This window comes from Leucoraja erinacea, chromosome 3 (genome assembly GCF_028641065.1).
Source record: "Leucoraja erinacea ecotype New England chromosome 3, Leri_hhj_1, whole genome shotgun sequence".
Taxonomy (NCBI): Eukaryota; Metazoa; Chordata; class Chondrichthyes; order Rajiformes; family Rajidae; genus Leucoraja; species Leucoraja erinaceus.
This window is the reverse complement of record NC_073379.1, coordinates 49196708-49318603: the sequence shown is the minus strand read 5'-3', so window position 1 is coordinate 49318603 and position 121896 is coordinate 49196708. Positions and strand designations below refer to the sequence as shown.

Here is a 121896-nt window from a genome sequence, read left to right as displayed (position 1 = left end):
AATTTTGGACAAATAGGATACAATACATAAATTATTTTTTATCACAAGACAAATGGGCATATCAGAAATGCTGAGTCTATTCACTAGTTGGTCAAATAAAATAAAACTATGCTTGAAAGAAGAGTCAGTGACACTGAGAGAAATTAGTTAATTACAGCCCAGTGGTATGTTTGCTGATTTCTCTAATTTTAACTAACCTCATCCAAATCTGTATTCAGGTAGCCAGCTCTCCATGGACCATTTGATCTAACCTTGAAGAGTACTCTCCTTGCAGAACCTTATCAAACACTCTGTGAAAGTTCATACAGACTATGTCAACGGCACTGCCCTCATCAATCTTATTGGTTATTTCTTAAAAAAGCTCAAATCAAATTCATGAAATACAGATCTCCCATGCACAAATCAAAACTGGCTATCCCTAATCGACCCCATGCGTTTCCGAATACATGTATGTCTTTTTCCTTAGAATCCTCTCCAGGATGACTGGAAATACAAGAGCACAGAGAATCTCCTGTGCAGCTCAATTTGCCCGATCATAATCACCAGTACAACTCCTTCCAAATATTGTACATTTGTAGCATCCAAGGAATTGTTTTCAGACTATCAAAATTGAAATTTCTCCAGTCTACCAATGTGCCTGATATTACCACTCCTCACCATTACCTGAAAGTTGCTATTGGAATTCTACAAAGGATTACTGGAAAAATTGTGTTTAAAAAAGCCTAGCTGTACAACCTAAAATGCTTGTTTTTCCCCTTAATAGCCAAGTAGAAGAGATTCATAATTCAACTAATGCAGTCAAATTTGAAGACAAAAAATCCCACTATGAATTTGGAATTGAATCCAAATAGAATTATAGTTCAGGATGGAATTTGCATTGGAATAAAAAAACTATTTACGCATATAAATAACAATTGCACACATTTTAATCATGCAGATCTGTCTGCATTTTTCTAAACAATGGTCCTTAAAAGCTACTAAACAGCTTAAAAACCTATACATTATATAAACAAACAAATAAATTAGCAAAATTCTTTTGTACATTCACTTTAGTACAACTTTCTGGGTTCAAAAGTATTTACATCTGTACAACTGCAGAAGTTTTCTACGTTAAATACTTTAAAAAGGCAGCAACAGCATATAAACAAGTCCAATGCTCTGTTTTGAACTGCACATTTTTTTTTTAAAAAAGGTCACACACTTAAGTGGAACATTGCAGCTTACCAAAGATATGGACATCAATACAGATCATACTGCAAGTGTGCAAGAAGCTTTTGAGTGCACAGTAAGCAATCAATATAATTGCTAGCTTTTGTTAAAATTATAAACCAGGGGAAATTTACAAGTACCTTCAAAATTTGCCGTCTTACAATTTTAAACATTGTTTTGTACATTGAAATACACAAGTTTCACAGAGACAACACTAGGAAAGCATCCTTGCAACAGGAATTTAGTAACTGCAGACTAATAAATATTGTGCCTCTTAATGTCTCAGTCACTATTTTATAGAGTTCGGCTGATGTAATAAATTGTGCCTTAACCCTAAACCAAAAACGTAATCTAAGAATGATTCCAGTCCTGCCCAAGGCTCTTGTGTTCCCCATGGTTCTGATTTACAGCAGTCGTAGTTCAAAGACTGGAAGATGCTGAAATGGTTCTGGTAGGTTCAAGGACTTCAGAAGTCTTTAATGCCGGGAAGACGACAGCAGCACTAGTATTCGAATTCCCCGAAACACAAGTCAGAGAGGAAGGTGATACTACTTTTGCAACTGGTTTACCCACAGTATTAATAGCATTTAAAACAGCTCCCTCTGGACTGACCAATAACTTGTTGAAAGCTGTGTCTACAGGAAGAACTGTGGCAGTCTGGGTTGTAGTGGCTTGGAAGTTAGATATTATCGTTTGAGGCTGAGATCTTGCTGCAGAAACATTTAGCTGTGTGGATCCTGTTGTGAACTGAGCGGATTTAGAAACAGCAGTTATAATTTGAGGAGTACTTGGAGGACAGAGATTATGAAGTAACTTTTCAGATGGAGGAACACAAGGCAACAGAGAGGATTGAGAACAGTGGGATACAGCAGGTACCATCAAGGCCTTCTGACAAGCAGTTGTAACGTCAGTTCCTGCATGAAATCCTGGAGTACTTTGTTTCAGTGTATTAGAAATCAGCAGGACGTGACTACCAGATCCAAGGCCTTGAGGTGGAACAATAAACCGATGATTGTTGATGACTATTTGAGTTCCTGGTGCCAAAGGAGTGCTTGTGTTGATAACTATTTTCTGCCGTATACAAGACTCATCTAGTGGTCCAGAAACTCTGCTGACTGAGGATGGCACAGAAGCTACAGGCTGCATTAGGGAAGTAGCTGTAGTAGCTGTATTAGTACGTACAGGATGCTTTGTTAAACTGGGTAACGTAGTTTGATGTGTTGAATTAAGACCCAAAACAGTTGAAGACATCACATTACCTCCAGCTGGTGGGCGAGTAGGTGCCTGAACAGATGCAAACCTGGGAGCAGTACTTGAATTGATTTGTGATGCTATTGTGTTCGGATTCTGGAATCGAATGACTGTTTGACAAGTGTCTTTTGAAAAAATGTTGAATTAAGACCCAAAACGGAGTCTGGAAGGCTAATTACTCCAGCTGGTTGAGCGGTTCTGGTTGATCTTGAATTGAGCAGTGATTGGGTTTTGTGAAGCTATTGTGTTCGGAATTCTGGAATCGAGAATGACTGTTTGACAAGTGTCTTTTGAAAAATGCGAGTTTTGCGGGTTAAAGGCTATACTTATAGGTTGAGCGCTTGCTGGTACTATCTTTGAATTGACTGTGATTGGGTTAGGTAAAGCAGTTGTAATTGGCAAAGAGAGAGATGGAGTCAGTGTCTGCTGTGGCACCTTTGGCTGTACAGATGCAAGAAGCATTGATGAAGCAAGGTGTTCTGCTTTCACTGTTGAAATAGCAACAGGATGCCTAGTTGACAACAATGTTTGATTAGATCTAGATATGTTTTCATTTATTTTAAGTAATGTAGTGGGTTGGGAACCAAAAGTTCCAAACGTTGGCGATGGAATAGTTGCACCTGCAGCTGTTGTTGCTACTGTGTGTGCATTTCTAACAGACATTTTAATTCCTGTGGAGTTCTTAAAAGATACAGAGTTTCGATTCCCAAGTGCAACTGAAGGAATTGCTGAAGTGCTAATACAAGTTGTTGGTAAGACTGCACGTGTGGCAGGTAATCCCTCTCCAATCTTCGCAGGTATGTTCGGCAAAGCATTGATTCCTGGGATATTTTGGATATTGTTACGAGCAAGATGAGCTGGATTTCCCTTGTTAATTTCTTTTACCTGGAATGGGCCAGGCAATGTATTAGTCTTCATTGGCATTTCTCTGGTGTATGGTACCAGCACAACCTGACAAGGATCTGGATTTTTCACGGACATCGGTGCTGTGTTTAGTAGTGGAGCATGCGGTGGATGGGGTAATTTTGTTAATATTAAGTTAGAGGGCGAGGACATTGATGTTGTAGGTGGACTCATAAAAATTAACTTTTGAGGTTGTGCATTAGCAGCCAGGCTGACTTGATTCGTTCCACAAGGTGCAGCAGAGGGACTCGGAACCAATAGAAGTTTTGGCACTGTGGTTCCAGCCAAAAATGCACCATCTCCTGTCTTATTACTTTCTGGTGGGGTAAGAAATAGCTGTTTGCAACTTGTAGCATCAAGAGAGAATTGCAGTGATGGTGCTTGAGTTATTGCTACCTTATTTTGGACAGGACCACCACTATTTAAGCCACCCAGGGGACCACTGACCATATTCAAGGTGTTGGGGGAACTGGTGTGCACAGTTGGACTGTCTGAAACAGCAGACAATATTGTGGGCAGAGGTATACGAACAGGTACCACACCTGAATTACTCACAGTTTTGTTAGGTCCCAGCTTAACTGTTTCCCCAGCCAATTTATTTAGGCCCAATGGAACCGATGAAGCAGAACTGGAAACAGGGAGCTGACCTAGGCTTGAAAGGGAAGTCTGCGTTGGTACAAGAGAAGTAAATGGTGATGATGGTTGGGTTTTCGATACAACAAAGTTCTGAACCTCTGGTAAAAAAGTAAATATTGGCCTGGGATTAATAGCGTTAGGTGACTTTTGGTCTGAACTGGATTGCACCTTAACAACACCTGTGTTTCCTCCACGTGTCATGACTAAAATAGACTGAGAATCTCTTATGCACACAGTTTTAAGCTCTTGTTTTACCTCAGTTGATTCCTTTGATTGCTGTGAGTTAGAGCTCAATGTTGTTCCAATGTTAGTAACTGATCTGCTCTGTAGCTTTGTTGGTGTTATAGACTGAATAGATGCTGACTGTCTTTGTCCAGTGCTTGATGTTGAAACCGCAGGTGCCATGATGGTCGACATCTCCGGCCTTCTATCTGATACAACGACGGTTGACGATGCCAAGAAATTGTACGAAGATGACGTAACTCTCGTTGGTTGACCCGCAGAAATTGTTGCTGTTGCCGTACTTGGCGTGATCCTGCCTTTTGTTAAACTGGAAATTTGTGGCTGAACTTTAACAGGCGGCAGGCACTGAATGTCAACCAAAGGAAAATGTTCCAAGTTAGTATTTTGAGACACAATAGAGGCCTGTTTCTCCAGTTCCCTTTGTGGCTTGGGTGAACTTCCCTTTTCAACATATTTACCATCTTGCTGTTGAGCCAGGAAGTTTTTGGGTAAAATAAGTAACTGCTGCATAATCTTTTCTCCAGATTTTGGGTCAATAATAGGTTGGACTGCAATCATCTTAATCTGGCTGTTACTTAGATCAATTGGCACACAGGATCCATCAGGCATTTTATATAACATTTGTAGGGGACCTTTTGGAGACACAGGAGGAGGTGAACAGAATTTCACTGGACTAGGATGTAATGTGGCTGAAGTTGTCATCTCTTCTGGGCTGCTTGTCTCTGTTACAGGGGAGGATGTTTGAGTGGTTAAGGTCACTTTGTTCCCTTTGTGTTTTGCAAGTAAGGCTTGAATAGGTTTGGTCCCTTTCTGCACTGTTGATCGCGGTGCATTGGCTATCTCCCCTTTTGAATTATCTGACTTGACAAATAGTTCTTCAGGTTTGCTCAAGTTGGTTGAATCAATTGGCTGCTGTCCTGTTGCAGATTTTGATTCAATCTTTTGGTTTCCCACATCAAAGTCAAATGATGCATCTAGTCTGTTGAGATTTGCAGCAGTGTCATTTGTGCTTATTTTGGTCTTTTTGCAAGGTGGAGATTCCTTTGAACATTCAAGATCATTACATTTAATTTGCCTTTTAGGATTCTTGGAAGCTTGTTTCTGTGTTTCTTTGCTGGAACATTCTTTTCTCAGTGGCTTCAGTCTGGTCATAGATAGCTCTGCATCTAGCTGCAACATGTCATCTGAAAGATATCAAAGTGATTAACAGTAAGTACAAATGCATTGGAGGGAAACCGGTAACTATCACAATAAAAAGGGCAGTGATGTGTACAGAACTCTGCTGCTACGTTAAATACTAAATGTTCTACATATTGCCGATGTTCGCCGATGTTCAGTGCCCTCGATAATGTTTGGGACAAAGGCCCATCATTTATTTATTTGCCTCTGTACTTCACAATTTGAGATTTGTAATATAAAAAAATCACATGTGGTTAAAGTGCACATTGTCAGATTTTAATAAATGCCATTTTTATACATTTTGGTTTCACCATGTAGAAATTATAGCAGTGTTTATGCATAGTCCCCCCCCATTTCAGGGCACCATAATGTTTGGGACACATGGCTTCATGGGAGTTTGTAATTGCTCGGGTGTGTTAAATTGCCTCCTTAATGCAGGTATAAGAGAGCTCTCAGCAGCTAGTCTTTCCTCCAGTCTTTCCATCAGCTTTGGAAACTTTTATTGCTGTTTATCAACGAGGACCAAATTTATGCCAATGAAAGTCAAAGAAGCCATTATGAGACTGAAAAACAAGAATAAAACTGCCAAACATCAGCCAAACCTTAGGCTTACCAAAATCAACTGTTTGGAACATTAAGAAGAAAGAGAGCACTGGTGAGCTTACTAATCGCAAAGGGACTGGCAGGCCAAGGAAGATCTCCACAGCTGATGACAGAAGAATTCTCTCTATAATAAAGAAAAATACCCAATCAGCTGTCCGACAGATCAGAAACACTCTTCAGGAGTAAGGTGTGGATTTGTCAATTACCACTGTCTGCAGATGACTTCATGTACAGAAATACAGAGGCTACACTGCAAGATGCAAACCACTGGTTAGCTGCAAAAATAGGATGGCCGGGTTACAGTTTGCCAAGAAGTACTTAAAAGAGCAACTACAGTTCTGGAAAAAAGGTCTTGTGGACAGATAAGACAAAGATTAACTTATATCAGAGTGATGGCAAGAGCAAAGTAAGGTGGAGAGAAGGAACTGCCCAAGATCCAAAGCATTCCACCTCATCTGTGAAACTCGGTGGTGGGGGTGTTATGGCCTGGGCATGTAAGGCTGCTGAAGGTACTGGTTCACTTATCTTCCTTGATGATACAATTACTGATGGTAGTAGCATAATGAATACTGATGTGTATATACACATCGTATCTGCTCAAGCTCAAACAAATGCCTCAAAACTCTTTGGCCGGCGGTTTATTCTACAGCAAGACAATGATCCCAAACATAGAGCTAAAGCAACAAAGGAGTTTTTCAAAGCTAGAAAATGGTCAATTCCTGAGTGGCCAAGTCAATCACCTGATCTGAACCCAATTGAGCATGTCTTTCATATGCTGAAGAGAAAACTGAAGGGGACTAGCCCCCAAAACAAGCATAAGCTAAAGATGGCTGCAATGCAGGCCTGGCAGAGCATCACCAGAGAAGACACCCAGCAACTGGTGATGTCCATGAATCACAGACTTCAAGCAGTCATTGCATGCAAAGGATATGCAAAAAAATACTAAACATGACTACTTTCATTTATATGACATTATTGTCCCAAACATTATGGTGCCCTGAAATGGGGGGAACTATGTATAAACACTGCTGTAATTTCTATATGGTGAAACCAAAATGTATAAAAATTGCCTTTATTAAAATCTGACCATGTGCACTTTAACCTCATGTGATTGTATCTATTACAAATCTATTACAAATCTCAAATGTGGAGTACAGAGGCAAATAAATAAATGATGGGTCTTTATCCCAAACCCTTCTTCAGACTATGGAGGGCATTGTGCTTAGTGATAACTGCAGAGTAAGCTAAGGTAAACTATTCATATATGATCACTATGTGCCTATGTCCTAATATGCACTAACTCTTAGTTCCATCTCCCATTTTTTGATAACTTATGTTGGCATGGGATTAAGAAAAGCTTCATGTTAAAATTCTCAGCGTTCAGAAACTTTTAAGGTGTGAATGGATAAATTGAATGGGAAACTGATGGGAGACTTTTTCACACGGTGGTTTTGTGGAATGAGCTGCCAGACAAAATAGTTAAGGCAGGTACTTTAACAACATTTTAAAGGAACTTGAACAGGGACACGAATAGGGTTTTAGAGGGAATTAAAGGGATATGGACCAAAGCAGACAAATGGGACTAGCTTAGATGGGCATCCTGGGGATTAACAATTTGGGCCGAAGGACCTGTTTGTGTGTTGCATATTTCTATGACATTAAACCTCCCAAATATCACCTCTCGATCTTTCGAGAGTTACTCCACCAAAATATGTGCCTTTGGTTGCGTCCCGAGTCTCTGGAAAAATTATTTAACGCAGATGTTGTTATGTGCTCTAATATTTCCTTGGAACACAACAATTTTGGGAGTCACAGTGGTCCAGCAGTAGACTTGCCGCCTCATAGCACCAGAGACCTGGGGTCGATCCTGACTACGGGTGCTGTCTGTATGGAGTTTGTATGTTCTCCCTGTGACTATCGCGGGTTTTCTCCAGGTGCTCTGGTTACCTCCCCCATTTCAAAAACATGCAGGTTTTTAGGATATTTGGCCTCTGTAAATGACCCCTAGTTGTGTAGGATAGAACTAGTGTATGGTCATTGGCTCGTCAGTATGGCCCTGGTGGGCCAAAGGGCCGCTTTCCACGCTGTATCTCCAAACTAAACAAATCACGTTGTAGCAGAATTACCTGCCGATCAAAACATAAGGTTTGAGACGTCATGTTAGAGTTGTACATCACATTGGTTAAGCCAGGGATGGAAATGTTCCTGAGTAGCAGCCATAACATCAATTGTCAAAAGGAAAAATCAAAAGCTATGTGCTGCAGTTAAATTTACCCAGTTTGTTTCCATGACAACTTTATATCTGGCTTCTGGAGTGATGGCCAGAAAACACTGGAAAGCTCCCAGCCTTGCTCCCTGCACTACAGTGTTGTATGATGCGATCATAGACATAATTGGTTACCTGATGCTCAGTTACTAGTTCCGGCGCCAGAAATGGCATATTAAAATGTAGCATCTTCTTCCACACAGTCTCTCAAGATAAAGTTGTTTCATCTATTGCTTTGGACACCATTGAAGAAAGTTTCAAGTTGATTTGTATGGTAGTCACTAAAACAACTGAATGATCTTTTCACCATGTGAATAAGTTCTTAAGATCAAACTTATTGCAACACAAAATCAAGAATGATTGGTCTACAATGAAGATGCACAATTCATTAACTTTGAATGCCAAAAGACACATCAACAATGCAATTCTCCATGCATGAAATAAGATGAAGTTTTCACATGGAAGCATTAGAAACCATGTCAGTTGGAAACCAATGAGGGCTTAATTCAGCATTCTCCAAATATTTTGCTGAAAGCATTACACTAATGAGTGATTCCCTGATGCTCCAAATAGGTCGGAGATGTAGATGCAAATAAACTCAGAGAATCAGATTCTTATTTCATTTCCCTCCAAAACAAAGATCACAAGCAGTCACTAATCAGCTAAACACAGCATTTTCTCATCAGCCTTCACACTGGTTTTTTGAGTACAATGAATGTAACAATGCCCAGAAAACTGTGATTTAATAAATACATTTCAACAAGTTAGTCAGCAGTTAATTTGTCAGGCACCATCTTTGGATAGGTGACGTTTCGGGTCAGGTCCCTCTTCAAACTGATTGCTGAAGGAGTGGGAGAGAAAGCTGGAAGAGTGGTAGAGAAAGCTGGAAAACTGGCAAGACAAAGTGTGGCCAATCGGTGAACATAGGCAAGGGTTTTTTATTTTGCTGGGCAGATTGTTGGACATAAACCAGATATTAAAAAAAACAGGTGCGAGCCACAAGGATAAAGAGTTGCGGATTGCAAAGCTCAAGGATAGAAAGTAGCAAATTGATTTTTCATTTAATTGAGTTCAAGTTGCGAATATCTTTATAAATTTGATTGAATTGCGAATGGTTAACTAATATTAACTCGCTTTTGATGTAATATATATTCACTCTAAATTACTCTGTAAGAATGGCAAAGATTCTAAGTCAATGAAAATTTACTCAGATACTTGATTTGATTTTCTTGCCAAATCTTTAATTATCCATCAAAACAGATATTTGAAGAAAAACATTTGAAAGGGATCATATGATCAAAGCACAGCTCCTCAAAAATGAGCAGGAACACAGGACCAGGTGGCTATCAGGAGAGGCAAACTAATTTCTATCCTAGATCTTAAAATACCAAAGTGATTTAGCTTGGTAGTTTGAATTATAAAACAGCAAGGAACATGTGCTCTGTTGCACACAATGTCTGGATGCTCATCTGAGAGAAGCCGTATCATGACCCAAAATAAGAGAGTCACACAGATTATAAGGTCATAAGTGAGAGCAGTCAAATTAGGGAATTTGGCCCATCAAGTCCACTCCGCCAATCAATCATGGCTGATCTATCTCTCACTCCTAACCCTATTGTCCTGCCTTCTCCCCATAACCTCTGACACCTGTACTAATCAAGAATCTATCTATCTCTGCCTTAAAACTATCCACTGAGCTGGCCTCCACAGCCTTCTGTGGCAAAGAATTCCACAGATTCGCCACCCTTTTGACTAAAGACAATTCTCTTCATCTCCTTCCTAAAAGAATGTCCTTTAATTCTGACGCTATGACCTCTAGTCCTAAACTCTCCCAGATGTAGCAGGACACTGTTCTGCTGCCAAGCCACGCATCTACTAGCTATATTTATAATATGGTCTTGATATGTGCTAGGTTTTCCACAGTTCAATTCTGGGGGTGTTTTAATTAATTAAAAGAAACAGTATATTCTCATCCTGTTCTTGCGAATGAACGCCCAAACATAATTAGGTTGTCTATGTTCGAGGCTCAAGTGCTCTGAAAGACAGTAGTTATATTTAAATTATCTTTATTGGGGATTTACTCTTCTTAATAATCCGTCTCATAATATATGTCAGATTTTCCTAAAAGATTCTGGAATTCCCTTTGATTGCAATCTCCTAAATTATTTCACTAAGGAAAGTCAGTGGTTGCCATTTTGCACACCAATAGACCAAAGATCCATGCATTGCAAAAGTAAGCACCTGAACTGTTGCTTCCTGATGCAGTATAACAGTCCTCTGTCAGCTAATTTAAGAAAGTCAAGTGATATATTAATTGGCTGGACACATTGTCAGTTGAGAAATGGATGAAAAAGATATTAAGGACAGCATAACCAAATAGGCAACCATCTACAGCCTCTGCTTTGCACGTTGGCTTACTATTGTTTGAAGATTTTTTAGTGATTAATTCATGCCTGGGGAGGAAAAATAAACAGTTCTGGAGTTTTGTCTTCTGGAGCTTCAAAGGAATATCAATATGCTAATTGGAATCACTAGCTGCAATTGTAAATGATTGGCTTTAGGGATTTTCAAAGACAGTGTGAAACATGCATAAAAAGAAAATCTAAAAGTCTGCAATCATTATTGATTAACTGACAATTATCACCACACGAAAGTAGAGAAGAATGAAATGCATTTGAGGCAGCAACAATTTGGTAAAAATAGGAAATCACTCGGGATTCTTATCACTAATCAGTCATTATGACACCAGGCTTGCTTTATAATAACCCTTTACCTACTCTGAATGTTATTATTGCATACGTTCAAAAATGGTTCTGAAGCCTTTTGGACAAAGTAACATAGTTAAACTGTTCTTGGCTTTGTATATTGCTGAAAATGAGGTGAATGATTTTTCCTTTTAAATAACCATGCAACATCAACAGTAAAGTATCCATTATGTACTAATAAACACAATCATAGAAGTTAAGAGCAACCATCTAAAATGGAATTATATAAAAAAATATGAAGATACCTATTTCAGAGCATTCCTGCTTAACTATTTCTTGATGATCTTCAGAGTTTGAGGAAGCTGTTTCATTTAGAGCCATGTCTTTCATGAGTTCTGCATCCATTTCTTCATTCTGCAAGGTATCTCTAATGAATGCATCATTATCAGGCAGATTTTGAAAATCATCAAAGTCTTTCTTCATTCGAGCTCTTTAAAAGTAAGCATTTTTACTTATTAGATTTCCAGAATTGCACATTGGCTTTCATTGAAAGCTACTAACAGAGGAGTAAAATGAAAAAAGTTGATTTTTTATATATATTAATTTCAGACAGCATATATTGGATAAGTTATGGGAGTTTTGTTACAGCAACTGAAAAATCCCACAAATAATTAAATATGTATTACTTGGTGGTAAGTAAAGATAGTGAGAAACTCTAATATTGGAAGAACTCACAACTCTTCAAATAACACTAGAGACCTTTAACATTTTGCTTTGAGTTAACCTCTCATGTGATTAATAAAAAGATCTATGGAGGCCTCTATTTCAGGAAGTCCTTCATACACACAAAAACATTCGTCATATCAGGGCTCAATGGACCACATGCCTAGAACAAACACTGTTTCTTGGTTAACTTAAAAAAGACAGAAATTAGTTATGGCTTATGTCCTTGTCTGATGAGTTCTTTTGAATCTGAATGATTTTGGAGGACTAAATACAAAAAGCCAGGCTGCCAAAACTTAAGATGATCACTAAAACTAGTTAGGAAAGACAATACTGCCCCCGAGATAAACAATAATACTTAACAAAACTGTTATTGGAGCATTGATCTATATTTTTCAGAAGATACTTAATTTATTGAAAAAAATCCCATTAAGAAGCATGAGAAGTGGCAACGAAATTGGGCTGAGACAAGGCATCTCAGGGAGAAAACCTCTTTAAGTGACCAAATGGTCTATTTTTGTGCTACAACATTTCTTGTTCCTTCAAAGCTTCTTGGACCCATTACTGCAAAACACCAAAACCACTCCCCAGCATGATTAATTTATTTCAATGAAGCATAAAACATAGAGGACGAGGAAAGGAAACATAAATGCAAAAATTACCGATTTCTCTGATAAGCTTTGATTAGCTTTTGTTCCCATGGCAACAGTTCATTCAACAATCGTCCAAGGGTACCGTGTAAATCTTTCAAAGCTTGTCGCCTGTAAAACCATTTTTCCTGTAAATATTAAAAAAATCCTATAATTTGTCCACAGTGTCAGTTACATGATTTTGCAAGCCCACTTTATGATCCCCAATGTTTTAGTTATTACATTGAAAATAGTTCAATTTCATAACTTTACGTAAGGCTTGTAATATTTTTAAGAATTTCGTTTGGTCAAATGGCTAAATTAATCTGATTGAGAACAACATTTTAAAGACAAAAAGCGCAAATTGAGCAGATAATAATTTAATAAATGTGGATTTTTTTCATTGCAATCTATTACTGAAGCACAGCTTTATTCCTGCTGTCCATTCTCAGGAAATATAATTATGAGAACAATGTTCTCCGATGGATTTGCATTATACTCAAGTAAGAACTAGATCAGAATTCATGGGCTAGACCAGACCAGAACAAATCCCTCTGAAGGTGCCCAAGACCCAATTTCTGCGAGTCAACTGGAACATTACTCACCAACTTTTGTGACCCATGTCTCAGAACGACATGAAAATTTGCACAGATTTAGATAAAATATAATTGAAAAGGAAGTCATAACTCGCCAGTGCCAAAAGTTGCACATTAATTAATTAAACTAATTAGAAAATTAGATCGAAAAAGTAAGCACCATCTAGTGTCCAATGCCCACATTACACCATGGGGATGGTAGACAAAAGTGCTGGAGAAACTCAGCGGGTGCGGCAGCATCTATGGAGCGAAGGAAATAGGCAACGTTTCGGGCCGAAACCCTTCTTCAGACTGATGTAGGGTGCGGAGGGGGGGGGAAGAAGAAAGGAAGAAGAGGAGCCAGAGGGCTGAGGGAGAGCTGAGAACGGGAGGAGATAATAAAGGCTACCGGAAATTGGAGGTCAATGTTCATGCCGCTGAGATATAAACTGCCCAAGCGAAATATGAGGTGCTGCTCCGGTGCACCCACGCAGTCGTTCCAGGTGCGACAGAGGTTCACCTGCACCTCCTCCAACCTCATCTATTGCATCCACTGCTCTAGATGTCAGCAGATCTCTCCGTCCATCTCTTGCCCCTTTCTCTCTCCCCCTTCTCTCTCTGCCCTCACTCTCTACTGCCTCTTCCCTCTCTAGACGCGCTATGTGTCAGTGGATAAGGTGGTTATGGGGTAAAAGGAGCAAATTAATAATATTAATATAATATTAAGGGGGGTAGTTAGCTTGTGTGCGGGGGGGGGGGGGGGGGAGTAGTTAGTGTGTTTGTGGGGATCATTAGTGTGTGTGACGGCGCATGCCGCCCCTCCCCAACCCCCCGCAACCGCGTTGGGGAAACAGACCCAACAGGTCCGCACTTGGTCTAGTATTATATAAAAATAATATAATTAATATAATTGTGATTGAGCCTGAACCAGCCTAATTAATGGGTGAGGGCAGTTCTTCTGGGTTCCCCCATTTACTGAACCCCCCTGACTGCCAGTGTGCAGAGTGGGGGGTCACAGCCATAGTGGGACTGGGGCAGTGCCAGGCTGGGGGAAGGCTAAGGCATCTTCCACTGAGAGGAAAATGCCTAACCCTAACTCACCCCCCTTCCAGAGCTGCCCACGGCCGGAGCTGGAGCCGCTTTGAGACCGGCTGCGGGCTCCGTACGTGTGGCCTCTCAGCTAGTCCACCTCGGCCAGCATGCCCTTCTGGATCATCGTGGTGATAATGGTGGGGAGCAGCACTGCCCTGCACGTCGTCCGGGCCGCCTTCAGTACCACCATAGCGCCAGCACCGTAAGTCCGCCCGCATACTCGCTGCAACACCGGCCGGCCGACAGCCCGACCGACCCTTCGCAGCATCCAACGGCCTACCGACAAGCCCGACCGACAGACCGATCGACCGACCCTTACCCTAACTCTACATTTGTTATTTACCATTTTTATTTAACAGTTCACATCCTAACGTTATAATGATAAATCAATTAAAAAACAAAATTATCAGCAAGGTTAGCACTACCTTTATTCCTTGGAAACCGTGTTATTGTTTTGATGTAATGAGGAGGCAGCCATGATCCCAGGGTCCTCGCTGTCTAGCGACCATAAAACAGAGCGCGGGATTGGTCAAATTGCGTCCGACCTCAATGTCAAATGTGCATTGATTGGACAATTACTACTTGGAAAATTGAGTTTTTCCCATATTTAAAATAAATGTGCAGGTTTTGGTCTTGACGAATTTCAGGTATGATTTATATAATATTTTTACACAATATGTTAAAAATTCAGGTAGTTCCGCGAGTTGGGTCACGAACTTGAACGAAAAAGCTCCTCGGCCCACAGCCTATAGCTATGACCTTATTAAACAAACGGCTTGAGAGCCGAATGCTCTACCCCAGTTCTATTTTAGATGTTCATCAGTGAAGTAGAACTAATATAATTGGAATTTAATCCAGTGTAACTTTATCCTCCCAAACAGGGACAAATGTTTAGGGTACAAAATGTTTGTTTAATAGGCAAACGGATTTTCAAATCTGAATCCACAGAATAAAAATAAATTACTTACAGATTTCTTCTTATTATTTTCCAGTTCTTTTAGCTCTCCCTCTATTTTGGCAATTAGTTCCCTGAGTTCATCAAGACTAGTGCAAACAAGCTATATAAAGATATTTTAAAAGAAATGTAGGTACTGTTGCTGATTTAGAGAATTGTAATATAAGTACCATGATGCACAAATAGCAAACTTTAAAGGATATTAATGTTAGCTATACCATATAATTTTCTAAATTTATATTTTAACATTTCTGTAAATGAAATAAAGCCCCAAAAAAAGCCATTTGAATATAGAGGTTAAAAGAAAACATGTCAATCATACAACACAGAACGGGGCTTTTGGCCATCAAATCCACTCCAACCACCAAACATAAACTTATACCAATCTTGCACTGATTATTGCCCCCACTTTCCTTTTTTTCACTGAATTTCATCGTTCCGTTGTTGGTACATATGCCAACTAAACACTCTTGACTTTCTCCACCAACTCTCCCCAGATTCTTGCACTCTCCTACACATGAGGGATAATTTACCATGGCCAATTAATCTATCCACTCATACACTTTTGGGATATAGAAAGAAACTGGAGCACTGAGGAAAACCTATGCAGTCACAGGCAAAACATGCAAACTTCACACATACAGCACCGGTGGTCAGGATTGAACCCAGTTGCCTGGAGCAGTAAGGGAGCAGCTCTACTGGCTGAACCACTGTGATGCCCTTAAATAAAATGAGTAAAACTATTGTTACTTCATCTGAAGAAAACATGGGTAAAATGATTGTTACTTTAAACATGAAAATGCTTAGGGACACTAATGTAACTACAGTTCAATGTTGACCAATAATTAGTAAGTGATAGAAATTAGCTTCTCAATGCGATATGCCAATTGTAATTTCACTGAGGATGTAAACCTTCAAATTGATTCCTGGTCTTTTCCCAATTAGTTACTCATGTGAAGATGGTTATGTCTCATTGAAATTGACTTTATGCTGAGGGTTGATAATGCCTATCACTATATAACAGCATGTCTGGGTGTAGATGAAAGAGAGATCCAGTCTTCCCTCAAGGAACTGTACCTCAACAATGAATTATCCCGAATAGAAGAACAAAATGACAGGAGAGAGATAATTAGGTATGGTAAAGAGAACTGTCACTTGTGCAGGGATGACTGAGTGCATGCATGAAACATATCCACCAGGAACATATCATATGGCCTAAAGTTTGTAACTACACAACTGTAATATCAGCTTTGAACAATGGGCTGTCTTTGGGTGTACAAAGCACTTTAGGGTTTTTTTGTACAGTGTTGGGGTTGTTTATTATATATTTTCTATGTGTATTGTGCTTACATGCCCGTTCTGCTGCTGCAAGTGATAATTTAATCATTCCGTATGTTGGTACATACGACAGTTAAATGCTCTTGGCTCTTTGCAGAACACATTCAGAGATTTTCCATAATATGGCTGAATGTAAACAGTTTGAGCTACCTATTATGCTTTCTTTCCACTTCAAAGAGGTGGAAATAACAGTCATATTTAAAATGAAAAAGATTCATTTGCAAGCAGTATAATTAGATACTTGGGGGGAGAAATGACAGGACATCTATATAGATACTATTAAGTTTCATCTTGTATGTATGTATACGTGTGTGTGTGCGCGTGTGCATGCTTATGTCTTTCTACCTTCGTCAAAACGGCACGTGCTAGCGCAGACATTTTCACACATTATTCATCACATTAATCCCGTCGACAAATTAAATTGCTACACCACATTTCATGCTATATTTCGCAAGTTATAGCGTTTTAAAAATAGCGAAAACCAACTTTTTAAATGGCAAACGTCCTTCAACCCGCTTCAAGTGCCATCACAAGGGGGCTGGGCTGCCACCAGCTTCCAGTGACGTCAGGGGGAGGGCCGCATGTAAATTAACGTTCCCTTTTTTTCGACCCGGGCTTCTATCCGCGACGCCCCGGCTAGAGTTTTACGCGGTCATCAAGGAGGCATTGAGACCACAGCGGTGAAGGAGGCATCCACAGGTACCTTGGTGTGCAGCTTGACAGTGAGCTGGACTGGAAGAGTCATATGGAGGCGGTGTACAGGAAGGGACAAAGTAGACTGTATTTTTTAAGGAGGCTAAAGTCATTTAATATCTGTCAACCCCTACTGTGCAGTGTCTACCATTCAGTGGTGGCCAGTGCTCTGTTTTTTGCTGTGGCCTGTTGGGGAGAAGGCGCCCGAATAGCGGACAAAAACAGACTGGATAAGCTGATCAGGAAGGCCGGCTCAGTGGTTGGGACAGAGCAACTAACGGTCAAGCAGGTGGCAGAGGCCAGAACTCTGAAAAAACTAGGCTCAATAATGACCAACCCCACTCACCCACTCCACGCCCTGAAGGTGATCAAGTGCAGCATCTTCAGTCAGAGACTGATTGCACCAATGTGCAAAACGGAGAGACATAGGAAGTCTTGTATACCAGCTGCTATAAGGTTTTATAATGCACAAAAATTTTAACTTATTATGTATTGAAGATATCTGTTGAAATGTGTGGTGTTATGTCTGTCTTGAAGCTGTTGTGGCACTGTAATTTCCTGTAAAGGATTATTAAAGGTTATTCTATCGAGGCTGCAGCAGTAAGGCCTTGCAACAATGGGCCACAGCGACGGTAAGGCCTTGCGGAGATGGAGCAGCGACGGCGGTAAGGGAAACGAGAGGGAAAGAGAGGTGAAGGAGGGATTGGGGGAGGAGAGGAGGAGAGAGGAAAGATCCTGGGGTGGTGAGGAGAGTGGGGGGATTGAGGGAGAGGAGGGGGTAGGGAGGGCAATTACCACGTCTACACTCCCCTCTCGCCCCCTCTCTCTACCCCCCTCCCTCTCTACCCTCACTCCCCCTCTCTACCCTCCCACTCCCCTCCGTCCCCTCTACCCCACCCCCCCTCTCTCTCGACCCCCCTCCCTCGACCCCCCCCCTCTCTACCCCCCTCCCCTCTGCCCCCTTCCCCCTACCCCACCCCCCCCCCTCCCCCCTCTCGACCCCGCCTCCACCTCTCGACCCCCCCCCTCCCTCTCTAAGGATTGAAGAGGGAGGGTGAAGAGGAGGAGGGAGTGCTGGGGATGAGGAGAAATGAGCCGCACCTGCGCAGTTGGAGGTTATGCGTGAGTGGTGGAATATTGCGTTGGGGGAACGGGGTGCGTTGGGGGAACGGGTGAGTGGTGGAATATTGCGTTGGAGGAGCAGACCCAACAGGTCTGCACTTGGTTTAGTTTATAATATAGATTAAATGCTTTGGAGCTTCCTGCATATAATTCATCAATATAGATAAGGCCAGCTATCAAAATAACTTAAAATCCATTTGGGTTATTCATCTGTGGGTTGTCAAGGAAGAGATGGTCATCTGAATAGAATCTTTGACATGATGATCAATTCTAGGCAGTTAGTGGAATTAGCCCTACACTGCCTTTATATTTCTCCAGTATACAGGTAGTGATATCTGAAACAAACATCTTTTTGTTCCCACCTTTCTTTCTTTTTCACTCCCAGCCCCATTTCCAAGTTTTCCAACTATTCCGTACATCTCTCTTATTTGCATTCATATCTGTTAATGTTGCCTTCACATGTTTTTTTTTTCCCATTTCATTTGGTTGTATCTCTTTTGATGGCCTCAATTCCACTTCCTTGACTGATACCTAGCCCTCTCAGTTTTCGCAGAGTTCAAATTAATCAGCCTTGAATAGTCAGATATACTAACCATTCTTTTCTGGAGCCAGCTAATGCTCTATTTTTCATGAATAACTCCCTCATGTCAAGAAACTTCACTGCACCTCTACCAAAGCAATGATACCCCTATTTAAGGTGGCCAGAACTGTATACTGCACTCCAGGTGTGCGTACAGCAAAACTTACTTTAACTTGTAAATTATTTCCATTGCAAGAGCATATCATTCCATTTGATTTAATTATTTGGTGCAGCTGCTAGATGTATTTTTGTACAAGGATACCCATATCACTAACATCAATCATTTAGTAACCTGTGTTTATATAATAGTGCTTTCCCGTTCCGCTCACGTATTTTTTAAATATAACATCCCATGTCATCCATATCCCTTTGTGGATTTTATAAATTACCTTTATAAATCCAATTCTAAATCTGAATTTATATATTACAAATTCGCATGATTCCCAAACCTTGCACCTTTTCAATTGTAATTTGGAAATCTCTATACACTGTATCAACTGGCTCCTCTTTATGCACATTGGTGGTTACATTCTTAAAATTTGTTTGGCACAATTTCTCCCCAATCACAATAACCTTAGTGGCGATGAGCTCGTGTAAACCTCATTTATCACTTTCCTAATTAAGAATTCCAACAAATTGCCCATGATTGTTGTTAGGTTAGATAACAGGCCAGTAGATTCTATTCACCCTAGTTGCAATTGGCATTTTCCAATATGGTTTGGAATTCAGAGATCATAAGGAATGGTTCCACTATCACTTCAGCGCCATTAGTTTGCCTATACTCTTGTTGTGTAGAAAAATGTATTGTTTTTTTAATTTTCTTGGTTACCTGCTATTTCTGAACTGTCTTCACTGTAAAGACAAACACAAAAAAAATGTAACATTATCCCAACATTATTATTATCCTATTAATTAACTTCCTAGACCAAGGGATCAAATGGTTACTTCAAAATAATTAATAATTTTCTTAGCTGAATTCAAATGCCCCCTTCTGTATCCCATAGAAATAAACTGAGGTTTGTAGCAGATATCTACCAGAAAGGAATGGAGTGATTGTTCAAAGATTTAAACACATGCGCCATTAGTGAAGCAGTCTCAACAGGTCTGAATGGGAAGCTAACCAGTTCAGCAACTTTAACCTTTTATGAGCACAGTATACGCTTGTGTTACGGAAATGTTGGCATTCATACAAAACAGTTTGAATCATGAACTTCTGTAAGGCAAGCAGAGTTTACCCCATTTAAACCCATATTATCAGTGGAGATGCATACCACAGGATATTTTTTCTCTCAACAGTAATGGCCTTGTGGATGTGGGTTCTATAAGCAACGGAACTGTGATATATTATAGACGTAAGGAAATGATTAATGTTTTAATTAACTGGAGGTGGGCGTTATTGTTTGATAACGTTTATCTGGGTCTCAGTTCACTAACTTTCATATTTTCCATATTTGGCCCAGAATATTTTTTTCCTCGGATATTTAGGGACTGCTGGAAACCAAAAGTTCAAAGTGATAATTCCTCAAATCGTAGAATTCAAGGCCAGTAAACCCACCTGGAACTGTGGCATTGTAGGCAATGGTGGTGGTATCAATTTCTTCTTCTTTTCATCGGTCTTTTCTGAATCTGGTTTCTTTGCTGGGAAGATTTATGAAATAAGTACATTTAAATAACGAGCATATACTTAAATACTTAGGAGTATTACGCAGCAATTATTCTGAAATGTACCTTTGAAGTTAAAATATTTTTTGCATCACAAATCTATGCATTAAAATCTACCAATTAAGACAACAAATTTAGTGACACTTTAAATTGTGTTAATAGCATGTGAAGATGGAAGGAAACAAAATGTGCTTTTATCTTGAATTATACAATTATCCTTTCTTCAGGTAGTCTAATGCTTAAGATTGCTCACAGAAACTCAAAGCAGGAGGAATACACTATTGCATAATACGATGAAACATTAACTATATTTCCAGATATTACAGTCAAATGAAAAGTACATCTGATGACTAGATTAATTAAATTTACTGAGTTACAATTCACTAAGCAATTATCTCATGTGAATTTACCTGGCCATTAATAATTTTTGCAGTCTTTTTAAACACTTGTCATCCTGTGCCTTTGCCTAAGTGCCACTTCTTACATTCTTGTAACAGCACTACGTTTGCGGCCTCAGAAAGCACAACAGTGAGAGTAGTAACTTTCAAGGTATCCCATCTCAAAGCAGTTTGAATTTGCTGTCATGAAAACCTCAGAAACAACGACTAACATTTGGCAGAGAAGATAAGTAAAAAAGACTGCTGTAATTGCCCAAATATATTCATGTAATTAAATGGGAAGGTATGACGTGCCAAGAGGAATCGACATTTGTACACCATCAGCAATAACCGGCTGATCTTTTTTCTTAGCCTTGAAGCAGTTTTGAAGTGACTGAGAAGAGGTGGATATTGCAAGAATTAAGAACAAAAGTACAAGCCATTGGTACAAAGTCTTACAGGTGAAAGATCATTCAGGCAAATCTGTGATATTTAAGAGGAAATTAGACATGTACAAAGAAAAATCTTAACATTAAAGTAGCAAAACAGAATTGGAGTGAGATTAATATACTCAATGCCTCACTAACCATACTACAGAATATCTTCTTGTACAGTACATTACGATCCCACATATCTCCTTAAGCCAATAATTTCCTGATATTCCTCAACAAAATCTCCAAGCATCGCCACCAAAAAGCTGTGATTGACATCAGGCTTCCCTTGATAGCTCTGGTAAGGTAGGACAATCCTTCACCTGCAAATGGTCATCGTGGTTTTCAATACAAAAGAGTAGTCGCGGTTTCTGCTGCGGTCGCATGGCATAATATTACCAAACTGACTTGAGGAGTAATACTTTACAAGCTATGCCTCTCCCTGTTGCGGTTTCTGCAGTCTTAAACTTTGAGCTAAAAAAGGCACGAAGTGCCAAAGTAATTCAATGGGTCAGGCAGCATCCCTGGAGTACATGGAGGTGACATTTCGGGTCGAGACCTTTTTCAGACTGAACTGTTGAGCTTTGAGCCGTTGCCTCTGTGCCTGGATTAGAATTCAAGGATTGTATTGCATATCGATTTCTCAGAGCATAATGCATTATTCTCCTCAAAATACCTTTAGATTATGAGGAACAGAAGAAAAAAATCACATCATAGTTAAAATTAAAAGGTGATGGTTCCAACTTTTATTACAAGATTTTACTCTTTTCTTTAGATCACCTCATTCTGCATTCCATGGCTATTACTTTTGGTTTATACTAGCTGCCATTAACATCTCATTCTATAAAATGATATCTGTAATCAACAAAGAGAGATTTACCACTCAGATGACGACGACACATTTGAAATTTAAAGTCAAGGGACTAAATCTGAGATGCAGAACGCAACTTGCACATTTATCAATGTTCATGAATGATTGTGAATTTCTAGTAATTTAGAATTTTGAACATGTACAAAAAAAAATCTTAACATTAAAGTAGCAAACCAGAATTGGAGTGAGACTAAGTTTGAACAATGAATCTTAGGTATCCTAGAAAGAAATGATCTGCAACTAGCTTTATTTGAATTCGCAAATGGGACAATCACAAATCAATGTTCTGTCTGGTGAGATTCATATGTTGAGACAAAATCATGAAAGAACAAATATTAAATGTGAGGTCGGTTTACTATGAGGATTTACTTACTAAAATTGATCCTACATATTCAGTCTAGGTTATGCTTGCTATTGCATATCTCTATTTCAATCAATTTATCTTTCATCCTTTAAAACTTTAAGTTATGCACAAAAGGCAGGAAGAAGGTAAAAGATATTCGCCTTCCATCACAATGGGGAGCGCGAGGTTACCGAAAGCAAGATGGATGCTGCCTGCGCTGGTGGGGACTCAGAGGGATTGCCGTGAGTGCGGTGGTCTCGGTGTTTGCGGGGACGTCGCGCCACTGGAGTGTCCTGTAGTCTGGTGCGAGTGCGGGCGGCTTTCTGACTGTTCAGGCAGACAGGGACTGCAGGGAGAGCGACAGGCGATCAGTGCAACTCTGGTCACATCACGGTGAAGAGCGTGTGTGTGGACCGGACATTGGACTGATGGCTGGGGTTCTCTGATTTTGCTATATTTAATATTGTGTCTTGTTGCATTTTTGGTGTGACTATGGTAAATAAAATGTTATTGTACCTTAGGGTACACGTGACAATGAAGGACTGTTGAACTATTGAACTAATAAATAAATTATTAGAAAAATAAATTACAAAAGTGGAAGCAACTAGAGACGGTGTAGTTCTGATAGTTAGTAGCTCTGCTTTAGGACCTTTGATCTAATAAAGAGCCTCGAGCGATCCTTACTTTATGGCCTTTCAAGAAAATCACAAATTCTGTGATTTCAGGATAAAATCTCCCTTTGTGAGCACTTCAAATTGTGCTTATTGTAAGCATCAAATTTGCCCAATGCAAATGTGCACCAGCTATGATGGATTGTTTGAAGAGAAATGTCAATTTCGTAATGTATTGCGCTCTATGAATACCTCATGTTAAAGTAGCAGATTGGCATGAATTTGCACCTGCACAGAACATGACAGATTCAAAGGGAAAAGCCTCAAATGAAGATTGCAAATACAGAATAAATGAATAAAGATTAACAATTCCCCTGTAATTGGAACTTCTACAGCATTTGTCATAAACGTTTCTATTATCAGAGATCTGCAACATGTTTTTTTTAATGTCCGCTGTCTGGTTCAGAATCAACAATTATTCCCTTTAAACAATCGATTATAGCCTTTAATTTGGCAATAGGTGATACTAAAGGGCCTGTCCCACTAATGTAACTTTTCAGCGACTGTCTTCGAACTTCAAGCTTGAGGGCACTCGCCTGAAAAACCTCGAGCTGGATCGACCGTCAGCTATGAAACCGCAAGCCAGGTCGACCGACCGCACACACACAAACACATCGCAAAGGCAGGGGCCAGGGAAAGCAGGGGAGCTCTGTCTGAAATTCACACCCGCGATGAACAGGAAGGGAAAAGAAGGCTGGCACAGTTACGGTAAGTCCTTTAGAGAGTGCGGAGAGGGGGGGGGGGGGGGGGGGAGACACTTTTAAGAAGCCAGACAGCTTTTACTAAAGTTTAGCGGGCATTTAACATTACCAGTCGGTTTACTTAACCTTTTTTTTCTCAACGAGCTTTACCTTCGACTACCTTCGATTACCTTAGACTACCTACGATAGCATTACGACCTACTACCACCTACCTCGACTAAACCTACGAGTAAAAGAATGTTGATTTTTTCCATGGTGACCTTTTTTTGCTCGCGGACATTTTTCAGCATGTTGAAAAAAACACCGCGATCTAGCTGAGGCCTCGAGTACGCGGGGACTACTCTCGAGCATGAAGGAGAATTTCAAAGACCTCCTAGGACCTCGTGTCGACCATGTCGCGAGTATGAGTCGAGGGCAAACTCTTCTAAACTCGCGAATAAGGAGTAAGCCATTTAGAACGGAGACGAGGAAACACTTTTTCTCACAGAGAGTGGTGAGTCTGTGGAATTCCCTGCCTCAGAGGGCGGTGGAGGCAGGTTCTCTGGATGCTTTCAAGAGAGAGCTAGATAGGGCTCTTAAAAATAGCAGTCAGGGGATATGGGGAGAAGGCAGGAACAGGGTACTGATTGGAGATGATCAGCCATGGTCACATTGAATGGTGGTGCTGGCTCGAAGGGCCGAATGGCCTACTCCTGAATCTATTGTCCATTGAATTAGGTCGCCGCAGTGGGACAGGCCTTTAAAGGTGCCCCAGCCTCAAAACCCTACGAATGAATTTCTGGGCCAGAAAGATGCAAAAGGAGATCAATGTCAATACTACCTGATAATGTGTACTGTGAGGTGAAATAAAGACGTTTGATACTGCATCTTTGTGATCCTAGTATCAAACTTGCTGCAACAAAATTTCTAGGTTATGTTGTCATCGTCAATTTTACTTTGAACAATGCAGGAAAGATTGCCGTCTTTTGTTAGTTACACAATTATAAATTGATTCTAATGGACACTGAAGACTGCATGCAATCGACTTACAAACATGAAATTTGAATTACATAATTATAGATTAACCCTTATTAATCCATGCCACTTATAATCTCCACTACACATATGTGCATGCCACCCATTACAGGTGCACAACCTTTTATCCGGTGTTCCAGAAACCGAAAAGCTCCGAAAACCGGCCATTTTTTCCAGATGTCGTCTGCGCACCAAAGCTCGCGTTTGGCGCCAAACTTGACCCAAAACGACCCACGGTCAACCCAGGTCTGTACTACTGTAGCGGCTGCCTCCTCCCTGGAGACCGGGAGACGCTTAAACATCTGTAAATCATTGCTTAAATGTTAGTCAGTTAGTTTGGAGGGCTTTTATGTGAAGGGGGGTGAAGGGGTAAACTTTAATTCTTAGTCCCCTACCTGGTCGGAGAGGCGGGGAGCGGTCAGTGCCTTACCGGTTCGCCGTGCAGTAAGCTCCGCAGCGCTGTGGCCGGTGGGGCTGTGGGCGGCGCTGGTTGTAGCTCCGACCCCGGCAACTCTACCCCTGGCTGCGAGGCGCTCCAAATCCAGCGCCGCCCGCGGCCTGACGCCCCAGCTCCGCAAATGTCGGGAGTCGGCTGCGTCGCAGCGGCAAGCTCCGGAGCGCTGTGGCCGCCGACACGCAACATCGCGGAGCGTCGCTGGATTTGGAGCCGCGCAGCCAGGGGTAGAGTTGCCGGGGTTGGAGCTCCAACCGGCGTTTCCCGCGGCCGGACGGAGCCCCCAGCTCCGCGGTTCCAAATCCAGCGACGCACGGCGACCCGGTAAGGCATTGCCCACTCCCCGCTGGTATCCCAGCGCTGCGATGCCGCCGACTCCCGACATTCCCGGAGCTGGGACGTCCGGCCGCGGGCCGCGCTGGATTTGGAGCGCCTCGCAGCCAGGGGTAGAGTTGCCGGGGTCGGAGCTACAACCAGCGCCGCCCGCGGCCGGACGGAGCCCCCAGCTCCGCGAGGTTGGGAGTCGCCGACCAGGTAGGTAGGGGACTAAGAATTAAAGTTTCCCCCTTCACCCCGACTCCACCACCACCACATAAAATCCCTCCAAACTAACTAACTAACATTTATGCAATGATTCTCCCGGTCACCCGGGAGGAGGCAGCAGCTCCAGACTTTTCAAGCCGCCCGCGCTACCTACCTAATCTACGCTAAAAATCTTCCATTCTGAAATCCGAAAATGTCCGAAATCCGACAAGTGTCTGGTCCCAAGGCTTTCGGATAAAAGGTTGTGCACCTGTACATGGTAATATGGTATACACATCTTTACACTAGCAAGGTCAGCCGGCTCTCACAAGCCACGCCAAGCTGGAAGTGAATGGCTGGTAGTTTAAATGTTCCCGATTGCTTATGGAATAAAGATTGATCTTTCACTATGTGTGTTGTGGATCATTCACAAACAATAAATAAAAAACAAATTGATATTACTTCTCAGAAATGAGTAAAAATGAAAATGAATGTGTCAAAAGGGCAACCGCACAGAAGAAAATCCCAAATCATTTGTTTTACTTTACAGCATTACATTTTGTGCAAAAATACATAATTATTATTCTGCACAATGGCTAATGAGGTTTAATGCAGATAAGTGCAAGGTGTTGTGTTTCGGGATGTCATATATAGACGTTGGGACGTTAACGGCCCTCCATAAAGTTTGGGACAACGACCCACCATTTATTTATTTGCCTCTGTCCTCCACAATTTGAGATTTGTAATAGAAAAAAAAAAATCACACATGGCTAAGGTGCACGTTGTCAGATTTTAATAATGGCCATTTTTATTCACTTTGGTTTCATCATGCAGAAATTACAGCTGTCTTCAACGGTGGATGCGATCTCGCTGGCTCTCCACTCCACTCTGGACCACTCGGACAACAAAAACTCCTATGTCAGGCTGTTATTCATTAATTACAGCTCTGCATTTAATACAATCATCCCCTCCAAGCTGGTTACCAAACTCGCAGAACTGGGTCCCTGCGCATCCCTCTGCAATTGGATCCTCGACTTCCTCATTCACAGACCACAGTCAGTTTGTATTGGTGGAAATGTGTCAGCCTCAATAACAATCAGCACGAGAGCACCTCCAGGCTGCTTGCTTAGCCCCCTGCTGTACTCACTCTATACTCATGATTGCCGGTCATAGTGCGAACTCCATCATCATGTTCGCTGTCGATACCACTGTTGTGGGACATATCACTGATGGGGACGAGTCAGAGTACAGAAGTGAGATCGATCGATTGACCAAATGATGCCAGCACAATAACCTGGCCCTCAACACCAGCAAAACAAAGGAACTGATTGCGGACTTTGGAAGGGGTAGGATGGGGACCCACAGTCCCATTTCTATCAACGGGTCAATGGTGGAAAGGGTCAAGAGCTTCAAATTCCTGGGCGTGCATATCTCTGAAGATCTTTCCTGGTCCGAGAACACTGGTACAATCATAAAGGTGCGCCTCTACTTCCTGAGAAGATTACAGAGAGTCGTTATGTCAAGGAGGACTCTCTCTAACTTCTACAGGTGCACAGTAGAGAGCATGTTGACCGGTTGACTCGTGCCTCAATCAGGCTATTAAACTCGGCTCAGACAAAACTATGAACATTAATAGCCCATAATCTGTTTATTTGCACTTGAGCAGTTTATTTATTCATGTGTGTGTATACATTTATACATTTATTTGGACACACTGATCTGTTTTGTATTCGTGCCTACTCTGTTCTGGTGTACTAAAGCAAAGCAAGAATTTCATTGTCCTATCAGGGACACATGACAATAAACTCTCTTGAACTCTTGAATTTGAACTCTTGAACAATTTGAGATATGTAATTAAAAAAATCACATGTGGTTAAAGCGCACATTGCAGATTTTATTAAAGGGTATTTCTATGCATTTTAGTTTCACCATGTAGAAATTACAGCGGTGTTTATACATAGCACCCCCCATTTCAGGGCACCATAATGTTTGGGACACATGGTTTCACAGGCGTTTGTAATTGCTCAGGTAAAAGAGAGCTCTCAGCACCTACTCTTTCCTCTAGTCTTTCCATCACCTTTGGAAACTTTTATTACTGTTTATCAACGAGGACCAAAGTTGTGCCAATGAAAGTCAAAGAAGCCATTATTAGACTTAGAAACAAGAATAAAACTGTTAGAGACATCAGCTAAACCTTAGGCTTACCAAAATCAACTGCTTGGAACATCATTGAGAAGAAAGAGAGCACTGGTGAGCTTACTAATCGCAAAGGGACTGGCAGTTGATCTGTTGTGGCGGTAAGCAAACTGCAGAGGGTCCAGGTTTTTGTCGAGGTGGGAGTTGATTAACGCCATGATCAACCTCTCAAAACACTTCATCACCACAGACGTTAGTGCCACTGGTCGATAGTCATTGAGGCACGTCACCTTGCTCTTCTTGGGCACCGGTATAATTGATGCCCTTTTAAAGCAGGTGGGACAATACACAATACAATTTATTTGTCACTTGAACCTCATAGAAGCTCAAATGAAATGTTGTTTCTGCAGTCATACACACAAGAAAAAAAGACCCAAGACACAACACAATTTACACAGACATCCATCACAGCGCATATCCTCCTCGCTGTGATGGAAGGCAAAAAAACGTATCTCTCCCCTGCACTCCCCATTCCCCTCCCGATGTCAGTCAAAAACCCCGGCGGGCGATGGCAATTGTTCCGCGGCCATTGACGCCGCGCCAGGTGATGCAAGGCCGCGTTCCGGGTCTTGTTGTTGGAGCCCCCGGCGGGCGCTAGCAAAGTCCCGCAGCCGTTGAAGCCGCGACGGGCGATGATGTAAGGCCCCGCTCCAGGTACTTCTCGACCCCACGACTCGGGCGGGTGAAGTCTCCGTTGTGGAAGCCCCGAAAAGCGGTCTCCCACCAGGGACCCACGGGCTCCCAGTGTCACTGTCCATCGGACCTGCGGTAAGCCTCCGAATCCACGGGGTCGGGTCGCAGCAGCGCGCCACCACCGCTCCACCCGCTCCGAACTCGGCCAGCTCTACGATGGTGAATAGGTCCGCAGCTCCGCGACTGGAGCCCCAGGTCGTTCCTGCCGGAGGCCGCTCCACGTTGCAGCCCCAATGACAACCCGACAGGGAAAAGGTCGGGTTCTCCGTGCAGGGGAAAGATTTTAAAAGTTTTCCCCAACCTCCCCCCCCCCACACACACACACACACCCCATAAAAATAAAATAAAAACTACATTAAAACGGGACAAAAAATAACAAAAAGAAAGACGGACTGCAGAGGCCGCTGCGACGCGAGTCTCAGAAGTGAGAGGTTGAAAATGTCCGTAAATACTCCAGCCAGTTGGTCCACACATTTAGAACACGACCGGGTATACCATCAGGTCCAGACGCTTTTCGAGGGTTCACCCCTCTGAAGGATTTTCTGACGTCGGCCTCTGAAACTGTGACTGAAATACCATCACAGCGAATGGGGGCTTGAGAAGGCACATCAGTGTTCTCCCCCATAAAACGCATTGAGCTCGCCAGGGAGTGATGTTTCGCCGACATTCTAGCTGCCTCCTGATCTCGCCTTGTAGGTGATTGCATTCAAGCCCTGCCACAGCTGCCGAACAACTGTCTCATCCTCCAGTTTGGAGCAGGAGTCCCTTTGGGCCTTTTTGATGGCCTTACCAAGGTCGTATCTGGACTTCTTGTAGACCACTGCTTCATCAGACATAAATGCCCGGTGTCTGGTCTTCGGAAGAGTGCGGATCTCATAGTTCATTGTCGAGTACAGAATCAAATAAATAAATGATGGGTCTTTGTGCCAAACATTATGGAGAACATTGTATGTTACAGTTGTACAAGACGTAGTGAGGCCACACATGGAGTACTGCGTTCAGTTAGTCACGCTGCTGTAGGAAGGATGTCATTCGGCTAGAAAGAGTTTCTAGTAGTGAAGATTTAAGAGAATGCCACCAGAACTTAAGGGGCCGAACTCCAGGTACTTTATTCCTCGTAGCACAGGAGGCAGAGGGCTGATCTTATACAGGTGTATGAAATAGTGAGAAGAGACAGGGTGAATGCACAAGTGTTTTTTTTTAATCCAGGGGACAGGAATCAAAAATAAGAGGACATATGTTTATAGTGAGAGGGCCAAGATTTAATGCGAACTTGAGGCAGATATTATCGCAGCATTTAAAAGACACTTGGACAGGTAGATGGATAGGAAACGTTTAGGGGGATATAGGCCAAACGCAGTAAAAGGGGCTAGTTTACATGGGGCATCATGGTCGGCATAGACGAATTGTGCCGAAGGGCCTGTTTCATAGAAACATAGAAAATAGGTGCAGGAGTAGGCCATTCGGCCCTTCGAGCCTGCACCGCCATTCAATACGATCATGGCTGATCATCCAACTCAGTATCCTGTACCTGCTTTCTCTCCATACCCCCTGATCCCTTTAGCCACAAGGGCCACATCTAACTCTCTCTTAAATATAGCCAATGAACTGGCCTCAACTACATTCTGTGGCAGAGAATTCCAGAGATTCACCACTCTGTGTACATATTTTTTTTCCCATCTCAGTCGTAAAAGATTTCCCCTTTAATCCTGAATCAATGAGAATCCTATGATATGGCAGAAATCCCCATGATCTGGGAATCTGTACAAGCCGCTAGGTCATTTGCACCATCCATTATTAGTCTTAGAAATAGTTTCCCGAAGCTGCTCTACTTGCTTTCTAATTGCCAATTAATTTCACTGGAAAAAGTTGGCAAAGCTGCTAAATAGCACAAGCATTTATTTCATGAGATTTATTATCCTGAACCACTAATCAACCTGCATATTCCAGACTCTCGCTAAACGCACATGGTTTTTATTTAAAGAAAGTCTTTTTTTTTTTGCTAACAATCAAATCGCGCTCTCTAATTCTTTTTTGACACCTGGTTTGAACCCAATTCACAGCATCAAGAGTTGTTCCCTTCGCAACCTTTAAAACTTAATTAACAAGATATAATGGGGTGCCATCTGAAGGTCTGGGTTTGCATCAAACTTACTGTTTTGCATTGCCAACAATTTATAGGGCAAAATCTTTTGCACTGAAAGGTAATGGGAGAGTGTAGGTTATTCGAACATGCCAGCTGATACTCAGTTCCTGCAAAGTCTAGGTTAGTATTCAATTTCTAGAGAATCCTTTAAAGCCAGACCTCATGCCTACAGTATATCGAAAACAATGAAAGAACCAAGATTTAAAAAGTCCAGGTGGAAAATGGCTGGAGCAAAAAGGTAACAGACCTGAAATATTAACACTTTCTCTCTCCATAGACCCGCAAAGTATTTCCTGCAAACAGGACACAAACTGCTGGGATAGCTCAGGCAGCATCGCTGGACAACATGGATTGGTGACGTTTTAAGTCAGGACCCTTCTTCAGACTAAAGCATTTCCAGCATTTTGTTTCTCTTTGTGAAAATAGTCGATCCTTCTTCCCCTCAACTGAAACGTATAGCACTTAAAGTTTTTAAGCAAATATAATTTCACAATAATAATTATTATTTGGATAGTGTTGTTGTGATTACTCAATTTTTGATTAGTCTTTATACACATTTGAAGGAGTTTTTTTTTGGTTTTAGCGCATGAAAGAATTACAAAAGCTTTTCTTAAGCTTACTGGACATCTGTTAATCAAACTAAATCTGCTAATAGTAGTGGAATTCTCTTAAAACATCCTACCAGTTAATATATAGCCTCATAGCATTATTGTTGCAATTTTTAATACTACATATATTTATGTAGTTGAGGAACCAAACAACTTTTATTATTGGTCATAATATTTCAGAGATGTCTATAGTTAGCAGATCTAGAACACGCAGCTTCATACAATTAATTTACATCCCTAGATAGCTAAAAGATAGAGATATGTTGGTACATTGTAACACCAATTTAAATTAATAGTGCCTTATTTTACAAGTTAAAAAACTCAAATGTTATTAAAAACATACTTCTTCCCCTTTTGATTGCAAAGTTGTATCTGATGTATTTACTCAATTTTGCTCTATTACTATAACTGTACAAGATTTCTATGGCTTTTGGCAGCGAACACCATAGGGACAAACGATGCAATTCATGAGCAACAGTCAGGAATAAATGTAAACTTATTTTTAGGCAAGAACCGATGGGCCGTATGGCCTAATTCAACTCCAATAACTTGTGAACCCCAGTGTGAAGTTGGGAAAAGAGCACCAAGATAAGAATTACATTTTACAGTATAAGTATTGTTATATAATTTATAAGATATGGCGTTCATAAAGACCACCAGAAGATGCATGAGCAAAACACAAACTGCCAGAGGAACTCAGGTGGTCAGGCAACATTCGTGGAAGGAAATAAATTTGACAGTGATGTTTTAGGTCAGGATTCTTCTTCATAGGAAGTCTGAAGAAGCGTCCTGACCTGAAACATCGACTGTTCATTTCTTATGAACTTACGAAAAGGGAGGCAAAAAGTCTCAATATAATTAAATGTACTTAGAAGAGCTGTAACCAAGAAAGCTATAGGTCATGATCATAAGCTTGGAAGAGGGATTTAGACTGAACAATGCTTTTAACATTACCACAGATATGACTATTGAGATATGCCGTAATTTTCTACGACCATATCAACTCTAAGAAGAAGCTTAACTGTAAGGAACTCCAAGTTTCTTTTTTTTTGTGTCGACTATATTAGGGTTCAATGGAGCTTTAGAAGCCATGAAAAAGCCTAGATTGGACATGAACAAAATCTAATTGAAGTAAGCACTCCTTTCGAGCTGTACTTCAGCACGTGGCAAAAACGTCAACCAACCTTATTAACACATTGGACACAAAATGCTGGAGTAATTCGACATGACAGGCAATATCTCTGGAGAGAAGGAATTGGCAATGATTCAGGTCAAGATCACTCTTCAGACAGAGTCAGGGGAGAGAGAAACTAGAGATATGAAAGGGTACAAAGAGCATGTAAGGTGTGAAAAGGACAGATCAAAGCAGACAACAATCAAGGAAATGTACGAAGGTTCTTTATTGGCTGAGGGGAAATTGTCAACGAGGTATACAAATAGTAAAATTAATCAGGAGGACAGTGAAACTAGTAGGAGACCTGGGGTGGGGGAGGGACAGAGAGAGGGGGAAAGCAAGGGTTACTAGAAGTTAGAGAAATCAACATTCATACCGAAGATAGACACAGAATTTTGCAGTAACTCAGCGGGACTGGCAGCTTTGGAATGGGTGACATTTCTTCAGACTTTACTTTTTCATACCACTGAGTTTTAAGCTGCCCAAGCAAAATAGAAAAAAAAAATGAAATGATTCAATTTATTGTCATTGTCAGTGTACAGTACAGAGACAACGAAATGCATTTTTAGCATCTCCCTTGAAAGGGAGACACAGGGCGTCGCGGTGTGCCCGCGCCTGCCGCCGTAACATTCCATTACAGGCAAAGGTGGGTGAAGTGTCTTGCCCAAGGACACAACGACAGTATGCACTCCAAGCGGGATTTGAACCGGCTACCTTCCGGTCGCCAGCCGAACTCTTAGCCCATTGTGCTATCTGTCGTCCTGGTGCTGTTCCTCCAATTTACATTTGACAATGGATGAGGCCCAGGACAGAAAGGTCAGAATGGGAATAGGAGGGAGAGTTAAAATGTTTAGGAACCAGGAGATCGCATAGGTCCAGGCGGACTGAACGATTCGGACCTTACTGTACTTTATCTTGCACAAAATGTTATTCCCTTTATCATGCATTTGTACAGTGTGAATGGATCAACTGTAATCATGTAGTCTTTCCGCTGACTGGTAAGCATGCAACAAAAAGCTTTTCACTGTACCTCGGTACACGTTGACGATAAACTAAACTAAAGAAGACTAAAGAGTAGACTCGTTGGACCAAATGGATTAATTCTGCTCCTATATTTCATGGTCTTACAGCTGACACAAGAATGGAAGGGTTTCTTCGCTATCGTGCTGGATGAAGTGATTTCCATTACACAATGGCGCAAAGCCTTCAGTGGAGAGAAGGCATTGTAAGTCAAACGAAGGAGTTGTGAACGTGATGGGATAACTAACTGTAATAATAATAATAAATTTATTTGTATAGCACATTTAAAAACAACTCACGTTGACCAAAGTGCTTGACATCACTGCAGGTAATAATTTGATACATACAACGATAGGCAGACCTAACAATACATACATAAACTGTTTACAGCGCCCCCTCAGAGGGGCTCAAAAACACTAGGGAGTAGAAATAGGTTTTGAGTCGTGTCTTAAAGGAGTCGATGGTGGGGGCAGTTCTGATGAGGAGCGGGATGCTATCCACAGTCTAGGTGCTGCAACCGCAAAAGCGCGGTCACCCGAGCTTAAACCTACGCCGCGGGATAGTCAGTAACCTCAAGTCGGCTGACCAGAGTGACCTGGAGGTAGAATGGTATGTTAGAAGATTTTTGATATGGGGAGGGGGGGCAAGCCCGTTAAGGGCTTTGTATATGTATAAGAGGAGCTTGAAGCTGATTCTGTACCGTACTGGGAGCCAGTGGAGAGAGGCCAGGATCGGGGTGATGTGGTCCCTTTTACGGGTACCCGTCAGAAGTCTTGCTGTGGCATTTTGGACCAATTACAGGCGGGACAGGAATTATTGGCTGATGCCAGTGTATAGGGAGTTGCAATAGTCAAGGCGGGAGAAGATGAATGCGCGGATGATTTTTTCAAGGTCATCGAATTTGAGGAATTATTTGATTTTAGCTATGGTATGCAGCTGGAAGAAACCAGCTTTTACCACAAAATTGACTTGCTTGTCAAACTTTAATGCGCAGTCAAATATCACGGCAAGGTTTTTGAAGTTAAGTTGGAGGAAGTTCTGAGCCATCCAACATTTTAAGTCATTGAGGCAGTTCATGAGGCTGTTTAAATTAGACCGGTTGTTAGGTTCCAGGGGGAGATAGAGTTGTGTATCAACTGCTTAACAGTGGAAAGAAATGCCATGCCTTTGAATGACTTGGTCGAGGGGGAGCATGTACAGAGAGAAGAGAATGGGGCCAAGGATGGAGCCTTGTGGAACCCCGCAGAAAAGGCTAGCTGGGGAAGTGAAAGAATTGCCTACGTTAGTAGAGAAACTCCTATTTTTTAGGTAGGAAACGAACCAGCTCAGGGCAGTGCCATCAACACCAACCCCGTACTGGAGACGGTCAATTAGGATGGTATGGTACACTGTATCAAACGCTGTGCTGAGGTCGAGAAGGAGCAGGATTGCATAGTCGCCGTAGTCGATGGCGAGAAGGAGGTCGTTGTGTACCTTCAACAGGCAGACTCTGTGCAGTGGTGGGCCCTGGAACCTGATTGGAAACTTTCCAGGATGGAATTTTGATGTAGATAAGGCATTAGTTGGTCTAGAATTACCTTTTCAATTACTTTTGAGAGGAAAGGCAGTTTGGAAATAGGTCTGTAGTTACTACGCAAGGTGGGGGTCTAGATTAGGTTTTTTCAGGAGGGGCTGGACCACCGTTTGCTTGAAACAGGTTGGAACAGTGCCAGTGGCCAGAGAACTGTTGATGATAGAGAGGATACTGGGACCGACTATTGCAAAGACATCCTTCAGAAGGGCAGTGGGAACAACGTCAAGGGGGCAGGTTGCAGGTTTCATAGTGGAGTTAAGCTTTACAAGGGAGGATAGAGTAACGGGTTGGAAACAGTCTAATTTAGAAGAACAGACCAGAGACAGCTAGGTCACGGGTGGGAGGGGAAATATTCGTTCTAATGTTCTAAACTTTACTGGTGAAAAAAGTAGAGAATTCTTCGCACTTGGCAGGGGACCCAGCTAAGCTGGTACTGGGGGCGGGACATATGACAGAGGTAATAGTACTAAATAGGACCTTGGAATTTTGAGCATTTTTGGAAATAAGGTCGGTATTGTGTTCTCGCAGACTTTACTGCTTCCTGGTATTTGAGAAGATTGTTTCTCAGAAATTCGAAGGAAATTTGAAGCTTATCACATTTATACTTCCGTTCTGATTTTCTGCACTCTCTTCTTAGGGCTATGGTAATGTCATTGAGCCAAGGCCAACCTTTCGGCTTAGGCTTTTTCATTTTAAGAGGAGCAACAGAATCCAGGATGGAAGAGCAAGTGGCATTGAATTAAAAAATGAGATCGTCAGTGCTGAGAAGCCTTGATGGTGTAGATGTCAGGAGCAGCTATGAGAGCCTCAGAGAACTTACTGGCATTCAATGAGTTTATGTAGCGGGAGTAGCGAACAGGGAGATGAGATTTTGAGGGAGAGAAAGGCAGAGATGCATCAAATATAATTGCACTATGATCTGACAGACAAGCATCAATAACTTCTATATTACAAATTGAGAGAGCGGACGATAGCACCAGGTCCAGTGTATGGCCAAGCTTATGTGTGGGTCCAGTGGTAAGTAGAGTCAGATTGAAGGACTCAACCAGGTGCATAAATTCACTCACCAGAGGCTTAGTAGGACAGCAGACATGAATGTTAAAATCACCAAGAATCAAGACTCGGTCAAATTTGGGCAAAAGGCTAGAGATAAGATCAGCAACTTGGGTGATAAAGTCCTTATGCATGTTTGGTGGGCGATACACAAGAATAATTAAGAGGGGATAGATTAGACCTATTATAATTAGTTGCACTTTGAAACTGGAGAAATGATCAGCGTTCAGGAGGCGGCAGTTGAAATGTTTCTTAAACACAGTGGCTAGGCCCCCACCGCGTCCTGAGAGCTGAAACAGTTACAGTTATCAGGACAGAGTTCCACGAGTGGAGCAAGCTCACCAGAATGGATCATGATCATGTAGTGTGCGTACATTTACATGTGGTGCAGGTATTGCTGACTATTATATGGAAATAATATTCATATGTCTATCAATTGTGAGTTGGCCTGATTCTTGAGACTTTTCCGTCATTTGCTGGTTGAATTCACAAATGATTCTCAAGCACAATCTTTTGAAAGCCAAATTAAACACATCCAGATATTACTCTATCCTTGCAAAACGCCAACATTCCTTCCGACAATAAATATCAATACTCCTCCATGAGTTCAAATATCAATGAACTTCCAATATCATGCTACCTCTAACACATTAGCAACAGTCCCCCGCCTAAAAATATTCACAATTTTGGTACATGGAGGGATAGGTATCTCTGAATGGATTACAAAAATCAGTTCCCCAACATTTTTTTGCTGTGAGCTAGATGGTTCTATCATACACCTGCCTTCATGACTTACGTAGTCTACCAATGATGCAGTCGCGTGTTGGAAAATAATTCTGGATTGGCAATGAATCAGGAAATCCAAAGGACAGAAAATGAATTAAAATCATATCCTGTTGTCTGGGCTGCAAAAGGGAAGGAAAATGAAAGAATGCTACAGGTGATATAGCCTATGTGCTAATGTTTGGCTCATCGGGTTTAATGTCTGTAGAAGGACCATTTGCAAATCAAGGGCCTCTGAATATCCCACATTCACAGACTTCCCTCTTTCATGCTTTGTTTATTATAACATTTTAACACCACTGACATCCATGCGTAATAAAAAAATCTGTGCCTTTCAACATTGTGCACCTGTGCTTCAGGTCTTCCCACAAAAACCATGGTAACGTTCATTCACATCTTCCTGAGTTTGACAATTGCTTCTGTCCCAGTGCCTTTCTCTATGGCCTTTAAGCTCAAGTCATGGAAGTCCCAATTATGCCCTTGCATCCCCTGCTGGAGAAATTGTGCACTCCCATTGCAAATAATTCTCAGTGTGAAAAAGGATCCCCACATGAAATATCACCAGTCCATTTCCTCCACAGATGCAGCCTGACCTGCTGATTCCTGACCTGTTGATTTCCTCCAGCACTTTGTCTTTTGTTCATTAATTTTTCCTGATTGGATATCCGAGTCCCAAAAAAGCCACACATTTTCAAGATCCTCTCAATCATTTTTAATCTTTGAAAGGAATGCTTCCCCAACATTTCCTAAATTACAGCAGAAACTATACTTCAGTAGTCACCGTGTGTGTTGGTACAGACCAATAAACTATTTAAACGGATGTCAATTATTACCCAGACAATATAAAGCCAATCCCATAATGCCAGATTAATGTCTGTTCCCCTTCAAATCAATTGACCAGTATTGTAATTATTCTGCCCCTCAAAAATTCTTGAGGCTTTTCATCTTTCTATTCCTTTTAGTTTTAATCTTCAAAGCCTTCTCAAGCAAGTAACACAATCGTCTAGTCACCTGCCATCAACTTCTAATTCATTTTACTCCACAGACAAAGAGTGCAACATAAATGGAAATATTTATTTTACTGACATTTAAAAAATGCATCCTTAATGAGCAAAAATATAGTGCTTAATAGGAAGCAAGGTCAAACCATTCATTACAAATGTGGGAGCTTAATGATATGAAATACAAACCAGAACAGCTCTTTGGAAAGTACCTGCTGATTTAGTTTGAACATGATATTGAAAAAGTCAGCACTTTGAGCGTTTATTGTTTTCAGCTTCATCAAAATGACTTTAGCAGTATTAATACTTTGTAAAATGCTGAATTCACATCTCCACATCTAATATCAAAAGGAAAATTTAGCACAACCTAAGGACCACGGAACACCTGCTCTGTAAACTAACATCTGATATGCCTCATTTGACAACATTTAGTTGTCTACTCTTAGAAAAGCAGTCTACATGAACAGTTACCAAACTGACATTTAATTCTGAAGAAAGTGGCTTTAGTCATATTTAGTGTAACTTGTATTATTTATCAAGACAATGGCACCAATGTTGCAATCAACATATTATTACTTTAAATTAAACTATCTCAAGAAAGGTCTTGTACAAAACCTGAAAAATAATCCACTGATAATTGGTCACACAACCAGACAAACTCTTGGTTGCTTGTGGAAAGTCCAACTTAATTAAGTGATAAGAGAGCTTTAGCTCCCCTCAATTAACAGAGATCAACTGTCAAACATTAAATAAGGAGATACAAGCCAATTATGTTTGTGATCAATTGCAGAATGCTGATCAATTAAGTAATATCACTCATGCCATCCCAAGGCAAGCTTTGCGGGAAGTACGATTTTAAATATACAATTTTAAATATTCAACAGTCTTTCCTTGAAGTAATAAAGACATTAGCAGTCGAATGTTTATCCTCAGCAAGCTATACTATGCAAACAAATTTATCCAAAACATTCCAAAGGGAACAATATGCACAACTTAATTAGTGGCAGGTAAACAACAGTTATCCACCTCCAATCATGATGCTTCCAACTAGCACAGAAATTGCTGCTTAAAATATAATGACTTCTCCAGATCTTTCATGCTTCAAACAATGATTTTTATTTTTGGAATTGGAGTACTGGTGCCTTATATTTAATGTAGGAATTATTTTCAAGCATTAGTATTTTAAGCATTAGTAGCATACATTAATGCATTAGATTTCAGCATTTTAATGTATTAACAGCTGTCAATTTTGCCACCATTTAAATTGAATTTGAGGGCCAATGCTTTATCCCCCAGTTTTGTGACATGTGCGAAACAAAAGGCAGTTTATGGCAATTTTTCAAATACAAATATTTTAGACAGGAACTGAATTCAACATGTGCACTTAATCGTTTCACATGCAATACAAAACAAAAGAGACCACTAACCCGATTTGTGCTTTTTGTGTTTTGTTTTCTTCTTCATCAGTAGAGATTTTTTCTGGATTCCTGGCTTCCAAAGCTTCAGTGGATTGGGACATGCTCTATCTGGTCTTAACTGTGAAATCTTGTTCAATGTATCCTTCAATTTCTTTTTCTTCTTCTTCTTTTTCTTGACATGGAGCTTAACCATCTCAAGTTCCTCAATTTTTCCCATAAAATGCTTTGCAGAAATATTATTTATTTTACCAACCAGACAGCTTACATCCAAATTTTCACAATGACTTCCATTAATGAGCGTTTTACAACTTTTGATTGCTTTTTCAGTCAATGGCTTCACACCTTTCCTTAACTCAGGGTCATCTGTACAGAACTCTCCATTTTCCGATATTCTAATTTCTCCTGGGCTAAGAGGTTCCCCATAACCCACAACTTCGCCTGGGCTGGCAGGCTTGACTAAGTTTTCTTTACAGGAACCTACATTTTCTTTTTTCACTCCTGAAATTCTATGATTTTTACATTCACAATTGAAATGTATTTCTTCTTCACCTTGAGAAAGAAACTGGGAACTTGATTCCAGTTTCACATAAAAACCTTCCAGGTCATTGGAGTCAATTCCTTCAGTGGACTTTTTAGAATTGTGAGTTATTTTGTTAGTGGTTTCCTTTTTGTCACTTTTTGCTATTTCCTGGCTTTCCGATGAAAGCCTTTTTTTTGCCTCCTCCGACCTCTGCTGCAACATCCTGTGGATTTTGATTGGTGGAATAGGAAACTCAGGTGGTGGAAGAGGACATTGTTTATAAACCCGCAAGTCCGCGCCACAGAACTGTGGGAAATGGACATAGGCATTCTCATGAGAATCATATCCTAATACTACTTCCCTGCATTCATGGATAGGCTGCCCCAAAACTGCATCTTGGACCTCATTTTGAGTTTCATATACATAATCACTTAGGCCCTTCAGCAACCAAACTCGCTTATAGAATGCTATCTGATGGAAAGCTTTGATCTCTAAAGGGCTAGTCTCTCCCAGAACATGGAAAAACTGTGGACAAAGCCCCAGTTTTTCAGCCTGAAGATTGGGATTTTCTGCCTGGCCCACCACCATATACCAATGCTGCACTTTTCTTTTCAAAGCAGCCTCCCACATTCTGTATGGCAGAGGTGGCTTACGGTGTAAAGTTGCACGACGATGATGTGGGCTCAGTAAAGAAGTCATAATCTTAGCCAGAAACGTACTACACTTCGGCATTAGAAGGCAACGTTCAAGGTCAAAGTAGACAATTTCAGGCAAATTAAGAATCTGCTGAGCCAAACACAGAAAATGACCAACGGCAGGGATCTCCCAAAGGGTCTCCATGCGAGTAGGTTCAGCCTGGGCTCGTAGATTCTTTTCCCATTCTTCAATTTCTTTTTGGACAGCTTCTTCTGCCTCCTTCCTCTCCTGCTCACGTAATCTGGAGATGCAAGAGCTCAACATTAATCGAACAATAAAGATACTTTCAGTTATCTAAGATGCATTTTGTATAAAATCCTGGAAATGCACACCTCAGCAACTGAAAACATTTAACATCACATCAGTGATTCTTATATTAAAAAATCTACTCATATCTTTTATTTTCATATTATGATTGAACTGTGCGATACATTTCCAGAAGTTTAGGAATTTAGCAATAATATTTCAAAAAATTAATCTTGTACCTGGATCCAAAATACATTATACAACATAATATATAAATAAAATCAGTCTGTAAAAGGGTTCTGATCCGAAGTTTTGTCAGTCCATTTTCCTCCAGGGATGCTGTCTGACCCACTGAGTTCCTCCATCACTTTTGTATTTTGCTCAAGATTCCAACATCTGCAGTCTCTTGTGTTTCAATGTTAAATTAAATATTAGTAGGTTAACAGAGCCATGCAATTCATAGGTCTGTCAAGATAGTGGATTACCAGGTGGCCAAGTGGACAGAGAAAAAGATTCAATAAGTCTGAAGAAGGTTCTCGACATGAAATGTCACCTGTCCATGTTCTTCAGAAATGCTGTCTGACCTGCTGAGTTACACTAGCCATTTATGTACTTTAAAGTATAAAGTATAGTATCCTTTATTGTCATTCAAACTTTTAGTTTGAACGAAATTACGTACCTTGGAGTCATGACTGAGAATAAAATAACAGTACACACAATGAACACAGTCCACCATAGTGAGTCTACCAGGCACCTCACTGTGATGGAAGGCAAAAGTCTTAAAGTCCTCGTCTCTTCCTTCCTTGTTCTCCCTCTGCGTTGAGGCGAACCAGCTTTCGATGTTGGGCCCCCCGCCGGGTGATGGTAAGTCCCGAATCTGAGCTCCGCGAACAGGGGCGGCCCGGGGCAAACTCTGCGGCCCGGGCCAGACGAAGCAGCCACCCTCCAGTCCAGCGACTAAGCTGTTGTTACGGGGACTCTGGAGAATCGGTCACCAACTTGGGACCAGCAAGCTCCCGGTGTTGTCGTCCACTGGGCCCGCGGCCCGAGGCTCCGAAGTCAGGCCGCCGCCGCAGCAACTCCACAGCCCCGAAATCGGCCAGCTTCGCGATGGTGAGTCCTGGCTCTGCCTCCTGAACCTCGAGGTCAGCCCCAGTTGGAGGCCACCAGCTCTGCAATTAGGTCTCAGCGCAGACGGAGACGGAGATACGACAACCCCCCGAATGAAGAGACTAAAAAAAGTTTCTCCCGCCCCCCACATATACACAACTAAAAATAAACTAAAACATAGGTTCAACAAGACAAACGAAAACAAAAACAAACAAAAAAAAGAGAGACAGACTGCAGGCGATCTTCAGCTGCTTGGGCAGCGCCACCACTTCCGGAGTGGCACTTTAAAAGAGTCAAGTCATGCTCAAAGCATGACTTGACTCATAAATTTGCTGATGACACTGTGGTGGTGGGCCTGATCTCAGACAACGATGAGAAGGCCTACCGGGAGGAGGTGGCTGATCTAGCACTCTGGTGCCAGGATAACAGCCTCCTCTTGAACATCAAAAAAACGAAGGAGCTGATCATGGACTTTAGGAGGGCACATCATCCGAGGACGTACACTCCATTGAGGATAAATGGGGATCCTGTGGATAGGGTGAACTGTTTTAAATATCTGGGAGTCCACATCTCCAAGGATATGACATGGGCATCACAGGCCTCAGCACTCGTGAGTAAGGCAAGGCAGCGCCTTTACCACCTCGGGCAATTGAGGAAATTCAGAGCGTCTCCGAGGAACCTCTAGTGCTTCTACGCAGCGGTGGTGGAAAGCATCTTGTCCGGGAACATTACCATCTGGTTTGGGAATTGCACTGCCAAGGACAACAAGGTTCTGCAGAGAGTAGTGCGTTTGGCCGAACGCACTATGGGAACTTCACTTGCCCCCCTGCAGGAACTATACATCAGGAGGTGCAGCTCCAGAGCCAGCAATATCATGAGAGACCCCTTCCATCCCTGCAACGGACTGTTCCAGCTGCTACGGTCAGGCAAACGCCTCCGTTGCCATGCGGTGAGAACAGAGAGGTTGAGAAGGAGTTTCTTCCCAGAGGCCATTCGGACTGTAAACGCCTATCTCACCAGGGACTAACTCTACTGAACGTTTTTCCTTCCATTATTTATTATGTAAAGGTATATGTGTGTTATGATTGTGTTTATAGGTTGTTTGTCTTTTTGCACAAAAGTCTGCGAGCATTGCCACTTTCATTTCACTGCACATCTTGTATGTGTATGTGACAAATAAACATGACTTGACTTTTAAGTATAACATCCTCACCACCTTCTGGGAACCTCTAGCTCATGATCACTCAGTATGGGGAAGCAGCATTCAGGATGATATCATGAACCTAGAGTTCATCCATTTGGAGCAGATAGAAGCTCTGTTTAAGCACCATCCCAAGACTACTTCCACCATCCATCCATCCTATCAGTAACCTCATACCCTATCTCAGGAAGAGTCTGTAGTCCCTACAATGGTCACATTCATATCTCTCAAAAATGTAGAGGATGCAGATCATCTTTGATCCCAAGCAACTGCCTATAGAAAAGATAGACATATCTGCAGCTTATGTAGCAAGGTGTAGGCAGTGGGACGGGAACAATCAAATTCTTACATGCTGCAACTTTACAGGCACAATTAAATTCAACAAGCAAAAAAATATATTAACTGATCAGTTATTCCAGTTAAGCCAGACCATGAGCAAAGAGTAGGAGTAAACAGGTCCTTTCCACAATGGCAGGCAGTGACTAGTGGGGTACCGCAAGGCTCAGTGCTGGGACCTCAGCTATTTACAATATATATTAATGATTTGGATGAGGGAATTGAATGCAACATCTCCAAGTTTGATGATGACAAGAAGCTGGGGGGCAGTGTTAGCTGTGAGGAGGATGCTAGGAGGCTGCAAGGTGACTTGGATAGGCTGGGTGAGTGGGCAAATGTATGGCAGATGCAGTATAATGTGGATAAATGTGAGGTTATCCACTTTGGTGGCAAAAACAGGAAAACAGATTATTATTATCTAAATGGTGGCCAAATAGGAAAAGGGGAGATGCAACGAGACCTGGGTGTCATGGTACACCAGTCATTGAAAGTAGGCATGCAGGTGCAGCAGGCAGTGAAGAAAGGGAATGGTATGTTAGCATTCATAGCACAAGGATTTGAGTATAGGAGCAGGGAGGTTCTATAGCAGTTGCACAAGGTCTTGGTGGGACCACACCTGGAGTATTGCGTACAGTTTTGGTCTCCAAATCTGAGGAAGGACATTATTGCCATAGAGGGAGTGCAGAGAAGGTTCACCAGACTGATTCCTGGGATGTCAAGACTTTCATATGAAGAAAGACTGGATAGACTCGGCTTGTACTCGCTAGAATTTAGGAGATTGAGGGGGGATCTTATAGAAACTTACAAAATTCTTAAGGGGTTGGACAGGCTAGATGTAGGAAGATTGTTCCCGATGGGGAAGTCCAGGACAAGGGGTCACAGCTTAAGGAAAAGGGGGAAATCGTTTAAGACCGAGATGAGAAAAACATTTTTCACACAGAGAGTGGTGAATCTCTGGAACTCTCTGCCACAGAGGGTAGTTTCGGCCAGTTAATTGGCTATATTTAAGAGGGATTTAGATGTGGCCCTTGTGGCTAAGGGGATCAGTGGGTATGGAGAGAAGGCAGGTACGGGATACTGAGTTGGATGATCAGCCATGATCATATTGAATGGCGGTGCAGGCTCGAAGGGCCGATTGGCCTACTCCTGCACCTATTTTCTATGTATCTATGTATGATAGGGCAAGCTAAAATACATAGTGCAATTTTGGTAGTGCAAAATCCATAGTGGTTTGGTGCTGAATCAAATCAAATGTGAATAGTTTCATAGAATGACTTGGAGCTGCAACACATTATTCCATTGGGTATTGAAACTTTAGGAAAGACAAAGGTTTTGGAAAGGGTGCAGAAGCAATTAACAAAATTGACTCTTAGGATGAGGGACTGGCGGTGGAAAAGCTGGAGTCGTTCTCGCAGAGTAAAAGATTGCAGGGAAATCCAATGGAAATATTTAATCTTTGAAGGGTGTAGATAAAAGAAATAAACAGGAATAGTCGTTACTGGCAGAGGAAAAAGGATTGTAGTTCTCAATCGACAGGTTGTAGTTCTCAAAAGCACTACCAGCTGCAGTAGTCGAGGCAGACTTCATTGTAGTGCCTAAAAGAGAGCTGGATTATCACCCAAGGAAGAATTTGAAAGGATACAGGGAAACTGTGCTGGATTTGAACTAGGTAGACTGATCATGCAGAGAGTTTATTTAGACTCAATGGGTCAAACAGGTTTGCACCCAATATGAAATTGTGATTCTACGAAATTCATTCACTACTTGAATTGGATAGAGGGCTATGGGCTAAGAGATTATAGGCCCGGAGATGAGATTTATGGGCAAAATGAGATTGAGAAGAGAGAGGGGGAGAAGGGGAGAGGGAGAAAAATGGGGGATGTATCCCCCCTCTTTTTTTAGTTAGCTTATGGCCTGTATTATCCCCCAGTTTTTGGAGGTCGAGCAACAACAAAAAAACAATAATTGTGCCACCCTCACCCCCCGCTCGGCGGGTGATTCCCCCACTTTCAAAAACATTCCCCAGTCCATATAGTGAACCCTGTTTTCTAATATAATGTCTAATTACACAAAAGGGGGTCAATTTGATGCAGTTTTCTAATAAATAAAGAATGTCAAGTGTGAATTGAACAGAAGATTAAAATGAACGTAGACTACTTGAAACACATAAATATGAAATAGGAGACAAAATAAACAATAATTCAATCATTGAAGAAGGGATACAAAATGCTGGAGTAACTCAGCGGGACAGGCAGCATCTCTGGAGAGAAAGAATGGGTGACGTTTCAGATCGAGACCCTTCTTCAGACTGATGTCAGGGGGGCGGGCGGTACAGAGATACAGACTACAGAATGTAGTCGAAGACAGTAAGATAGGTGGGAGAACTGGGAAAGGGGAGGGGATGGAGAGAGAGAGGGAAAGCAAGGGCTACTTGAAGTTAGAGAAGTCAATGTTCATACCGCTGGGGTGTAAGCTACCCAAGCGAAATATGAGGTGCTGTTCCTCCAATTTGCGCTGGGCTTCACTCTAACAATGGAGGAGGCCCAGAACAGAAAGGTCAGATTGGGAATGGGAGGGGGAGTTAAAGTACTGAGCAACCGGGAGATCAGGTAGGTTAAGACGGACTGAGCGGAAGTGTTCAGTGAAACGATTGCCAAGCCTGTGCTTGTTCTCGCCGATATACAGGAGTTGACACCTGGAACAGCGGATACAGTAAATGAGGTTGGAGGAGGTACAAGTGAACCTCTGCCTCACCTGAAAAGACTGTTGGGATCCTTGGATGGAGTCGAGGGGGGAGGTAAAGGGCCAGGTGTTGCATCTCCTACGGTTACAAGGGGAAAGTACTTGGGAAGGGGATGGTTTGGGTGGGAAGGGACGAGTTGACCAGGGAGTTGTGGAGGGAACGATCTCCGCACAAAGTAGAAAGGGGTGGAGATGGGAAGATGTGGCCAGTAGTGGGTTCCCGTTGGAGATGGTGAAAATGACAGAGGATTATATGGCTGATGGGGTGGAAGCTGAGGACAAGGGGGACTCTGTCCTGGTTGCGAATGGGGGAAGGGGGAGCAAGAGCTGTGGGATATCGAGGATTCCCTAGTGAGAGCCTCATCTATAATGGAAGAGTAGAACCCCCGTTCACTAAAAAATTAGGGCATCTCAGATGACCTGGTATGGAAAACCTCATCCTGGGCGCAGATGCGCCGTAGACACCGGAATTGGGAGTAGGGGATAGAGTCTTTACAGGAAGCAGGGTGGGAAGAAGTGTAGTCTAGATAGCTATGGGAGTCAGTGAGTTTTTTGCTGAGTTTTTTGCTATGGGAGTCAGTAGGTTTGATGAAGTGATGTTAGGATTTGCTGCTTGCTGCATCTGAGGAAAATAATTCTATTTTACAAAACGTAATAAGTATTTGAAAAGGAATATAAAAGCACAGAAAAGAAAAAAAACTGAAACGCTAAGCTCTTGTTTACTTTGTTAGCGTCTGTGGAAGGGTGATGGATCAAATGACTTTCCCCTATATTGTTATTTCTAGGATTTTCCAGAACACAATTTTACTCTTGTTCAATTTGAAATACTGGTATAGTCCAGAATATTATCTCACCGTTTTTCTTCCCTTGCTCGCTGCTGTTCTTCTTGTCTCAAAGCTTGAATCATTATGGATTCAGTAACGCCTGTAGACATGCCCCCTAAGCTGCGTGGCATGGAACGTCGACGAGTGGCTCCTCGCTCCTCTTCTAAACCATAACGCCCTTTTGAGGTAACAGCGATGGTTGTCTTTTCTCTCAGTGGTCTTGAATGTGCAAAAGAAATAATAGTCAATTACATAAAAATAGGAATGAAAATTTGACTTAAAAAAGCTGAATAGGGGAACACGTGTTCCAACAAGAATTATTGATACCAAAATGCGGTATGGGTTGGGTGGGATCAAGTGACTTACCGCCTACTACATCAAAGCCTTACACAAATCAAAAATGTAATGAAATAATTTCCACTTACCTGGATGAGTATAACTCCATTATTTATCACACTAAGGCACCGTATTTTAAAAGTAGCCAACTTAATTGCATCAGGTACGCCACCCTTAGCATTAATGCCTCAAACTAAAATAGATCTTGCCTGTAATGTGTACCATCAACAAGTTGCCAATTTATGTCCTCCAGTCATGCTACCTGACACACTGAATTACTCTAGCGCTTTGTGTTTTAATCTACAAAATTCACTACGGCAACTCAGTAAAGATTCCTTTGACAGCATTTCCGAACCCCTGACTTCTACCGCCTCAAAAAATAACAAAGGCATTTTCCAGCTTCACTTATAGTGGTGCGCCAAGAGAAACACCATTTCCACAATATAAGCTTACTTCATAACGAGTTATAACAACCTGAACCCAATTAGTACTGGCTGGTAAATATTGCTAATGTTTAAAGAAATGAACTTGTTTATGCTTCATGTTTAAAGAAGCTAGTTGTTCATTTGGCAAATTACATTGCTTTCCACAAAATATGCAATCTTCCACCTGAGAAACTTAGACACGTACCATGGTATCCAATGGTGTGCAACATGTCAGGGTCTCACATTTGCATGGGTATTCATAGTAATTCGAGAGGCTTGCTCTAGGTCATAAGGTGAAACAGCACAGACACAGGCTCTTTGGTAACCCTTGCCCACACTCACCATTGTACTCATCTGCACTAATTCCATTTTCCTGCATTAGTCATAGTCAGGCAGTGTGGACACGTCCATCGGCCCAACACTCATGCTGACCAACATGCACCCATCCACACTTGTCCCACCTTCCCGTGCTTGGCTCATAACCCACTAAACCCATCATATAAATGTACCTGTCCAAATGTTCCAGATTCCATTCACCCACTATTAGAAAACTCCTCCTCACATCCCCTCAAAATCACTCACATTAAACCTGTGTTCCCTTCTCTTACATACCCCTCCCCCACCATGGGAAAATGTTTTTACTATCTATCCTATTTCTCTCACAAATGTAAATACCTCTATCAGGTGACCTTCAGAATTCTACCCTCCAGGGAAAATCAACCAGTCTTTCCAATAATAATTGAATTACTCCAACCCAGGCAATATGCTGGTGAATCTCCTCTGCACTCTCTCCAGCACACTCGCATCCTTCCTATAATGTAACAACCAGAATTGCACACAAAATTTGTAAAGTTGTAACACAACACCTCACCTCTTATATTCTATGTTGTGGACAATAAAGATAAGTATCCTATATGCTTTCTTCACGATGTTCTTCCTGTGATGCTGCGACAGAGCCTCTAAATTAAACAATTCACCCTCAAGGTCCAACCCTACTTCCCACCAATCTGTTCATCCACAACCAACTTGCCGCCCAATCTCACCAACTTGAGACATGCCAGTCTTACCTAAAACTACTTTCCACGCATGCCCAACCTATTTGGCACCTAACCTCATCCCTGACCATTGGTTTTTCAACAAATTCTTTAGCACAATTACCGATTCACTACATAATCGCCTCCACAATGCCAATCAATCCAATGTGTTACCCAGCAATACTGTTCTTCAACCAATCTCCCAGTCAAACCCTCATCCTAACGTCGGAAATTATCTCTAATTGTCAGCATTCTACCCATATTCAGCATCCAATCTCAAAAATTCTCCCCCAAGCCCCATCCAGCCTTGCAACCAAAATCACCACCCCCCCCCCCCCACCACCCTTTCTCACCCCACAAGCCTCCCCACTCTAACCCCACTCCATCCCAATCTGATACTCCAAAAGAGTCATCCAATTTTCTTTATGCACTCCTGTGGCAGACCAAAAGAAGGAAATGTCTTAAACTGTCCAAGTTTTATTCAGTGACATGATGCCTTTGGCCTTCTACAATGGCCTCTTACAGAAATAGACCCTTAAAAAAAATGATTGTTGACTCCTGCGCAACGCCCAATTAATTTTCCTGAAGAGGAGCCATGCAATATCTCCATTTTTTTCTGAATAATCAAACACAGCATTGAAATATTAGGGAGACAGACAAGATGAAATCTTGAGCAAAAACAAACTGGTGGAGAAACTCAGCAGGACAGGTAACATCTGTGGCGGATATTGAACTGACAACATTTCAGGTTAGGACCCTGCTTCCCTGCACCAATTACCCTATTCCTTTCTCCTACCCCTCCTTCCATAATTTGCCTTATTTTTCTTCTCCTTCCCCCTGTGCTCTTTTACCCAACAACCCTCCTTCTGGTTCTACTTTTCATTTCCCAACTTCCATCCTTATCAGATTCCACCCTTTCAGCTTCATCACATTATTCCCAGCCTTGTTTAAAATCTCGAAACTCATCTGCAAATCAAACCTTGATTCTTAAAGGATTGGACAGTCTAGATGCAGGAAAATGTTTCCCAATATCGGGGAGTCCAGAACCAGGGGTCACAGTTTAAGAATAAGGGGTAGGCCATTTAGGACCGAGATGAGGAAAAACGTACTCACCCAGAGAGTTGCGAATCTGTGGAATTCTCTGCCCCAGAAGGCAGTGGAGGCCAATACACTGGATATTTCAAGAGACAGTTAGATTTAGCTCTTAGGGCTATAGGAATCAAGGGATATGGGGAAAATGCAGGAATGGCGTACTGATTTTAGATAATCATATTGAACAGTGCTGGCTCGAAATGCTGAAAGGCTTACTGCTGCACCTATTTTTCTATGTTTCTAACCCCTCCTCTTCTGGATCCACCTATCACTTGCTGTCTCTTGCCCCATCCTCTCCCCACACTTCTTACTATCAGCTCCCTCCCCACTACCCCATCAGTCTGAAGAATGGTTCCAACCCAAAACAACATCTGTCAATTTTGCTCCATAGATGCAGTCTGATCTGCTCAATTCCTCCAGCAGTTTGATGTTTACACAGGATTTTAGCATTTTTAGTTTAATGTGTCCATCTGCACTTGCGCTGCTTCAGGAAGCAGCGAACATAATCAAGGATCACTCACACTCCAGTCATTCTCTCTTCTCCTCTCTCCCATCAGGCAGAAGATATAAGCTTGGAAGCACATATCACCAGATTCAAAAATAACTTTTTCCCCTCACTGTTGTAATCAGATTCTCCAAAAGACCTCTCATATCTCCCAATCTAACTCGTTGTGACCATTGCGCTTTTGTATTTGAACTTTATCTGCAGCTGTAACTCTATATTCTGCAGTCTGTTTCCATTCTCTTTTTGCATCACTTGTACTCACGTAGCACACGGCAATAATAACAAACTGAACTCATGCAATTAGCACAGTCGACCGTTTGATAGTTATGTTACAAAACTTACCTTCAGCGGCGCTGCAGTTCTGTCACTGGCCTTGTGCGTGACTTTGGCGCCTTGGGGGGGGGGGGGGGGGGGGGGTTAAAATGCCGTTTTCTCCTGCCTGTCCGATATATATCTTCTCAGGCTACCTAATGCTGAATAATCGTTCCGACTGCCGTTCTGTAAATTTTTTTTTTTTAAAACCACGATACAATTAAATCGCTGGACTAAAATAAAAAAGCGACTTCTAACGCCGTCAACGGGACGGATCTCCCGTATGGGACAAAACACAAGGTAAATCGTCTATTTTACATATAAACTTGCTTCTTAGGATCAAAATTTCATCAGCGAAAATGTGATTATGTAAATATACGAACGGGCAGTGTTTTTCCTGCCGATATGAGGTTTAAATTCATCGCAAACCGCAACGTTCCAATCGATCATGTTCCACAAAATCTCACTCGCAAGATGATTAAAATGCCCATTAATTTACGGGAATAAAACACTAAATTCCTTCCATTTGGCCTATAAATTAATGACAATGAGATTTAAAAATCATGTTATATTGTGAATTCTTGTGTGAATGTTATTTGGACACTTAGGCTATTTAAAAATGTTAACCTTTTCTTAAGAAATGGATAGATGTTTAGATCTAGTAATTGAATTTTATAATTAGGTACAATTAGGTAACTAACTAATTATATGCTTTAAATTCAGGTCATCCAAGTAAGATTGTTTCATATTTGTTTCAGAATGCTTCAATCTATAATAACTGAAAATTTCATTCAGTTCTCTTAATTTTTAAGAAAGCTATGGGCTTTTGTGACTGTCCTCAATCACTGCTTTTGAATTAAGTCAGTGGAAAAGCAATAGGGAACAAGATGCTAATTTCAGGGAATGAAAATGGCCATAACTTTAATACTGAAGATATGAAAGTGAATTAGGTGTCAAATTAAACTTCTTTTTATGCTTTATCTGATGGGATAAATTGCAGACCATTTTTTAAATCTCAAAATTTTGTAACATTGCTACTTTTGACAAAGAGCATTTTAAGTACTGACAAACTAGCGTAAAAGAAAATCGTTTGCCAATCATTTTAAATCTTTAACAACTAGTTAGAAGTCCGGATAATTGGTCAAAAATGAAGAGGTTTCAGACATGATATTTTTCTGCATACTATTTATTTCAACATTCATTGATGATAGATCACCCAGAGAACATGTGAGCCAACCAAGTTAGTTGGGTTCTAGATTTATTCTGGTCTATAAATTCATTTATCTTTGCTTAAATTACTCCAGGTTTGGGGGTGGGGCGGGGCTTGTGATTTAAGCACAACAAATGCCCTGTTGCACTAATTTTTGATTAACTAAACGGGAAATTCCTACGCCACATGATAATGAAAATGTACAAATATACAAATTCAACACCTTGAAGAAAAAGTAAAATTGATAAGATGGAAAATAAATCCCTTTGCACCACACTAGAATTAGTTTACAATGACATGAGCTTCGCCTCACATTCTCCACATATTTATTACGACTAGTTAATTCATCCAGCTGCTACCATGTGCAGAAAATGTAGACAATATATTTTAAAGCTCTGGGCTTAGAGTCTGGTGCTGTGAATCATTTTGGCATTTGCACACCAATCATAAATCTGATACTGCCTCCATGAAAAATATTGCTCAACATGAAACAGTTTCATAATCAATAGCAAACTAAAAAGATGGTAACCATTACAAGCCATGTACAAAAAGATTAGAGGAGAAAGTAATGTACAGCTACTTCCCCCACGGAGCATTATTTACTGAAGTATTACAAAGTTAAAGTAAAATTACAACGTTTCATAAATTGTTCAAGAAGAAACACTGCAAGATCAATAGTTAAAATATAAAGATGTTTTAAATATTCAGTCACATCAAATACATCCAAAAATGTAAAAAAACAGGGACAGCATTTCTTACTAACAGAACTAATCACAATTCAACAAATTGAACAACCAGCCAAGAAAACCAAATCATTATTTTGCACTGACTCACAGGTTACTCAAGATAGACCAATATTGCAGTAATTTATTTTATTAACGCATAACAGACTGACAAGCTAACAACAAAGGCTAAACGATCTGTCACACAATCCGAATCGTCACCTATTCCATCTCTCCAGAGATGCTGTCTGATGCTGGGGGACAAACCTAATGGTTGTAAAGAGAAAGTGGATAAAAAGTGAGATGTTAGCCAACTTTATATGTGTGCGTGTGTTTGATTTTCACATCCAAAAAAATGCCCATTTTAAAACATTGAAGATTTGTTTACTTCATTTATAAGCGAGTTCGGTATTCGGCAGCACACAGACCTGCACCTCATCCGCAGCCAGGATCGATCCCGGGACCCCAACGCCGCAAGCACTGCCGAACCGCCACTGGACCGTCCCTGTCCCCTCCTGAGTGCCCCAGCCAAATCTGTGGGCGGCCAAAGATGGGAGTCGGATGGGAGCGGCGGCCCAGGCCCACAGCCAGCGTGGAGAAGAAGCACCAACCCCAGCTCAACTCTGCCTGTCCCGCCCGGTTAACCGACAGCCCTAGACCGACGGGACACCGGCCTGGTGCAATGGAGTTGGCGCTTCTTCACCACGCAGGCTGTGGGCCTGGGTCGCCGCTGCGGCGGGCCGGTGTCCCGTCGGTCCAGTGCTGTCAGTTGGCCCGGCGGAACAAGCGGAGTTGAGCTGGAGTTGCCGCTTTGTCTCCGCGCTGGCTGTGGGCCTGGACTGCTGCTGCGACGGGCTGGTGTCCCGTAGGTCCAGGGCTGGCGGGACAGGCAGAGTTGAGCTGGTCAGCGCTTCTTCTCCGTGCCGGCTGCAAGTCTGGGCCGCCACTGCAACGGGCCGGTTACCCAACATTCCAGGGCCGCCGGTCAAACCGATGGGACAGGCAGAGCTGAGCTGGAGCCAGCCCCCCCCCTCCGTGTTGGCTGCAAGCCTAGGCCACCATTCTCTTCCGACTCCCATGGACATCCCCAGCTGCCCCCGGACAGGGAGGGGACGGCTCAGCAGCAACTCAACAGTGCCTGCAGCGCCAGAGACCGAGGCTCGACCCTGACCATGGATGAAACGCACGTCTGCACGCATGCAGCAGCACAGCCGCCGAGAGTATTTATCGTGAGCGACCGATGACCTGGGCATGCGCAGTCGGAATACTGAACTCGCTTATTCCCAAGTCAAAGAATCAAAACGTTGGAAGTAACTCAGACAGAAAGCAAGTATCAAGAGTAGGAAGGAACTGCAGATGCTGGTTTAATCCGAAAATAGACGCAAAAAGCTGGAGTAACTCAGTGGGACAGACAGCATCTCTGGAGCGAAGGAATGGGTGACGGTTCGGGTTGAGACCCTTCTTCAGACCAAGTATTGTGCCTGGTACAACTTGGGGATTTCCATTCAATTCCACTTGAGAAGAGTAAGCCCGAGAGAGAAGAGATTGCATATGTTGGAAACTTGAACAAAAAATAAACTTCTGGAGGAATTGAGCAGGTCAGGCAGCGTTTCTATTTCTGTACACAGGTCAGATTCAGATTCAGATTCAATTTTAATTGTCATTGTCAGTGTACAGTACAGAGACAACGAAATGCATTTAGCATCTTCCTGGAAGAGCGACATAGCAAACGATTTGAATAAATAATAATAAGTGTCTGGGGGGGGAGGGGGGGGGGTGGTGATTGGCAGTCACCGAGGTACGTTGATGAGTAGAGTGACAGCCACCGGAAAGAAGCTGTTCCTCGACCTGCTGGTTCGGCAACGGAGAGACCTGTAGCGCCTCCTGGATGGTAGGAGGGTAAACAGTCCATGCTTGGGGGTGAGAGCAGTCCTTGGTGATGCTGAGCGCCCTCCGCAGACAGCGCTTGCTTTGGACAGGTGCAACCTGACTTGCAGAATCCCAGTAAAGCAAGCCACTTTGCCATGAGATCTCAGTGAACACTTTTATGGGCAAATATAGATAGCCGCATTCCTTGCTGTTAATGTCTACTAGACGACCTGTGGACCCGTTGGGACCCCGTTGTGACGCCCGAGTTCCCCGTTGTGACGCCAGTCAAAATGGCGATCTGAAAATGGCGCCGGGCCTGGAAACCCACCCCCAACTGCGCAGGCATGGCTGACAGGCTAGTAGCGCTCTGCGCAGGTGCACCGCTGCTGGGCCCAGGGGGTAGAAAGTTAATTAAATATTCCCATTTAAAAAATTAGCAAATGCACATATACAGGCGTGGCTGAGGACCCGTTGGGTACCCTTTGTGATGCTGGTCAAGTACACACAGATGCGGGGCCCGGCAAGAAGATAATTAAAGTTTTTAAAGGGAATTACTTGGTAAAATCAAATGAAACTTGCTACTGCACACCCCAGGCAAATAGCGAGTAAGGTGCCTCTGTTGCGCTATCATGTACCGTTATGGTTGTATTTCGGGAGCATACATACATACATCCATACAAGATTAGATTTTTAGTTATATATTAGACCAGGGGGTCGGCAATCTACGGCCCCCGGGCTGAATGCGGCCAATACCCCGAAATCATCTGGCCTGCAGGCGTATTTTTTTTTCCCGTAATCGTCCGGACCGCAGACTTCCTTCATCTCCGGTACCTCCTGGGACGGAGACCTCGGCGCCCAGGAGCAGTGATGCAAGGAGGCCTGCACTGGCGGCCGCAATGGCTGAACAGCCGAGCGCCTCCGAGTCCTGGCTGTACCACATCCTGCGCAAAGCCACCGGCTCGGCCGCGCACCTCCCGTGTCTGGGCATCTCTGTCGGGATCGGGGTTGTCAACAGGCCGGAGACTAGTGAGTATAAGTATTTGAGCCACCTCCTTCAGGACAGAGCCAAGGCAATGGTACGTAGGTATGCCATGTTCGTGAGCGCCCGTAACTAGGCTCTGAGTGCCAGTGCTCCGGGTGGCATCCTTGAAGGGGTGGGATCTATGTGAACACGTGATTTGATGCCTGCCATCTGGGGTGGGATCCATGTGTACACGTGATAGATGTGGCTCGCCATCTGCTCACAGACACGCATCCTAGCCCCTATGCAGAACAAGGTTGCTGACCCCTGTACTAGACCAACTGGAACCTGTTGAGTCCCTGTCACACAGAAGGCCTGGTCCCCCAACGCAACCCGTTCCCCAACGCAATATTCCACCACTCACCCGTCCCCCCATATTCCAGCACTCACCCATAGTCCCCAACTGTGCAGAGCAGTGCAACTCCCCCAGCACTGCCTCCCCTTCCTCTTGCTTCGACGACTTTAAAAAAATAATGCAATTGAACCCTCCCCTCCTGTTCAGCTTAAAACTTGCTGGAAGGACCGAGTGTTTCTCAATTGCAACTTTGTTGCAAGCTGGGCCAACAAGGATTTTAGCTGCTACATTTTTCTTAAACTTGAATTTATAAAGTTAAAAATTATGAATAACTTGTAAAATATAACATCAATCTGAACGAAACTTGACACAAACCACCAAGGATAATGGTGAGTACGGTGGTGCAAAAAAAAAAAAAATAGCGTTATCGTGCACAGCTTAGGGGTAGTTCCAGGATCACATGGGGATAGATAGACAGACAGATAGAAACAAACAAGACAAGAGTTTATATATATACACACACATATATATAGATAGTTCTCAGAAACTTTATAAGCATATTTATCCAATTTTCTTGAAAATGACCATTGAATCTGTATCTATTTCCCCCAACAATATGCCTAGGCGGACTGAGCGAAGGTGTTCAGCTAAACGATGACTGAGTCTGCACTTGGTCTCACTGATATACAGGAATCCATATCTGGAACAGCAGATATAGTAGATGAGGTTGGAGGAGGTGCAAGTGAACTTCTGCTTCACCTGCAAGGAGTGTGGGTGGGGATACTTCGACGGTGTCGAGGGAGAGGTGTTGGGACAGGTGTCGCATCTCCTGTGGTTTTAGGGGAAAGTACCTGGGGAGGGGGTGGTTTGGGTGGTAAGGGATGAGTTAACCTGGGAGCTGTGGAGAGAATGGTTTCTGCAGAAAGGGGTGGTGATGGGAAAATGTGGCTTATGGTGGCAAAAATGTCTGAGGATTATGTGCTGTATGCGACAGCTGATGGGCAAAAGGTGAGGGCTAGGAGGACTCTGTCCCTGTTACAACTGGGGGGGGGGGGGGAAGAAAGAGCGGAGCTGCGGGATATCGAGGAGACCTGTGTGAGGGCCTCATCTATGATCGAAGGGGAACCCCTAAATGTTCCCTAAAACATGAGGACACCTTGGATGTCCTGGTATGAAACACCTCATCTTGGGCACAGATGAGGCGTAGACAAAGGAATTGGGAGTTGGGAATAGAGTCTTTGCAGGAGACAGGGTGGGAAGAAATGTAGTTTGGAAAGCTGTGGGAGACAATAGTTTTATAATAGATGTCAGTCAATAGTCTATCCCCAGTGGTGGAGATGGTGAGATTTAGGAACAGAAGGGAGATGCCGGAGATGGTCCAAGTGAATTTGACTGCAGGATGGAAATTGGTAGTGAAGTTAATGAAGTCTGTGATTCTGCATGGGTGCAGGAGGTAGTACCGATGCAATCGTCAACGTAGCAGAGATAGAGTTCAGGGATAAGGCCAGTGTATGCCTGGAACAGGGAATGTTCGATATACCCTAGAAAGAGGCAGTCATAACTGGGGCCCATATGAGTGCCCATGGCTATGCCTTGGATTTGGAGGAAGTGGGAGGAGTAGGAGAAGCTGTTGAGAGTAAGGACCAGCTCCACTAGGCGGAGGAGAGTGTTGGTAGAGGGAAATTGGCTGGTTCTGCGGTCTTGGAAGAAACTGAGGTTTTTAAGGCCTTCCTGGTGTGGGTACGGAGGTGTGGAGGTACTGAACATCCAAACTTTACATAGTTGAACTCATAACTTCTCTGCCCTTATATCCAATACTCTACCTAAAGAAAACAAGTACCCCGTGTGTATCTCCACCATCTTATCAACCTGAGCTGGTGCCTTCCAAGACCATGGACTTGAACATAAATATCCATCTATTCCTCAGTACTTCGTAGGATCCCACCGTACAGCTCATCTATGCCAAACAAGTTGGTTAAATGCTAGGTTAACAGCACAAGGATAATGTTCCTCTTTAAGACATTTTACAGGAAAATTGGGAGAAATATGGCTGCAAATAGATAAGAGGTTTAATGAAGTTAGCAAGGGAGTTCTGCATTCTTGGATGGAACATCATTCACATAAGAGGTTAAAATGGGGCTCATTGTATTCCTTAGAAAGAGATCACATGGCTCTATTTCAAAAAGGCGTATGAAAATTATCAACCGAGGATGGCAAAAATTGGGTGCTGTGATCAGCTCCACCAAAAGCAACAAAAAAAACTTTTCACTTGCAAGATGATGACACTTGGCTTTGCCTCATCACTTCTCTTGACTAGCCCATTACATCTAAATTGACAGTTTATGTGAGATCCAATACCGGACAAATACTGGATAAACAGAATTTTTCACCATCTCACCATTGGGAAAAACAAAAGCTCTCCAGAGCACTTCAATGCCATTGCCAAGGTTGCCTAATTCCATCTCCTCATTCATGCATTTGTTGCCTCAAAACCTGGATAATACTCTTAAAGTCATTTAAAACACTTGTAGCCTTCATCCTATGATTCATATCTTTCATCCATCACCCTTGTAATTGTTGACCTATACTTACACAATAAAATTCCTGACCTTGTTATAATCCATTCTTTGATGTATTCTTCTACATCTCTTGTCTTTTCCAGTCATGTAACCCAATAACATGCACGCTCTCCTCCAACAGAATTAAAATTCAACACATTCAACTGCTCTTTCTTCAACAGCTGTGCTCTCAGTTGCCAAGAATTTATTTTAATGTGATGTAATTTTCATACTAAAGCTCCATTTCTCTTCTCCTTTAAGATGCAGGTCTTATTGTATTTTATACATGCAATGACCTTCTTTAGATATAGACAGTAGAAGAAAGAGATATAAACATGTTTGTGCATATTAATTTCAACCTGTAGATAACAAAATTAGTATTGAGAATCTAAGTTTAAGGTTCAGAACAGAAATAGAAACAGTAATGGGCTATTTGACCATCAGGCTCCTGCACCTTTCAACACTATTATAATCGATCCTCTACCTCAAACTATACTTTCTTTCCACATGCATACATTCTTTCAATTATTTCAATATCCAGAATCTAACAGTTGTTTTGAATGCAATCAATTATCCATCTCCATTGTCTGCTGGGGTGGAGGACCACCTCCTTTTCACTGAAGAAATGTATTTTTGTTTTTGTTCTAAACAGTCTTCACCTTATTTTAAAGAATCATGATGAGCGATGGATCCTGATGCATTAGCATAAGGAAGTTGACATTTGGCACACTCTAAACCACCTGAGGTTTATGAAAGGAACAAGCAGGTTCCTAATGTCCTTTTCAGCAATGCACACCAGTTAAACTAATTGAACAAGGTAACGAAGAAGCTGAAGAAGGTAAATTCATTGGGTATAGGAAAGCTATTGGCATAGAGCTCAAAGATCAAGAGTTGGTAGTGTACTTGTAACTTTCACTCAGTGGCTGAGCTAAAGTATACCCCTTCGTCAGCTGGTTCCTATGTAGCAACTCAGACAATACAGGTGGATAGTTGGGATAGACAGCCAAAGGTGGAATTGCAAAAGAAAGCAATCTAGTCAAGCTTGCAGTTCAAACCATTTTCTATTGCTACATTACTATAATACAAAAAAATCATTATGTTATTGAGTGAAATGATTAGTCCAGTTACAGGAAGATATTGATCAGATGGCAAAATGAATAGAGCAGTGGTAGATAGAACTTAATGCTGATAAATGTCAGGTGATATACTTTTGGAGGACAAATAAGATAGGGCATGCACAACAAATGAAAGAATGCCAGGGAGCATTAACCTGTTCAGTGTCAACCGCCGAGTATATTCGGGTCATGGCCAATAGTAAAAAAAGAACTTGGCAGTGAATAGGTTAAGAAACAAATGGACTTTAATGAACAAAAGCAAGGATCACTCGCAATACAGGTAAATCCAGCGGGGATGGGATATAGTGAAGAAGGCATATGGGATTCTAGCCATTAGCCAGAGCATAGAATAAGAATGGGGTTGTTATGAAGCTTATTTATAAAACATTGGTTAGGTCAAAACTGGAGTTCTGGTACCATTTACAGAAAGTAGCTGATTGCACCAGAGAAGAAGCAGAAAATAATGTTCTCAAAAGCGGATAATTAAGAAATTAGAATGATCTCCCCATTCCTCTTATACAACACATTTAAAATTCAGAAAATTCTGTTTCTCTTTTCATAGATGCTGTCTGACCTGCTATGTTCTTCTTGTTTCTTGAATTTCCAGCATGTGCATTATTTTGCTTTCTGAAACTGATGCCTCCCATGCTAGCACGCTGTAGTATGAATTATTTTAAGGAAATGTTCATAGAGATTAGGAATGCAAAACATTAAGCAAGAGCAAAAAAGCAAAGAGCAAAATTACTTCCCCAAACTGTCTATTCTTATGGCCCCAACGCAGATTCTTATGTCGCCAACTAAAACCATTAAAATTAACCAGCAAAACATAATACATAATAAATGAACCAGCTGCAATTCCAAAATAGAAACACAAACTACAGCAGAATCCAATTTAAAAAAAAAAGTCCCAGCTAAATAAAATCCTGCTGCAAAAGCTGTCCAGTTTCTGAACAAATTAAAACGATTCTTTGCCCATGGTTTGCAAAGTTAAAAAAAAGTGTTAAATTTAGCCGTGCACATTCTGGAATGATTTTCATCATCAAATAAAACAACAAAATTAAGTGATTATTCTGGCTGTAATTTATGAAGGAAAAATATTCAGATGATATTATCAACAGCAGACAAAAAGTTAAATTCATCATAGGTGGGACCCTAAACCCGAAAGTGAATAAAACAAAAACAAGTCATACAGCACAGAAACAGGCCATTCGGGCCCACTCATCCATGCCCAACACAATGCCAACCAAAATACTATTTATACTAATCTAATGTTCCTGTATTTGGCCCATATCTCTCATTTGCTTGCCTGGGAAGTGTTTGGCTAAATGCTTAACGGTTGTGATTGTACCAGTTTTTGATAGCTTGTTCCAAATACCCACCATCTTCTGAGTGGAAATCCTTCCCCTCGGATCCCTCATCTTAAATGATGTCCTTCAGTTTTATTGTCCCTACCCTTGGAACAAGAATCCAAACCCCTCATAATTTGACAAACTTCTATAAGATCATCCCTCAACTTCCTATATTGCAGTGAGAACAGTTCCAGTTATCCAATCTCTCCTAGTAACTACAACCATCCATCCCATAACCTTCTGGTGAGTCTCTTCTATACTCTTTTTAACACCACCCATATCCATTCTAATAATGGGGTGATCAGAATTGCACACAGCATTCCAAGTGTGGCTTAACTAATATCTTGTACGACTGCAACATGATGTGCCAACGCTCATACTCAAAAGCCTTGTCAAAGGCAGAAAAAAAGTTAGTAACAGGTGAGTTACTAAAAGACTGGAGGGTTGCTAATGTTGTTCTCATGTTCAGGAAGGCTGGTAAGGATACAGAGTGACCTAGATCAGCTCTAAAGTTGGTTGAAGTGATTGCAGATGGAATTTCATCAAGGCAAGTGCATTTTGGCTGGACATAGGCAGTAAAGTGCAGGAATCTTAGAAGCATTGCACAGAGGAGTCTTGAGGTGCAAGGACATAGCTCCCTGAAAATAGTGACATGGATGGATAGGGTACTGAAGTTGTTTAGCTTTCTTTCCATCTTTGGCAACGCTATTGAGTGTATAAATATCCGTAAGGGCCCAAGCAGTCTCCCTTGTTCCCCTTACCACACTGGAATATAATTTCAGCACTACTAAGCCTGTGGAAACCTTGTTGATGTCACTATGAGGAAAAAGGGTTGTATTAATAAAGAAATGTATTTTAAGGATTAAAACTACAAAGTTAAGATGCAACTTTGCATATTAAAAATAATAATTGGTCCCATTTTGCAAATTAAATCATGACCTCAAAATGTTTGTTATTCAATGTAAGTGAAATTCACTCTCTCCGATTTCAATTTGAACATGTGCAAATATAGATGCCCTCATTTTATTTTTCAATCTTCACTGACAACATGACTATACCACAGCACTCATCAGTAATATGGTCCAGAAAGTACCTTCATCACGTGACAATGCGTGGCTTTCAATAACTGTGTCAGCTTCCTAATGACTCAAAATTTTAACTTTCATGCAGACCTCTATGTATTGTGTAATTAAGATGCCTCCCTCATTCTGTCTCTCCTGATTATAGTCAGTAAATTAAATCGGTGGACGTGGCACCTGGATCTCATGTTTGTGGGGTAATTAAGGTAGAGATAGAGCAGACAAGTTTACAGTTCTTGAACCTCCATGTTTAGTGGAGAGCATGTGCACAAATTTAAAATTAGGATAGAAGTTAAAGATACATTTCTTCCATTTTTTGAGCATCCTGTGCTGTCTTATGATGTATGGACACAAAAAAGGACCAAATGGAGATACTGGCAGTTCATCCATGGGATTATGGTTTTGGTATACTCGTGTCACATGTACAGAGATATAGAGAAAAGCATTTGTTCACATGTTATTCAGTCAAATCACCATACACGACAATTAAGGTAGTGCAAAAAGAGCAAAATACCAGTCTTCAGAATAGTGTCACAGCACATTATAGCGTTACAGTTACAGAGAGAGTGCAGATAAAATGAAGTGCATGGTCAACCATGAGGCAGGTTGGAAGACTGGGACTACACCCCCATTTATAGAGTGACCGTTCAGTATTATGAAAACAGCAAGGAAGAGGTTATTGCTGAATCTGGTGGTATGTGCTTTCAAGCTTTTGTAGCTACCGCCTAATGGGAAAATATTCATTATGTTGGCTGCTTCCCCAGAGGCAGCATGGTGTAAATGGAGTTGACGGGACAGAGGCTGGTCTGTGTGATGGACATTCACAATTTCTGCAGTTTCTTGTTGTCCTGTTGCCAAACTAAGATGGGATGTATTCCGATAGGATGCTTCCCACAGGACTTCTGTGAACATTGATAAGTTGTTGGGGACATGACAAATTCCTTTAGCCTTCTGAGGAAGTAGAGGAGTTGATGCACTTGTTTGGCCTAGCTTCAATGTACAATGGTATTATGCTAAGTAATGCTGTCGTTTGAGATTAAATAACACCAAACTCAAACGAATTAGTAGAGATTTTGCAGAAATTGTGTTTAAACACATATTTGGATTACTATTCCTTCTTTCCCTAGTTCATGCTTCCTAGACTGATGACAATAATTGTGAGGATGGATACTGTTTCGTAGATACTTCTCTTAAGTGGTGATTTATTAGTAACTGGGCATTTCTGAATTAAAAATGGGCATTTCTGAATAGAAATGGGCATTTCTGAATAAAAAATGATGCGAGAAGCAAGGCTCATTTATCTATTCCTTTTCCAAATTACCTAGATCAAATCAAATTCTTTTGCCAAAATGTTCCCCTTGGCCGAATACATCTTATGTTATGTGGAACTAATTATTTCTCCAACTCAGTTGAGAAAATCAGCACAGACTGAAAATGTATTGTATTTGATCCAAGATAAAACAGTAGCCAATAGTTGAAAAAAAAAATAGGCACAAGGCAGAAAAATAGCTGGAAACAGTAACAATGCTTTCAAAGTCTTAAGATGACATCCAATTTGAGAATGGATCCAAACAATGGGAAGTAGCAATGCAATTGGAATGGCAAATGATGGGTGCGAAATGTATCGTGAGAATATAAATTAAATGATCAAAGTATAGGCAGCAGGGATAGACAATGTCAGAATGTCAATGAAATGAATACGTCATTGAAAATTTGTGCAGGGTGTGGTGGTCCAGAAATTTTAAATGAATGACTGAGTAAACCTCCCGAAAACAGGGAAATGCTTATACAGTAAACCCTCGTAATAACAAACCTTATATAGCAGATTTTGGTTATCGGCTCCGTTGCACTGTGCCCCCTTCTCCCCCCCCCCCCCACTTCTGCCAGCTACCCAGAGATATTGCGCCATGTTATATACTTTGGGTTGCAGGAACAAAGAGAGCAAACAGCATGAAACGTTGTGGTACCAGATCCGTTCCTGGCGCACTGAGTGTGGCTCCTGGGCCTGTGCATTCCCACATGTTTAAACCTCTCCCCCAATGCCACGTTTCTTCCCTACTGGCCTTGGGTTAAACCTTAACCCACTCAGTTATAGCAGACAATTGGCAATAGCAGACAATATCACCCCCCCCCCCCCCCCCCCCCTCCCGTGATCCTTTATTGCAAGTGTTTACTGCATTTAACAATTCCTATCGCAATGCGATTGCAAGGATGTCATACCATTAGGGAGCATGCAGGGACAAAGAAAATAAATTGGAGTCTCACTTTTACTCTGAAAAAACATTGTGGTGATATTATTCAGATGCAGATGACACAAAGATTGCTTGGGTTGCAGACTGTAAGGAAGGTTGTCAAAGTATACAGCCGGACACAGATTAGCTACAGAAATGTGTAGCTAATCTACATAAATGGCAGATGGAGTTTAATCCAAACAAGTGCATGGTATTGCAGCCTGGGATGTTGAATGTATGGGGAAAATATACAATTAATGTCATGACCCTTAACAGCATTGATGCACAATGGGATCTTGGGGTCCAAGACCATAACTCCATGAAAGTGGCAAAATAAGAAGATAGAGTGAAAAAGAAGGCATATGGAATGCTTGCCTTCATTGGTTGAGACATTGAATATAAGAAGTCATGAAGCAGCTTTATAGGAATTTGGTTAGGCTTCATTTGGAGTACTGCATGCAGTTCTGCTCACCCTATTATAGGAAGGATATAGAGGCTTTGGAAAATATGCAAAGCAGGTTTACCAGAACGATGCCCGGATTATAGGATATTAGCTACATGGAGAGGTTGGACAGACTTGGATTGCTTTCCCTTAAACACTGAAAGCTGACTAGAGACTTGATAGAATTATATAAAATTACGAGACAGAATTTGTAGAATTTTGAGCACCTTTTTTTCCCCAGGATGGAAAAATCAAATACTAGAGGGCACAGTTTTAAAGCGAGCAGCCCAAAGTTTGAAGGAGATATGTTGGCCAGGTTTTTTTGTTTTTTTTAAGCTGGGGGTGGTGGTTCCTTCATGAATGCAGTGGCATTGAAGAGGTTTTTGGATAGGCATATGGATATGCCAGGAGTGGAGGGATACGGATTTTATGTGAGTTGATTATGATGTGATCTAGCCATCATGTTTGTCACTGACATTGTGGACCGAAGGGCCTGTTCCTGTGCTGTACTGCTCTATGTTCTAAGATTTATTTGAAACAGCCATAAATCAAAAACCAAGGTATTCAGCCTCGGTCTTGGAAAACAGAAGGTGCCTATAGTTTATATCAAAATACTAATATGCAGAGAACAATGGATGTGCAAAACAGTTTTATTGGCAGGTATAGTAATGATGCTGCATGAAAGATAAATTAGTTTAAAATTTTAGGACCAATATCTTACGATGGTTTATCATTTCCCCCTTCATTACAACATAGACTATTATAGCATATTGATTCTACACTTGCTCATTGTTGAGTAATCAAATTCCACTCCCTCCACTGTCCCACCCACCCACCCCCCCATAATTTTCTTCCAAATATTCATCCAGATTCCTTGGAAATTCGCAACAGAATTTGCATGCAACACACTTTCAGACCATAATTGCTCACTGGATTAAAAACACATTTTCTTCATAACATCCCTGGACCTTTTTGCTAATCACAATGTTTGATGCGTCCTACAATGTATTAGTCAGTGCTTTTTCACACTTGCACATTTATAAAGGTATTACACCAATTGCTCGAAGAAGCTTCTGGTGGATGGCAGATTAAGACTATTTGACAAATGAAATCAGACCAATAATAGATGATAAAAAAACAGCATATGGTGCAGAAAAATCAAGTCTAAAAATAACAAACTACTTAAGAAACATCTATGTTTAAACAAGTTACACTGAACACGCAATGAAAGGCTGAAACCAAAACGACTTGTTTAGTTGAGAACAAGTTGAGAATAAAACAGCATTCTCTTGAACCTTTGATGAACATCTTGGAAGTCCCTCGGAAAGGGATGAAGAATGACAAAGGTCCCAAGTCGTTATGGTCCGACCATGACACTGAAGTATGCCAGGTCTTAGATATGGAAAACGTTCTTACGTTTATCTTTGTGAAAGAGCACTTGTCCTTAGCATATTTGACCGCGATCACCCAGTCAAAGAGACCATATTTATTCGACTAACCATTTTACCCATGTATTTTGTATGCCATGTTAGGTTCATTTAAAAACACGAAGATATATGACTAGATTTAAGTCATGCCTGCCTTAAACCACGGGGCGGGGGCGGTTAAGGGTGGGGATGACAAAGTGGGGGGCGGAGGGCAGTAGAAACGAAAATACGCCGGTGATCTGTACCGGTAAGAGTAACCGTCGCAATCAACTGAATTACTTCAATCCCTGGAAGGATTAAAAACAAAAGTAGAAATAATTTTAGGTGGGTGCATGTCTTGACTTTTTTTTAAATACTTTTACATCCAAATTGTTGCTTTGATTGGCCGTTTCATAATTGCCTTCGCTGCAATTTCACGTGTTCCCTGTGCGAAACCAGCAACATAAGTGGAAGAGCTCACCTTGACAGCAGCGTCAACTTCTGCTCCAGCATCATCTCCAACTTCTGAGCCTGCCTGGAGAGCCAGTGATCCACGCCGTGAAACTTGTAGCAGTTCTCCAGCATTAGCCGAAAGTCGGCCACGAAGTCCGTGATGCCGCCGTACTGGTTGTTGTCGAACTTCTCTTCCATCTTGCGGAACCAGACGGTTTGTTGCGGGTGCGGGGATTGCTGTTGTTGCTGCTGCTGCTGCTGGCAGCCGCCCTCCGGCTCGCCGGGCTGAACGAACGGCGCTGTCAGCGTCTTGTGTTTGTCCAGCAGGAACTCGCTGAGGATCCTGCGGCCCTGTTGCACTTCGTAGCTCGGATCCTCGGACTCTGCCTCGCCGTCGCTCTCGCTGTCGGCGGGGGACTCGGCCGCCTTGCACCTGCTGCCGGCTGCAGGTGAGGCTTGTTCCTCCTCCGGCGGGGACCGCCGCCTGTTGCCGGCGTTGGCTTTGCACAGTCTGTGACTGGCCGAGCGAGTCCTGGGCCCGGTCGCCTCGGCCCTCTCCTGTTGCTGTTGCCCCGGCGCCTCGGCCGTCAACTCGGCGGCGTTGCCGCCTGCTGCTGCTGCTGCTGCTGTCCCGCCGACCGCTTGTTGTTGTTGCTGCTGCGGGTCCCCGTCGCCCGGGGCATCGCCGTTGTGCGCGGCCTGGCAGGCCGGATCCAAGCCGCCCGCTGCCCCGGCACCGCTCCGCTCTTCCCCCGCAGGCCCCTGCCTCCTGCTTCGCCGTCGAGCCGCCGCGGCACTAGGCTCGTTCTCCTCGGCCGAGCTGTCGTTCTTCCCTCGCCGGAGCGTTGCCGCTGAATCGCCGCTGTTGCCGTCGCTGCCGCCGCCGCCTCCTTCACCTGCCGCCGCCGCCGCCTCTTCCATCCTGCGCCAGGCCGCAGGCTCCGCGGTGTGGCCCTGAAACCGGGCCGGGGAGGAAGGCGGGGTGGGCGGGGAAGGTGCAAGGACTCGTCTGAAGGGACGTGGACTCCGGTGGGAGCCGGGCCTCGCACTTCACTCTCCTGCCTCTCCCTCACTCTCTCACTCGCCGACGGCCACACGGAGCCGCTAGCTCGCTCGGCTGGGGCTCGGCCTACGGCCTACGGCACTGGGCTCCGTTATGGGGCTGCTGCCTCTTCTCCCACCCCCCCTTCCCCAGCGCTGGCTGCGGCCTCGCTCCCTCCCTCCCTCCAGCCCGCCCCCTCCCCGCTCCGACCCGACCCGACTGGGCGGCGCCGCCTGATTGACGGCGGGCGACAGGCGCCGCTGACAGCGCCATTGGCGGCGCTCGCGAGAGGCCGGGCCCGGGCGGGGCAGATGCTGCCCTCATCCATCCATGCACCCAGCCCAGCCCAGCCTTGCAAAATATAGCCAGGCGTGCTGCCTAAAACTGCGTCTGCACTGGATGTTGTCGCGGTGGACTTGAAATATTAGTCGCATTCACGAAGGTTGGTCGCCGAATTCAAGAATCTTGCTATTGCCATTCAGGTGGGATTAAGATTAGCTTCTTTTTTAGTTGTCAGACCGACTGTCTGCGGAATGAATAACCATTAATGATTGCATTGGGAGTATTTTACTTGTCAATGCAGTTATTGGCATGTAATTCAACATGTCGTTAATGCATTCGCCACTTGTTGTTGTAGTATTTATTTAAAATGTTAAAGTTGTTGAGAATGTCTGACCCGTAATGACTTGGATACAAAACGCTGGAGTAACTCAGCGGGTCAGGTAGTAGCTCTGGGGGAAATTGACAGAAAAATGTGTCCGGAGATGCCGGCTGACCCGCAGAGTTACTCCAGCATTTTCTGTCCACCTTTGGTATAAACCGACATCTGCAGTTCCTTTTATTACATTCCATATTGATTGTTACATGTGGGAGTCGCGTACTGTCAGCATAGAGGTGTGTCAATGAATAACTTGGATACTGGCAACGTGCGTCGTTGTCATTGCAATCGAGGTTACTATTGAGTTCAGAAAGCTGCGGGTGCTGGAAATCTGAAATGAGGGTGGACTTCCTTTCCGATTTAACTAGAAATGCTATCTCCAGCATTTTCTATTTCTACTGCGTTTGGCTCGTTGGAAATTCTCGATGTGTTTGATTTAGTAAAACGCCTTGAATCTTGATCTGTTGAGATGAGGACTTGTATGCAACATAGTTTTAACTCTGCGTTTTACTTTCTATGGATTGCGATTTTAACAAAATAGTGGCTTCGTTGCACAGTAATTGTAAAAACTGTTTAACGTGTAAGAAGCTGTCTATTGTCGCATAAATACTATTAAAGAGCAGTTAATTATTCCATGTTGCCTCCAATCGCTACTGGAGACAATTCAGCCAATCCTGACTCGATTCTTTGAAAGAAGTGTAATTTTATCTTGCACTCGTAGCTTTCTCTTTAAAACTCGTTTCGCTCCTCCGTGGAGATTTTATTTGCCCTCTTTCATTTGGAAACCTCCCTACCTATATATAATGTTTAACAATTATCTATTAAACCACTCTTTTGTCCCACGAGAGAATGGTCAGCTCGCGCCTTTCCTTGTAACCAGGAAACATTTGTATCAATTAATACACATCTTGATCAAGAGGCGTCTATTGATGCCTGCAACAGTAAACTGCTCGAAACGCAATTCTTAACTCCGCTTTGTACAATAATAATAATAAATGTTATTTATGGGTGCCTTTCAAGAGTCTCAAGGACACCTAATGACGTTTGAAATGTTAAGAAAGGGAAATGCTGGCAAGTAAGTTTTAAAGTTTCACAGTAATCGCAAACTTGTGGTCTGAAAAAACGTAGTCTGAAAAAACACTTAAAATAAATCATTTAAGAGACGCCAATATCTCTATATTCTCATTTTGCTACTTATGACAGCCACACGACCAAATTAACGTTTACAGCAAAATCGGTACTAAAACCTATAATTTGTTTAGCTTCCATTTAAAACTTGGTCTCTGTTTTCTCTTCTGTGTTTTTGTTGACCAGACTAATTAACCCAGTGGCTGGACAATCCTACATAACAAAGAGTGGGCATCAATAAAATACTCTTCACAGCCTGATCAAATTCTTCCCAGCTGATGAACCATTTGTGAGGTGCTGTTATTTGTAATGCCCCATGAAGTGCATGGACATAAGATTAATAGGTCTGCTTTAGTGGTGTTGGTTTAGGGCCAGATTATCCACAATCTCGGTGAGAGAGAGGTTGGAAATCTACCCCCTCTCCACCCCAAGGGTGTCATGGTCTCCATTCAATCAAGCGTTCATAGATGGTTTCTATGTGAGAGTCTATTCCTGTAATACCACTGAAATATCGGCCGTAATATAATGCTTAAATAAATAGAGTGGCACTTGACCAGATTTTTTTCTTTCCTCGGGTTTACAATTAAAGGTATTATTGTTTGATCAGGATTCACAGTGGGTGGGTTTTCCTGGCAAATACTTGGATATAAAAGTAGTGTCTGTTGCCCCCTAAATCCAGCAATAATAAGGCAAGGAATTTTATCCAGGTGGTTATGAAGTTGCTATAAATGATGGCAAACAAAGTTAAACAGACTTTTGAACAAAAATGAATTCATAAAAAGAAAGCAGCACAAATGTATTTTGTGGTGGGGAAAGATGAGACTTTCTTTGAACACAACAGAATCTTACAATCTGGAATGCATTGCTATGGAGTCATACAGCATAGAAACTGACCATTTGGCCCAGCATGACTATGTTGAACATCTATTACTAATCCATTTGACAACACTTGGTCTAGAGAGTCAAGAGTCAATTTAATTGTCATTTGGACCCCTGGAGGTCCAAACGAAATGCCGTTTCTGCAGCCATACATTACACACAAATAGACCCCAGACACAACATAATTACATTTAACATAAACATCCATCACATAACTGTGATGGAAGGCCAAAAAAGACTTATCTCTCCACTGCACTCTCCCCCCCCCGATGTCAGAGTCAAAGTCAAAGCCCCCAGCTGGCGATGGCGATTGTCCCGCGGCCATTGAAGCCACGCCAGGTGGTGCGAGGTCGCACACCGGGTCTTGATGTTGGAGCCCCCGGTGTGCGCTCGCAAAGTCCCGCGGCCGTTCCAGCCGCGCGGGGCAATGGTGTTAGGCCCCGCTCCAGGAGCTCTTCGACCCCGCAACTCGGGCGGGGGAAGTCGCCGTTGAGGAGCCCCAAAAAGCGGTCTCCCTCCAGGGAGCCGCGCGGGGTCGTCCGAGCCGTCCGCAGACCCGCAGCAGCAGCCTCCGACTCAGCAGCAGCAGCGGCATCGGCAGCAGCAGCAGCAGCAGCAGCAGCGGCAGCGGCAGCGCTCCTCCACCGCTCCACCCGCTCCGGTCTCGGCCAGCTCCGCGACGGCAACGGTAAGTCGGCACCAGAGTCCCCGGCTTCTTCCCGTTGGAGGCCGCTCCTCGTTGCGGCCTCAACGACACCTGAGACCCGACAAAGAAAGGTCGGGTCTCCAGTGCAGGGAGAGACTCAAAAGTTTCCCACCCCCATCCCCCCACACACACACCCCAACATAAAATAACAAAAACTACACAGAAACACAGACAAAAAATAACAAAAACGCGGACAGGCTGCAGAGGCCGCTGCTGGCCAGAGCCGCGCCACCTACCGGTCTATAACTACTGTGCCTTAGCGATTCAAGTGGCAGTCCAGTTGCTGATTAAACAATGAGAATATCTGCCTCTTCATCCTTGAGCAGCATGTTCAAGATTCCAAAAATAATTTTCAGCTACGTCTAAACCTCATGCACTTCACTGGAAGCGTGCTCTCAAATCTTCGACACTGCCATCAACTTTTTATATTCCCCTCATAAATTATCCCCATGACATATAGTTGTGTGACTCATCTGCATCCTCTTCAGTGTAGTCACTGAAGTTTATGAACAAGAAGGCCCTGCTGCGGTTGTACAGGGCCCTGGTGAGACTGCACCTGGAGTATAGCAATTTTGGTCTCTTAATTTGAGGAAGGACATTATTGCTATTGAGGGAGTGCAGTGTAGGTTCACCAGGTTAATTCCTGGAATGGCAGGACTGACATATGATTGGTCAACTGGGCTTGTATTCATTGAATTTAGAAGGATGAGAGGAGATCTTATAGAAATATATATAATTCTTAAAGGATTTGACAGGCTAGATGCAGGAAAAGTGTTCCCCATGTTGGGGGGAGTCCAGAACTATGGGTCACAGTTTAAGAATACGGGGTAGGCCATTTGGGACTGAGATGAGGAAAAGCTTTTTCACCCAGAGAGTTGAGAATCTGTGGAATTTTCTGCCATAGAAAGCAGTGGAGTGCAATTCACTGGATGTTTTCAAGTGGGAGTTAGATTTAGCTCTTGGGGCTAAAGGAATCGAGGGATATGGGGAAAAAGCAGGAACGGGGTACTGATTTTAAATGATCATAATGAATGGCGGTGCTGGCTCAAAGGGCCAAATGAACCTATTCTACTCCTGAACCTATTTTTCTATGTTTCCATGTCATGTTCCTCCTGAAATTTAGTGACCAAATTTGCACATAACATTGCAGCTATGATCTAACCAAAATGTTGTAAAGATGTACCAACCCATCCATGGTTTTTATTCTCTAGTTCCGAGCTAAAGAAAACAATATGTTTTCCGCATCACACTGTCTACCTGTGCTGCCATCTTCAGGAATCTTTGGACTTGTACACAATATTTTGTTTCTCAATGCTCCTGAGGGCCCGCCATACCTGTGTCATGGTTGATTTTGTACTTTCATTCCACTTTGCTAACCAATTTCTATAGCTTTTGATCCTTCTAGTGTCAAATTCTATCAATACAGCATCTGATATACTCTGACTATGCATCCATATCTTTTGAGTAGAAGACCCAAGATTTATAACCATGTATGTAAAGAAATAGCTTCTTGAAAGCTGCATAAGTACCACTTGTTTAAATACTCTTTCTATATATCTTGAACTTAATCTCAAGTTCACAATCCAGTATACTTTACCCATCACCTATGCTGGCTCTAGAAAACAACAGTACTGAGGAGTGTTTTATAGTTTGCTGTGTTGTTTCATATTCAATTTTTGGTATTTACTATCCCTCGGAGAATCCTGATCCGAGTGATCCCAAGAGAAAGATACTGTATAAACAAATAAATCCCATGGAGGCACGATAATAAACTAGCCTTTTAATTTCTTTGGCTCAGGAATGGCCTTGGAACTTCATGGAAAATGTATAAGAAGGAACTATAGAAGCTGGTTTACGCTGAAGATAGACACAAAATGCTGGAGTAGCTCAGTGGGACAGGCAATATCTGCCTATCCTGCTGAGTTACTCCAGCATTTTGTGTCATCTTCTATGGAAAATGTATGTTACTTCCATGTGAATGTATTCTACCAGAGCTCGCATCTCTTTCTCAAGCCCATTACGTAAGTGCCCGAAAGATGAGATAAGCCTTCTGCAAAGCTGGTGGTGATACTGCTTTGGAGGGGTTGCAAAATGGAGTCAATCTAATGAATTTAGAAGACTAAAATGTTAACATTGAAAACCATGCACGTGGTCATGTTGGGAGACATACAGGCTTAATTTCCTGGTATGACACCAGGTTAACAATCCTGAAGAAGTGTGCAGTCGTGCATTTGGGGGTTGCAGCAAGACAAAGCAATGCATTGTAACAGGAACATTTGTGTTTATTAATTTCTCATGTATTGAGATACAGTGAAAATCTTGTGCTTGCTAGCCAATCAAATCGGTTAATACTATATGCGATTACAATCAAGCCAAACACAAAAACAACAGGGAAAGCAAAGAGAAAAATACTTGAGTGCAGAATAGAGTTTCTCAGCATTGCAACATAAGTCTATAGAAAAAGTCTGTGATGAGATAAGTTGAAGAATTGGGACAGTAACCTCATTTATGGAAGAAACTGTTCTGGAGTCTGATGGTATGCGCTTTCAAACTTTTGTATCTTCTGCCTCTTGGTGGGAGGGAGGGGGGGGGGATAAGGAATGACCAGGGTGGGAAAGGTCCTTGATTATATTGGCTTCTTTCCCAATGTAATGTGAAGTATAGATGGAGTCATTGCTGGGGAATTTGGTCTCTGCTGTGGAGTCAGAGTTATGGAGTAATAATGCATGAAAATTGATCTTTTGGCCCAGGCAATCCACAACGACCATCAACCATTCATTTTTAGATATTGAGGTCTGCAGGGACAGGGAGACCTTTGGTGTGGGCCCTTGGATCACAAGGCAGCTGAACAAGGCATTTAAAAGGGTCTACAGAATGCTTCCAAGAAGTAGAATATAAAAATAAGGAGGTTGTGCTGAACATATGTACAATACTAGTTCGACCATAACATTAGTCTTTGTACAGTTCAGGTCAATGAATTACAGGAAAGATATGATTGCACTAGAATAGGTATAAAGGTTTGTAAGGATGTTGCAAGAACGAAAGTTTTAACTAGGAGGAAAGATTGGAGAGAAGTTTATTTGGATAGCTGTGGAGTGAAGTAATTGAAGTCTCTAAAATGACAGGAAGGACGTTTCTGTTATTGTTGGTGTCAAAAACCAGGAGCATGGAATTTAATTGCTAACAGGATTAAGGGGGAGGTATAGTAGGTACAGCGTCGCTGTAGGTCTGTTGCTGCCCGTGTGTGCAATTTTGGCGCCTTTGAGAGGGGGGCGGGTTTAAAATGCGATTTTCTCTCGGCTATTCAAATCGAGGTTGTTCAGCCTACTTAGTTGCTGATGAAAAATCGCTGCGAGGTTCTTCGCTGCAGCTATTTTTAAACTTAATTGGTTAATTTAATTGTTATAGTAAGTTAAAAATCATCCTCTAAACCCGCGACCGCCGACAACGGGACGGATCTCATGCAGGGGACAACGGAAGGTAGGTTGGTTATTTTTACATTAAAAAGCGCTTCTTTAGATCCCGTTATACGAAGTTTTATGTTGCGAGTAGCTAATTAGGGGCCCCATTAAATCCTGCAGTATTTTTCTGGGCATATGGGGTATAAATCCACCGCAATGGGAACGTTCCACAGCGCGTTCCACAGGATCCCACTCGAAAGCTGATTTAAATGGCCATTCATTTACAGCAATTGAACACTAAATTCCTTCCATTTGGCCTATAAATTAATGTAAATTAGATATAAAAGTCATGTTTTATTGTGAATTCTTTGTGAATATTATTTGGACACTTCGGCTATTTAAAAATGTTAATCTTTTCTTAAGAAATGGATAGATGTTTAGATCTAGTAATTGAAGTTTGGAATTAGCTACAATTGGGTAACTAACTAATTATATGCTTTAATTTCAGGTCATCCAAGTAAGATTGTTTCATATTTGTTTCAGAATGCTTCAATCTATAATAACTGACAATTTCTTTCAGTTCTTTTAATTTTTAAGAAAGTTTTGGCCATTTCACTGTCCTCGATCACAGCTGTTGTGTTAAGTCAATGGAAAATCAATAGGGAACAAGATGCTAATTTCCGAGTATGAAAATGGCCATAACTTTTTTAATACTGAAGATATGAAAGTGAATTAGGTGTCAAATTAAACTTATTTTTGTGCTTTATCTGATGGGATAAATTGCAGACTTGATTTTTAAAATCTCAAAATTTTGTAACATTGATAGATATAGAAAATATTTTCACACAGAGGTGACACGCGCTGGCTGAAAGGATGCTTGAAGGCAGAAGTCAGCACCACAGTTGAAAAGTACTTGGATGTTTACTGAAACAAGAGCAGTGATAATAGGGCAATGGACCAGTATTCAAACATGGGATGAAATTGAGTCGTTTTTTTTTTTGACTGGTGCAGACACGATGGCAGAATGGTATGTTGTAAATATTCGGAGTCACTGTTTTTGAGTGAACTTGAATAGACCTTGGCACTAAATGCAAGTGTGGTTTAGCACACCAAAAATAAGTAAAACAATAAGCACAATGAAACCCATTTAAAGATTGAAGAGAAAAAAGAACGGACTGATGCTAGCTTTAATTTATTTTAATTCTTTCACTAACTTAATAAAACAGGACTTCCCTCTTATCAGTCCCCGATTTGTTTTCCAAATGTACATAACTCCTGCATTTACGGTTTTCTCTTATAATCTATCTGCTACTAGTGTAAGGCTCACCAGCCTGTAATTACCTGATGTATTCTGTTGGGAATAATATTAACAAAGGAACAACATTAGCTATCCTTCTTCTGGCACCTCTCATGTGGCTAACAAATATGCCAAAATCTCCATCAGGAACCCAACTATCGCCTCCCTTCCTGCAGATCCATGGGAATTCATCAGCTCCTGTGTGTTTTCATGGTATGTAACATCTCTTTAATACTGACCTGCTCCAGATTATTCATGTCCCCTTCCCCAAAGTCACTATCTTCCAAGTCCTCCTTCTCCTTGGTGAATACAGATGTGAAATACTCTCTTTTGGCAAAGTGACACTGAATCTACCCACAATCTCGCCCTGTTCATTTGATGCTCACAATTTTCTGCCTACTACATTGGAGAAACCAAATGCACATTGAGTGACTGCTTTGCATCTGATCCTGAGCTTCTGTTATCTCTTAATTATCTGTTATCTTTTAATTATCTTTCCCACTGCTTTTTCATTGACCCAACAATATTCAAAATGAGCTCATCTATAGTACAGCCTTCTGGAAGTGTGATTTGATAACAAGAATTTCAGCCAATCCTGCTTTGTATCTCCCATCTCCTCTTTCCCACCCCATTCATTCTTTTTTTTTAAACTCCTATTTTGTTTACATTAGACCTCATCTCCTAATTGCTTCTTCTCCCAATCATTCACTTTGCCATTCACTAGGTTTTGCCAATGTCTTTCAACTGATGCATCTACCGTTTGTGCCATTCAAACTCTCCTGTTCTGCACCCTATCACAGATCTTCCCCTTGTTTCCCTCTCTATAGACTTTGTCTATATCCAACTATTTCCAGTTCAGATGAAAGCTCATTGACCTGAAAAGTTTAATTTATGGTCACGTGTACTGAGGTACAGTGACATTTTAATTTTGTTGTGTGCTATCCAGTCAGCGGAAAGATTATGCATGATTACAATCAAACAGCCCAGTGTCTAGATACAGGGAATAACATTTAGTACACAATGAAGTCTGACTAAAGATAGTCCAAGGGTCTCCAATGAGGTAGATGAGTGTAGGTCTGTAACCTACTGAACCTTGGTATAGCACAATACAATGGTATACAGTATTATACAGACATGCTGCAAAATGTCCCATTCTTTTGAGGTAATAATATTCAATCTCAAGCGACAGCAATAATTAACATAATGCCATTGTATTATCTGATACCATACCTTAGTGTACCATATACTGTATGTGTATATGTATATGGTCTGATAAGTTTGCAGGTGATACAAAAATTGATCTGGATAGAGAGTCGTGTTCTCAAAGGATACCGCAGGATATCGATCAGTTGAAATTTTGAGTGGAGAAATAAGAGTTTAACCTAGACAAATCTGGGAGGTAAAAGCATGAGGAAAGTTTTTATTTCCAAAAATAAATGTAATTTGAAATAAAAGATATGCACAAAACAAAAACTGTGCCAAAACCCCAGACATTCAGTGTCTATACATTCCCAAGTGTCATACTCTGTAGTATTCTCACCTGTCTTTAACCAAAATAAAACATCCTTGCCACTCACGTGGCCCCCTGTGAGATATCCCTGCCCTTGTTTGAGCCGTGTCTCCATCACTCTTGCACTCTGGACTCTAGACTATGGTTCTCCCCACAGAGTCTTGGCGATGGCTGCACCGAGCTTCAGTGCATCCCTCAGCACGTACTCCTGCAGTCTGGAGTGGACCAGTCGGCAACGTTCCCTGATGGAAATCTCACTGTGCTGGGAAGCCAGATTGGCAGCATTGATGTACAGAAGAATCTTTGCATGCAAGTCCACAGCTGCCTGAAAGTGGCCACACAAGTGATTATCGTGGGAAAGAAGGCACATGGTATGCTTGCCTTCATTGGTTGGGGCAGTGAGTGTAAAAGTTGGAAAGTCATGTTGAAGCTGAAAATAAAAACTTTGCTTAGTCCATTTTTGGAGACTTGTGTGTAGTTTTGGCCGTCACAGTACATGATGGACTTGTCGAGGGTGTAGAAGAAGTTCACTGGGATGTTGCTGGATTGGAGAGTATTAGTTGGGTGGAGAGTTTGGGCAAACTTAGTTTGTTTTCTCTCGAGTGTTGGAGGCTCTGGGGCGATCTGACAGAACTGCGTGAAATAAAGCTATTGGTAGGTTGGATAAAGTCTTGTACCTATGCTTGAAATATCAAATGCCAGAGGGCATAGGTATAAGGTGAGAATTTAAAGATGTGTCAGATGGGGTTTTCTCTCAGTGGTGGATCCTGGGACATGCTACCAGGGGAGATGGTGGAAGCAGATACAATAGCAACTATTAAGATGAGTTTAATCTGGATAAGTGTTGAATTTTGGAAGATGTGCAATAGCAAAGTATACAGTAAATGGCAAAACACCAGAGAGCATTAATGCGCAGAAAGATATTTGGGTGCAAGACCATAGTGGCCACACAAATAGTTAAGACGGTTATTTGGTATCATGGTTGGCATAGATATGGTGGGCCGAAATGTCCGTTCCTGTGCTGTACTATTCCATGTTCTATATCTATGCCTCTTTGTACATTGATGTTTATTGAACACTTATTCATCACTTCCCCTTCAACTTAATTATTACTTTGCCTTTTATCAACTGCAATAGGGGGACAGCTGCTCCACAAATGGTAGTTTGGCGATGGAGGTAGTGATTTCTCTGAAGAATACAAAAAATGTGACTTTTTTCAATAGTCTGTCAGAATTGAAGTTCACTGAGATCATCACCACTTTCTTTGTTTTCACATGTATATCACCATTTACAAGCTTTGAAGATTTTCTAAATCCCAAACTTGCCCCTTCCTTTGTTGCAGGTTTTGATTAGACTGTAATGAGGGTCTACTAGATCTTGTTTTATTTATTTTTTTTTTTTGTTTTGCTTTCTCTTGAATGCTTATTTGTATTAATTCCAATGTTTCCTTGGTTTACCAGTAGAGGGCGATGGTTATCAAGAAAACAGCAGATACTGAAAATCTGAAATAAAAATAAAGACTAGTAACACTCCACAAATCAGTCGGCATCTATCCAGCATCGGTTAATGTTTCAGTGTTGTTAATGGGGCACGGAGGGTGTCAAAGAAGTGTGTAGTATTGCAACAGGCAGACAAGAGTGGGCTAACAAAAGGGGAAAAATTGAGCTATTATCACAGACTCGCAGCAGAAATGACTAGTTCTGATGTAGATAGAGAAAGCAAGTTATCGGCAGTTTTGACGCTCTAGTCCAGAAGGTGGCATTGTGCTCAGACAGAAGATAAGATGTTGCTCCTCAAGCTTGTGTTGGGGTCCATTATTACAGTGATGTTTGCCGGATGCAGGTGAACAAGTGCTGATGAGCAGGCTGGAGTCCTGCTTTTCGTGCCCTCTCGGTGTTCTGAGGTCAGCTACTGGAGGTGCCCTGGGCATGGAGGCCGAAAAGTGTCAGTGTGAGTCCTGCTCCCAGTCGATATGTCCAGATCAAAGTGTCTGTGTAGGCCGCTGGAGGCTCTGCGGTAGCCTGGGGCTCAATTAAAGCAGGTGCCCTGCTCCAAGTAGCTGAGTGCATGGATCTGACACCATTTGGAGTGGCAGAGGTGTGGTGGAGGACACCAACATCGTCTGGCCAAGCTGACCCCTGCAACTCCGACCCAGTGCTGCCTCCAGGACGATGGGCTTTTACGGCCAAGTTAAGGCGCTACATTTCTAACAACTTTGGATTGAATCATACAAAATGGCGACTCTTGTGTGCTGCCATAGTGGTAGTCGACTATTTCTACTATTCTTGTACTTAAGTATGGTTGTGCCTCTGCATTGTGAGAATTTAATGAACTGTATGCAAAAAAGAATCTCACTGTACCTTGGTACATGTAACAATAAAGTACAATTGAGTTCCCCTAAATGGCAAATGAGAATTGTTCACAATACCCCAAAACCATAGGTGCAGGAGCAGGCCATTCGGCCCTTCAAGCCAGCACTGCCATTCAATGTGATCATGGCTGATCATCCTCAATCAGTACCCCGTTCCTGCCTTCTCCCCATATCCCCTGACTCTGTTATCTTCAAGATCCCTATCTAGCTCTCTCTTGAAAGTATCCAGAGAACTGCCCTCCACCACCCTCAGCGGCAGAGAATTCCACAGACTCACAACTCTCTGTGTGAAAAAGTGTTTCCTCATTTCTGTTCTAAATGGCTTGCTCCTTATTCTTAAACTGTGGCCCCTGGTTCTGGACTCTCCCAACACCTGGTACATGTTTCCTGCCTCTAACATGTCCAAACCCTTAATCTTATTTTTCAATAAGATATCCTCTCATCCTTCTTAATTCCAGAGTATATAAGCCCAGCTGCTCCATTAACATAGAAACATAGAAAATAGGTGCAGGAGTAGGCCATTTGGCCCTTCGAGCCTGCACCGCCATTCAATATGATCATGGCTGATCATCCAACAGTATCCTGTACCTGTTTTCTCTCCATACCCCCTGATCCCTTTAGCCACAAGGGCCACATTTAACTCCCTCTTAAATATAGCCAATGAACTGGCCTCAACTACATTCTGTGGCAGAATGTACATCCAGAGATTCACCACTCTCTCTGTAAAAAAAAATGTGTTTCTCATCTCAGTCCTAAAAGATTTCCCATTTATCCTTAAACTGTGACCCCTTGTTCTGGACTTCCCCAACATCGGGAACAATCTTCTTGCATCTAGCCTGTCCAACTCCTTAAGAATTTTGTAAGTTTCTATAAGATCCCCCCTCGATCTTCTAAATTCTAGCGAGTACAAGCCTAGTCTATCCAATCTTTCTTCATATGAAAGTCCTGACATCCCAGGAATCAGTCTGGTGAACCTTCTCTGTACTCCCTCTATGGCAAGAATGTCTTTCCTCAGATTAGGAGACCAAAACTGTATGCAATACTCCAGGTGTGGTCTCACCAAGACCCTGTTCAACTGCAGTATAACCTCCCTGCTCCTATACTCAAATCCTTTTGCTCTAAATGCTAACATACCATTCGCTTTCTTCACTGCCTGCTGCACCTGAAGGGTTTTGGCCCGAAACGTTGCCTATTTCCTTCGCTCCATAGATGCTGTTGCACCCGCTGAGTTTCTCCAGCATTTTTGTGTACCTGCCTACTTTCAATGACTGGTGTACCATGAAACCCAGGTCTCGTTGCATCTCCCCTTTTCCTAATCGGCCACCATTCAGATAATAGTCTACTTTCCTGTTTTTACCACCAAAGTGGATAACCTCACATTTATCCACATTATACTGCATCTGTCATGCATTTTCCCACTCACCCAGCCTATCCAAGTCATCTTGCAGCCTCCTAGCATCCTCCTCACAGCTAACACTGCCCCCCAGCTTCGTGTCATCCGCAAACTTGGAGATGTTGCATTCAATTCCCTCGTCCAAATCATTAATATATATTATAAATATCTGGGGTCCCAGCACTGAGCCTTGTGGTACCCCACTAGTCACTGCGTGCCATTCTGAAAAGGGTGGGATGAATTCTCTCATCAGCATATGAGAGAATTCATACTCTAGTTCCACACAATGGACTTCGAAATAATCCTGCTAGGGTGAAACAACTAACAAACATGTTGGAAGGTCAAAAATCAGTGAATCAAAAATTCTAAACTAGCAATTTTATATTATTCCTTCCCGGTTGACAATTCTCACCTTTCCTTCCAAGCGACAGGTCTCTTTACCATCAATATTGTCTCTAGTACTAAGATGAAAAATTAGTCCAATTTAGCTTGCACGTTCCTGGAGTCTTGATGAAATAGTGGATTAAAGAGTTCTAAAGATTCTAGATCACATTTAATTGTTGATTGCAGATTTTCTTTCATTCTTGTCTAATTCTAAACTTTGTTAGTTTGGCAATGCCATTTATTAATTTCCTCATCCACAAAAATATAAGAACACAAAAAAATAGAGGGAGATGGCCACGTCCCCTCAATCCTGTCTTGCCATTCAGTATTATGGCGTATCTCAGCTGGCCTCAACTCCTTTTATGTACCTTTATCCACATGGTAAACTCCTGATATTACAGTAACTGTTACAAGATTTGAATCTGGGTCTCTAGATGATTAGACCAGGCCTTCTGTGTTACTGGAAAGCAAATAGAACTGCAGACTCGGGAATATGTAACAAAAATAGAAATGTTGGAAGAAATTGCTATCTGTACAAAGAGTAACTAGTCATTGTGTCAGGTCAAAGATCCTCCATCAGTTCTGTTTTCTCTTCTCACAGATTCTGCTAGACTGACACTTTTTCCAGTGTTTCTATTTTTGCTTCTGTATTACTGGTCAGATAGTTTAACATGTACCATCATCACCGTTGAAAACGTTAGAGATGCAGTGGTGCTGGTTTCCGACGGGAACAGTGACGGACGCACCATCTATCCTCCAGTTCCTGCGGGCTTCCGCCGCTGGAAGTTTAGGATTTTGGTGTGTGTGCTTTATAATTTCTTACAATGCTATGTACGACAGTGATCGCAACTTCTACTAAAGTGTGGATTGCCGTTGGCTCGCTAGAAGCTCATCCGCCCTTTGACAGGTCTTGTTTTTGGTCCTGCTGAGGGTCCACAGCCCCCTCCTCACCTGCAAACTAGGTGAGGGAGACGGTTTAGTCATTGACCTTCTGACCATGGAGCATGTAGCATGGGATTACATGGTACCCGCAGTGGGGGGAACTCCCCCGACCTGACCTGACATGTACACTACCACTGTATACTGTTTAAAATTAAAAATAAATAAATAAAGTACAGAAAGCATTTTGGCTCAACTTTCAGCAACATGTCAAATGCATTTGGTAGGACTGTACTGATTAAGGTACCTGATGGCTTTATTTGCCTCCCCCCTAGTGAACAGATGCAGTGAAACAGCAATCTCACAGTACAGATTTATATTCGATTAAATAATATTTTTTCTTTTTTCCCACCAATTTTTTTTTTTCCAGGCAACATTCCTCCTTTTCTACAGATATTTAGTCCATGTTGGGATATGCTTCCATGGTTGCTTACCAGCCTCCAGTGTCTCATCATGCTACTTTGCAGCAACTGCTTGTTTTCCCAAAATGATCTTCATGGCCCCAAGCATGCATGATAGTGGACAAAGAGTACACACTGGGCAAGAAGGACATTTTAATAAATGTGAATTAAAGGAAGGAGGGAGAGGGGAGGATTTAGGGTGATGGGTGAGAGATGGAGGGGCCTGATCAGGCATATCCGAGGCCACTGTGGGAGGTAGTTGAAGCAGGTACTATCTCAACTTGTAAGAAACATTTAGACGAGTACATGGATAGGGCAGGTTTAGAGGGATATGGGCCAAATGCAGGCAGGTGGGACTAGTATAGATGAAACATCTTGGTCAGTGTGGCCAAGTTGGGCTGAAGTGAGATGCAGATTGCAGTAGTTTTTTTCTGGAAGATGGAGAGCCCTCTAATGGTGGCAAAGTCAGAAGATGGGGAGGTGAGAAATTTGTAACTCTTTGCCCAAGGAGGGCGGCTTCAACTACATATTTTGGATTCAAAATTGGTTTGGCAATACAAGGTAGTGCATGAAGGGCGTTAATCTGACTCGGTCTGTAACCAGTTGTGTTCTGCAGGGATCAGTGAGGGGTTCTCTGTTGTTTGTGACTTGGATAAAATCAAAATAGATGGGTTGATTAGCAAAAATTGGTAACGTTGCGCACAGTGAGGAAGGTTGGCAAAGGACACCTCCAGATGTAGATCAGTTGCAGATGTGGGTGGAGAAATGGCAAATGGAGTTTATCCGAGCAATTGTGAGGTGTTCCAATCAGGAGGACAAATGAAGGGAAAAAGTATGCAGTAAATGGCAGGATCCTCAGGAAGATGTCTATACAGAGGGTTCTTGGGGTCCAATTCGAAAGCTCACTGTAAGTGGCGACACGAGAAGATAAAGTGGTAAAGAAGGTGTATGGCAAACCTTCCTTCATCGGTCTGACCATAAAAGTCAGGAAATCATGTTACAGCTTTATAAAGCTTCCGTTGGGCTGCATTTGGAGTAGTATATGCAGTTCTGCATTACAGGAAGCATGTTGAGGCTTTGGAGAAGATGCAGCAGAGGTTAACTAGATGCTGCCTGCATTAGTTTGTATTAACTAGGAGAGTTTGGACAAACTTGGATTGTTTTCTCTAGGATATCGTAGACTGCAGGGAAACCTGATAGTTTATAAAATTATTATTGGTATTGGTTTATTATTATCAAGTCTACTGTGATACAGTGAAGAGTTTTGAAAATCCATTTGTTATGGTTATGATTACTCCCCGCTAACACAATATCAGTTGCTAAAAACTCATCTGTCCGCTGTTGTTGGGAGGGATGTGCATGATGAGCACATAGACTGAGATAAGATCATGGAGCAAAGGAGCAGAATGAGGTATTCAGTCCATTATGGCTGCTCCGCCATTCAATCATGGCTAATCTAATTTCCCTTCTCACTCCATTCTCCTGCCTTCTCCTTGTAATCTTTGATGCCCTTACTAATCAAGAACCTATTGATCTCCGCTTTAAAAATGCACAATGACTTGGCCTCCACAGCCGTCTGTGGCAATGAGAAATTTCTTCTCATCTCCATTCTAAAGATACATCCATTTTGTCTGAGGCTGTGTTTTCTGGTCCAAGACTCTCCCACAATTGGAAACATCCTCTGCATCCACTCTATCTAGCCCTTTCATTATTCGATGAGCTCCCCCCCCCACCCCACCCACCCCCTCATCCATCTAAATTCCTACGTACAGGCCCAGGGCCAAGAAATACTCCTCGTGTATTAACCCAATCATCCTTAGGATCTTTCTTATAAACCTCCTCTGAAACCTCTCCAATGCCACCACATACTTCCTCAAATATGTATCCAAAACTGCTCACAAAATTCCAAATGTGGTCTAACCAGTGTCTTAAGGCTCAGCATTACAGGAGAACTGAAATATAAAAGCAAGGCTGCAATGACTGCAAACATTACATTTGGCTTCCATACTACCAATTCATAGCTTAAAGATCTTTTTTAAAATTTGTACATTTAGTCATAGAGAAACAATCCACAGGCATGATTGTGAAACCACAAAGAGGGAACCACATATTCACCACATGATGGAGACTGAATCATATTAAATGAGTGAGAAAAAGCCATAGATCATTAAGGGCATAGAAGTATGTGATTGCAAGCAGATTTAGTGCCTGGAGGGCTATAGATGTTTATAGGAACATGGAGAATTATGGCTAAACATGGAGAAGTCGAGAAGGTAGTTAGACCACAAATGTGTGAGCGTACAAAAAGAATGTAAAATTTAATTCCAGTAAAACATTGGTCTTTCATTTTTAGGGTATAGAATCCCAACAACACCAGTCCCATCTGTCTGCATATGGCCCATATACATGTAAAGCTTTCCTATCCATGTACCTGTCCAAATGTCTTTTAAATATTGTCATAGCACCTGCCTCAACTACCTCCTCTGGCAATTTATTCCACATACCCAGCACCCTATGTTTGGATTCCCACCAGCCCCTCACTGTGTGAGGCAGGGGCAAACTTACAAAATTTGTCAGAGAATGAAAGTCAAAAAGATACAGGAAATCTGAAATGAAAATAGTGGACAGGTCAGCAGATCAGGCAGCATCTGTGGAAAGAGAAACAGTTAATGTTTCAGGTCCAGGACCGTTCATCAGAAATTCTAAAGCAGGCAAGGCATCAACAAGTTAATTTAATCTAGTCTAGAGATACAGCGTGGAAACAGCCCTTCGGCCCAGGGAATCCGTGTCGACCAATACACTCATACACTAATTCTATCCGATACAATTTACAGAAGCCAGTTAACCAACAAACCATAGGCCGCGGAACTGGGGGGCTACAGCCCCCCCACTTCTTTGGCTACTATACGGGGTGGTCACTGGTTGGCGCAGACTCGGTGGGCCAAAGGGCCAAAGTGGGCTGGACTGATATGTGCAGGAAAGAACTACAAATGCTGGTTTAAATCGAATGTAGACACAAAATGCTGGAATAACCCGCCCTGCAGGAAGGGACTCGACCTGAAACATCACCAGCTGGCTTCTCTCCAGAGTTGCTGCCTGTCCGGCTGAGTTACTCCAGCATTTCGTGTCTACCGGAGCGATATGTATCTGGGTGATATTATAGGGAGGGTTTGATCAGACAAAAGTTCCGCTGGATGCTGACCTCTGCAGCCGTCGAATCGCTGCACGAACAACAGCTTCTAGTTTACAGTGGTCATCCATTGACATTCCGGACTGCAGCCGCCACCGCTCGCACAACGCGTATGGGGGGGAAATCCTGGGGGAGGACGGGGGTGATTAGTGATCAACCGAATGCCCGCGGGTTGGCGAGGCCACTGTTGGTTGTTTAAATGTTTATTGTACAAGATTGCTTCACGTTGAGGATTAGGAGTCCCGTTCACAGTCACTCGCAACTTTGCCGTTATCGCTACCCCGGACATTGTCCCAGACCGCTGTCCATCAGATACAGAACATCCTGCCCAACCGTGTCCCAGAGCTGGAGCCCCGGTCGCCAACATGCCCTAACACCCAGATACCTGCCCTACAGATCGGGAGAGATCCACGACCTCCCCCGAGCGCTCCCGACCGCCTCTCCCCTCTATCCCAGACTGGAGTCCACGATGTCTGCCACACTCTCGATGCCAGACACCTGCCCTCAGCTCCACACACTGTGCTGCCGCCAGACAACCCCCCCTCCACCCGTTGGCCAGGTGAGACGTTTGGCCAGCCGCGGGGTGGCGAAGGCTGGATACACGCTAGTTGGCTGCAAATACCCACATGGGACGTATAATCTTGATAATCTCTTGATGTGCCACAGTGTATAATGGTTCTAATTGATAGAGGGGGGGGGGATGCAAAAGAGGAGGGTAAGTCGAACTTCTGAACATCACAGCTGTATGGAGCGAGAGATATCCTGGAGGGATCATCCACCAAGGTCATATTTTTAGGAATAAGGGGCTGGGGTTAAACAATAAGCATCCCGATAGTCAGAGGGAGTTGCAGGAATAGGTAGTCCTACCAGAAACAGAACCATTGCTCAACCTTATCTTATGAAATGAACCCAGTATAAACATTAAATGTATAAACTTAATACATTGTACAAGATTAAACAAAACTTAATACATAAATTCTACTGATTGCTCTTGTTTACAAAAAAAGCTATAAAGCAGCTAAGCCAGCGGCGTGGGACTAAGACTTTGACTTGGTTATTTCTGTCATAAACTGCGCACGTGCAGGGTTTACCAAAGTTGCCTCCAGTTTCACAGTGCAGGGTTAGCAAACGCTGGTGGTTTTGCTGGTATTCCAAGAGTCTCACCAGTTCCACAGTATTATTGAACGTTGTGAGTTTGATGTTATTCCCAGGGTGCCCCAGCTTCACAGTGAAATCTGGTGGTTTTCCTGTTATTGCAAGGGGCCCTCCCCACCCCAGTTTCACAGTGCATGGTTAGTGAATGCTTGTGGTTTTGCTGTTATTCCACAGGCCCCATCAGTTTTACAGTGCAGGATTAGATTGTTGGTGGTTTCCCTGTTATTCCAGTCACAAGATTCAGGCCCATGTTTGTTCATAGCAAAAGAGTGCTGCAGTCACAGGGGAATATGCTGGATTTTTAGCTTTGGCCACTCCTCGATATCATTCTTCGAGAAGCAGTCCTTCGAATTATGATATTGCAAGAATTAATTCAATGCAGTAGTGATGAAGACATTGAACTCGTACAGTTTATTCTGCAACATTCACAACAGTATGGCAAGCGCTGCCGGAGGAGGTAGTTGAGGCAGGTGCTATTGCAACATTTAAGAAACATTTAGACAGATACATTGCTAGGACAGGGATATGGGTCCAATGCAGGCAGGTGGGATTGATGCAGATGGGATTTGTCAGTTGGTGTGGGCAAGTTGGGTTGAAGGGCCTGTTTCCACACTGTAAGACGCTGTGACTCTATTTCAACAGCAACAGGCCCATCGAGTGTACGCTGATCACCATGCATCCATTTACACTAATCTTATTTTATTCTGTCTGCATCCCCTTAACCTCCCTCCTCCCAGATTCTACCACGCATCTACACACTGGGATCATTTGCAGTGGCCAATTAGCCTACAAGTCCATAAGTCTTTAGGATGTCGGAGGAAACCAGAGCACCCAAAGGAAACCCAAGCAGTAACAGGGAGAGCGTAAATTCCAGAGATGGCACCAGAGGTCAGGATTGAAGCTGGGTTGCTGGAGCTATGAGGGAACGGCTCCACCAGCTGATCCACTATGCTGCCATTATGCAATAAACCTTCCAGCATTTTGTACTGAGAAAGGGAACAGTGAAATGTTTTTGGTGCAAATCTCTCTGCCCGATCAAGATGCACAGATTATTCTCCAAGTGAAATTTTAGCCATTATCGTTCTTCACAACTATTGACACAGCATGGAAGAAATAAGCTTTGGGTATAGTCCCGATCTGCCAAACAACCTCATTGTGATCCATACATTTTTAAAAATCTGCCATTTATCTGTAGCTGTAACTATAATGCTGCATTTATCTGTAGCTGTAACTATAATGCTGCAACACTATATTCTACACTCTGGTTAGTTTTCTCTGTGCACTACCTGTTGTACTTGTGCACGGGTTGATTGTACTTGTATATAGAATGATTTGAAAATGGACAAAAAAAAGCTGGATTAACTCAGCAGGACAGGCAGCCTTTGGAGAGAAGGAATGGCTGACGTTTCGGGTCGAGATACTTCTGACTGAGTCAGGGGAGAGGGAGACTAAAGATATGGAAGTTTGAGGTGCGAAAATGACAGCAAAGCAGATGCTGCTCAACGAAATGTAGTATGGTTCATTGTTAGCTGAGAGGAAGGCGACAACGAGGCATACAATCAGTAAAATGTAATCAGGACAGCGAAACGAGTCAGAGAACTAGGGTGGGGAGGGACTGAGAGAGCAGGAAAGCAAGGGTTGTAAGCTGCCAAAGAAAACAAAGTTCCACTGTATCTCTGCACACTTGATAATAATAATAAACCAATACCAATAGTATCTGTCCACTAGATGGAGCACTTTACAGAATGAAACCGGCTTCACGTCGGGAAACAATTCAGAAATGCCCTTGCAGATTATATTTTGCGGAAGGGTGCAGAAGGATATTGATGGTGGCAGGATCACGAGTACAGAGAGGAGATGGTTGCGATGTTGCAGAGGGAAGGTTGGAGGCAATGTTATGTCTTTGAAGGATGTTGATAGTGACAAGGATATCTGCCACCCTGTCTGTTTGCTTTTCACTATACCTCCTTCTGGGAGGAGATGCAGGAGCTTGAAGGCCTAGACATTCAGTCTTAAGGACAGCTTCCTCCCCACAGCTGTCAGGTTCCTGGACCGACTACCACAATCAGCCCCCTTCCTGGAGGAACTTAATTCTACCTCGCTCTGCTATTTCATTATGGTTCTGGAGATTATTTTTACTGGTGACTTCAGACTGTACTGCAGTGTTTGCACCATTCTGCTATTTTTCATTTGCTGTTGTATTTACTGCTGTATTTATCATTACTGTACGTACACTGTTTTGAGCAAAGATCCTATAGCTCCGCTATAGGATCTTTGGTTTTGAGCTTCATGCGATGAAGGAATCTCATTGTCTCCTGGTAAATATGACAATAAACTTATCTAAATCTGGTTCACTCTGCAGGTGTCCTTTAATCTGATTATCCTTGGACTGCATTCCATCAGCAGGCATTTCGCTAATATTGAGATGGTGGACTTGCCAACTTTCACTTCTCCTGTTAACATTGTTCATTTCTTGGATTTCAGCAATGGCTACACGAAAACCACCGTGTTCTGTCTTGCTTGAGCCATTGACACAGATAATTGCCAAGTCCAAAACAAAAATGCAAAAATTCAATGTGTATGAAGGAACGGCAAATGCTGGTTTACACTGAAGATAGACACAAAATGCTAGTGTAACTCGAGTTCAAGTTGAAGTTCACATTTATTGTCACATGCACCAATTACTACAGTGAAATTTGAGTTACTATACAGCCATACGAATAAAAAGAACACAATACACAATAGAGTTTAACATAAACATCCACCACAGTGGAGTCAACATTTGACACTGTGATGGAAGGCAATAAAGTTCAGTCATCTTCCTCTTTGTTCACCCGTGGTCGGGGCCCAGAACCCTCCGCAGTCGCCACTATGAACGGCCCGATGTACAGGCCCTCTTGCTGGGGTGATCGAAACTCCGGCGTCGGAACGGATCCGAACACATTCAGCGGCTTGGAGTTTCCAAATCAGCTGCTTCCAACCGGAGACCGCAGCTTCCGAGACCACAGGCCGAGCTGGACGGAGCTCCAACACTGGCGATTGCCGATCCTCGGCAAAAGATCCCAGAACTCCGCCGCATTAAAGTCAGCGCTGCATCCGCGGCTAGAAGCTCCGCAAACCACAGCTCCATGATGTTAAAGTCAGTGGGCCTAACACTCCAGAGCTCCAACACTGGCGATCCCCGGCAATGCATCACCCCGCTCCGCGATGTTAATTCAGCGCTGTGCCCACTGCTGAAGCTCTGGCCGGTCTCCGGTAGGAAAGGTCGCGCCAATCCAGTTGGTAGGCCGCGAGGGGGGGGGGGGGGGGGCGGCGGCGAAGTTGCGACAAGGAAAAAAGACCCATCTCCGTCCAGATGGTTTCCCCTATTCCCCCCCCCCCCCCTCACCACCCCCACATAAGACATACTAAGAAACATTAAAACATACATTTAGACACACTAAAAATAACAAAATGGGTGAAAGGACTAACAGCTGCTGGTGAGGCACCCACTGCGGCAGCCACCTGATCGACTCAACGGGTCAGGCAGCATATTTCGAGAAAAGGAATAGGGTATGTTTTGGGTCGAGACCCTCTCGGACTGAAGAATGGTCTCGACCTGAAACATCACCTATTACTTTTCTCCAGAGATGCTGCCTGACCCGCTGAGTTACTCCAGCATTTTGTGCAAAAATTCAGTACTCTGCTTTCCCTAAAATGAGCTTTAATCGTAAGATGCCGTCCATCATTAAACTGCTCCTAGTTAGAATCTTGTTCACTCATTTCTCTGCTCTTTTTTTCCCAATATTCACCAAATGAAGAGCTTAAACTTCAGTTGAAAAGTGATTCTTTTCCTTGTACTACGTATATCTTACCCAAAATCCACACCATCTTAATCCCTGAATTGGCTTTCTGTCCCTCAGTACAATACTTTTTTTCCTTAAAATCCTTTCCCAGGGGGCTGATTCTCCCTACCCCTCCATGACGTCTCTATTCCCTCAACTCGTAGAGTAATTGAGTCATACTGCATGGAAACAGGCCTTTCAGCCCAACTTGCCCACACCGACCAACATGGCCCATCTACACTAGCCCCATCTGCCTGTATTTGGCCTAAATCCCTTTAAACCTATCCCATCCATGTACCTGTCAAAATGCTTATTAAAAGTTGTAATAGTTCCAGTCTCAATTACCTCCCCCGGTAGCTCGTTCCATACACCCACAACCCTTTGTGTGAAATAGTTACCCTTCAGGTTCCTGTTAAATCTTTCACCCTCTCAGCTTAAACCTATGTCCTCTCGATTCCTGTTCACAGCATACTTCCACCAACACCACTGGTTTAGATTTGGTGATGCAGATGTTCGATTAATGTGCCCTACATTCTGTTACCCTCCCCTGTCTGAAAGCTGCCTTAAAGTCTGAAGAAGGGTCTGAAAAAGATTCACTTAAAAACAGACAAAGACAATAGTTGAGACATTCAAAGCTTTACTAATTATCGGTCGATGGAAGATTTGATAGACCCAACGGCCACAGACGATGCCATCGCCATGGCAACACACACTGCGCTCACCCAGCTGGACAAAGGGAATACATATGTGAGAATGCTCTTCATTGACTACAGCTCGGCATTCAACACTATCATTCCATCAAAACTCGTCCTCAAGCTCCTAGATCTTGGACTGGAGACCTCCGTCTGCGACTGGACATTCGACTTCCTGACGGGCAGGCCCCAGGTGGTAAGAATCGACCGCCACACCTCTTCCTCACTGATCCTCAACACAGGTACACCACAGGGCTGTGTGCTCAGTCCCCTCCTGTACTCCCTGCTCACGCATGACTGTACTGCTAAGCACAGCTCCAACATCATCTTAAAGTTTGCCGATGACACGACCATCCTGGGCCTCATCACGACCATCCTGGGCCTCATCACGACCATCCTGCGCCTCATCACAGAGAGGAGGTAAAGGCACTAAACAGCTGGTGCCAGGAAAAGAACCTCTCTCTCAATGTCATCAAAACTAAAGAGAAGATCGTGGACTACAGGAGACAGCAAGGGAGTGGTCATCTCCCTATCAACATCGGTGATGCGAAGGTTGAAATGGTCAGCAGCTTCAGGTTCCTCGGTGTGTACATCACTGAGGACCTCTCTTGGACACTGCACACGGACACAATAACTAAGAAAGCCCGCCAGCGGCTCTTTTTCCTGAGGAAGTTTGGCATGAACGCCAGCATCCTCACAAACTTCTACAGTTGCACCATCGAGAGTCTGCTGACGGGCTGCATCATAGTCTGGTACGGGAACTGTTCTGCCCACAGCCGCAAATCACTACAGAGAGTGGTGAAGGCGGCACAGCACATCATTGGCAACTGCCTCCCGGCCAATCAGGACATTTTCCACCGGCGGTGCCTGCGGAAGGCACACAGCATCATCAAGGACCACAGCCACCCAGCACGCTGACTGTTCTCCTTGTTGCCGTTAGGCAGAAGATACAGGAGCATAGCTGCACGTACCACCAGATTAAAAACAGTTTTTATCATCTTGCCATTAGGCTTATGAACTCATAAACTCATCATATATGTTGATTATATTTTATTTATTATTGTCTTTTACCTACCATTGCCACTTTTATCTTATTTTTTTAACCTTAATTTTATCCTTGTAATATCATTGCTGAGGTGACCCATTGTCTTGCCAAAAGTATTTATTTGTACCGTTGACCCTGTGTTAACCTACGCATGACAAATAAAACTGAACTGAACTGTAGCGCGGATACACCAGCCAAGTAAGCAACATAGACACTTGACTCTCCCCGTGTCCACTTCCATGAACAAAGAATTACATGGTATTTTATACTGTTTTTTTTGTCACGTAAGCACATTCCAAAGATGTTAGTCAGGGTCAATACATATTACCACAGGATGTGTCTGAGTTTGTCCCTTGTCAATCACCAGTCGCATATCAAAGGCATCCTATCAGTTGGTACTTTCAAGACAAGACATTTCAAAGGGTAGATCGTGGACTACAGGAGACAGCAAGGGAGTGGCATTGGTCATTGTCTCAATACACCAATGCAACTGGCTCATGCTTCTCATGTGTGGGACCACATATGCAACATAACAACACCCTGTCCATTGATGCGGTCCTTTTAGTCGTTCCCAAGTTGCCCCGTCTGCCGGCGGCATTCCCGTTAATCTAAAGGTAGCCCCAGGATCCACATGCAAAATATGTGCCTTTAACTAGTGTGTCTTACTATCTGTAGTCGGATATCTTGGTAAGGTTTAATGGAATGGGGACCAAGGGTATTCCTTTGTTACTGTTAGTCGGAACACCCGTGCATACACAACATTCAGTCCCATGTGCCCGTACGGCAAACTCATGGCTCATAGACAGATAGGTATTAGTCCATGTTACCCTGGCCATGGTTAGGACCATCAGCAGAACGAGCATCACTCGTGCCATTCTTGCATCCAATCTTTTTAAAGTCGGAGAGACCAATAACAACTGGTGCAACCCTGGAAATATCAAGATGCTTTCCCGTTCCTGCTCGCCGGTCCTGGAGCACCTGACGATCTCATGCCGCCCATTCTACCTTCCCCGGGAGTTCGGCTCAGTGATCGTCACAGCCGTCTACATTCCACCGCAGGCGGACACCGACGTGGCACTATCGGCCCTACACGATGTGCGATGTCGACATCAAAACAAGTACCCGGATGCGGCTATGGTGGTGGCTGGAGATTTTAATAAATCAAATCTCAAGAAGGTCATGCCGAACTTCTACCAACACATCACGTGTGCCACCAGGGGGGAGAGAACTTTGGACCACTGCTACACACCGTTCAGGAAAGGCTACAAGGCCGTTTCACTCCCTCCCCTAGGAAAATCTGACCACGCTGCCATTTTCCTGTTGCTGGAGTATAAACAGAGGATAGTTCGGGAAGCGGTAGAGACGAGGGACGTAAAGCGGTGGTCCGACCAGTCAGAGGCCATGCTGCAAGATGCACTGAGTGATGTCGACTGGAATATGTTCGAAGCAAGTTCCAGTGACGTCAGTGAGTTCGCGGAAGCAGTCACGGACTTCATCGCAACAGTAACCGACAACATCGTCCCCACGGTAAGGGTAAGCACCTTTCCGAACCAAAATCCCTGGGTAGACGGTCCGTTCGTGTGGCCTTGAATGCTTGCACCGCTGCCTACAACTTGGCCTGGCATCAGGAAACATGGACGTCTACAAGGCAGAGTCGTACCGACTGCGAAGGGCGGTGAAGGACGCAAAGAGAAGGTACAGGGACAAGATGGAGTTACAGATGGAGCAGCAGGACACGAGAAGCCTGTGGCAAGGGTTACGGATTGTAACCAACTACCGAAGCACCCCTCCCTCATCCGCAAGTGCCGGCACCTCCCTAGCTGATGACCTGAACTCCTTTTACGCTCGTTTTGAGAGGGGCAACACCACTCCAGGTCTGCCGACTATCGACAATACCGCCAGCGGGCTGGCTACCGAAGCTGAAGGGAGGAATGTGCACACATTCTCGCTGTCCGAGCACGACGTGAGGAGGGCTCTGACACGGGTGAACACGAGAAAAGCTGCAGGCCCCGATGGCATCTCGGGGCGAGTACTCAAGTCCTGTGCTACGCAGCTAGCTCCAGTGCTCACTACAATATTCAACGTCTCCCTGGACAAGTCCGTGGACCCTGCCTGCTTCAAAAAATCCATAACTGTACCGGTACCAAAAAATGCCTCCCCAGCCTGTCTGAATGACTACCGTCCGGTGGCCCTTACCTCGGTAGTCATGAAATGCTTTGAGAGGCTGGTGAAGAAACACATCTGCGCCTTCCTCCCTCGCAACATGGACCCGTTGCAGTTCGCATACCGTCCGAACAGATCCACGGACGATGCGGTCTCCCAGGTCTTGCACACCGCTCTCTCCCATCTGGACAGCCAGAAGGGGGGCTACGTGAGGATGCTGTTCATAGACTACAGTTCAGCCTTCAACACGATAGTCCCCACCAGACTGGCCGGGAAGTTAATGGAATTGGGGCTCAACACCTCCCTGTGTGCCTGGGTCCTGGACTTTTTCACCGCCAGGCCCCAGGTAGTCAAGATGGGAGGGAATACATCAAAGTCCCTCACCCTGAGCACAGGATCGCCCCAGGGTTGCGTCCTCAGCCCCTTATTGTACTCCCTGTACACACATGACTGTGTGGCTAGGTTCAGCTCCAACTCAATAATTAAGTTTGCTGATGACACTGTGGTGGTGGGCCTGATCTCAGACAACGACGAGAAGGCCTATCGGGAGGAGGTGGCTGATCTAGCACTCTGGTGCCGGAATAACAGCCTCCTCTTGAACATCAAAAAAACGAAGGAGCTGATCGTGGACTTTAGGAGGGCACATCATCCGAGGACGTACACTCCATTGAGGATAAATGGGGATCCTGTGGATAGGGTGAACTGTTTTAAATATCTGGGAGTCCACATCTTCGAGGATATGACATGGGCATCACACGCCTCAGCACTCGTGAGTAAGGCAAGGCAGCGCCTTTACCACCTCAGGCAATTGAGGAAATTCAGAGTGTCTCCGAGGATCCTCCAGTGCTTCTACGCAGCGGCGGTGGAAAGCATCTTGTCCGGGAACATTACCATCTGGTTTGGGAATTGCTCTGCCAAGGACAAGAAGGCTCTGCAGAGAGTAGTGCGTTCGGCCGAACGTACTATGGGAACTTCACTTGCCCCCCTGCAGGAACTATACATCAGGAGGTGCAACTCCAGAGCCAACAATATCATGAGAGACCCCTTCCACCCCTGCAACGGACTGTTCCAGCTGCTACGGTCAGGCAAACGCCTCCGTTGCCATACGGTGCGAACGGAGAGGTTGAGAAGGAGTATCTTCCCAGAGGCAATTCGGACTGTAAACGCCTATCTCACCAAGGATTAACTCTACTGAACGTTTTTCCTTCCATTATTTATAATGTAAAAGAATATGTGTGTTATGATTGTGTTTATAGTTTGGTTGTTTGGTTGTTTGTCTTTTGCACAAAAGTCCGCGAGCATTGCCACTTTCATTTCACTGCACATCTCGTATGTGTATGTGACAAATAAACTTGACGACTTGACTTGATGTATCCAACGCGGGTAGTTTTCAACCTTCACTGCTGTTGGTGTAGTCAGCAACACCTGGTATGGTCCGTTCCAACGGGGATCGAGTTTCTTACGGTCCCAATTTCTGATAAGTATGTAGGCCCCTGGTTGCACTATTTCTGGGACTCCTTTACCTGTAAATGTAATGCTGACAGAATATGGGTAAGACGCTGAACATAGATTATCATTTCATCATTTAACGCGTGTAAACCTAAGGTTCCTTCATGAGTGATGCTTGCTCCCCAGGGGGTTCATAGAGGTTTACCGTAGATAATCTCTGCTGGGGATAGCTTCGTAACATTATGGGGTGTTACCCTCATTTCAAATAATGCTACTTTAATCCATGTCTGTCCCATTAGTTTGGTAATCTTGTTTTTCAACATGCCATTGGCTCATGCCACCAACTGTGTGCCTCAGATCTTATCTGTCAATCAGCTTTAAACAAGACAACTATGCAGGTGAGGATTACAAAAGAAGACAAAAGACTTCCAAGCACTAGAAACAGAAGAATGATCTCAATCTGAAAGATCACCCATCCGTGTTCTTCATGGATGCTGTCTGACCCGCTGAGTTACTCCAGCACTTTGTGTCCTTTTGTGTGTTACCCAGCATCTGCAGTTCCTTGTTTCTACATCTAGACTTCTAAATACTACTTGGGTTCTTCACCTTCAGAATCATGGGGAATCCTGCTTCCCTGGCTTCCGGGATGGAATCCTGCCGGGAAAAAGATCCTTCCTGTGGAACTAAAACAAAAGTGCAGCCGGTGATCAATTCTAAACTTCCTGGTTTCCGGACCACAGTTCCTACCTCCCTAGGGCAAATCCTTTTGCATTTGTGATTGGAACAATAGATACTCACTCTCTTAACCTCAAGATTCTCATTTACATCCTGGCATTCATAAAGAACTTCCTCAGAGTCAAAATTCTAACAAGAAAATCCTTCCCGTATTAGCCAATGCATATAAAATGCCACAATTCAATGACACACTTCAATTGCTAAAAATGTCATTAATCAGTTCACTAGTAAAGTCATCGAGCAAAACGATGACATTGACCTGGTTTCTTCATTACAATGAATTTATAAATGAACCAGAGAGGATCAGTAACTGCAACAGAAGCATTTATCATTCAAAATCAATATAAATGTGGTGCCCAGAAGTGTTACTGATTGAATGTTCAAGACAGTGGCTGGGGTAGGGCAGAAGTCAATGCTATTAAATAGATTGCAAACATGTTCCGCTATTAATTGCTGAAGAGATGAGTGGAATCATCCACTTACTCCTCAGGGGAACTTGTCGGAAGAAATCTTCTCTTACTGTTGCAGTCACCTGCTGCCTCGATGCACAATACCCATTAGAAACACCATGGTAGAATTACTCTGACTATTACAAACCTGGAAGAATAAAAAAATATTTTTCAGTTCTCGGCCTGTTCCCCTCCACTTATATAAAGAAGCATCCATTGTTACCCTGGCACCCACCTGAGTTACATTGTTTCAGAGATGCATCAGGAGATACAAATGGATTGGAATTTTCAAAGCTACATCTCTTCCACTTGTAAGGCCAAGAAAGGAAAATCAATCCTCTATGACACGTTACAATCTCACTTCTACCACGATGTATACAAACAGACACACAACAAAGTGCTGGAGTAACTCAGCACGCCAGGCAGCATCTCTGGAGAAAAGGAATGAATGACATTTCAGGTCAGGACCCTTCTTCAGACCCGCTGAAGTACTCCAGCAATTTGTGTCTATCTTTGGTATAAACCAGCATCTGCAGTTCTTTGTTTCCACATAACATTGTTTTTCTTTCCTATATTTTTATGTTCACCAACCATAAAGGCCATTGGCCTTGTGGGCTGTCTAAATTAACAACAGAAAATGGTATTGGTATCAATTTATTATTGTCATATGTACCGATATAGAGTGAAATGCTCTGTTTGTGTGCTATCCAATCAAATTATACTATACATGAGTGCAATCAAACCGTACACAAGTTCATCAGGTAATGCAGAGAGTACAGCAGAGAGTGCAGAATAGAGTGTTCGCATGTTAGCATTATAATTAGAGAGAAAAAGTCCAAGATCCACTGTGAGTTATTTTGGAAGATCAGGACTACATCCTAGCTCACGGGACGACCGTTCAGTAGTCTGATAACAACAGGGAACAAGGTGTTCCTGAATACAAGTTTTTGGATCTTCTGCCCAACCGTAGGGGGAATGACCGTGGTGGAAAAACTCCTTGATTATGTTGGCTGCTTTCTAGAGGCAGCATGAAGTGTCGATGGTGGGGAAGCTAGTCTCTGTGATGGACTGGACCACATCCACAACTATATGCAGTTTCTTGCTGTCTTGGGCAGAGCTGTGATGCATCCCGGTAGGATGCTTTCTACCGAGCATCTGTAGAATTTTATAAGAGTCATAGGAGACATGCCGAATAAGAAGGTCATCCAACCAATGTGGTTGGTCCACAACAGATCATTGGTAATATTAACACTAACACTAAGAAATTAACATTGACAAGTATTAACACTAAGAAATTTGGTAATATTAAGACCAAGGAACTTGAAGCTATCAACCAGTTCCACTTCCGAACCATTGATGCTGAATAGGCATATACACCATCCAGCTTTCTAGATAGATAGCTCCTGATGGCACAAGCCCGCTAACAATGATAACATTCCTCTTTTGGTCTGTTGGGTGAAGTTGCATCAACTGATTCTGGTGCCATATGTGGGTGAATGATTGAACTCCTGGGTTTATCTTCAGTAATCATGAGATATAAAAAGTCATGTGAAAGCGGAGGTGAAAAGGATCTGCCTCAGATGTGAAGAGGCACGCCAACATTCACTATGTAAACTTCTATGTGAATGGGAAGCCACGAGCAACAACAGTGAGAGTCTTTAATAATAATCAGTGTACTGGCAACAGAACAATGAAATTCTTACTTGCAGCAGCTAAACAGGTCCATTAATACAATACACAGAGATAATATGTAATGATCAAATAAATTCAATAAATCACGAGCCGTAATAGTGCAAAAAAAAAAAATCTGTAAAGCAACCAAAGTAACGGACCATAGAACTACACAAGGTTATTGTTGTATGGTGTAAAAAAGGGAGATGGTTGCTGGGAAGAAGCTATTCTACTAAAGGACAAAAACACTAAAATAATTTCAATAATTTTTCAAAATAATTTCAAAGTAAAGAAACAATTAACAATTTACCCAGAGGAGGGTCATCAAGAACCAGGGGGCATAGATTTATGGTGAGGGAAGAAATATTCAATTGGGACCTGAAGGGCAATATTTTTATACAAAGGTGTAAACGAATTTCCAGAGTAGGTAGTTGAGGCAATTACTATCACTGCCTCAAATGTTTAAGAAGCATTTGGACAGGTACATGGATAGGATAGGTTTAGGGGGATATGAGCAAAAGGCAGGCAGGTGGGATTGGTGTAGATGGGACATGTTGGTCAGCGTGGACAAGTTGGACTGAAGGGGCTGTTGCCATGCTGTAGGACTATAACTAATTAGCATATCACTTTCGAAAATGTGTCCCTGTTGTTACGTTGACAAAATCAGGAGCCATGGCGTGATGGCACAGACAATGAATGATTGGCCAGATAGGAATAATTTTTTGTCGGGACCATGGGAAAATTCCATATGACAAATCTGTACATAACCATCCTAGCTTGTATGATCATGAAAAAAATGTGAAAAACAAAGAACTAATCTTGCAAAGCGTCTTCATCCTGAAACATTAACCATGTTTCTCTTTCCACAGACGCTGCCTGAGCTGTTCGGTGTCTCTTGAATCATCAATTTTTCTCACAGTGGATATGTAGACTCCTGGTAGCAGGTTTAGCCACAGAATGTCATAGAAATGAATATTATCCACAGAAATGTTTAGAATAAGCTGGGAATGATGCATCTTCACGGATCAACATATGGCTAGATTATTCCTGTTAATAAAGCAATGTATTTAAACCAAAACTGAAAGTTCTAAAAAAAATGGAAACCAGAGCAATAGCTATTTCTTTGTTCATTTCCAGATTCAGAGAAACACACAGAAGAATCATGAAAAAATATCAAATTTAAATGTGCAGAAAACTCCAGGATATCCTCCCATTCTTTTCCTTTGGCAGTGTTTGTTATTATGAATCACTGTGATCATTCTGTGGGTTTTAGTTGCAAGGTGATCAATCCTGAACTCTAATCTAGAGAGCAACATGCACACTAGCAATTATTTTTGATATAATGTCAGTTCCCCACATGAAAGGATCTGTCCTCTGCATTGCGATAGAGCATCAACTTTTGAAAAACCTTGTGCCCAGTTTCCAAATCAGATTGGTGAATGTAAACTGAGAAGGGAAAATGTAAGATAGCTTTGTCGTGTAGTCCACAGTCTCTGGCGACAACTGCATATCGCAACATTTCCTTGTTCCAGTTTGATATTTACAATTTGATTCACTGTGTATTGTTCCATTGGGCCAGATTCTCATTTCACTTCTACCATCGGGAAGAAGGTATAGGAGCCCGAAAACTGTAACATCCAGGTTCAGAAACATTTTGGTCCCACCAACCATGTTGAACACTATGAACAACAATTAAAATCCAAACTCCAAACTGCCTTGATTGTACTAAGGATTTTGGACTTCATTATGTGTTGTTTATTATGATGTTATCTACTGAGCACTATGTTTACATACCTGTTGTCCTGCTGCAAGTAAGAATTTCACTGTTCCGTTTTGGACATGTGACGATAAAACACTCTTGACTTTTGAAATTCCCAACTGCTCTCCTAATAAAAAGCAAGAACAGCAAAACATGCATACCATTCGTGCTATACTTGCAACCAATTATTCCAAGTATTGCAAAAAGAGACCACTATAAACCATCTACTAGATATTTTGGATTGCTTTTTTTTCTCTGCATGCCAACCTTCTTATTAATACGCTATCTCAAAATTATTACCTTCAAATATACCCGTTCACTGCAGAAACCCCTTGCTGATTGCAACAAGTATGAATCTTTAACCATTTTCGTTTCATGGGAAATAAAAGTTTAATTCTGAAGATCTACTGTTGACTTTTATTAAGGTTTTCTCATTTCATTGTGGTTTTCTCATTTCATAAATGAATACTTTATTCATAAGACAGGAGGAAAAATCTTATATGAAGCTTTTCTGCACATTGCTTACCATACCAGTCACTGAAGTTGCTTTTGTATTAAATTCTCTTCCACTTTAAAATGTCAGACCTGTAAAGAACTTATTTCCAACTCTTGGTTCACTATTCTTGCTGTCTTATGATTTGCCATGTTAATATGGGTTGCTTTATCTTTAACAAATGTAATTTTCCAGCTCCATTTTAACTTGCAGAGCTATCTTTTCTGCGGTTAATACTGATGAAATGTGGGCTGGAGAAAAGGCTCGTTCCACACAAAGGGTGATGACTCTTTGGAGTTCTCTACCCTGGAGTGTTGTGGAGGTTGCATCGGTATTGCGGGTATTTAAAGAGGACCTAGATAAATCTTTTGAAAATTTAAGCATTTGAAGTCAATGGCGAACTGGCCCAGAAGAGAAGGCGAGGTCTGTGGCAGATCCGCCATGATCATATTAGTTAAGGGGCTGTCCCACTTGGGTGACCTAATTGGCGAGTTTAGAAGAGTTTGAAAAAATGACATGTTGAAGACCTCCTTCGACTATGTTGAAGACCTCCTTCGACTATGTTGAAGACCAGCTTCGATTAGCTACCACTAACTTCGGGAAAATTGGACACCGAATAGTGGAGTGTGAAGACAATCTCCTTTGACCTCCCTTCGACCATGATGAAGACTACCTTCGTCTACCTTCGACTACCCTCGATTACCTACGACTAACATGCCGACCTACTACGAACTACTACGACTAAACCTACGAGTAAAAAAAGTCGATTTTTTTCATGGCGACCTACTCTGGGGTATTTTTTAACATATTGAAAAAATGCCGCGACCTAGTTGAGGCTTCGAGTACGCGGAGACCACTCTCGAGGATGATGGAGAGTTACGAAGACCTCCTACGACCTCGTGTCGACCATGCTGCGAGTATGAGTCGAGGGCAAACTCGCCAGAACTCGCAGATTAGGTTGCCCAAGTGGGACAGCCCCTTTAGTTTAGGTTATTGTCATTTGCATCAATGTACAGTGAAAAGCTTTTGTTGCGTGCCACCGGTCAGCGAAAAGACTATCTGATTACAATCAAGTCATCAACAGGTACATGATAAAGGGAATAACATATTGAATGTTGGGGCAGGTTTGTGGCGCCAAATGAGCTATTCCTGCTCCTATTTTCTTGTGTTCTTATATTCTTATGTACTTCAGTACTGTAACTATATAAGCTACCACAAAACAGCTTAAGCTTTGTCCACAATTAATGGAAAATCTAGGAGTTGTATATACATATTGTTTTGATCGTTTGTTTCCAGCCAAATTCTGACTGTTCTGAAATCTCTGGTGTCTGATGAGAAAGATCTGTTGGGGGTTTGATATGTTGTGGGGCTACTTGGGTTCCTGTTGGGTTATTACTATCCACATCTAGTCATTTAGATTTAGGTTCAGGTTTTATATTGTCACATGAATCGAGATACAGTGAAAAACTAAATTTCACCTCATGCTGTCTGTCCAATCTGAGGTGAGTGGAGACAGTGAGATTGATGGAGACTTGACAAGTGCAGATGGTTCAATTTTAAAAAAATAGCTTCTGTAAATAGTTAGGTAATGCCTTCTATTCAACGATTTGTCTTTGTAATTCCAATTCCATTGACCAAATCACAGCTGCCACTCTTAATACATGTCTAAGATAACTTTGGCACATTTCACTGACAGCATGTGAGACCAGATATCTGTTTTGAATGAACCCTGGTAAAATAAGCAAGATCACATATATAATAAAAGATTCATTTATAATTATTCAGCAACTGAAAGGTATATGGTCATAACTTAGGAAGATGTAGATACAAGGAAGAGCAGATGCTGGTTAACTATAAAAAAAGTGGGGCTAGAGTAACTCAGCGGATCATGCACCATCCCTGAAGAACACAGCTAGCTGATATAGTATTTGGGGCCGAGACCCTTCTACAGACTGATTTGGGGGGGGGGGGGGGGGGGGGGGGGGGGGGGGGGGGGGGGGGGGGGGGGGGGGGGGGTGAGATGTAGTGATCAAAAACATTTTTTTTGTAAGTGATATTACAAATGCATATGAAATATATGATGTCTGCTAAATAATTAAAACCTATAAATTCAAGTTATATAAACAAAATTGTTTTGTATTATATGAATGCATTTTGGACACTTTTGCTGTGTGTGAATTAAATGGATGCAGGCTTGTCTGTGTTCTTGTTAAATATTATGGTACAGTTGCTTCTATGCAGTGTTTAGAATGTATGCCTTGTGGGCAAAGTGCTCACATTACTTTACCAAAGTATGTGACACAATTCTTTTTAATTGATGTTATGGTTTTGAGATATAGCCCAGAACAGAGATTTTTTTTAAGTATGTTTCAATAAATATGTAATGCAAACTAAAATATGCATTTCAAATTCTAATGTTGAATTCACAAACTCCCAGGGGGAGTGGGTACAAACCACAAAATCCATTCTCAAAAGTCGGGCAGAGCCGTGTAGAACTCACGTTTCTCTCTGGGTCATGTACGTGGGAATTGCCTCAGTATGGTCACTCAGCGGGACAGGCAGCATCTCTGGAGAGAAGGAATAGGTGACGGGGGATGTTTCCTCTTTCTGAATTACGCGCTTTCCAAAATTCTGCTGCGTCTTTGTGTTAATCCAGCACCGTGTGTTCACTTTTTGTCAACCAGCATCTGCCCTTTCTTGTGTAGGACATTATTTGTATCCGTGGCAGTTGATTGTCGCTCCCTTCAGTTTCCCAGGGGGTCAGGACGGGACTGGAGTTGGGAGGGAAAGTTTGGAGAGATGGGGAGGGTTAACCCTTCGACCAGGGGATGCGGGGGGAGGGGGGTTGGGATGACTTAGTACGGAAGACAAGTGTAGGAGAAGTGTACTGACTGTGTGGGCAGACACATTGGTAGTGATTGCCCACCAGTCTAAAAAGCCGCTGTGTCTCCCTGTCCTCGGGATAGCCTGCCCGCTGAGTTAAAGAGCGCCCACGGTAGGCTCACGAATCACCACGGTAAACTCACGGGTTACTACGTTCTTACAACGAGTTTAAAGAAAATGTTTCAATTTTTACACACTCAAGAGTAAATGTTGACTCGCGGAAAAACGTTTTAAACATTTTTTTTGAAATTCCTTTCAAGAGTTAACAAGTTTCATGGGTGCGCTGCCCGTTAGTTGCCACGAGTCGCTAAGTCACCTGCGTGCCCACGTGAGTTGAGTTCTGGGGGGGACGTCCCCCGCAACATTAATTGTGACGTGATTACCACGAGTTCTCTTTTGTTTTAGCAACTTGGGGTACCCTCTGCCGCCTGCCCCTTGCTGCCCATCAACGTTGGGTCGACTGCGCATCCGTGAGACCTTCTCTTGGGGTTTTCCGGAGACATCGAGGGGGAGTTTTCAAATCCATTTCAAAAAAGTAATAAGCTGGAGTTCGCCTGAAGATCGCAGCAACGAGCATCTCTGGAGGAAGAAATTTGGATGTATTTTACTGTTTTCTATCAACAATAAAGCATTTATTCATGTAAAGACTGTGTTTTGAAGCCATATCTGTGAAGAAGCTCTGAAGGTCTCGGTGAGTGAGCTCGCACGCATTTCGAAGACACCCCCTTCAACCATTCTCATCCATTTAACCGCTAGGGTGCTAATTACCTGAAAGGTATGAAAATCTGCTGCTACACATGCACTTAACCTAATTCTATTATTTTGCAGCTTTCTTGTATCCAATCAGCAATTAGGAACATAGAAAACTAGACTAAGTGGGACCCGTTGGGTCCCATGTTCACAAGGGAGGGCTGGTCCCCCGACGCAATATTCCACCACTCCACTAATTCCAATATTGGTGGCCAGTGGGGGAGCCTACTGGAGTGCTGGTATGGGTTCTTAGGGTGGCAGCTCAGTCCCTCAAGCCTGATTTGCTGGCAGCTCACTCATGGCTGGTGGGCTGGCAGTTGACTCTTGACTATTCCTTGAAATTCCATTTCAAGCAGGGTGCAAGGACACCAAATTCAAATCCATGTTCCTACCATTTCAAGCAGGGTGCAAGGCCACCAAATTCAAGTGCAGTTTCTTACCACTATGAGCAGGGTGCAAGGCCACCAAATTCAAGTGCAGTTTCCAACCACTTCAAGCAGGGTGCAAGGCCACCAAATTCAAGTGCAGTTTCATACAACTTCAAGCTGGATCCAAGGCCACCATATTCTAGTGCAGTTTCATACCACTTTCAGCAGGGTGCAAGGCCACCAAATTCAGTGCAGTTTCATACCACTTCAACCAGGATGCAAGGCCGCCAAATTCAAGTACAGTTTCATTCCACTTCAAGCAGGGTGAAACCACACAAAACACCAAACTCGCAGTTCAGTAGACATTCAGTATGTTCACATTATGGGGACTCACAGTTGTGTAGACATTTGTTCAGTTTCATTCAGAGCTCAGAGAGACGTGACCCTTGGCTTCATCCATCTTGCAGAGACTGAGTGAGGCACACCACTTCCTGGTTTTATAGTCCCTCCCCCTCCCCAGCAGGGGCAGCAGAGAGAATGGTGATTTTTTTAAAAAACTTTAATATCTCTGATTTGTCATCGATGGGAAAAATCCACCGCACTCCTAAGGCAGAGGGGGGCTCTGAGCGAGGTGGACAAAAATGACGGCCGTAGGTGGCGGCGTTCTGTTGAAAATCGCAGCAGAGTGGGCCAAAAGCGGTCAAGATCAGAGTTTTAGCAATATAGATAGGTGCAGGAGTAGGCTATTTGGCCCTTCAAGCCTGCACCGCCATTCAATATGATCATGGCTGATCATCCAACTCAGTTAATTTTCTGCATCATCCTTGTGTCATCAGCAATTTTGGCAACAATACAGTGATGACTTCATCTAAGGCATTTATATAAAATGTAAAAATTTGAAGCCCTAGCATCGTAACCTCTGGCATGTCACCCATGTTATATCTTGGCAACCAGAAAGGGCTCATTTATGCTCACTCACAATTTCCTGTTAGCTAGAAGGTGTTTTGCTGAACACCTTCGCTCAGTCTGCCTGAGCCTAGGTGATCACCGATTGCCAAATACTTTAACTCCCTGTCCTGGGCCTCCTCCACTGTCAGAGTGAGACCAAATGCAAATTGTATCCCCTCTCTCTCTCCGGCCATCGCCCATCCTGGTCGTTGTACTAGTTTCATTGTCGTCCTGCTGAGTTTCACCGTTTGTATCACTCGTATTACCTTCTCCACAGCCAACAATCGACCATTGTGGGGTCCACCTTTCCTTGATCATTGTTGCTGGCTTTGATTTGTCCTTTTGCATACCTTTCATTCATTTGTTCTATGTTACTTTTCATATCTCTCGTTTTGCTCTCCGCTGATTCTCAGTCTGAAGAAGGGTCTCAAAGAAGACTCTCAGTCTAAAGAAGATAACCAGAAACATTACCTTTTGCTTTTCTCCGGAGATGTAGTCTGACCCGCTGAGTTACTCCAGCTTTTTGTGTCAATCTTCTATCCAATCTGTACGGTACCTGCTGCCCCATGCATTATTTGTGTCGCTAAACTTTAAACTACACGTGTGGGTTTAAACTAAATAGTGGGGGGGGAGGGATTGACAAATTGGGAGTATAAAGATGGAGTTGAAGGGGAAGTGAGCACAGGAAAAGTTACAAAAGACTCTCGAATTAATTAGAAGGAAAGTTCAAGAAGGGATAAGAGAGTAAGGTCAGGGCCAATTGCGAGCTGTGCGAGAGGGGAGGTGAATACCTAGGTCAAAGTGTCTCCGGAAGAGTCTGAAGAAGGGTTTCGGCCCGAAACGTTGCCTATTTCCTTCGCTCCATAGATGCTGCTGCACCCGCTGAGTTTCTCCAGCTTTTTTGTGTAACCTAGGTCAAAGTGTTGTATATGAATGTGTGAAGTATAAGAAATAAAGTGGACGAGCTTGAGGCTCAGTTAGAAATTGGCAAGTATGATGTTGTGGGAATTACAGAGACATGGCTGCAAGAGGGCCAGGTCTGGGAATTGAATATCCAAGGGTATACCTCCTTTCGAAAAGACAGACAGGTGGGCAGAGGGGGTGGGGTAGCTCTGTTGGTGAGGAATGAAATTCAGTCCCTTGCAAGGGGTGGCATTGAAACAGGAGATGTGGAGTCAGTATGGATAGAGCCAAGGAATTGTAAGGGTAAAAAGACCCTAATGGGACTTATCTGCAGGCCCTCAAACAGTAGTCTGGGTATAGGGTGCAAGTTGAATCAGGAATTTAAATTGGCATGTAGCAAAGGTAATGCTGTGGTTGTTATGGGACATTTCAACATGCAGGCAGACTGGGAAAATCAGGTTGGTACTGGACCCCAAGAAAGGGAGATTGTGGATTGCCTCCGTGATGAGCAGCTTGTATTGGAGCCTACCAGGGAGGAGGCAATTCTGGATTTAGTGTTATGTAAGGAACTTAAGATTAAGGAGCCATTAGGAGGTAGTGAACTTAATATGGTCAAGTAATCTACAATTGGAGAGGGAGAAGGGTAAATCTGAGGTGTCAGTGTTACAGTTGAATAAAGGGGACTATAGAGCCATGAGGGAGGAGCTGGCCAAAGTTGACCGGATAGTCCCTTCACCTCACCTTGTCCATGCCAACCTTGTTGCCATACTGGGCTGGTCCCATTTGTCAGCATTTGGACCATGTGTCTATCCTTGATGTCAGATAAAGTTGGATGTAATGAACAATAATTTTAACCTGGGGTCAATCACTTATTTTGTGATTTCAAGGATACAATTTCCAGACAAATCAATTATGTTTTATTATAATGCTAACATCGATAGAGTTGCAGTTCTTTGAGTAATAAAATGTTTCCCTGGATGTATCACTGTACATTAAACATATCATAGCATCATTGGTATTGGCCATCATACTGAGATACAGTGATATAGTACTGATACTGGTTTGCCTGCTATCTCGGCAAATCATACCATACGTGAGTACAATCAAAACATACATGAGTACAACAGATACTATTTTGGAAGCGATGTCCTTCCCATATCTCAATTAAAGGAGTCAAGGGTTATGGGGAGAAGGCAGGAAAATGGGATTAGGAGGCAGAGATCAGCCATGATTGATTGGTGGAGAAGACTCGATGGGCTGAATGGCCTAATTCTACTCCTATAACTTGTGAACTTGTAAAGCTTACTCTTCAATGCCAATCTCTTGGTTTGGGAGATAATGTAGTAATGCAAAACACTACATCTAAAATTATTGTAACTGTCGGTGCCTTTGTGGGGACTCTTTTGTGTACATTGTATGCAAAAATAAAGAATTTTAACTGTAGCTAGGTACAAGTGACTATGACGTATCAACATCATTATATAGATGCCTGGAAAATGGTGTATCAGAAGATCTAATACCCCAAAGATGGTGCACAGCAAAATGCAGTCCTATAAATACTCTACCTTAAAATATTGTACTCCAAGATACGATACCCTTAAGATGGTGTACTGAAAAATATGATACTAAAGATGAAGTACTAAAAGAAATGACGCCTTGAAAATAGTATGAAGTATGAAAAATGGTGTGCCGTAAAATATCATACCCTGAAGATAGTGTACTGTAAGGTGCGATGCCGTTAATGATGATATGATTGTAATGCCAGTAAAGCTGGTGTAATAAACTGGCAAGCACAGTTTAATGTGAGGTGTAATGTGACAAAGTACCTACAGATGGCTCTCAGTCACATTGGTCATTGCACTTTGGGAAGAGAAATGATGAGCAAGTCTGTACAAGCACCTCTGAGCATCATCCAGCATAACATGGCAAGCTTATTCAACCACGCAAACATATTCCTGAAAAGTCACCATTAATGAAAAATTCTGTGACCTCAGCCAGAGTAGGCAGTGCAAAGTTCAAGCTTAGATGAAAATAATTCTTTCCTTCATTATTATTCATTTTTGCATGGCAGCTGATCGACTTAACACACCGGAAATTTGTAACAATTCTCAATGAATGGAGAATTCAGGCAAAAGCCTGTTAGCACCATGAGTATTGCCACAGTGCTTCAAATGCCCTGATTACTTCACAGCACGCTGATAGGCTGCTAGCCTTGAAGAGAACATAGGCAGAATTTCCTGCCTAGACCCTACTGATCTTTGGAACACCCTTTAAGTAAATGCGAACAAGGGTGAAATCCTCTGATGCAGTGCATTTCATTGTCACGCTGGATTCCAAGGATGCTTATTAGTGTCTGGCATTTGATGTTGCCATAGCAACGAGAGGTGCCCAAGAAACTTTAATTGGATCGAGGGCTTTCAGATCATCACAAAATAATGAATTGTTAAAGTTGATTAAGAAGCCTTGAGAGACTTAAAAAATATGTATTTTTTAGCTGTGAGGAGGATGCTAGGAGACTGCAGGGTGACTTGGATAGGCTGGGTGAGTGGGCAAATGTTTGGCAGATGCAGTATAATGTGGATAAATGTGAGGTTATCCATTTTGGTGGCAAAAACGGGAAAGCAGACTATTATCTAAATGGTGGCCGATTGGGAAAGGGGGAGATGCAGCGAGACCTGGGTGTCATGGTACACCAGTCATTGAAGGTAGGCATGCAGGTGCAGCAGGCAGTAAAGAAAGCGAATGGTATGTTAGCTATCATTGCAAAAGGATTTGAGTATAGGAGCAGGGAGGTTCTACTGCAGTTGTACAGGGTCTTGGTGAGACCACGCCTGGTGTATTGCGTACAGTTTTGGTATCCAAATCTGAGGAAGGACATTATTGCCATAGAGGGAGTGCAGAGACGGTTCACCAGACTGATTCCTGGGATGTCAGGACTGTCTTATGAAGAAAGACTGGATAGACTTGGTTTATACTCTCTAGAATTTAGGAGATTGAGAGGGGATCTTATAGAAACTTACAAAATTCTTAAGGGGTTGGACAGGCTAGATGCAGGAAGATTGTTCCCGATGTTAGGGAAGTCCAGGACAAGGGGTCACAGCTTAAGGATAAGGGGGAAATCCTTTAAAACCGAGATGAGAAGAACTTTTTTCACACAGAGAGTGGTGAATCTCTGGAACTCCCTGCCACAGAGGGTAGTTGAGGCCAGTTCATTGGCTATATTTAAGAGGGAGTTAGATGTGGCCCTTGTGGCTAAGGGGATCAGGGGGTATGGAGAGAAGGCAGGTACGGGATACTGAGTTGGATGATCAGCCATGATCATATTGAATGGCGGTGCAGGCTCGAAGGGCCGAATGGCCTACTCCTGCACCTAATTTCTATGTTTCTATGTTTCTATATATTGCTGTTTCACCAACAACATCGGGACAACCTGCGCCAGCCATGTCCACAAACAATCTCTCTCCACCTCAGCCTTTTCTCCCCCATCCACTCCATCTCTGGGACCTCTGCCCAGTACACAGGCAGTGGCCAGACTTTGCAACTCCACAATTTCATTGAGTTGGAATCTTCTCAGCCATGAATGAGATACACATCGTTGGTGGCTTAAAGATTCCACTAACTACATCCACCAATAACCAAGAGGAGCAAAATGTGTGAGCCCCATACTTTTATTTCAAAACTTAACAGGATTCATATGTTATGGGGAATTTATATGCTTCACAATGCAAGAAGTAACCCAAATTAGGATAAATTATTACATATTTTCCTGAAGCTTCTATTTTATTACTACTAGTGGCGCAGCGGTAGAGTTTACAGCACCAGAGACTCGGGTTCGATCCTGACTACTGGTGCTGTCTATACAGAGTTTGTCCGTTCTCCCTGTGATCGCGTGGGTTTTCTCCAGGTGCTCTGGTTTCCACACATACTTTAAAGATGTCCAGGTTTGTAGGATCAGTGGCTTCGGTAAAGTTGTAAAATTGGCCTTAGTGCGTAGAATAGTGCTAGTGTACAAGGTGATTGCTGGTCGGCGCGGACTCGGTGGGTAGAAAGGCCTGTTTCCGCATTGTGCTTCTAAAGTCTAAACTAAGGTCCTCAGCCACTCCTAACCAATTTTCACAACATCTCATAATCAAAGCTACTGAATGAAGCAAAATGCCCCTATCACACACTCATCTATAGTGAGATACTAGAAGCAGAGTTAATATCAATCGATAATATTAGTAATGTAGGAATGATATACATGAAATGTTTTTAATATGATATGTACCTGCCTCTAATAAAAAGATTATTATTTAAAAAAAAGAGTTTTTAATTTCCAACAGTTGGGCAATTAAAATCATCGATTTTGATTCCTAGTAAGCTTTTTCTCCTTTTGAAAATGGGACGTTCTCTGGAAACATATTCCATGCGCCCCTCTGCCTGTGAGTCTGCCCACTCCCACAGGATTCCTGAACCGAGCTAAGCATCAAAACTGCACAGATAATAAATTCTATCGAGTGCATGTGTTTGTTCTGACCGAACATAATTCAGAGTGCAAAAATAATGACTGGAACTAGCTCAATTCTGCGTTCCACTGTTTTAAGCAAAACAAATCCCAACATTCATAGAAATTCCTGTGAAAAGTTCAAAGAATAAACATGGAAATTCAATTGCACCTTCAAAATAGTTTAATTACAACATTGAAATTGTACAAATTTTACTATGGTTAAAATCTTGATAAGGCACATCTCATTTTATCACAAGATTTCTGCTTTATATTTACATTCATATCTTTTCAGCATGAAGGCTGATAAGAATGACAATTATTTTGGTACATTCTTAATGATACCTAGAAAATAGAGTAACTGTGATATTATTTTTGAAGTTTTTCTGAATTTTCAGCTCAGTGAAACAGTCAGACTAATTTGGGAAGCTATCACTAATGTATAAAATATAATTTTATGGAAAAATGAATCCGAGTGCAATTATGGTGCAGAAAAAAAGATCCAACAGAATGATCACAGAGCTCAAAGTTTATAATTATTAATAAAAATTGAACAGGTAAGGTTCCTTTCTCCAGAAACAGAATATGGAAGAATACTGCACAGGAACTACTCTAATCTACTCTTACCTGCCTGCAAATAATCCATATCTCTCCATTCCCTGCATATCCATGTGTCTTATCAAAAAGCGTCTCAAATATCCCTATTGTAAATGTCCAGCACCATCCCTGGCAGCATGTTCCAGGCATTCACCACCTTCTGTGTAAAATAACCTGCCCCGCACATCTCTATATAACTAAAAGTCTTTGTCTTGTTTGCGCCCACGATGTGTCTCTGTGTGTGTGTCAATCTGGATAATTCCTATCTTCTTCCAAACGCTAGGCCACAGCCTTCCCATTTTCACACATCCTACTCACATTTGGCGATTAACATCTTCCCGTCGCATTTCCACCTATATTTCTGAAGTTATTAATCATTGAAATTAAAAAAACAGCCCGATTTCTTCAAACTCACCCATTTTTAGAAAAGAAAATCCGAGTGACGTCACAATGCACTCGCAAGGCAGGACGGGCCACTCCGGAAGGGAGGGACGCTCCAGCCCTCCAATCCCCCTCCCTCTCCCCTCCTCCCCCCCACCGCCCTCTTCCCCATCCCCTATCCCTCCAACTCCCCCCCCCCCCCCCCCCCCCCCCCCCCCCCCCCCCCTGCCCTGCCCTCCCCCCACCCTCCTTCCCCCCCCCACCCCTCTCCCCCTCTCCTCAACCTCCGCCGTTTGAGAGAAAACAATCCGAGTCTGACCAATCTCTCCTTGTAGCTAATAACCAATATTCCAAGCATAATTCTGTTAAACCTCCTCTACACCCTTTCCAAAGTCACCACGTGCTTCCTGCAACGGGGTGACCAGAACTGCATGCAATATTCCAAATGCATCCCAATCAAATCTAAGCCTGGGTTGGCCAAATGGGATCTTGAAAATTATGAAGGATTTTATCAAAGATAGAGCCATTGTGTTTATAGAAGCAGCCTGGAAATAGGCCTTTGAGCCCGCCGAGTCAGAACCAACCATCAACAATCTATTTTTGCATGTCCTAGCCTTACTCATTATATTTTCCTCACGTTCCCCCTCAATTTCCCCACACATTCTACCACGTACTTACTTGCGAGGGACAATTGCCAGCAGCTAGTTTACCTACCAACCCACGATTGTTTGGAATGTGGGAGGAAACCAGAGCACCCTGTGGACATCCATGAGCAAATGGGGAAATTGGAAACTCCATACAGGCATCACTTGCAGTGACATCCAAAACCAATAAGTCTTTAATAAATCCAATTGCAAATTAAGACAAACTTCTTCAAGCAGAGAGTAATTAGATATGGAGTACTGGTATAGGTTTATTATTGTCACGTGTACCAAGATACAGTTAAAACAATCTTTGTTTATGTGCTATCCAGGCAATTCATATCACATATGAGTACAATCAAGCCATGCTCAGGTAGATCAAAGCGAAAAATAATTGGAGTGCAGAATATATGACCTTATGGAATAGTTAATGCGGCACGGTGGTGCAGTGCTAGAGTTGCTGCCTCACAGCAACAGAGATCCTGAGATCCTGACTAAGGGTGCTTAAGAGCGAAGAACGGAAGAGTTTTTATGTTTTTCCCGTGACCTGCGTGGGTTTTCTCTGGGAAGTCCGGTTTCATCCCACACTCCTAAGACCTACAGGTTTGTAGGTTAATGTACGGGAATCGTGGTCGGCGCGGACTCGGTGGGCAGAAGAGCCTGTTTCCATGCTGTATCTCTAAAATAAACTAAAACAAAACAAATATCATCTTCGAGGAAGCATGAATCAGAAGTGTTTCCTGCTATGACTAGATGAGATAGGGTGAGAGGAGGTTCAGATGAACATATTGACTGGCATAAAACACTTTTATCCAGACGGCTGATTTTCCTTTTGCTGTAAAAATCAAAACTCAGTTTGCCACTGCAAGCCACCAGCATGAAACATGCATAGACCTGCACACATTTTTTTTCAACCAACTATCCATTTTAATCAATATGAAGAAAAGAAGTGAAGCAGAGAAAGCCGCTGTGTGGATGGTGAAATTGCAATGAGGGGAAAGAAACGCCTACGCACTTGCCTTTGATGCTTGCTGCTTCATGAATCTGCTCCAGGGCTCAGCTCTGAATGAGGTGCCTTTTGCACAATGCGGCATTATGTATATGATAGCTCTGGAATGTAGCATTTTCATTGCATGTCTTCAGCCACCTCCACACCATGATCATACTGCTCAGCTTCCAGGAAGAAATCTAAGAAAACCCACTTATTTTACCAGACTTACAAACATTAATTTGTCGAAACTGTTCACACAGGTCTCACCCATTCCTCTCCCGTCCCAATTGTTTCCCAAACAGCTCAATATTCCCCTTACCTATCGTAGCTTCACATGACTGGGCTGATCCCATGGGATTGCTGCATGAAATTCCCTGTCTACTAAGCCTGCATGGTTTCTTTAATTACAACAAAACAAGCCAATCCTACTCCAGACGCATGTCCACAGTTTGCCAAATGCACATATTTAAAAGAAAAAGGATCATGAAATTCAGGGCTTGTCATTTAAAATCTGTTGACAATTTTTAAGGCACTCAAAGTGAAATGAGGTTCTTGTAAAAGTCAGTCCAATGTAGAAAAGGAGCTGGTATTTGACCAAGGACGGACCCTGTGTTAATATCTACTAAAGCATTAGGGAGGGATTACAAAAGAAGTATTTATAGTATATATCATAGAACATAGCACAGTACATGCCCAAGGATATCTGTGCTGAACATGATGCCAACACCATCACTTATCTACCTGCACATAACCAACATCCCTCCATTCCTTGTATACCCAAGAATCCTTTAAATGGCAGCAATGTATCTGCACCAACCACCACCTCTGCAAGTGTGTTCCAGGCACTCACTTTCCTCTGTGTAAAAAAACTTGCCCTGCACATCTCTTTCTAACTTTGACCCTCTCACCGTAACGCTACTATGACATGATGGTGGAAAAACTGTTATTTCAATATTATCATGTCAGATTTCTTCCATTTTACTGCACAAGCTTAATAAGGAGAAAATATTTATTTTGTTATCCTGCATATTTTTCCATTTCCCCTACCCACTATCCCCTCGCCCCTCTGGATCCCATCTACTCTTTCCATTCACTTCTATCTCTTTCCCATACTCTGTGTACTTTAAGTAGAAAATAAATAAAGGAATATTTCATTCCAAGAAGAGAAATCGTTCACATAGCGGAGCATGTAAGTTACCCATTTGCACTATTTCCTTTGCAACAATTGGATCAAAGCAGCCCTAAGTGTGTAAGGAAAGTGGGATAACATTGAACCAATGTGAACGGGTGATTGATGGCCGGCGTGGAATCAGTGGGCTGAAGTACCTGTTTCCATGCTGTACCTCTAAACTAAACTAAACTTGTTTTACTTACTTTGAATCCTCTCTCACTAGTGGAAACATCCTCTCCACATCCACTCTACCCAGGGCTTTCATTATTCGGCAAGTTTCAATGAAGGTCCCCCTCATCCTTCTAAACTCCAGCAATTGCTGGCCCAGTGTCATCAAACACTCATCATATGTTCACCCAATCATTCCCGGGATCATTCTTTGTATCACCTGCTGTTGCGTTTAATTAGGTTTTCCTTCTTATTTTTTCAGACGATTTATTGCCTTGTTTGTTTTTGTCCTTCCACTCACAACCATCCCACTGCCCCAAGGTACAGATGACAGCAGAAGCAGTGAGAAGGTTACAAAGACAAAGGTGTGGTCTATTTAAAAAGTGGTGTTTTGTGAAATAAAACATCATTCTGAGAGACATGCACCCTTTCTTTTAATGTATGTACTATACAGAACAAAACAATTCAGTGACTGGAAGCTTCTCCCAAACACGGTGACTGTACAGCAACAATTGCAACAATTCTCCCACGCGTTACCCACCAAGTTAGTCACATTTTGTACACGGTAAACTCCCAGGATCAGCCAAGAGATGGACAATCCAATGAACTGTTAGGATTTGATTGTTGAATTCATGCAGGACAGTTCATGAAAAACCCCACTTGCACTTTGTGCAGCACTGTACAGTAAAACTCTAATAATCTGCTATCTGACTTTCGGAAACCTTGATGGTTCGATATTTGATGACCCGGATTTGCCTGCTCTCTTTGACATCTGGGACCCACTTCCCAAAGTCTCTGTAACACACCGGGGCCCAGCGTTCCGTACTTCCTCTAACATATCGGAGTCCCGGATCACACACTCACTGGAAACTCAACTGGTTTGAATTTCCTGTGCTCGTTTGAAATTTACCAGGGCCTCATTTCCCCCCGCACCCTTTAAACTTGTCAAATTCACTGAAAAATGATTTTTTTCAACTGCATACTTGTAAAAATGTGAATTACAAGGCGAACATGCCAATTGTCTGTTTGCTCTTCCTGGATCAGACCGTGATTCCTAATACAAGGACTCCAAGGTGCTCCAAAAATAAGTTGAAGTATTAATAAGAATGACTTCCACAAGTCTGGAAAGTCCACATCTCGAATATCTTCAAGTCCAGTTCCATCTTTTTCAGTCCCAAATATGCCGGATTATCTGAATTTTCCCGTTGGATCTTTTATGCCCAGTCGAGAGGTTGTAATTTGGTTTAACATCCCATCTGAAAAACACCACTTCTGACAGTTCAACACTGTCGTTAACACGAAGAGGAATCAACACAGACTTTTCACCCCAGCCTCAGGAGAGGGACGTGAATGGGAGGTTAGGAACTACCCCTGAATTACTGATGGTATTGTCAGGGGCAAGAGGGCATCAAGTGAACTGTAGAGTGGGAGACAGGGATTAGAGAAAAAGTAAAATATTTGCAAAACCACATGATAGCTCAAAAATTATGGAAAACAAAGTTCACCAAGATGACAAACAAACTGCACACTGGTGCAGAAGATGACAAGCTAAAGTTAAAATAACAAATGCTGGAAACACTTAGGGGGCCAGGGTACATCAGTTAAGAATTGAGTTAATGTTCTAGATTGATTAAAATAGTAACTGTACTGCACTTAAGAGGCATATGAACATGGAAAAAGTCAGATGATTCGCTGAGTATTATCATCTAACCTATCACCCATTAAAATGTCACTTTGCACCAGTTACAACAAGGTAAACCTGCCACAATGTTTACTTCTTGAGGATTGGAGTTTCAGGTTTATACTTAGAGTCAGCGGAATGACAGCTGTTTTCTTCCAGTCTGCACAAGCGCTTCTGATGGCCCACATCCTGATTGAGCACACAACTGCCATCTGACCACATCAGAGTATATTTAATCTTCAACCCTCTTCACATTGCAAACAGTAGTGTTACACTGTGGTAAATCATCACACAACATTGCCAGTGCACCTTTAAAACATAACCATCCATAATCAAATAACTTGTGTAAATAAGGGGCACCAAATAACCTGAATGGTTGCATGAAAACAGCCGTCAAGTCAACCTCAACTAATTTACCCAACATTAGGTCTTAAGATTTTGGTACAAGTTTTATTTTTCTTGTCGCTGAGTCTTTTAACTTATTCCTGTAACTCCCAATGTCTAGATGTATTGGGTTTCCTGCATTGCTTAGTATCTCTGATTTTAAAAACCACCAATCGTTATTTCCTTGTCTCTCCTGTTTTTACCAGTCCCGCATTGTAAGAATGGGAAGATCAGTAGGGGACACGTGTGCAACCAAATCCAATCCTGCTTTCGCTCACATGATAATTAGCATTCAATGTAAACAAGTTGTTTACTGATTTTTGACACTTGAAGGCAGATGTTGCAAAAATGCAATACACGGAGAGTGGAAAAATTGGCAAAAGAGACTGCAGATGCTGGAATCTGTAACAACATCTGGAGGAGGCGTGCTGGAGGAGTGTGAAGGTCAAGCAGAATCTAGGGAAGCAGAGGGTTTCAGAGCGAAATTCTGCATCAGAAGAAGTCGAGGGTTTCACATCTGGACGTCCTAAAAAAAGATCTTTAGTGAGTAGATGGACACAGAGGAGTGCCCAGGCTTCTTTCAACGCCACCTCCCAAGCTCATGATCGCATCAATTCGGGCATGCCCTCTTCTCACTGCTACCATCAGGAAGGAGGTACAGAAGCCAGAAGTCCCACATCACCAGGTTCAGGAACAGCTAATTTCCTTCACGTAGAACCATTCTGTACAACCCTAACTTTTCCTCAGTAATATAACGCTGCGAGCTACCTCTATCATGGAGTTATAAAACAGGACAGCACAGGAATAGGCGCTTGGATGATCTTGGCATCATGTTCGGCACAGACATTGTGGGCTGAAAGGCATGATCCTGTGCTGTACTATTCTATGTCCATGATCTGGCTGCTCATAATCCCTACCCTCCATTCCCTGCCTTTTCATATGCCTATCCTAAAGTTCTTTAAAAGTCATATCTGCCTGCGTCACCACCCCTGGCAGTGCATTCCAGGCACCCACCACAATCTGTGTAAAAATCTTACCACAATGGTATTTTGTTATTTTACTCTTCTTTTCCACTTTCTTGTATAATTTTGCATAGTTTCCGTCTGTGTAATATATGTTTTTGTGTGTTGTCTGTGTCTCTGTACCTGTGATGATGCTGCCAGCATGCCTATAGCCGTGCAGGCTTTCCAACGGCTCATGGACATGGTGGGGTTTATGCGGAACTCGCCGCAGCGCAGCGCGAGAGCGGTGAGATGGACAGTTACCGGACGGCTGCCTCCGGGTTGTGGTTGGCCGATGTCCCTTTCGGTCCGGCAGGGGTGTCGGGCGGTTGACGTGTCGACTGGGAGACCACGCCCTATTGTTCCCGTGGGTTGGCTGCGACGGATTTTTGACGCTATCCATGGTCTGGTACACCTTTCCATCCGGGCGACTTCTGCGCTGATGGCAGACGAGTTTGTCTGGCAGGGTCTTCATAACGACCTGGGCCAGAGCCTGTATTCCCTGCCAGACATTGAAGGTCCAGCGACATGTGCGGGTGCCGGTACAGTATTTTGTGGTTCCCTCTGGCCGTTTCCTACACGTCCATGTCTATTTGGTGGGCCCACTACCGCCGTCTCGCGGTGCCACGCACGTGCTGACCATCATAGATTGCTTCACGAGGTGGCCTGAAGCAATTCCGTTTACTGACACCTCCGCCGTGTCTTGTGCTTGGGCCCTTGCGGCTCATTGGGTTGCCCGTTTTGGCGTTCCAGGATAGATCTCCACCGACCGGGGGGCTCAATTTACTTTGGCTTTATGGTCTGCTTTGGCGCAGCTATATGGGGCATAGTTGCACCATAACACTGCCTATCACCCTCAGGCCAACGGGTTGGTGGAGCGTTTGAAGTCGGTGCTGAAGGCCCGGCTCATGGGCTTGGACTGGGTCGATCAGTTGCCTTGGGTGTTGTTGGGTATCCACACAGCTCCAAAGGCGGATCTGGATACGTCGTCCGCCAAGCTTGTGTATGGCTCCCCACTGCGGGTACCCCGGAAAGTGGGTGGCCTGGCTCCTATTCCAACCTCTCGGCATGGGACGGCTCCGGTGTATGTGCCGCCGGAGCTTAAGAACTGTCTATTTGTATTCATTCGCAGGGACTCACACCGGACATCGCTGCAGCGAGTTTACATAAGTCCTTTCCGGGTGTTGCTCCCCGGTGTTGCGACTTTTCTGTTGGATGTCGGGGGCAGAGATGAGATAGTTTTGGTTGCTCGCCTCAAACCTGCCCACTTGGAAGTTGCCAGCCCGGTGATCGTGGCCCAGCCCTGGCATAGAGGCCGTCCGCTGATCGCTCCGAGTGCACCTGTTGTGCCTGTTTCCCCAGCACCGGTTGTGCCGGTCTACCCTGTACCGTTACTGTTGTATTGTATTGTATTCAAATTTATTGTCATTGTCTCAATTTGAGACAACGAAATGAATTTTCCTTACAGGCAGTATCATTAAAAAAATCACAAAGAAATTATAAAAATAAATAATAAATAAATAATAAAACATATGACCAAAATAAAATGCTGAAATTGAATTAAAAAGCAACGAATACAGACACCCACGACACAACATAACATGGGCCCTTGGCACCTCATTGGGTGCCCGTTTTGACGGCCAGGAGAGATCTCAGCCAGCCTCCCCTCAATGTACTTCCGTGGACGGGTCTCCTTTGGCGCCGCTATATCGGCCCCGGGTGGCACCATAACACTGCCTATCACCCTCAGGCCGGGCTGGTGGAACGCCGAAGTCCGCTGAACCCCAACGGTGAGTATCCTCCTGGGTCGATCAGTTGCCTTGGACCTTGTTGATCATCCGCCTCCCGCTGCCGGAGTCTGCAGCTCGTCCGTCCACAGGTGTATGGCTCCCAGAGTCGCGGGTACCCGCGTTGATTAGTCTTCGCCGCCCTCGTTGGGAGCTCCGGCAAACCGCAGCTCCGTGATGTTGGTGCAGCAGGGTCCAGCAGGTGGCCGGGCTCCAAACGGCGAACCTCTCGGCATCGCCAGCCCCGCGATGTTCCAGAGCTTAAGAACCGCCGCTGCTGTATTCCGGTCGCAGGGCTCACAAAGGCCGCGCAATCCAGGCGAGTTTACGTAAGTCCTTTCCGGGTGTTGGGGGGGGGGGGGGGGGAGGCGACTTTTCTGTTGGATAGTCGGGGGCAGAGATGAGCGGCCGTTTTGGTATCCCCCGCACCGTCAAACTTCCCCCACATAAAAAACACCAAAATGAACACCAAAAAACACACTTTTACATAACTAAATAAACAAAAAAACAAAATGATACCGGGCTGTAGGTGGAGGCTGCTGGCACCAGCGCCACTGGAAGTACAATACTGTTCTGCCAGTCCCACTTGTACCGCCCGTCAAGCCCCTCGTTTCCACTAGGCCCGGTCGCCTCATTCGGCCTCCCGCTCGGTTCATTACCTCGGGTTCTGGGGGGGGTCCTGTAGCGGCACCTAGTGGTGGCTTGGGGCAACATAAAACATCGCTATTGGCTGGCGGGGCCACGTGATCGCGGGCGCGTTTTCACGGGTTTTTGGATTGTTAATCAGTGGAATTCCACCCCTATAGGAAGGAACTTAGTTGTATTTGGCTGACTCAGAACGCGGTTGAGAAGAAACGCTTTGTTTATCGTTCATTGAAAGTAGGCATGCAGGTGCAACAGGCAGTGAAGAAAGCGAATCGTATGTTAGCATTCATCGCAAAAGGATTTGAGTATAGGAGCAGGGAGGTTCTACTGTAGTTGTACAGGGTCTTGGTGAGACCACACCTGGAGTATTGCGTACAGTTTTGGTCTCCTAATCTGAGGAAAGACATTCTTGCCATAGAGGGAGTATAGAGAAGGTTCACCAGACTGATTCCTGGGATGTCAGGACTTTCATATGAAGAAAGACTGGATAGACTCGGCTTGTACTCGCTGGATTTTAGAAGATTGAGGGGGGATCTTATAGAAACTTACAAAATTCTTAAGGGGTTGGATAGGCTAGATGCAGGAAGATTGTTCCCGATGTTGGGGAAGTCCAGAACAAGGGGTCACAGTTTAAGGATGAGAGAGAAATCTTTTAGGACCGAGATGAGAAAAACATTTTTCACACAGAGAGTGGTGAATCTCTGGAATTCTCTGCCACAGAAGGTAGTTGAGGCCAGTTCATTGGCTATATTTAAGAGGGAGTTAGATGTGGCCCTTGTGGCTAAAGGGATCAAGGGGTATGGAGAGAAGGCAGGTACAGGATACTGAGTTGGATGAT

General features: G+C 43.0%; 1 protein-coding gene across 1 annotated transcript; it reads right to left on the bottom strand.

Moving 5' to 3' along the window:
* Nucleotides 1-904: 904 nt before the first annotated feature.
* Nucleotides 905-67691, bottom strand: LOC129694101 (uncharacterized protein KIAA2026-like). The gene is made up of 9 exons (XM_055630830.1): nt 66571-67691; nt 47119-47307; nt 39423-40870; nt 20258-20340; nt 14983-15072; nt 12381-12496; nt 11301-11485; nt 2640-5426; nt 905-2594 (listed from the first exon to the last, which is right to left on the bottom strand). The coding sequence occupies exons 1-9, from the start codon at nt 67461-67463 to the stop codon at nt 1630-1632; spliced, it is 6756 nt and encodes a 2251-aa protein (XP_055486805.1). The 5' UTR covers nt 67464-67691; the 3' UTR covers nt 905-1629.
* Between the last annotated feature and the right edge of the window lie 54205 nt (nt 67692-121896).

What these genes read in the sequence shown, in the direction of transcription:
- LOC129694101 (XM_055630830.1), bottom strand. Translation starts at nt 67,463, where the DNA reads ATGGAAGAGGCGGCGGCGGCGGCAGGTGAAGGAGGCGGCGGCGGCAGC. An exon ending in CGAGCAAGGGAAGAAAAACG is followed by an intron (nt 40,871 to 47,118) that starts GTGAGATAATAT and finishes TTGCATCTCCAG; the next exon opens with ATTACGTGAGCAGGAGAGGA. An exon ending in GCAGGAATGCTCTGAAATAG is followed by an intron (nt 5,427 to 11,300) that starts GTATCTTCATAT and finishes GATATCTTTCAG; the next exon opens with ATGACATGTTGCAGCTAGAT.